This window comes from Podarcis tiliguerta, assembly GCF_965153285.1.
Source record: "Podarcis tiliguerta genome assembly, chromosome: 12".
Classification (NCBI taxonomy): Eukaryota; Metazoa; Chordata; class Lepidosauria; order Squamata; family Lacertidae; genus Podarcis; species Podarcis tiliguerta.
In genome coordinates, this window is record NC_139545.1 from 16,179,019 (window position 1) to 16,323,197 (window position 144,179).

Sequence of the window (144,179 nt, forward strand, 5' to 3'; positions counted from 1 at the left end):
GCATGTTTGGGGCAGGATAGAGAGTGGAAACATGGGGTACACCCCTTGCTTGATCTGACCAGCTCCTCCAAGATGTCTCCACATGAATCATGACACTTAAGCCCGTTCAGCTTGGTCATGCGATCTGGCACACCCTGCGTAAATTAAGCTGGCACAAACAGAGTGGTGTGACTCAAACACTATTTTAAAGGCTTGTTTTCCCTCTGCCAGGCTTCGGTTGGCGAGGCATTTGGATCTGGTGTACTTTATGCCAACTTAATTTACACCGGCTTGCTTTATGCCAGCTTCTTGTGCATAGGATAGTTCCCTAAAATGAATATAAACGCTAATTATGTTAGTAATTAACAACATAATCCTAATCATGTCTCCACAGAAGGCTGCTGGGAAACTACCATGGAACTCAGTAAGTTCTTACTGAATGGCATGCGTAAGATTATAGGGGAAGAAATCTGTTCATCGTGACAGGAAAGACTGGTAGGTCACTTTAGATTATTGGGAATAATTATGGAGAAATAATTGCTCCATAAATGTTCTTCTCTTATATGTTGGCTTTGTTTAGAATAAGTTGGAATAGATCTTGAAATTAAAACGTTGGCGTTCAGTTTCACCCCCTTTTTAGAGGCAAATTGTAAACTGCAATACGTTTTTGTAGCAGTGTGCTTCAAATATCTCAGTGCCATTATCCCATACAATTTTCTTGCATTAATAACTGAGTAGCTCTTTTTAAAATATGGCTAGATATGCTTTGTTGAATCTTTTATCATGTGAGAATTCATGGTTGAGAGGCTGTGGAAGAGTAAGTGGATGGGGGGGAATGGAGTGGGGGGAGGGATATAAAATGATCAATGACTCCAGAAATAGAAACAAAGTGAGAGATCCATTGGGAGGAGAGAGTTTATTTTTTTCTTGGCCCTACCATTCAAAAGAGGTGCTGATATTATTCAAAATCATCACAGACAGAGACACGCGTGTACCCGGGAGTCCCATTGAACTCATTGGAACTTCCATGCACAAGAATGCATAGTAAACAGTAAATTTTGCAACAAGTGTGGCCTCATGTCATAGGAGCCAATTTCTAGCAGCTGAGGGGACTTTAGCCCCCACAATAAATTTGCTGAGGGGACCGGGCCCCCACAAAGTTGATGGGCATTCCATTCAAATGGTGCATGTGTGCTGCGTCATGTGTTCAGTTATGAGGAGCGGGGCTTACCTGGGCCCCCTTTTTTTTTTTTACTCAAGTTGCCACCCCTGCCTCATGTTCCCACCCCCCCCACAGAAAATAACATTGCTGAACTACATCCAAAGTGAGCGCTTCCTCCCCCTGTTTATTTATTTATATACTGTATATGCTTGCTTATTTTCTGTTCTGTCCCTGAAAAAAAAAAAAGCATTGCAAAATCTAATTCTTTCATTCTAAAACCCCCTACTGCGCCTGGCTACCTTGCCAAAGTAAATTTGATTCCCGCACACACCTCAAACTCTATTAATAGAATTCAGACATGCATAATAAAGTTTACTAGATTATTTTACAAGATTATCCATTAACTTTTAAATTGCAGGACTTGGCTACTTTTTGTCCCTCCAGGCTACTGCAACTAGAGCAGAAGTTCATTTCCCCAGTACTTGTAGTGGAAATATATTTATTGCTAGCGGAGCCCGTGGTTATCTCTTTCTTAATGTACCCTTCCTGGGCAAAAATTTGCTTCTAAATAAGGGGTGTTAATCCAGCTGGCTGATAATCAGATTGCAGCGATACCTTGGGTTACAGATGCTTCAGGTTACAAACTCCGCTAACCCAGAAATATTACCTCGGGTTAAGAACTTTGCTTCAGGATGAGAACAGAAATTGTGCAGCAACGGTGCAGCGGCAGCAGGAGGCCCAATTAGCTAAAGTGGTGCTTCAGGTTAAGAGCAGTTTCAGGTTAAGAACAGACCTCAAGAACGAATTAAATACTTAACCCGAGGTACCACTGTATTTCTGTGGGTGTACTCAGAGTATGACTAACGTTAGATTCCACCCAACATTTCTGCATGGCCTAAATCAGCTTAAAGGAAGCATGAATTCAATGTGACTTGTGGTTCTCTGGATTCCATACTGTTCTCATACAACAAAAATTGCATTAACCCAATACTCCAAACTCTGGAGAAGAGACTACAGCTTGAGCAGTGCAGTTGTATAAGGTGGAAATATTCAATACCCCACTTTCTTTTGCTCAGTTATTTTACCTATTAAGCTTGTTGACCTCCTCCTTTAGCACAGATGGGGAATCTATAGTTCTCCAAATGTTGCTGAACGTGCAGATAGAACCCACAACCCTGAGATTAAGAGTACAGTATTGTGCTCCACACATTGTTACCCCAAAATCTGCAAGATTTGAAGAAGGCTGCGCACCCTGCCTCATTGTAGGGCAGAACATGAAGGAATAGCTCTATTTTTTGTTATTTCCTTTTCTCTTTGCCTCCATCCTGCCCCATTATTTACAAACTGAAACTCTTTATACAACTTGTGTCATGGGGGAACACTTGTGTGATTAAAAATCCAGCCACAGGAGGCCAGTGTTGTTCTACAGAAACAACGCTGAAAAGGAAGGCTGTGCTAAGGACCCCAGATGATACATCTAAGCATCCACGAACTTAATTCCTTCCGGAGGTCCATTCTTAACCTGAAACTGTTCTTAACTAGAGGCATGCTTTTGCTAATGGGGCCTCTTGCTGCTGCTGCGCCGCTGGCACACAATTTCTGTTCTCATCCTGGGGCAAAGTTCGCAACTCGAGGGAACTCTTCCAGGTTAGCAGAGTTTGTAACCTGAAGCATTTGCAACCTGAGGCGTTTGTAACTCGAGGTACCACTGTACACGCCAAAAGATCTTCCTCATGTATAAAGGTAAAGGTACCCCTGACCATTAGGTCCAGTTGGGGACTACTCTGGGGTTGCGGCACTCACCTTGCTTTACTGGCCGAGGGTGCCGGCGTTTTGTCCGCAGTTTTTCCGCGTCATGTGGCCAGCATGACTAAGCCGCTTCTGGCAAACCAGAGCAGTGCACGGAAATGCCGTTTACCTTCCCGCCAGAGCGGTACTTATTTATCTACTTGCACTTTGATGTGCTTTCGAACTGCTAGACTGGCAGGAGCAATGATCAAGCAACGGGAGCTGACCCCACTGCAGGGATTCGAACTGCCGACCTTCTGATCGGCAAGCCCTAGGCTCAGTGGTTTAGACCACAGTGCCACCCACGCCCGTGAGCCTCATAAATATAGTTCCCTTTAAAAATAACTGTGTTATGGTGCACGGGCTTGAGTCCTGCATTGCAGGGGGTTGGACTAGATGACCCTCAGTGTCCCTTCCAACTCTACAATTATATGATGCTAACTAACTGGTCCCAACTCCTAGGGGCTGAGGTCCTTTCTGCCCCGCAGTAAAATATTTGAAGGGGACAGGCAATGGCGTAGCGTGGGGGGTACAGGGGGGGCCGGCCGCACCGGGCACAACATCTGGGGGTTAGGGTTAGGGGGCGCAAATCCACGGGTTGGGGGCGCAAATTACTTGCCTTGCCCCGGGTGCTGACAACCCACGCTACGCCACTGGGGACAGGCACCCCCAAAGCTGATGGGCACTGCCATCCAAATGGTGCATGTGCCACATCTTGTGATCGATTATCCTGGGTGGGGCTTACCTGTGCCCCCCCCCATATTTTATTCAAGTTGACATCGCTTGAGCATGATTTTGTTGAGCATGATTTTGTTGAGCATGAAATCAAGCCAAGCATCTCATCAGAGCAATTCCCGAGTCGAGGCAGGATGACATAAGCTGCTTCTGAAGACACACAGAGCAACCCAGACCATCAATGTGTCATGCTAGAGGAGGTGTGGATGAAGCAGAGGTGTCCCTCCAGCTCTCCCTGTCAGGATCCGTCACCTGGGGAGCTCCAGAGGCGTCAATGAAGTCCCCACATGCAAGGATCACTGAATGTGCCTGCCAAAATGATGGGCAGCCAGGAGCTACTACTGGTGCAATCCCCAGTGGTGGTAGATGGCAAAAACTCCCAAAATGGGATGCCTGGGGGCTTGGCGTAGTAGCTGGTCAACACATGTGGACACTGCTGCCACCTCATGACAATAATGGGACTGATCCAGGCCTCTTCGCTGCACCAGCCCGGGAGCTTGCACAGCAAAGGAGTATTTTGTTTTCCTGAGACCCCCTGTCTTACTGTCCTGGTTGGCTTGCACACTGATCACCACTTTATCAAGCCCCATCGCTACCAGCCAGGAGCTAGGATTGCGTCCTTAGGGTGGTAGTTAGCAAACTTTACTCAGAGTAGACCCGTTGAAATTGATGGACCTATTGAAATTAATGGACCTAACTTCATCACATTCATTCATTTTGATAGGTTCCCCTCCTCGCCCGAGTATGAATAAACATTGGATAAAGTCCAGAGTCTGGATTCAACCAAAGTATCATAATTTTACAAAGGAGACCAGGACGATTGTGCACCATGTTCCAATTAAATGTAGGAAGATTTAGAATCATTATATTCTGCTCCAATATTCTGGTCCCATTGACTTCGGTGGAGCCAAAGCCTATCTTAATCTAGATTCAATCCCCTCCCCCACTTCATTTTGTAACTAAAATGTTTACTGGATGACCGTGAACTCTTAGAATCTGTTATATTTCTTAATCTTCAAATGGTCTGATTATTTGCTGTACCTAATCACCTACTGCATTGACTGGGTGTATGTAAAGAAAGGAGGGGAATAATTTTGTTTAAAACAAAATAACAAAGCAAAGCACATAATTATGTTTCTGAAGGCAAAAATAACTCCTCCTATTAGCAGACCACTTTCTGAAATTAACATTTTCGTGAATATTTATCTTTTGAGAAAACTCCATTGCCCTTCATCATTCATTACATTTAAAATCATTTCGAAGTCTTTTTTTGAAAATGACTTCTGTAGCTAATTTCAGTAAAAGAATCTTGACGGAGAACACTGATAACAGGATTCCTCTGTTTGTTGCAAACAAATGTTTTGCCCATTTGGCTGTTCTTAAAATTCACCCACTGATATATAGCCATTATTTATTTACTTAGGTGTTCAATTTACCACCTTTCATACAGCATTCCAAGGACACCGTAAGTTACACATTTTAAAAAACATTAAAATAGCAATACAAATCTTCAAAAATAAAATATAGCAGTGATCCAGGGCAAGCGAAGTCTCTGGTGCTCACAGAATTAACTGATGAGTTTCCATAAGATTTTTTTTTAAGTGCCGTGGATATTCCTTATACTGTGAGGTTGCTTTCCTCATAACACCAGATATTTGCGAGTTGATGTCATTACTTCTGGTGAACAAAACACACCTTGCATATGAGCAGAGGCGCTCTCACCTTTTTTTGTTTATTTTTTAAAGAATACTTTACATATTCCAGGTCTGAACTAGGTATTCTCCAGGTACCCTGTTTTAGCTGAACTACATAATTTATTCAAAAAGGGAAGGGTCTTTTCTGCGCTTGGAATTTGTTGTCTTCCACTGCCTCCCGCAGTCTGGTCAAACTCATGCTGGTAGCTTTGAGAACACTGTCCAACCATCTCGTCCTCTGTCGTCCCCTTCTCTTTGTGCCCTCCATCTTTCCCAACATCAGGGTCTTTTCCAGGGAGTCTTCTCTTCCCATGAGGTGGCCAAAGTAGTGGAGCCTCAGCTTCAGGATCTGTCCTTCCAGTGAGCACACAGGACTGGTTTCCTTCAGAATGGAGAGGTTTGATCTTCTTGCAGACCATGGGACTCTCAAGAGTCTCCTCTAGCACCAGAATTCAAAAGCATCAATTCTTTGGCGATCAGCCTTCTTTATGGTCCAGCTCTCACTTCCATACATCACTACTGGGAAAACCATAGCTTTGTAATACCCCCCTTCAAAAATCCACATCCTGTATCAACATGACAACATTGCAAACTTTTTGGTCTGTGGCCAGGTTCTTCCTCTTGGCCCAGGCATTTTAGATGACAATCTTGTTGATATTTTGCCTTCCTCCATTCTTTATTCTCCCTCTTATTTTTGCTGCATATACTTTAAAAATAATAATCCATTTGTACGTTGTGTGGCTAGCTTCACTCACACCTTTGCATACCACCATAGAATCCTCTCCATGAGGGCTGGGTGATTTGAGAAATATGTTAAATGGACAAATAAAATAATATTGGGGGAAAGAGATTCCTGGGGCCCTGCTGAGCTCAGATTAAGCCCTGGGGTTCCCATTAGCACATGCAAATTTCAAAGGCTGGTATCTCCCAAGTTATCTATTTGCATGTCAGCCTCCTTGTAGGATTAAATGGGGAGCTGTGAATGCAGCTTGGAGGATTCCACCATCCAAATGCTTGTTTAAAAAGGTAAAGGTACCCCTGCCCGTAGGGGCCAGTCTTGCCAGACTCTAGGGTTGTGCGCCCATCTCACTCAAGAGGCCGGGGGCCAGCGCTGTCCGGAGACACTTCCGGGTCACGTGGCCAGCATGACATCGCTGCTCTGGCGAGCCAGAGCCGCACACGGAAACGCCGTTTACCTTCCCGCTAGTAAGCGGTCCCTATTTATCTACTTGCACCCGAGAGTGCTTTCGAACTGCTAGGTTGGCAGGCGCTGGGACCGAACGACGGGAGTGCACCCCGCCGCGGGAATTCGAACCGCCGATCTTTCGATCGGCAAGCCCTAGGCGCTGAGGCTTTTACCCACAGCGCCACCCGCGTCCCAATGCTTGTTTAGCAAAGGAAATAATAAGGGGAAGGAGAGGGTTCAAATTATGGTAGTTGTGGTCAGCTGTTGCCAATGAAGCTCAATCCAAACTGGCTTCAGCTATTCATAGATCTTCTGTATGTGCCTTAATTTGATGTAGGGAATCCTTAGATTGTATAAAGCAAGTCCTTTCCATTCACCCTTTGACTTGTGAGTCTTTAAAATACCCTCAAATGAACTTTTCCAGTTTGACCTTACTTTAAAGTAAAGCAATATAGGGAGGAGAGTAGTTGCTCAGAGTCCTGAGTTCAGGAACCAGGCAATTTATCACATCTATGAATTGTTAAGAGTCGGTGATCAAACCAGGTGGGTTTTTTTGTGGCTCTTGTTAGATGCAGATTTGCAAATGCAAGATTGCCTAAATTAAGCCATGTACCCTTTACCTGCTTAAAATGCAGCTAGATGGTTCTTTTCCTCAATTGGGATTGAAGCTGGCTTGGGATGGGGAGATGCATGAAAATGCAGTACAGTGGTAGCTTAGTACTCGAACGGCTTGGCTCCCAAACAAATCGCCTCCCAAACGCTGCAAACCCAGAAGTGAGTGTTCTGGTTTGCGGAAGTTTTCCAGAAGCCGAATGTCTGACGCAGCTTTCAACTGAGTGCAGGAAGCTCCTGCAGCCAATTGGAAGCTTTGCCTTGGTTTTCTAACAGTTTCAGGAGTCGAACAGACTCCCAGAATGGATTAAGTCTGAGAACCAAGGTACCACTGTATTTCTTAAGAAACTAAGAGAGATACAGGGTAGATATGGAGTGCGGCTGACATTGTGTGTACATTGCTTCCCATACCAGTGATGGGAGCACAGTGGATGCGGAGTAAATAGGATTGTGTAAACAGCCTTAATAGGGACTTCATAGTCCATGGAATCATTGCACTGTTAGGCAAAAGAAAGTTTTACAGAATAAAGTGGAATGCCCTTCTAAATTTGCTTCAAGTCAACAACATGCGCCCAGATAACCACGGAAACAAATCATAGTAAATGTTGACAATGAAAAGAAAACCAAATTATGGTGGCCATGTGCATGCCCCACTTTGCAGAGGAAAACTTCTTCCTGAAGGAGCCCCGTTCCCACAGAGAAGTCCAGGCCAAGTCTGATTTGAAGAACTAGTAAGGCAGTGTGGTGTAGTGGTTAGAGAGTTGGACCAGGACATGGGAGCCCAGGATTCAAATCCCCAAGCAACCATGAAGTCACTGTCTCTTAGCCTAACCTACCTCACAGGGGTGTTGTGGGGTTAAATGAGGGGGGTGGGAAGAACCACGCCATGTACGCCACCTTGAGCTCCTTGGAGGAAATAAATTTATAAATGTAAAAAAATTAATGAGGGTCGGCAGGCACATAGCTTGTCACCTCATCACAGTCTTGAGACACAGTTTATTGCTCTTTAAATTACTGTAATTGTTTCTAAATCTGCATCTACACATATAAATTAGTAGAAGCAAACTGTATGCAAATCCGTGGCACCTTTCATCCTCTTTTGGGTTCTTTCTCCCTGTTTTTCCCCTGATGCATTCCTTCTTCTTTTTTTGAGGATGCATTAAGTGGCCATTCTAATCACAGTTAGTAGTAAATCTAATGTCGGGAAAAGCTTTAAAAACTGCCCAATTGCTCACAAGTATTATCTGACAATATCCCTCTCGACCCACTTAGCTAGAGAACAATGTTCCAGCCTCTAAATATATCTCCTTCCATGAAAGCCTACCTCTGTGTTTTCCAGTACAAAGTGGAAAGTTTCAAATGGACCAACTTATAGTGGTAAAAGCTGCAGATTTTGTTGAGTGTGATTTTCATATCTTTATCTCTGTTGTACCACTCTGAGGATTCAAACAATTAGAGGCTCTAAGGCTTAAGCTCTGTCTACAGAAACTCTGAAGTGATGCCTGAATTTTCTAGATAAAAACAATGTCCCACATTTTTTTTGGTGTGGGGAGGATAATGAGATAAGATTTCCTTTTCAAGCACAGTGCAATCTCTGCTTTTGCCACTGTCAGAAGATTAGCAGGAAAGCTGAAAGTACAAGCTTCTGCTCTACACAGAATTCTTAAACGGTAGGAATGGAAATGATGTTAATTCTAAGTAATTCTATTATACTGTTGCAATTTCCAGCTGTTGTGTTGAATTACATACAGATGTTTGAAGTGGTGAAGCTTTTGTGATTGTTTGCTGTCTGGCTGTAGTGACTAAATGTTTGCATTAGCTTATGATTACCCAAGAACTAAACCTGTTAGATGTATTTTAATAGGATTGAGAGAGGAAACTTAATTTAGTGAGGGGAGTTCAAAGTTCCATATATTTATTAATATTTTATTTAAACTACTGATACACCACTTAATATTTTAAAGTGAATAAAAGGCATGGAATACAAAGTAAAACAATATAAAAACAGCATAAAATACATTTCTACAGCTACATGTTGACCACTGAAATATATGACCAATATCACTAATCTGAAAATGTTTCAGTGAACAAAAAAGTTTTAGCATATGCCCAAAACGTAAGATTGTTGGCAATTTAAACTACACTACCACGCAAACAGCATACCGTTGTTAACTGGGTGGATTTATTGTCATGAGAAACCAACTACAAAACTAGAATAATCCAAAAAGTAGAGTTCAGATTTATAGGGTTGAATCCAGACTGATGTCAGATCTACACCCTGCATTTAAAGCACATGACTCCCCCCAAAGGATCATGGGGGCTGTAGTTTACCTCTCACAGAACTACAATTCTGAACAAACTACAGTTCCCAGGATTCTTTGGAAGAAGTCGGGTGCTTTATAATAGGGCAAGTTAGTACAGTCATACCTCGGATCCCGAGTGCCTTGCGAGTTGAACGCTTTGGCTCCCGAATGACGCAAACCCAGAAGTGAGTGTTCCGGTTTAATAATAATAATAATAATAAATTTTATTTATATCCCGCCCTCCCCAGCCGAAGCCGGGCTCAGGGCGGCTAACAACAATTAAATAATCAAACAATCAAATAATCAAACATTCTAAAAACATTCCATTATAAAAATTAATTAAAGTCAAATTAATGGCAACCGTTGAGGGAAATTCTGTGCAGGTTGCCAGAGGAGGGGGTCAGGCTGGGACCTGACCAAAGGCCTGGTGGAACAACTCTGTCTTGCAGGCCCTGCGGAAAGATGTCAGGTCCTGCAGGGCCCTAGTCTCTTGTGACAGAGCGTTCCACCAGATTGGAGCCGCAGCCGAGAAAGCCCTGGCTCTAGTTGAGGCCAGCCTAACCTCTCTGAGGCCTGGGTTTGCGAGCATTCTTTGGAACCTGAATGTCCGGCGCAGCTTATGCGCCTTGGTTTCCGAATGTTTTGGAAGTCGAATGGACTTCTGGAACGAATTCCGTTCAACTTCTGAGGTACGGCTGTAATTGTAGAATCATAGAACTGTAGAGTTGGAAGGGACCACAAGGGTCATCCACTCTAACCCCTGCGATGCAGGAATCCTTTGCCCAACATGGGGCTTGAACTCATGACCCTAAGATTTAAGAGTCTCATGCTCTACCTACTGGTAATTCATTACCATTTATTACAATGAGACTACACTTTTGGATGCAAGCCATTGCCTCCTCTCTGGACAGCATAAAAAGCCATTCTGTCAAAGTTAATAACATCTGATATGATCTCTATTTGCTCTGCAGACTGTTTTGAGGACCTGCCTTTCCACTTAATCTTGCTATGTACGGGATAGCAAGATAGCAAGGGGATAGCTATGCACAGTGCCAGATTTACATATAAGCTAAACAAGCTATAGCTTGGGATCCCAATCTCTTGGGGCCCCCCAAAAATTTAAAGGAACAAAAAAACCTGGAGGTACGTTTCCAAAATATAAGATAAAAAACAAATAAAATAAAACCTACATACAGCAACAGTGTTTTGTGTTGTGTAAGCTCCTATGATGTAAGTAATGGGCCCTGTCTGCTAGCCTGCTGCCTAAAACATCACTGGTTTGCTCATTTCTATATATAGGGTGCCTACATTCTGCACAGACTGGTTGCATGGCAACATGTGCAAATGGCTTTAGATACCTATTAGGTCCATAAAATGGGGACGCAGGTGGCGCTATGAGTTAAACCACAGAGCCTAGGACTTGCCGATCAGAAGGTCGGCGGTTTGAATACCCGTGACGGGGTGAGCTCTCGTTGCTTGGTCCCAGCTCCTGCCCACCTAGCAGTTTGAAAGCATGTCAAAGTGCAAGTAGATAAATAGGTGCCACTCTGGTGGGAAGGTAAACGACATTTCCGTGCACTGTTCTGGTTCGCCAGAAGCGGCTGAGTCATGCTGGCCACATGACCTGGAAGCTGTATGCCGGCTCCCTCGGCCAATAAAGCGAGATGAGCGCCGCAACCCCAGAGTCAGCCACGACTGGACCTAATGGTCAGGGGTCCCTTTACCTTTACCTTAGGTCCATAAATGACCATATAGCATATATTCAACACAAAAAACAACGACAATTTGCTGTTGACAAAGGACAGCTGGACATATAAAGGGCCCCATTACCTTCAGTAATTTAGGGCCTCATCAAACCTAAATCCGGCCCTGGATATGCACATCCCATCCTCTGTCTTGGGCTGCTAGTTGCAATCAGCACCAGGTTGTCAGTTGCATTCGGCTCTATTCTGAAAGCTCTACAGTGGGCAACAAGTGCTTGCATACCACTAGCAGATTAAAACCCTGCAACCCTAAACATGTTAAATGGATTTAAATGGAGCATCCGGGTAAATCTCCTTCAAGTACCGCAATACCAATTGCCCATATGCAAAATGCAATGATTTACAGTGCAATCCTATATATGTCCTCTCAGAAGTAAGCCCCACTGAGTTAAATGGGGCTGACTTTCAGGTGAGTAATTCCAGCCCCCATTTATTGATGGCCAACTTCAACTTGGTATAGGATTGTAGCCCTCATTTGTTTAAATAGCCAGCATTGGGCTGCATTTTAACCATGTTGCATTTGATTGAGACACCCGGTCAATGCTGACTGGAAGATACCCATTCCAGCACCCCACTGCTAATATTTGCTGTTTTTATCTCTTTGCTTTGTCTTTCACAAAAGAACACTGAATGATAAGGGAATCCACTCCTCCTTTGATCATAAAAAAGTGTTTCTCTTGCCCAGGGATCCCAAATGGGATATTTATAAGGATCAAAAAATTATTCTATTTACAGCAAAAGAAGTATGGAAGGATAGATTTTGAAAAACAGAAAAATGCAGGTAAAGTCCACACTAAGATAAGACCCCATCAACTCAGAAGGAAGGAGAGCTGAATTCAGTTTTTCCAGAGTGCCAAAAATATACAAATTGGAAGCAGAAACTCATGAAAATCAATCAAATGGAACTGCCTTTTGTAGCACTAGTCTATGTTGGGGTAGCCAATATAGTGCCCTCCAGTTGATCCTCGACTACAATTCCCATCATCACACACGTACAGGAGTGAGATGGATTTGTCTTGCATATTTCTGAGAGCCCACTGTTTACATATGGCTAAACTGGAAGATAATAGTCTTTTATGTAACTAACCGCAATGACCTTCCACTGAAATAGCGAGTCCGGACAAGACCGATGTTATCCTCCATGACTGGGAGGCAACTGATGTTTCACTCTGGAGAAACAACTTAAGAAAACAAAATTTGAAATAGATGCTGCATTTCATGACAGAGCCCAAGAGTTGCTTGGATGAAATCTCAGATTCAATCTCAAAGTAGGGGTGAGGAGCCTTTTTTCCTGCCCAAACTAATGTTCCTTCAGGCATAATTTGTCAGGGTCAGCGGGGAGGGCTGGAGCAAGAGTGGAAGAGGCCAGAGCCAAAAGTGGAAGAGGGACCCATAACATCTCTCTCTCTCTCTCTCTCTCTCTCTCTCTCTCTCTCTCTCTCCCCCCCCCCCTTTCTCTCTCTGCCATCCTCTTTCTTCTTCCTTCCCCTCTCTTCACTGAATTCATGTTGAGGGACACATGCATCCCATGAGCCGAGGTTCCACAACCCTGGTTTAAATGCTCTCAAGTAGCAGGAAAATCCTCCACCTTGAGATCTGCTACCAATGAGATAATAACTGGGCTAGGTGGTCAAGGTGACACTGTGGTCTAAACCACTGAGCCTCTTGGGCTTGCCGATCAGAAGGTCGGTGGTTCAAATCCCTGAGATGGGGTGAGCTTCCATTGCTCTGTCCCAGCTCCTGCCAACCTAGCAGTTTGAAAGCACACCAGTGCAAGTAGATAAATAGGTACCGCTGCAGCAGGAAGGTAAACAGCGTTTCCGTGCACTCTGTCACAGTGTTCCATTGTGCCAGAAGCGGTTTAGTCATGCTGGCCACATGACCCAGAAAGCTGTCTGTGGACATACGCCCTCTGCCTGAAAGCAAGATGAGCACCACAACCCCATAGTTGCCTTTGACCAGACTTAACTATCCAGGGGTCCTTTTGTTGTTGTTGTTTAGTTGGGTCCGACTCTTCGTGACCCCATGGACCAGAGCATGCCAGGCACTCCTGTCTTCCACTGCCTCCCACAGTTTGATCAAACTCATGTTGGTAGCTTCGAGAACACTGTCCAACCACCTCGTCCTCTGTCGTCCCCTTCTCCTTGTGCCCTCAATCTTTCCCAACATCAGAGTCTTTTCCAGGGAGTCTTCTCTTCTCATGAGGTGGCCAAAGTATTGGAGCCTCAGCTTCACGATCTGTCCTTCCAGTGAGCACTCAGGGCTGATTTCCTTAAGAATGGAGAGGTTTGATCTTCTTGCAGTCGATGCGACTCTCAAGAGTCTCCTCCAACACCATAATTCAAAAGCATCACTTTTTGTTGATGCCTGTTGTCTTTGTCCATGGAGTTTTCTTGGCAGGGATACTGGAGTGGCTTGCCGGTTCCTGCTCCAGGTGGATCATGTTTGGTCAAAGCCCTCTACTATGACCTGTCCATCTTGGGTGGCCCTGCACGGCATAGCTCATAGCTTCTCTGAGTTATTCAAGCTCCTTCGCCACGGCAAGGTGATCCATGAAGGGGAAGGGGTCTTTTACTTAGGAGTAACTCCAGTTGAACCAAGTGAATTTTACTTCTAAAGAAAACACATCAATTTGCACAAGAGAAAGAGTGGGAGTTGATACATCAACAATTCAAACCTATGCATGCTTACTCATAAGTAAGACTCTTTGAAGTCAGTGGGGTCTACTCTCAGGTAACCAAGAAAGTGCATTGTCATGCACACTGTGCCTGCTGAATTTACCTTTCATGGACACTATTGAAGGGAGCCCTTTCCACTTCTTAATCTCACCACCCTTCATTCCACTGTAAATGGGTTTTGGGAAGGGGTGAGATTTACCGGTAAATAAAAATTATTCCCTGCATGGCTTTCTGGCCAAAAGGAAGAGAGAAACAAACAAACAGACAGACAGACAGACAAACAAATAATGCACCTTCTCCTGGACTACTGATTCTTGAAAGCCCAGAAAAACTAATGGCATCAAATAAAATAACCTGCTGACTAAGGACTAACAGTCATCCCTGGGGTGGGGGGTGCGGTGAGAATCCACAAATAGCACAAAGGGAAGTAATTTAAAATAAGAGGAGAGTGACAGCAAGCCAGGAAGACCAGCCCTCATACTGTACAGAAGAAAAAATCTTGGCCTTGTAGAAATGAGTTGCAAAATTCCATTAGTTGCCAAAGACAGGCTTCAGACTAAAAAACAACAGCAGCATTACAGGAAGTGTCTGTGGGTGGGCCTTAACTTTCTGCTAAACGTGCCAGTTTTTCAAGCATTCTCTGTAGCTGCACCTTTGCAGCAGGTTGATTGTTACAGGGATAAGCCAGCGCAGCATCTCACTGTGTACACACATTGCCAGTTGAAAACGTAGCTAGTTTGTTCTTTTCCTTAATTTGGATTGAAACTGGTTTGGGAGGGAAACACATTAAGCTGCAAAAATTAGTGCCCTCTTTCCCAATTTTCATATATATGTATTAATTTCAGCCTGCATTACTGTCTACCACATTTATTTGCTACCCCTTCCCCACAGAAAATGAGTAACACAATGAAACTGGAGCGATTATGCCCCCCTTTCCCCTAGTGTATGCGTTAAATTTTACAGGGGAGGACTGGGCCTGTGAGAAACAATCTCCATCTTTAATTATATTTACTCATCCTGATATTTAATTCCTCCACCTGGAGACTCCAAGATTGGGAAGCTAAAAATGCAGAGGTTCTTCAACGATAGTGTTGAATAGTATGCTGCTCTAGCCTAAATGGCACTCTGCATGGGGCTACCTTTAAAGGTAACCCGGAAACTGCAATTAATCCAGAATGCGGCAGCTAGACTAGTGACTGGAGTGGCCGCCGGGACCACATAACACTGGTCCTAAGAGATCTGCACTGGCTCCCAGTACGTTTCCGAGCACAATACAAAGTGTTGGTGCTGACCGTTAAAGCCCTAAACGGCCTCGGTCCTGTATACCTGAAGGAGCGTCTCCATCCTCATCGTTCAGTGTAGACACTGAGGTCCAGCTTTGAGGGCCTTCTGGCGGTTCCCTCATTGCGAGAAGTGAGTTTACAGGGAACCAGACAGAGGGCCTTCTCGGTAGTGGCGCCCACCCTGTGGAAACCCTCCCTTCAGATGTGAAGGAAATAAGCAGCTAAAAAGGTAAAGGTAAAGGTACCCCTGCCCATACGGGCCAGTCGTGTCCGACTCTAGGGTTGTGCGCCCATCTCACTTAAGAGGCTGGGGGCCAGCGCTGTACGGAGACACTTCCGGGTCACGTGGCCGGCGTGACGAAGCTGCTCTGGCGAGCCGGCACCAGCGCAGCACACAGAAACGCCGTTTACCTTCCCACTATAAAGCGGTCCCTATTTATCTACTTCCACTTAGGGGTGCTTTCGAACTGCTAGGTGGGCAGGAGCTAGGACCGAAAGATGGGAGCGCACCCCGCTGCGGGGATTCGAACCGCTGACCATGCGATCGGCAAGCCCTAGGCGCTGAGGTTTTACCCACAGTGCCACCCGCGTCCCATAAATAAGCAGCTATCCTATCTTTAAAAGACATCTGAAGGCTATCAGGGAAGTTTTTAATATTTAATGCTGTACTGTTTTTAACACTTAATTGGGAGCCGCCGAGTGTGGCTGGGGAAACTCAGCCAGATGGGCGGGGTATAAATAATAAATTGTTATTATTATTATACAGTTGTACCTCTGAAGCCTTATTTACCACGGGGATCCAGGGCCTGAGCCCATTTAGCACGCACTCCCTACCTCGGAGGAGACAAAGGCTCCAGGGACCAGCTTCTTCAGAGAGAAAGGTTTTTTATTTTCATCTGCACAGAAGGGCACCAGTGGAATAGCTTCCCAAGACTGGCGCATTGAAACAAAGGTGCATTCAGCTTTTATCACCCTCAGTTCTCCTCCTGCCCCCCCCTTTACACCAATCACATGCATCCACCTATACACTCCACCTTCTTGGAGCATGGGGGGAGAAAGGCAACCTTACATTCCTACGCATGCTCAGTTAGTGAATTACTACGTGTCCTATTCTCTCCATATACGTGTTCATTCTATTCATATACGCTACGTGGTCATTCTTACTAGGGGCCATCCTTGCCTAACAAGTTTAACTTGCCTAAGATACTTATCTCACTCCCTTCACCTCGACTCCTGAATGCCTTGGGAGTCAAACGTTCTGGCTCCCGAACGATCGAAAACCGGAAGCAAGTGTTCCGGTTTTCGAACATTTTTTTGGAAGCCGAATGTCTGGTGCGGCTTCCACTATTGTTTCCAGTGCACCTGCGCAATTGGGAACCAATCGGAAGCTGTGCCTTGGTTTCCAAACTCTTCAGAAGTCGAGCAGACTTCCAGAACAGATTCTGTTTGACTTCTGAGGTACGTCTATACATTCACAGGGTTATATCCAACTTGGAGTAGACCCTACTACGAATATGACTAACATTGGCTATCAATCATGATGAGCAGGTGCTCCAGCTAGCTGCACATATGATGGATCTTGCACACCACCTTTCATTCATTCATTACAATTAGGCTTCCAGGCTGCCCTTTCCAAATACAGTGGTACCTCAGGTTACATACACTTCAGGTTACAGACTCCGCTAACCCAGAAATAGTGCTTCAGGTCAAGAACTTCGCTTCAGGTTGAGAACAGAAATCATGCTCCGGTGGCGCGGTGGCAGCAGGAGGCCCCATTAGCTAAAGTGGTGCTTCAGGTTAAGAACTGTTTAGGTTAAGTACGGACCTGCGGAACGAATTAAGTACTTAACCCGAGGTACCACTGTATAAAGATCTGATAAATTCATAGCGACCAAAATTCATAGCGACAGTATCAAAGTAAGCAGGGTTACTTTACATACGGAACCAGTAATATTAATAATAATAATAATACAAACTTCCCTAAACTTCCCAATAATATTCTACAAGTCTCTGTCTTTAAAAACAACATGCTTCAAAAACCATATCTGAATTAAAAGCCATAAACCACGTAATGTAGATTGAACCCTGTCATAGTGCAAAACCACAGCGACAGACACTCAGGACCGATGTGATCCTTCTATGATGATTACTTCTTAAGGGTCAGTCCTTAAGACTCAGACACCACAGTGCCCTCAGATAACCATCTTGACATTTACCATTTGCTTTTACCATTAAAAAAAAACATAGAACAAATTGAGGAGGGTTGCTTTGCAAATGTCACCAGCTTTCTTTAATCAGAGCTTTGTATTAAGGGGTGTGGGTGTTTTTGCCTGTTTTTTGAGCCTGGGCTATTTCTGAGCATTGCCATCTTTCTTTCTGTGAAATGGATATTTTGTGGTGCTTGTGACATATTTTCAAATGTGCCCCTAGGCCCAAAAGCATAGAGCACCCCATAATAGATACAGTGGAACCTCTACTTATGGACGTAATAAGTTCTGGAGTTCCGTCCGTAAGTCAATCCGGGTCGCTGGTAGAAGGCACAGGTTTGCCGCAGTCACAACTTGGATCGGGCCCAAGTAGAGGCAGTCATAAGTAGAGGTTCTACTGTAGATTTATAACACTACAGTGGTACCTCGGGTTACATATGCTTCAGGTTACGGACTCCGCTAACCCAGAAATAGTACCTTGGGTTAAGAACTTTGCTTCAGGACGAGAACAGAAATCGTGCTTTGGTGGCACGGCGGCAGCAGGAGTCCCCATTAGCTAAAGTGGTGCTTCAGGTTAAGAACAGTTTCAGGTTAAGAACAGACCTCCAGAAAGAATTAAGTTCTTAACCCAAGGTACCACTGTACTAGATGTGGGTGGGTGTGGATATATAAACAGCAAGAGTGTTAATTGTCCCTTCCTGAACAGGATTTTTTTGTATCTCTCTCTTCTTTCTGTCTGTTTCATCAGACAGGGTGGCTCCAGAAGGTGCCTGCATAGAAAACATTTGCTACTAAGTGCCACAAAGTTCTTACTCTTGCAGTCAAGTTTCTTCCTGGAAATTTAGTTTGCAAGAACAGCTGAGCTTCCATCAATATACCTTGTTCTTCCTTTGCAAGTTAATTAAGCTTTGCAAGGTCCAGCTGCAAACTTAGCTATTGTTACCAGAAAAGTGTAGAGGGGAGACAATAGGAAAAGTCCCAGGTTCAAGGGCTAGCATGAATGTATCCAAAACAAACTGATGAGAGTCAGATTGCCCTGAAACATAACTCTGGGTCTGATCAGCAATAATTTCAACTGTTTAACAATGGTAGCAACGTCTCCCCCACTGGACCTTAAATGATATTGCTGAAATGGAGAAAGCTTGTGGTGAATTTTTGTGCGGAAGAACCGTGAGCTCTGTTCAGTTCTGGGGCTCAAAACCAATTCCTGGGTTGGGAATTCTTTAATTTTCAATCTATTGGGTGGGTTGCTGTTTTTTGCACCTGGCTCTTGTTGCTAGATCTGTAGAGACAAAATAGGTTCTGCAGTCCTGAAGTTTGCCGACACACCTAAAATAAGCTGCACCAAGGGCTCCTGGGATATGGCTGATGGGCAACTTGTCCATGATTGTACGCCTGCCTATGCAAGTAAATAAAGGGGTATCTGCTACAGATGTATTGCCACCCAAATTAATCTTGTCAGGCCCTGCAGAGTTGGATCTACTTTAAAGCCTGGGTTGCTGGCAACTTCCGGAAAACGTACTATGGCTCCAAAAGGCACCAATAAAAATGGTGCATGCTGTCCCAGAACTGAATGCAGCTTACAGTCTTTGTGGTTCAGAAGCTGCTGCAGTGTTAGATTTAGAGGTGGATGTTGAAATCCAGGTTCAAATCCCTGTTCAGTAAAGGTAAAGGACCCCTGACAGTTAAGTCCAGTTGCAAATGACTCTAGGGTTCAGTAAAGGTAAAGGGACCCCTGACCATTAGGTCGAGTCGTGGCCGACTCTGGGGTTGCGGCGCTCATCTCGTTTTATTGGCCGAGGGAGCCGGCGTACAGCTTCCGGGTCATGTGGCCAGCATGACTAAGCCGCTTCTGGCGAACCAGAGCAGCACACGGAAACGCCGTTTACCTTCCCTCCAGAGTGGTACCTATTTATCTACTTGCACTTTGACGTGCTTTCGAACTGCTAGGTTGGCAGGAGCAGGGACCGAGCAACAGGAGCTCACCCCATCATGGGGATTTGAACTGCCAACCTTCTGATCGGCAAGTCCTAGGCTCTGTGGTTTAACCCACAGCGCCACCCGCGTCCTGAAGCTTAAATCCTCATTATCGCCTTACCTGGGAGAAAACCATAGAGAACTCAAGTGGGACTAACTTGCAAGGAGACTTCCAGAGGATTGAGCTGCAGGCACCCATGATTTAAGGTAGATTCCAATTGCAAAAACAAACAAACAGCAGCCAGGTTTTGAACCTGCCCTTGTAGCCGTTTCTCTTAACAGTGTTCTTAACATGATCAGCATGCAGGTGTCTCAACAGCCAGGAAGATCCAACCTAAGGCAGCATCCTTCTTTTCTCTCTTCACAGGAACTTGGTGACTGCAATGCATGGAAATAACATATACGTAGTGAGCAATAGAGACGCGGGTGGCACTGTGGGTAAAAGCCTCAGCCCCCAGGGCTTGCCGATCAAAAGGTCGGCGGTTCGAATCCCCGCGGCGGGGTGCGCTCCCGTTGTTCGGTCCCAGCGCCTGCCAACCTAGCAGTTCAAAAGCACTTCCAGGTGCAAGTAGATAAATAGGTACCACTCACTAGCGGGAAGGTAAATGGCGTTTCCGTGTGCGGCTCTGGCTCGTCAGAGCAGCGAAGTCACGCTGGCCACGTGACCCGGAAGTGTCTCCGGACAGCGCTGGCCCATAGCCTCTTGAGTGAGATGGGCGCACAACCCTAGAGTCTGTCAAGACTGGCCCGTACGGGCAGGGGTACCTTTACCTTTACCTTAGTGAGCAATAAGTATTCATTCTCCCTGTGTAAACAAAAACCTGATTATTGCCCATCAAGCTTCTATTAAAGCTACTTTATTTCTGCTTAGTTGGCAACGCTACTCGTTGGAGTTGAGCTGAAGTTCCGTGCATTGCCTCATACAATGTTAGGGAAGGGGGAAAGACAGGCGTTTTGCCTTCTCGGTTGACATGATTTCCTTCACAAGCCTTAAGATTACCTTAAGGAACACATCTGTTTCCTTGCCTTCCTGCTTCTCTATTCCGCTTCACCTGCGCTAGATCCCCAGGCTTGGGAAAGTTTCCTGAAATGCCCATTTTGCTATTTGATTCTGTTTCCTGAAAGGCTTCTCTTCTCTTCTCACATTCTTAGTTGGATTTGCAGTTGCATGCAAAAGTATCGGATTAGTTTACAATACAGGAGGAATGGTAAAATATTCCTTTCCGAGAGATATTGTTCCGCAGAAAAAATAATCATTTCTTGGACGTTGGACCACAAATTGATTTTATAGCACTAATTGTTCACTTTGCAATCTGTACATGAATTAATAACTGTACTAACAAGAGCTGTCCACCAGTTAAAGATCTGAAGTTGATTAATCACCTGTCTTTTAATCAATTTACTGATTAAATTTAAATAAATGAAATTTGCATATTAACAGAAGCGCAATGCCTTTTTGAGGAAATGGAAGGAAGTCTATGACAACTTACAACAGCGTAAGTAAAAGCTGCCACTCCTGTTTAGATAGAAAAGCCGCTTTTACTATTTTTATTTTTAAATTCCATATGGTAGTACTGTGATATTTGACATTCAGAATTAACCCCACTCAGTGTAATAGGGTTTACACCCAGGAAAGCATGGATAGGAGGATTATAAACTAGTAACATCTTGAAGGTCCCAGGCCACAGAGAAGTTAGGCTGGCCTCAACTAGAGCCAGGGCATTTTCGGCCGTGGCTCCGATCTGGTAGAACACTCTGTCACAAGAGACCAGGGCCCTGCAGGACTTGACATCTTTCCGCAGGGCCTGCAAGACAGAGCTGTTCCACCAGGCCTTTGGCCAGGGCACAGCCTGACTCACTCCCTCGGCAATCTTCGCGGAGCTCTGGTTGCCAGTGGCTTGAATTAATTAATTTTATAATGAATGATTTTAGAGTGTTGTTTGTGCTGTACTTTTGTACTGTTTTATTGTTGTTAGCCGCCCTGAGCCCGGCTTCGGCTGGGGAGGGCGGGATATAAATAAAATTTATTATTAAGTCCAACTGCACTCGGGTACATGCATTGGATTATGCTGTTGTGGCGATCACACAGGGTCCCCGGATGTTTCACCATCTATTGATCCCTATGCCACCACTTTATTTCTCTCTGCCACCACCCAGGCCCTACCTGGTACAATACTGAGTCCAGTCAGGTTTAAATTGGAACATAAACTTCTGTTTATTTGTTGCAGTTTAACAAGCGTGTGGTTTCATAAACGGTCTCAGTCAATTCCAATCATAGGCTGCCTATCCAGACCTATAACTTCCACTACCTGCTCTAACTCACTAAACCACCTCTCAGATATTTACTTGTCTTCCTAGCCCCTAACTGTTCCTGACTCAGCTTATTTCGCTACGCTAACTCAACCTACCCACAGACTCTATTCCCATTCACTCCTACTCCAACCAACCACCCAACTCCCAACAAACTCCTCCCTTCACCCCTCCCAGAGCTGCTTTTATAGTCCCTCTGACTCCACCCCCCTGGGTTCTGATTGGGTAACCTGATTAACTATTTCACCTCCAGCACTCTCATATGTTAACGTCACAGCTGCAAACTGAATAAAGCTGGTACCATACTGAGGCTAATAAGTCTGATTGAACTCCACCAAACTTAATTATGTGTAGGCACTTGAATATTGGCCTTAAATGTACTTTTATACCACTCAATCCAAGGTCTCACTTAAAGAGATGTGGGTCTTTTTGACTGTGATAGCAAACTTATTCACCCAGACATAGGAGGGAACAGATCTTCCTTGTCCCAAGATTTTGAGGGGCCACCACTGCACTGCCATGATAATGACCTTAAAAACTGGGTAAAGTGCACATTGAGAGCAGCTGTTCCATGTTTTGTTGAGATTTGACACCTTGGAGGTGCCTAAGCCACCATGCGCAGTATCAGAGGTGTGGCCCATGAGGTTTATGGAAACCATTCAAGGTCATGTCTAAAGCATGTTCTAATTCGAGTTTTCCCCAAACTTGGGTCTCCAGCTGCTTTTGTACTACAATTCCCATCATCCCTGGCCACTGGTCCAGCTAGCTAGGGATGATGGGAGTTGTAGTCCAACAACAGCTGGAGACTCAATTATAGGTGTGACCACAATCATGATAATATCCAAAGAAAGTCTATGGATATCTGCTAGCAACCTAATTTAATGGTGAAAATTGCCCATACAAAAAAACCAACAACCTATGGATTGTGGTTATTACCATTCCTTGGAGGAAAAAACTACTTTTATGGGTGAACAGTTAGGGCAACCACACATAAAAAGTGACTAAGTCCTAAGAAATGAGTGTATGGAGACAGGCACTTGGGTGGTATTTATTTCATCTTGTTAAATGACGGGTGTGTGGCTATCCATTTTACCATGTAGGAGGAAACTTTGTACTCTCTCTGCTAAAGCAATAAGCTCGGAATTTTGTTCAGCTGATAGAATCTCACAAAAATGTGGTAGGTGTCCACGGAACAGCGGAAGAACAAGCTCAGTTTAAAACTGGTTTGGCCAAGTGTAGTCTTCAGAACTGAAGAGAACAGGTCACAAGAGAAATCCAGAGCTTGTTTCACTGGACAACCCAGCAAAATGTACATGCCTCAGGAACAATGTAAGAGAGCTAAGGGTATGGCTCTGTGTTTAATATTATATTAAATGCAGGATCTATATACAGCATTGTGCTGCTTTGCTTCTTGCAGCTGTGAGTGCTCACGCACAGTGAAATACCAGGCAATAGTGTGTGTGACAGAAACAGTGACATAGACAAAATTATTATTATTATTATTATTATTAACATTAAAAAATTACTTGAGACAGAATAAAAGGTAAAAAATATATCACAATTGCAATGCACACTACAATATGTTACAGCACGAACTGGCAATAGGGAGTGTTTGAAAGATACACAGGGAAGTTAAGAAATTATATTATACTCAAATTATGACTGAATAATAATAATAACTTCAGATAATTAAAACAGTCGTGTTTAAGAAACAGATGTAAACAGACTGTCAGGAAGAAATTATGAGTAAATAACGTAATGAGTATTTTAAGGATTAGAATGAACTAAATGATGCCAGTTTAGCAACCACAGAAAAAGAAAAAGCCTCCAACTAACTCCATCAAAAGTATTTCAGTACTGCTTCTGGGAGACAGAACTAGCAAACAGCAAGAAACAAGGGAGAGAAGGCAATTTGATTTCCTTCAGCATCCTTCCCCTGGTGAAACCATTCCCTGTGGTTACAAGCTAGACTTGTCAGTCGCAAAAGAGCTATTTCTCACCCCCTATCTCTACCTTGGTATCTTCCTTACATGGTAAGATTTGTTGTTGTTTAGTCATGTCCGACTCTTCGTGACCCCATGAACCAGAGCGTGCCAGGCACTCCTGTCTTCCACTGCCTCCCGCAGTTTGGTCAAACTCATGCTGGTAGCTTCGAGAACACTGTCCAACCATCTCGTCCTCTGTCGTCCCCTTCTCCTTGTGCCCTCCATCTTTCCCAACATCAGGGTCTTTTCCAGGGAGTCTTCTCTTCTCATGAGGTGGCCAAAGTATTGGAGCCTCAGCTTCAGGATCTGGTCTTCCAGTGAGCACCCAGGGCTGATTTCCTTCAGAATGGATCGGTTTGATCTTCTTGCAGTCCATGGGACTCTCAAGAGCCTCCTCCAGCACCAGAATTCAAAAGCATCAATTCTTTGACAATCAGCCTTCTTTATGGTCCAGCTCTCACTTCCATACATCACTCCTGTGAAAACCATAGCTTTAACTATGCGGACCTTTGTTGGCAAGGTGATGTCTCTGCTTTTTAAGATGCTGTCTAGGTTTGTCATTGCTTTTCTCCCAAGAAGCAGGCGTCTTTTAATTTTGTGACTGCTGTCACCATCTGCAGTAATCATGGAACCCCAAAAAGTAAAATCTCTCACTGCTTCCATTTCTTCCCCTTCTATTTGCCAGGAGGTGATGGGACCAGTGGCCATGATCTTCGTTTTTTTTATGTTGAGCTTCAGACCATATTTTGCTCATGATTTTGCTTTTAGCCGACACTTGTGAGTTGCAATAGGTTCTTACCTAGGCGGGCACTACAGGGTCCTCTACAGTGGCCTCTAACATGGTTAATGAGGAAGGAAAGAGGAAAATTTGGCTGACAAATTAATCAAGCAACTAGCAATGAAGCAGAGGATGACGAGTGGATGAGGATAACACAGAAGCAAGCAACCAAAATGTCACAAAATAATGAGCAAGCTTTGGAGTTCACAGAGCTCTTCATCAGGCTATTTTGTGACTTATTTTTTGGTCTTAATAATAATAAAAAATTGTCTGCCTGTTTTGATTTTTTTCCTGGCAGACCAAAACAACTCCCTCTGCTTTTTATAGGCATCTTCAGCTATGAGATTTTGTGTCATTGACACCCTTCTCATTTGAGAGCCAGATTCGAAATGTATATTGCTTTGGTGTTAGGGTTCACATTTTAGCCCGATCAAAAAGTGGAAGAAATAAAGGGGGGGGCTTTAATGAATAAAAGTGACATTTAAATTCCAGAATTCAGAGTTTTAGGGTCGTCATCTTGCCTGAAGTTCCGAGGTAAGAAAATGATAGAGTTTTGAATATCATAATGAACATGTACGCTCTCCATTTGCTGTAGGAGAAGCGAGTGGCGAAGCTGAGCAATGGCTGAGTTTGGAGCAAGTTAATATAACTCTTGGCACTGAACCGCATTTACAGTCCTTCAGGTGTCAATCATGCAGGAGAACAACCCCTTGGATGAACCTCTGAGAGGTATATATGCTATATGCATTAGCAATCCATTAACGGCACCTCAGACACACTTGCCCATGTCATCAAAGTATAGATTTCAAGTAAAAGTTAATGCTAATTCAATAGAATTCTGTACTGTGGAACCTACAGCACAGGTGTCTTTGTGCAATTTGCAAGCATATATTCCAAGCTCTGAAATTAGTGACTAAATAAAGTATTAATTTTATGAAAAATAATAAAATGACACCCTTATTTTCTTTTGTATTTCGGTACTGAAAATAGGAGCCTAGGGAGCTGTCTTGTATACCAAGTCAGACATGACAGCAAACACGTTATTTTGTGCCACAGGGCACCAATACTTCAGTTCTAAAGACATAATGTAAATTACAATAATGAAAATTAATGGACAGCTACATATATTTGCATCTGAAACCACAGCACCTTCTTATTCATATAAATGGGGATAAGAAATCCAGCATTGTCTGAGCTCTGTGAGCGCAGCTTTCTCCCAGTTGAAGCGCAGTGTTTGAGGACTGGGACATTCACAGGGAAACCAAAATGCTCGTTTACAAAGCTATTGTACTACCAACTTTACTGTATGCTTGTGAAACATGGACTACTTATAAACTTCATCTCCAACTCCTCAAAAGATTCCATCAACGGGGTGTCTGATAATTGCTACACATCACTTGGGAAGACAGGCGAACTAATGCCAGTGTACTGGAAGAAGCAAAGATCATCAGTGTCAAAGCCGTGATTCTTCAACATCAACTTCTTTGGACTGGTCATGTTGTTCTGGATGTGAGGGCGATCTGGCTGCGACATCTGTCACCCCATTGATCGCCAGGGTTGATTCGGCTGATCTGGCTGGCTAGGCGGGTGTCCCCTTCCTCCCTCACCGCTCCATGTGCGTCCCTCCTGAAGCTGCGCGCTCGGTGGAAGAGGACGACCATCCCAGATAGAAGGAGTGTACCGTTCTTTGGTCAAGGGTATACGATAGCTGGTCATGTTGTTCGGATGCCTGATGATCGTCTTCCAAAGCAACTACTCTATTCCCAACTTAAGAATGGAAAACGAAATACCGGTGGACAGCAAACGAGGTTTAAAGACACTCTCAAGGCAAATCTACAAAAATGTAGTATAAGCACTGATAACTGGGAAACACTGGCCTGTAAGCGCTCCAATTGGAGAACAGCCTTTACCAAAGGTGTCATGGACTTTGAAGACACTCGAACTCAGGACGAAAAAGAGAAACAAACTAAGAGGAAGGCATGTTTGACAAACCCTCACCGTGATCATCTCCCGTCCAGAAACCTATGTCCCCACTATGGAAGGACGTGTGGCTCCAGAACTGGCCTCCACAGTCAGTATGGTGTAGTGGTTAAGAGTGGTAGTCTCGTAATCTGGGGAACCGAGTTCGCGTCTCCGCTCTTCCACATGCAGCTGTGGGTGACCTTGGGCCAGTCACACTTCTCTGAAGTCTCTCAGCCCCACTCACCTCACAGTGTTTGTTGTGGGGGAGGAAGGGAAAGGAGAATGTTAGCCGCTTTGAGACTCCTTTGGATAGTGATAAAGCGGGATATCAAATCCAAACTCTTCTTCTTCACTTAAGGACTCACTGTTAAGACCGTGTTCATGGAAGACAATCTTACTCGGCTTCAACTGATTGCCAAAGATTCATACCTACCGTACTCACAAGAAGAGTTAATTGGTGATTACTTTTAGATTATGTGCAGGATTGGAGCCTTAAATTCTTTCAGGCTTGGGACCTAACCCTGCAATCCTATACACACGTAGCTGCAATTCTAACACCACTTCCCTGGGAGAAAGCCCTAGTGAAACCAGTGGGGCTTACTTCTGAGTAAACATGTATAGAATCATACTGAAAGTGTTTTCGTTTAATGTCCCGGTCTTTTTTTAATTATTGGTTGTAATTTTTGCTTGTCAACATTTTATGAAAAGAAGAATTCCGTTTTTTGCAATTCCTGTCAACCAACTTAATTTCCTGTACTAAAAGTAAATATTAATATATGCTACTTTGTTTGGCAAAGCATACCTTAACCCTCAAATGTTATTGGTTTGGTACAATGTTAAGTCAATTAATGAACTGAAAATATTTTAAGACGTACCCTTAATGACTCATTTTTTTTTTAATTTTTAAAGAAAAAGTTATTTTTTTTTAACTTTTGTGTTATTTTTAACACAAGTTACTGTGCCTATATACGCCATAGTTGGCAGGCACCATTTTAGAAAGACTTCCTCATTTACTCCCATAGAGAAGGGAATACCTCTTCTAAGATGGTGGTTGTGATATGTGTGCATATCATCTGTCAGGAAATGCTTCTCCCTCTTTCAGAATAATGTTTTTATTCACAAGCAAATTCACTGTATTAATAACTGCAGAAATTCCTCAATCAACCCAGTAAGATTTATTTAATCAGACAACAGACCACATTTCAGAATAACACAAATTTGCAGAAGCCTTCTTGCATGGAATTGACTGAATTATTAACCCCTCTTGCCCCCCCAACAAAATATGAGATCTTACTCATGTATTTCATAAATGCTAGCTATTTTGTAGCTCTTAGGAGTTTCCTCAGAAACTTATTATCTATAGATTACTGGAAAGGACAGAATCATGTGCTTTTACATGGAAGGGATTTAAAAGGTGTTATTTTCCATTTAACAAACAAAACCCTCTATAAAATTGGTTCCTTGGTGCCTTTAAGCTGCAGCCTGTGCACTGTTTCTTGAGACTAAGTTTACTGGAAAACTAACAAGATTTACTTCCGAGTAAACAATGAGTGTGGCGTCAACTTTTAATAAAAGTGTGGGTGGGTGAAAAACCGAGAACAAAAATGTAAAATTGGACGGGGAAGGAGAGTGCTAATTTAGCCTAACGCCTTGATGCCGGCTCCTAAGCCTCCCATCCTGGCTATCTCAGTTTTAAAAAAAATTAGGGAAAAGCGAATTAAAACAAGGCAAGTTTTATTCCAGTCGAGGAGCAACGCCTGGCTACTAGAAGCTTCAAGAACCTCCCCGTTTGCCCTGGAAAGAGCCAACAGCACACAAAAGGCAGCAGTAGTAAGAGGGTTAATGTTTCCTGTTTGCTTTTGAGACCCCCCCCCTCCTTTCCCTCTAGCCACCCCCTCTGCGCTCAGGCGGAAGTGAGTTCGCTCCTTTGGAGATTAAAAGGATTCCGAACTCTGGATCAGTTTCAATAACACGCATCCTGAAAGAGGCGGACCAGGAATGCGAGCAGATCGGCGCCCGGGAAGAACCACGTTGCTCCCCTAAATCCACCGGGTGGTGGAGATAATAATAATACCACTGTAATAAATATAATAAAACAGGAGGGGGAGAGAGAAACCACCCGTTCTCCAGCGCGCTGGCTCTGTTGGAATCAAATGCGTTTGGTCTTTCATTCGCGGGACCTCCATGCTGCTGCGTAACTGCTGCTAATTCAAACCCGCTGCCGGCTCTCCCTTTCTGTTTCCGTGAGTTTCTGAGGACAGAAAGCACCATTTTTATTTTTATTTTAAGAAAGAGGATTTTAAGCACACACACACCCCCCCCCTCAGAAGACCACGCGAAGGGGCGCAATGACAAAGGAAATGTGATCTTGGATACTGACGAGGCTCGGGCGCGTAAAAAGGAAAAAAAACACACGAGAGAGGAGACGAAGAAGGGGGTGGGTGGATCCTGTTGGGTGAGCGTGGGCCACTCGGATAGCATTGCAGCGCCGCTCCAATTTGCGCGAGTGAATATAATACGCCCCCCATGAATAATTCAGGCCGGCCGGCCGGGACCTGCCGCTACTGCTGCTCTCCTCCCCGGCTTTCGCCGGTCTGAGCGCGTGTGCGCCCGAGAGGACCGAGAGAGACCGCGTGGGCGGTTGCTGGGGGTTTTGTGTTCTTTTTCCGGGAGATCTTAGGCGAGGACCTGATCGATGCGATCGCCCGATCTCCCCCGAGACCTGCGGAAGGCGTGGACCAAAGGCAAGACGCCAAGCTCGTTAGCGTAAGATCGCGCGCTCCGCTCCATTCATTCATTTCATTCATTCGCAACCACCCCTCCCCTCCTCTCCGCGCGCGCGCACACCATTTCTCTTTTGGGGAGCCCGCCTGCCCAGAAGCTGCTGCGCCAGCCGGATCGCCATCTCTCTCTCCTTCCAGCTTCTACCGACATGCGGTGGCGGGGCCGGCGTGCGAGGATCGGGGCCGGAGAAGCCTGCCTGGGCAACAACTTGCGCCTTTCCCGGAGTCTCTCAAGAAAGAAGTGAATCCAAAGACCCCCTCCCTCTTCTCCATCGACATTTCCCCCCTCGGCCCAGCTCTCCCCATCTTCTGAGACCGGCGGAAAGAGGTCCTGGGTTCAGAGACTTCTCTCCCCCCCCCCATTATTTAGTTGTTGTTTTTTCCCTGGTCGAAGAAAAAAGGAGGAAGAGGAGGAATAATAATCGCCCGGCGACGTGCACTCCGCGCTGGATTTCAACGCGAAGGCGCCGATGCACTTTCCAGACCAGGAAAGCTTCGGTCGCCCGCCCCGCCGTCCCAGAAGCGCTGCGCCGAGAGGGAAGGAGGAAGGCGCGACGGCGGCTCGGAAACGGCTTAAGACGCAGCAGCAGCAGCGCGCAGCCAGTCGCGGGGCGCGGCAGGGAGAGAGACCCGGGCCCTGAAGGAGCTTAAAAGAGGGCGGCGGACGGGAAAGCCAGGAGGGAGGAGAGGCCAGACCCACCGGCCCGCCAAACCCGCAAGGAGGAAGCTCGGAGCAGCGCCCTCACACCGCGCCTCCTTGATGCCACCCACCGGGGCTCGCCAAGCGGGTCTCCGCAGCTCGCCGGGGTTCATGCGGCCTCCTTGCTAGCCCGGTGCCCCTCCCCCTTCTCTCCTCCCCCGGACCCCCCCCTCCCGCAATCCCCAATGGCTTCGTTCCCCGAGTCGGATTTCCAGATCTGCCCGCTGTGCAAGGAGATGTGCGGCTCGCCGGCTCCGGTCTCGTCCAATTCGTCCACCTCGTCGTCGTCCTCGCAGACTTCCACCTCGTCTGGAGGAGGAGGGGGTGGAGGAGGAGGCGGCGGCGGCGGGGGGTCTTCGTCGTCCTCCTCGTGCGCCCCGTCGAGGCGCCTGCACGTCCTGCCCTGCCTGCACGCCTTCTGCCGCCAGTGCCTGGAGGCGCAGCGCCACCCTGCCGCGGGGGACTCTCTCAAGCTGCGCTGCCCCATCTGCGACCAGAAGGTGGTGATCTCGGAGCCGTCGGGCATGGACGCGCTGCCCTCGTCCAACTTCCTCCTCAGCAACCTGCTCGACGTGGTCGTCGTGGCGGCCGCCGCCGAGGACCAGAAGAACAACGGGCGCCCCGGCGGACCCGGCGTCGTCGGAGGGAGCAACAGCAGCACCAGCAACCGGCACCACCACCACCCTCGACAGCAGCCGGCGCCTCAGCAGCAGCAGCAACAACACCGCGCCTCGGCCGGCGGCGGCGGCTCGTCGCCGGGCTCCGTGGCCGGCTCGGCGTCGTCGGGGGGCGGCGGCGGCGGAGGCTCGTCGCTGCTGCTCCGACGGCCGCACAGCCGCCAGGGCGAGCCTCGCTGCAGCTCGTGCGACGAAGGCAACGCCGCCAGCTCGCGCTGCCTCGACTGCCAGGAGCACCTGTGCGACAACTGCGTGCGCGCCCACCAGCGCGTCCGCCTCACCAAGGACCACTTCATCGAGCGCTTCGGCCCGGGCCCGACCGCCTCCACCGGCGCCGGGCCCGCCTCGGCGGCCGCGCAGCTCGCCCTCAGCCAGCCCTACTCCGCCGCGCCTTACACCATCCTCTCCTCCGTCTTCTCCGACCGGGTCAACTACTGCCAGCACCACGACGACGAGGTGAGTGGCTCGACTCCTTGATCCGAATCAGGGGTGCCAAATGGAATCGAGCATTTGGGGGGCGGGGGAGGGAATCCTCGCCTCACCTAATTGATCCCAAGACACCACTTGAATGGCAGTGCCTATGAACTTTTTTTTTGGGGGGGGGGTTGGCACCCTCAAATATTTTATTGGGTTAGCCCTAGGAGTTGGCTCCTGTGCCTTGATCCGAATCGCCTTGTGGGAGTGATGTTGGACCGGGTGGGGAGGCGGGGAGAGAAGCCGCCTCTGAAGTTCAACAGGGAGAGAGGAGCCGGGGCTCAAGGGGGTACTGCAAACTGCCCTCGCCTGCCCTGGCGTTTGGGGCTTTGTAAGTTGCATTGGATAGAGAGCAGCTTGCAATAACCGTATTGGGTTAAATTAAGCAATAAAGTCTCTGAACCGCGTGTATTCAGCTTCTTGATCTGAGAACCCGCTCCGGAGTCCTGCCCCAAATCAGCTTCAAATGGCTGCTTGCTTTGTTCTGAGATTTTTTTTGAGGGCTTTTTTTAAAAACGGAAGATAATGTAACGTGGAAACGTGTTACTCTTTGCTTAGATCATGTGCGGCTGTGCTCTTTCCGCCCTGGGTGGAGCGATCTGAATTAAAGAGCACCTACAGAAGAGGCATATTTGAACACCGTTTTGGTTTTGCTGGTTAACAGCACTAGGTTGCATGACTTAAATTCACAGCTGGACCCTGTTTCTGTACTTAACTATCAACCCGGATTTTGTTCACAAGTGTGCGCTGAGAGAATCAAAGGAGACAAATTACCCTCTGATCTGCCTTGTGGTTTCTATGAAGGTGGTTCAAAGATGCTAAGGTGTAACCGATTTGTGTTAATTGGAATTATTTTTGAATCTGTGCCCGTAAGAGCCTCAAGAGGAATGCTGCGAAATAAGGCGTCCCTCCTGTGCAAATTGTTGCTCTGTTAAGAATTTATAGCGGTTCTTACAAGTTCCGCTTGTCTTTTGCAGGAAATGTATACTTTTTCCGTACATTTGGCAATTCCCCTTATTGTATAGCTTCATTTATTCCTCTTGATATTGTCTTGTAGCTGTACTGAAATGGGATTTATCTTTCTATAGGGCTGTCAATTTCCTCCCCTCCCTCCCCGCGCCTTTTAAAAGAGCGTTTGCCCTTCCTTTGCAGGACATCTGGCAACCTTAATTTCCTTTAATTCTCCCCCTTTTTACACCTACACGGTGTGCTTGCTGCTTCCAGCCCTGTTCCTGCGTCTTGCATGCTTTGTTCACGTGGAGCTGTCCACGCTTAACTGGAGTAAATCTCCATAATGCTGTACAAAGCAGTAGAGCTGCTTTGGGGGGGGGGGGATGTGCTGCAAGCAAGAGAGGATGGTTCTTAAGAGCAAAACTTCTCGGGATGCTGAAGAACAAGTGATGTGTGTGTTCTGGTTGGGGGGGGGCATGAATTTAACAAGTTTAACACACAGTACTGAAATCAGAATCAAGTGCGAGAGCCGACAATTGAAGCCCTGTGAACTCTGCAAACAGGACACATTTTTTCCACTTTGTTGCAAGTTCCTTTTTGTGACTTCCATGTCTCTTCCCAGCATTGCAGGATTGTCTCCTGAGATGGACTAAAGCTGCTCCTTCAGGATTCCCTTCCCCATTTGTTTTCTTGAAAATAGTGGTTTACATGAGCAGATAACTTTGCCAGTCTACGCTCTGCAGTTTAGACTGTGGGTTCTTCAAATGGAAATTCTACAAGTCCACAGTTATGGAAATGGGAATTAAGGCTCACCATCTCTTAGCTTGTGGATTTTGTGGAGGATTGTGGCATGCAACTAAATCTCCGAATGTCTAGCTTCTAGAAGTTTGCCAGGGTGTAATACGACCCAAGGCTGACCTATGGAACCAAATGCCTCTGAGCATATGTAAAGTTTCTTTCTCTCGCTGCTGCGTAACAGCTAGAGCTTGCACATGTGGGATATAGACAAAGGCTTACATGGTCAGAGGATGTGGTTTCAAGATGGCTTTGAAGCCCAGTCTCTCTCTCCCTTTCCCTCCCTCCCTCTCTCTCTCATGGTGATTCACTTTTGCCCTCTTTTATTTTTAAACAAGAATCTTCACTGTTTGAACTTTTCTTTAGTTAAAGAAAATATAAGTCATGTGAGTTTCTTTTGGTGTGTATGTTGTGTTGCAGCCCCCCATCTCAAAAAAATAATTCACAGTTTCCAAAAATATTCCTGTCACTGTTGTCTAGAGGTTGTCTCTGGGCGGGGAAAAAATAACAAAAATAATGCAGTCACTATTGTCGAGTTTATTTGATTGGGAAGGAAACACGAAAATGAAATGATCCTGAGATTATTGCATAACAGGAGAGGTGCTTTTGAGCTTGTTGTCTCCTCAAGCTGAAGCATTGGATAATACCTAAAATCAATTTCCTATTATAAAAATATAATGCTGTGTAGTGTGTCAAAGTTCTCACTTCTGATGATGTTGAAAAGCACCCAGTAACATGCTGTTTTGGAAGTTCCTATATTGAGTGGGATGAGAGACTTTTATGCTGCTGTTAGAAGGATCAAACACTTAATAAAATGAAAGGAAAACATAACATTTAGAATTGCACTCCTAATAAACTAATCATTTAAACCAAAAGCTAGACCCAAATGCCCTTAAATTTGAATTCTGGGAAGCTTCCCATCAGTCACATAACATAAAATAGCAATAGTTGGAACAAAATAAGAAAGCAAGAGCAAATTGCTATAAGTTTATTTTTATAAGGCTTTAAAATTACACCTGTAGGCTGTACGCAAGGATAGGCATATAATCACGTTGCCTTAAATGTATAAATAAAAGTCTGCAGCACATTGATAATCTCAATTTAGTGCCATTTTTCCAAGTACTAGCATTTTTTTTATTTATTTAAAAGAAGAGAATCGTACTTGGCATAAATCTATATTCTAACAATTTGTTACTGTCGTAATTAAGTAGGTATTCTGATCCCCCAATAATAAAATCTAGATTCTAGTAGCAACTGCATGAACTGGAAGTTCAATTTGTTAGCCGACATTCCTCATTGCGACATTCCTCTTGGTTGGCGGTAGTGCCACAGTGGAATTTTCCATTGGCTTCATTGTTAAGAAGATAGCTTGCTTCCCAGCAAACTTCTTAGCTGCTCCTGACTACTTTGGAGATAAGAGTCATGACTTGAGGACAGAGTGGGCAAAGTTTCCCCTTGATTATTGCTATGTACATTCACTATTTAGGCTTAACGCCCGCCCCCCCCACACACCTGAATGTATTTTAAGAAGGACTGGTTCTTAGCAGAGTCAAGCCTGTTCATACCAAGAAACTGGGTGACTTTTTACCATTTCTATGTGTGGTTATTTAGGGGGGAAAAATGAGAAAGAATGCCTGAATTTGGTAAATAAAAGGACTGTTTAGGAAGGCTTTTTTTCAGGAAGGGTTTGAGGAAATGCAAAAATCTCCTCATTAGCACTTGGTTCTCCCACAGAGCTTTCTAATGTTTAACAAATACTCCTGTCTCTTTGTGGGCCTCTGAAGGGCATTTGGAACTTTAAATGCAAATTTTTAAGCCTGCAAAGCTCAACCAAGAATAGCATTCCTTACTGCTGTAAGTATTTGGAATATTTCTGCTGATGGTTGTTGATGTCTTCTTCCCACTTCTTCCCAGCAAATATTTTCAGTACCTTCTCAGTTATAGTTTAAACTGGTTTACCTTAAAAAGGGCACACAGTAAGAAACTGGAAATACTTGTTGCTGTAGCTGCATTGGGCATGTTTCTTGAATGTGAAGTTGTAACTGAACCTTAGGTTGGAAGCTTAGGTTCCAGTTGATACTGAGATCTTGTACCATGCTGAAAAATTAAGTTGCATTGCATCTTGCTTTGCTGTTGCCTGCTTCCTGCAAAAGTCCCATTTCTGGATTTTCAGACCTTGTCTAGAATAATTGCTGCAGATAATCGGTGAATAAGTGATGTAAACTCTTGTCACTGTAATATATTAAAGTTGCAGTCCTAAACACGCTTTCTGAAGGGTATGCTCACCCACCCCCTAATACAGTTAGATTTTTGCAGGTTAAACATGTAGAGAATTTTATTTTTAAAAGAGGATTTTAACTCTGTAGTGGAAAAAACGCACTTGAATGTGCTGTGTTGCATATTGAGCACAATGCAAATCTGATATTAACGTTCTTTAATTTTTAAGGTTTGCCTTCCCCATCTAATGTTCAAACAACCTATGATGGGCCACTGCTCCCATCACAGCTGCCATGTGGAGCCCAGTTTTTAGAATCTGTTCATTGGCAGCTGTTCACTGCATGGAGCTGACAATTCTTAACACTGACCATTTGTTGCCATGTCTTCAAGTGGCAATAGAGAGAAATGGCTTGATCTGTGTTTGGTGAGCCACATTGATCAGTTTAAATACTTTGCTTATCCTGATGGACTTCCTTATCCAGAGCTAAAGGGGTGAGCTAAAACTTGGAAGACTTGGGAGAATCAAAACAGCAATGGGGGAAGGAAGCATTTTCCTGTTCTACAAATGCATCTGACGTACATCCCGTCTATCTTAAACATTTTTTTTGAGAGAGATGACTCTGAATACCAAAAGCGAAACCCTAGAGAATGCTTGATATTGTTGAGAAAGATTACGGTAAATTCACAGCTTGTTTTCGTTGTACCAAAGGAACAATTGTGGAGAAAATTGTAATCAGAATTAAAAAATAATAAGAGAAAGGTATCCCTGATCTGGGCGACTGAACAATTGTGTTGCAGAATTCAGCCATTAAGTGTGCAGTATAGAGAAGAAAAAAACCAAACATGCTAAGGCAATTCTTCAAAATACCACAACTAAATGCCTGAGTTGGAAATATTCCTTACTTAACACTGCAGTTCTATCAGTGTCTCCTCAAGATGCAAGTCTATAGAAGACTTCTTCCCTAGTAAGTCTGTCAGAGAAGGTAACAAAAAATTGATACTAGCACAAAAGGGTGTGGGTTAGAGAGTGCTGGGCTAAGACCTGCATGACCCAGGTGCGAATGTCCACACAGCTGTGGAGCTCATCAGGCAACCTTAGGCCAGGTGTGCATAATTTAGCCCTCATTCTAATTTCTCTTTCTCTGTTGTTGTAAGGATAAAATAGTGGGGAGAAGAGAGGTCACTGGAGGAAAGATGGGATATGAATAAGAAAGCCTGGCCAGTGTGCTAGAGCTTCTGTCTGTAGTACGTGACTGTTTTCCACAGTGTTTCCATTTCTTACTATTTTTGTGCTTGCCAGTGGGTACGGAATAAGTATCCTTTAACAGGATACCTTTAATCCAAGGGACAAACACATTTATCTCAAGTTGTGCTGATTGCCTTGGGTAAGTTAAAAGGGAGCTTGAACAGTGAAGGTGGGGAGAGGGAGGAGGAGAATGTTGTTTATTTAAGCAGCATTCTTGCACAGTGGCTTAGCTAAATGTAGATGCGTCCTAGTTGTGGTGTCTTCAAATGCTTTTTACCTAGATTTGACAGAGCTTTGGGTCTTCGCAGGGCAGTGTTTCTGTCTCAAAACAAAAACCTGCGATGTTCCCTGGAAAAACACACTCCTGTTCTCTTCCTTTCTTGTTGGAGTGGGGTGGCAAAGAAGGGGGAATAAATTTATTCCTGGCTTGCTCTCTTGTACGCACCCTCCGATATTTTCTCATGGAAGTGTTGCATGATGGAGTTACTGTGTCCCTGTTTCGAATCTCTGTTTCCGCATTATTTTGGGCACACACATCTCAGAAGTCCCATGCAGAATTTGTTGTGCAGTGTTTAAATCCATGAGCTTGGATTTTTTTTTCCAGTTTTGCTATGATAACTTGTGCCACCTTCTTCATTTTTGGTCAACATGTATCGCAAGGATGCCTACCCAGCACTGTTGCTTCCTGAAACAGCTTGCCATAAAACCATGACACTAGAATTTAAGAATTGTTCAAACTTTCCCCCCCAGAAACACGCAAGTTTTTTTAGGTAAACAACAGACTGCATGGTGCCAGCTATCATAGCAAGTGACCCCAAGAGCCACAAGAGCTAGTGAAAAAGTAACAATTTGATTATATAGAGTGTAAAATGAGAGAGTTAAACATTTCCCTCGGGCTCAAAGAGTAAGCCTCATATCTGTCTTGGTAAATCAAATCCTGAGTGAGGATCTTCCAGCGACAACATGTAGCTAAAGTTGGCTCATAGTTTCTAGTTCCTTATTTGCCTGAAAGTTTTAAAATGGAGCTTAATCAGCAAATTGAATAAGCAACTGCAGCTTGTGTCTCCACGTCCTACCCTGTATCATGGAGCTAGGATGTAGACCAAATCTTATTTTGGAGTTCAGAGACACATAAATTTATTAAGGCGAATTAACTTTCCTGTGCTCCTAGCCTTATTTCAGATTAGTAACTGGGAACTAGTAAACAGTTTTGGCCCTGTAGTCACAAGGCTTGGCACACCAAGCCTTGTTTCTTTTCATGGTTTCTCTGTTGATTTATCCCTCATGATCATTTTTTAAAAATTGCTTAGATTTATACCCTGTCTTTCAAACGCATAATCAAGGCATCTAAAATTAACATTGCAGTGTGGAAGAATCTTCCCACTGGAAACTTGCCCGCTTTCCAAAAAATGTTATCTTTTGCTGGGAGCCCAGGGCCTGTCCTTTGTGAATTTAACACCCATTGTGATATTTCTACTTAACTCTAGGTTATGCTGTTTCTCCTTTATACTTTCTGTTTAATCTAAAAAGAGGGGTACTACATGGTGCTGTGGGTTAAACCACAGAAACCTAGGGCTTGCCAATCAGAAGGTTGGCGGTTTGAATCCCCGCAACAGGGTGAGCGCCCGTTGCTCGGTCCCTGCTCCTGCCAACCTAGCAGTTCGAAAGTACGTCAAAGTGCAAGTAGATAAATAGGTACCGCTCTGGCAGGAAGGTAAACGGCGTTTCCATATGCTGCTCTGGTTTGCCAGAAGCGGCTTAGTCATGCTGGCCACATGACCCGGAAGCTGTACGCCAGCTTCCTTGGCCAGTAAAGTGAGATGAGCGCCACAACTCCAGAGTCAGCCATGACTGGACCTAATGGTCAGGGGATCCTTTACCTTTACATTGGATGCAGAACTTGATTTCTGGAGAAAAGTTGGTTGAACTGTGAAAGAGAAGATTAAATAGTTTACACTGCTTTTATATCCTTGGGCAGCCTGCTGGGCTCCCAGCTATTTTGGACTACAACTCCCATCATCCCCCAGCTAACATGTGTGCTGGCTGGGGCTGATGGAAAGGTAAAGGTAAAGGACCCCTGACAGTTAAGTCCAGTCTCAGAGGACTCTGGGGTTGCGACGCCCATCTTGCTTTACAGGCCAAGGGAGCTGGCGTTTGTCCGCAGACAGTTTTTCTGGGTCATGTGGCCAGCAGGACTAAGCCGCTTCTGGCACAACGGAACACGGAAACCAGAGCAGCACACAGAAACGCCATTTACCTTCCTGCCTGAGTGGTACCTATTTATCTACTTGCACTTTTTGGCGTGCTTTCGAACTGCTAGGTTGGCAGGAGCTGGGACCGAGCAACGGGAGCTCACCCCATTGCAGGGATTCGAACCTCCGACCTTCTGATCGGCAAGCCCAAGAGGCTCAGTGGTTTAGACCACAGCGCCACTCATGGCTGATGGAAGTGTAGTTCAAAACAGCTGCAGAGCACCAGGCTGTGCTAGGAGAATATTTTGCAGGTTCTGCATATAAATGGTGTTTTTAGTGTGAAAGAGGCAGAGTTGGTAGCATTGCTGCCACCTCTTCTTGGTCCCAGAGTGACGGGGGAGGAAGCAGCTGTAAATAATGCCACAGCTTTCCGGGAGAAATGGAGTAGGCTGCATGGAGGAGGAAGGATGTATTTTCAAAGATGCATGCTAGCAAAGTTTGCCGTCTAGCTTCATAAAAGAAGGGATCTCATTTGAACACAGTCCATTGCCGTACTTTGGTTTTCAAACAGCTTAGTTCTCGAACGTTTTGGCTCCTGAACGTCACAAACCCAGAAGTGACTGTTCTGGTTTGCGAACTACTTTTGGAAGCTAGACGTCCAGCAGTCCTTCCGCAGCTTCCGATGGGCTGCAGAGCCTTCCTGCAGTCAATCAAAAGCCACGCTTTGGTTTCTGAACATTTTGGAAGTCAAATGGACTTCCGGAATAGATTTTGTTTGACTTCCAAGGTACGACTGTATTGGAAATGAGTTAGTATCATTTTTATTGTGGGATGCTGTTAGTCTTGGCTATATGCCACTTCTTCTTTTTTTTGCTTTCCCCTTGCTCTTCATTGTGTTGCCTTAGATTGCAGTGTGAACTCCCAATAATTTTTCAGATGGCCAGGCTCTCATATGTCCCATATATGCATTAGCTTTATGCTATTCCTGAGGTGAAAAAGCTGGCATGTTTTCTGAGGTATGAAGGAGCAAAAATCGGTCAAAAACATATAAAAGTCCTGATGGCAGCAGGATTAGGGCAAAATATTGTGTATTGCTTGGATTTTGCAACCTGATTAATTTTATCTGTGTCAGATATCCATTTCAGCTGTGTTCCACACACTTCATCAAATATCTTGTGCAAAATCCCTGTTGTGTGCCAGTTCTTGAGAAAAGCGGAGGAAACGCTGCGCTCTAGAAGCCAGCATGATTAGATACATTTGTACTCTCAGGATGACATGGATTTTCGTTCTTCTAGCCTTCCCTTAAAAATGAGAAACAGAAGTGAGTTCTCTGTGTGTTTTTTTAAAACAATGGAAGCTCTCCTCTTCGCGTACTTCCTGGAATGTATATATCCCTGCTTGGACCAGAGCTGTTGTGACCTTTTAAACTTATGAATGGACTGGCTCGAGCATCTTCGCTGAAATTGTGCCTCTTGAATGTATGCTAATTGCACTAAAACAAGTATTGTGATGGGTTAGCTCCCAGCTCCCTGCAACTTTTGATGTGCTTATGATGTGGCTTTAATGTTGCCTTGTACTGTATTCTGATCCTGCCTCATGCAACACTATAAGTTCATGGCAAGAGAGCTTAGATCCTGAACAAACAAACAAAAAGCTTGAAATTGTGAATAAGTTTGCTGCTGTGTCACCTTGGTATCTTGTGTATACTTCCACAATCTAAATGTCTGCCATCTTAACTGTGTACTAAGTGGAAACCCGGAAGTTGCATTTCCTTAGAAAGTTAAGTAGTGGCAATGATGAATACCAGTGGTTGTCAAATGCATCCAGTTACGTTGCCTGTGTGAATTTTGAGGTGGGGGTGGGGCAATGGGATTTTTAAAAAGCTGTAGTTATTCTTAGGGAGTTGACCAGAAGAGGAAGGAAACATTGATCTAGATCAAGGGTTTGCAAACTTTTTCAGCAGGGGGCTGGTCCACTGTCCCTCAGACCTTGTGGGGGGCTGGACAATATTTTTTGGGGGGGAAATGAACAAATTCCTGTGCCCCACAAACAACCCAGAGATGCATTTTAAACAAAATCACATATTCTACTCATGTGAAAACACCAGGCACAAACAGCTCAGAGATGCATTTTAAATAAAAGGGCACATTCTACTCATGTAAAAACACGCTGATTCCCAGATGTCCGCGGCCCAGATTTAGAAGGCAATTGGGCCAGATCCGGCCCCCGGGCCTTAGTTTGCCTACCCATGATCTAGATGCATGTAGCTCTGGTAGAACCAATTCTAATTCTAAGCTTGCACATGCTGGTTAGATTTCCCTCCCAACCCCCAGTCCTTCTGTAGGTTGGTTATTTGACCTTAGCAGATGGTAAGATTTCTAACTTTTAACATAGGGCGAGGAATAGAAAAACCAATAAAAAGTATCTTTCATTATGCAAAGTATCATTCCATTAAAATATCTATATATCGGGAGCATTGCATTTCTAGAGTCAATATTGTCAATATTGCGTTAAAATGAAATACTGTGTGCCAATCAGTTTTGTGTTGGCAGCAACCACCAAAATGTTCAGTAATGTGCAGTGGGTGCTTCTCTTGTAGAAGCAATTCAGTCAGAAGGATATTCTGTGCCAGAGACTTTGCAAAGTTTCAGACGGGACATTTCCCAGCCCTACCAGGTGAAGTCTGAATTTGAGCATGTGCTCTGCCACTCAAGCTTAAGGGGAAGGAAGTGGATTTGGTTCTGTTGCCCTCTGTGGACTGTGTGGAAAAAGCAAGCCAAATAGGTGGAGATGCATTTCCTCCCTGTAATCAAAGCTTTTGTGTAGGAAAAAGGAGAGACCCTTTCAATGAAAGTTGCGTTAGTGCTGAGACTGCCATCACCCAACCAATAAACACTGTTTTGGAGAAGTGTATACTGGCAACAGGGACGCAGATGGTGCTGTGGGTTAAACCACAGAGCCTAGGGCTTGCTGATCAGAAGGTCGGCGGTTTGAATCCCCATGACGGGGTGAGCTCCCGTTGCTTGGTCCCTGCTCCTGCCCCCCTAGCAGTTTGAAAGCACGTCAAAGTGCAAGTAGATAAATAGGTACCACTCCGGCGGGAAGGTAAACGGCGTTTCCGTGCACTGCTCTGGTTCGCCAGAAGCGGCTTAGTCATGCTGGCCACATGACCCGGAAGCTGTATGCCGGCTCCCTTGGCCAATAAAGCGAGATGAGCACCGCAACCCCAGAGTCGGTCACGACTGGACCTAATGGTCCTTTTATACTGGCAACATCTCCTGGATTGAATCCTCCTCTTTGTATTTCCTGTGTTGTTGCAGATTTGTTGATTAACCTGAAGGTCTCTTCTCCTCAACTTCATCTTAGAATGGAGATGAATATTTGAGGAGGTTAACCTTGGTGTGTTGGGTTCCTGATCTTGGCTTCTAATGGCTTTTAGTTCCTCCCATCCTATCCCTGATATCCTACACTCCATATTAAGAACAGTAAATTATGCTTTCCCAATGGCTAATGCAGTCCTTGTTAGGCTGTTGTGGACCTGCCATGTTCTAAATCCGGTTATTGCACTATTTTGGAAACTTCTTACGTAGCAAGATAGTGGAGCCTCATATAAGGGCAACCTGAAACCCTACTCATCTCCACAATGGTTCTTGTGCCTTTTTACAAGCACACAAGAAATTCCAGGTTCACTCCCACCCTCAGCCCCTTTCCAAGCTACAACTTTGGATTTACACAGATATAGTGCAAGCGGGAAATGACCAATATAAATGCCTGGGATAGAAAGCCATTGATTGGGCTTATTGAGAGATACCTCCTTCCTTTCAAGTGGACTGTGAAGGACACCTCTCTCACACGTGCCTTTTGAAGCAAAAGCTGATCTTGCTTACATTAGATTTAAAAGTTAATCATCCTTCTCCTGGAAGTACATAGGCTGATTTTCTCCGCTCTGCTCCCCCTTTAAAAAAAGGGAACAAATTGATAGCGTTAACAAGTATTGACAGTTTGAGACCTGTAGACTTGAGTTCTGCTGGCATGCTTGCTTGGGAGGTGACTCAGCTGACTGGATGATTATTCTTACCCCCCCCCTTGCATTTACTGTGAAGATTATGCAAACTCAGACTGGTTAAGTTCAGGTATTTATGAGCCTTTATCATTCTTGATACCAGTTTCTAACTGGGAATGCAACATACTTCCTCATCACTCTTTGAATACGGACCTGATCTTGCCTGTCTGAATAAAAGAAGCAATTTGGGATCATTTTTAAGGAAGATTTTATTGCCGTTTACTCAATGTTTGGCATGTGTGTTGACATGAAGAAGAAGTAAGCTCTTCAGAAAGGTGTGCGTTTTCTAGTGGCAGACTGTGTGCATAAGCATTTATTTAGGAAACTTATAAAATGTATATAAACTACACTTCAGGATAAGCTTCTTTGGTGGCACATGCAGCGATAATACAGTTAAACTAGCTTTCATTATACTCTAGTAAAAATCACCAGCCTTCTGGGAGCAAAATTGCATGTTTCTGGTAGCGACTAAAGCTCCCTCCCAAACTCTCCCCTCCCAAGACCCTGGTGTGAGGAATACAGTGGTACCTCGGGTTACATACGCTCGAGGTTACATACGCTTCAGGTTACAGACTCCGCTAACCCAGAAATATTACCTCGGGTTAAGAACTTTGCTTCAGGATGAGAACAGAAATCGTGCTCCGGCGGCACGGCAGCAGCAGGAGGCCCCATTAGCTAAAGTGGTGCTTCAGGTTAAGAACAATTTCAGGTTAAGAACAGACCTCCGGAATGAATTAAGTACTTAACCTGAGGTACCACTGTACAGTGAACTTCCACAGTACAGTGGCTTACCTAGCTTTTTGCTGGAGTTCTGGCCAGTGTTAGGAAGCAATCCAAATGTTTTACTGACTTTTCTATTAAAAATGGTTGGGATCTACTCAAAGAGAATGTTGGGGCTAATATATTAACCAACAGAATTATTGTGTGTACGGGTACATGACCATATGCCATGTGCAGCCACGATCACAGAAATGGCAGCGTCTCTGAACACCAATGGTTAACACTGTTTCTCTGCATGGCCATTTATTTAGAAAATCTTCACTCCACACCCTTCCATTGTGGCCAGAAGGTTCATGGTGGCTTAACACAAATTTTCACCAAAAACACAAAGGAACACTTAAATACTTGCCATGCTGCAAATATACACAACTGTTTCATACATGAATACACATATTGTAACAATCCATACTAAATATTTTATAGGAAACTTGTACAAACACTAATTTAGCAACTTATCTTCAATCCAGTAATTGTATTGAATGCTACATGGTATATTTGTTATGTTTTTACATTTTAATGTGACAAATATTGTCACAAGTCCCCACGTTCCACAAAATGGCTCATATGCACTATCTTGATCAGTCGTCGGTTTCAGCAGCGATAACAACTCTTGAGCGTGCTTTTGAGGGGTCTCTTATTCTATTTCAAAAATAGCATCAAAAATTGCTACTGTAAAGCTTTCAACAGCCGCAGAGATGCTTATAAAACACCTAGGCAGGAAATTGGCCTATTAAAACCACTCAACCCAACAGGCCCAATGTCTGCTGCAACAAAAATATCTTGTTCAGACAATGGAAGGTCGAGAGGGTGCCAAACAAGCTTTCAGGTGAAGGGAATTCCAGCGTTTGGGCACAGCCACAGAGAAGGCCTCTTCCTGTAGCTCTTTCCTGCAACCCAAGGATGCTTCTGGCACCCTTAGAGTTCAGTGTGCCCATGTATTCAGATGCACATGGCTTAAAATTGAATAACTACCTGGCCACTTGCTTGGCAGTGCACATATGAATTGGCCCTTTCTGAGTTAGGAGGTTGCTTTGAATAAAGCTAAGGAAACAATTTTTGCTACTATTTTTTAGTTAAAAATGCAGAATCAAGTGTATAACAAAACCACAGAAAATGTTCATGAAATATTGAAGCAGAGACAAAGAGACATCAGTAATACATTCCTGATTTTTTATCTAATAGAAATTATAGCAAGGCTATAAAACAACCCATTGACATGGATCATAGCTGTCAACGTTTTCCCCTTTTTAAGGGAAATTCTCTTATTCCAAATAGGATTCCTCACAAGAAAAGGGAAACGTTGACAGCTATGACATGGATTATCCCTTATTTTCCAGGGAGATGAGCAGCATTTCCAGCAAACCTTAGTTCATGAAGCTCTGCATGTATTTCTACTTTTTTATTATTATTATCCACAGGCATTTATAAGTCCAGGGGGCAGGTGGAAATTGGTATGATTTCATTGTTTATGTTAATAATGCAGAACATAACGAACCAAAAAGTAATTTGTCCTCCCCCCCCTTTTTTTTTACCTCTAGCAGTTCTTGGTTTACACATCTATTTTTTTCCCCCTAGTAGGGTTGGTTGCTAGGCAAACCATTATTAGCTAAGAGTTGCTATGTGTCAAGATACCTTTAGTTACAGCAGAGCCATACCGTGGCTAAATCATAAGCAAATTTGACTACACTATGGAAGTAGTGGTTACAAGTAGAACATAGGTGTTTTGCTTTAATGAGGAATGAGTGCTGATAAACCAAAAGCGATAAATCTGACTTTAGATTTGTCCCCAAAAAAGTATGTTTTGGAAAGCTGCAGTTCTTTGTGCTAAAAATTGCATTCATGTTATCTGAAGCTAGGTTAAGAATTGCTAGATACTAGTCTAGAGAGATCTTAAGGGCATATAACATAGGCTATTGGTATTCAAGATTATGCTTCATTACATTAGCAGAGAAACTTGTTTGGAGAAGTCAGGTGACATTCTTAGCTTGACCCAGTTGTGTGTGCTTTTTAAATCTCCCCACTCCGAAAACCAACAACGTACAATAATCACAGCATATAGCTAGGCAGTATATGTGCATCTCTAAGAAAATGGGCAACAGAAGAAGGGACCACACCCAACATTAGAAACCTAAAAAAATTGGAACTTTCAGGGCCAGCACAGTCTGACTCTCCTCTCAGCAATGGATATTCAGACAAGAAGCTGTGAAAAGCAAGGGCATGTTATTCTAATGTTAGACGTTCAGGAGTGCAGTAAGATATGTGTAAAATGAGAGATCAAATAGGATAATGATGGGCTCCATGAGTTCAAGAATTATTATAACAAATGAGTACCGGTGTTGGTTACCGTATTTTTCGCTCTATAAGACGCACCAGACCACAAGACGCACCTAGCTTTTGAAGGAGGAAAACAAGAAAAAAAATATTCTGAATCCCAGAAGCCAGAACAGCAAGAGGGATTGCTGCGCAGTGAAAGCAGGAATCCCTCTTGCTGTTCTGGCTTCTGGGATAGCTGTGCAGCCTGCATTCGCTCCATAAGACGCACACACATTTCCCCTTACTTTTTAGGAGGGGAAAAGTGAGTCTTATAGAGCAAAAAATACGGTAAATTGTAAGACCCAATCCTGGAATATTTTACTTTTTACTTACTGAAACAAAATGGGACCTGGCCCTCGTGAGTGAGTATAGTTTGGGAGGGGGGGTAGTCCTCTCTAACACAGTCTTGTATTCCCAAGACGGTCAACAGATGCACTTATTAGGGTAGTTGGGTGTTGTGAGCCAGGCCAGGACCCATCCTGTTGATGATCTACACAGAATTAATCATTTCCTTTGACCTTCTGCTCCCTTTTCTAGCTGTTGCATTGATCATTGTTGTTTAGTACTCCGGCTTGCTGCCTGCTTTCCCTTTGTGGAGAGAACTGGAGAAATTATTTAAGACCCTTCATTGTCTACCTCAGATATTTGTAGCGAAGTACTTTTTGGCCACTCTGCCTTACCTTTTGCAGCCCAAATGTTTGAGTTGCTTCTCGGAGGATGCGTCCCTTAAATTTCAACGTTGAATAATTCTCATCTGAAACATCTCAATATTTTAAAAATTGCGTTTTTGCTCTGTTGACACCAAGATAAGGCTGCCTGTCGCTATTGATAAGAGGCAAAGCTGGTAAAGCAACATGGCTGTTTAGCAAGAAACAGAGGGATTAAACTCTTTGAAAACTGTTTCAGGCTAGCATGATTTTAAAGAAATCTTGGACATGATATTATTTTCCATTTGAAGAGCTTTATCTTAGTAAGAGGGGAGAAATGTATAACAGTATTCTAGCTTGATCTGTTTTGAGCTCAGTTCAGGCAACCTGCTGCATATAGTTCATATATTGTACAAAGTGGAACTCAACATATGAAGTTCATAGCTTCAGAACGCAAATGTCTCTTGCTGCTGATCTAGCAGTGATGCCCCGCTTCCACAATTCCAGTGGTCTACCAGCAAATTCAGCTGTGTGTGTTTTGTAAAAGCTCCAGCATACCAGCAATAACATAATTATCAATATATTTTATTGGCAAATTCAAAAGTTAACAAATTTAATTTAATCCTCTTGGAATTGCTGGTGCTTGCATGTTTTTGGATGCTTTAATTGTTACTCCACAGCAGGAAGTGCTATGGTGTGAGTAGAAAATTCAACTCTTGCCAGATTGCCACCAGAAAATTGCATGGGCCACTTCTTGCAAAATCAAAGGTCAACACCACGCCATGGTGGCAGCTGGGAAACTAATGATTTAATGCTGCCTTGACCTTTGACTTCCTAGTCCGTTTGAATATGACCCAATGTTTTAATTTCCCAGTACTGCTGGGCCCTGGGCTTTTGTTTCTTTCCAGATGTATCTTGCACCTCGAGGCTTGTTACTAAATTAAAGATGCCCCACCCCATGCCAGAAAAACCTTTAAACTTGAAAGGGACAAACAGATTGGGTGTTCTGTGTTTTTGTTCACTAGGGATGAATAGATAGCAATAATAAACACACAAGCTTGATGCAATATACAAAACTCATGACTAGGCAGTCTTGACCTAATGATCACAGATATCGGGTGCTCCTAGACAATCTGGGTTTTTTTAAATTTAATTTTGAGATTTTAAGTGTTTTCTTCCGGGCAGGATGAAACTTGCAACCAAATCATCCACATTTCCCATTTTAAATTTTCCAACAAATCACTTCACTTTCAAATAGAAGCTCTTCAAGGAAAGTGAGAGAGAGGTTTTCTACTGAATAAAATGTTAGTTATTACACTTTTATCCCATGGTGGTTGTGTACAAAATTTTCCCCAGTTCACGACAAACACATAAGGTAGGAAGATTGGACCAATCCCTATCTTTCAGCCTAAGATTAAACTTATCGAGCTTCGTTCTTAATTGTATCTCTGTGTTTTGAATGGTGCCTTGGATTGTATTCATTTGTAATTTGTGTATTATGTCAGCACCTTGCTGCTCTGATTAATGAATGAAGAAGAGTAAGAGATAAATGGAAGTTATTGTGGCTCTGTCTTTCTGCAGTTATGGGTCACACAGCATTGGGGCCTGGGTTGTGGGCAGCAGCTGTGGGGAGCCAAGACCAAAGAGCCCCTTACAGTGGCGTAGCGTGGGGGGTGCGGGGGGGGCCAGCCGCACCAGGCGCAACATCTTGGGGGGCGCACTCGCAGCTCTCTAACTCGAGTGCTAAAATCCACGGGTTAGGGGGCGCAAATTACTTGCCTTGCCCCGGGTGCTGACAACCCACGCTACGCCACTGGCCCCTTAGGATCAAAGGACAAACCAAAAGCCAGAATCAAGGGGGAAGAGGTTGGAAACAACTGTGCAGGAGCATGCAAGAGCTCGAGAGGACTTGGTTGCTCAGGCAAGGGTCAGCCAGGAAAGGAAGTTCTTTAAATTCTTTCCTGCATAGAAGGATTCAGTAGTCGAGTTTGAAGGATTCCTAACTGCAAAGGTATTACAGCTCAGACACTCACCATAAGGGGCAGATTTCAGCAGCTCCTGCCAGCCAGCTTGACTTCATACACACTGTATGCACCTCCAAATAATCCTGGGAACTGTAGTTTGCCTCTCACAGAGCTACGGTGCTATACAGCCTTAACAAACTACAGTTCCTATGATACTCTGGGGATGATGATGACAACTTGTGATTTAAATGTATGGCGTGTGCGCCACTCATATGAAAGTTACAGACACTACTTTCCTTAGAATATCTTCATAGATCTTGCACTATCACATCTCCCAAATTAATCCACCCTCTTTTGCCGACTGTTTCCTTAGCTTGCTGGCATTGTTCAAATTACTTATTATCCAGATTCCTACCTTGGGCAGTCAAAAGGGCTCCACACCAGCTTATCTTCAGAAATATGCTGTGTCGGGTTTTTCCAGACCACTTGCTAGCTGAGAGAGAATCGTGGCACTTTATACACACAATGTTCACCGCCACAGCAACAAAGGTCTAAGGTTACTAGCAAGCCGGAACATATCCTCGAAATGTCCTGATTCTGCTCTCTAATCAACCCACTTTTAAAGAAGCAGCATTCTCTCCTTCCATACATTGTCGTCTTCCTTATGGGACATGGGTGGCACTGTGGTCTAAACCACTAAGCCTCTGGTGCTTGCTGATCAGAAGGTCTGTGGTTTGAATCGCTCAACGGGTGAGCTCCCATTGCTGTCTCAGCTCCTGCCAACCTAACAATTTGAAAGCATGCCAGTGCAAGTAGATAAATAGGTACCACTGTGGTGGGAAGGTAAATGGCGTTTCCTGTGCGCTTTGGTTTCTGTCACGGTGTTCTGTCGTGGTTTAGTCATGCTAGCCACATGACCCGGAAAGCTGCCTGTGGTCAAAGGCCGGCTCCCTCTGCCTGAAAGTGAGATGAGTGCCGTAACTCCATAGTCGCCTTTGACTGGACTTAACCATCCAGGGGTCCCTTTACCTTTTACCTCTTCCTTAAGCCCTATTTAGGCACTGTGTGTGCCAGCCCAGTTCTTCCACCCCAAAATTTCCCACATTGCAATGGAACACCTGAAGACATAAACCCAGATTTTGCACGGGTGGGGCTAACACATGTAGCCCCATGCCCCTTCCTTGGACACAATTCAAGAAGACTCCCAAGGTAGAACATCAAAAAGAAGCTACCCACCATAGTGTTATTGTATATAAATCTCTATATTACTGGTATTCTTTACCTTCTGCTGATCACATAACTAAATTATCAATGAAGCAAGACAAAAGTAAAAAAAAAGAAAAAAAGGCACAGTTATTTAAATATGGATACCACCCCCTTATGAATTTCCCTCCCAAACTCTGAGTGATAAATGCAAATTAGATGCTTTTATTACTGCTTAGTTCCCCCTTAACTAAGGGAAGCTTAGCTTTTAGCAGTGTTAGAAATAGAGATACAAAAAGCTAGGCGCTCAATGGGACCTTAAACCAAGTTTATGGGCGCAACAACGGAATGTCTAGGTGCTTTTTAAATATGACAAGAATACAAAGCTGAAAATGAATGAACTGCAGCTAAAACATTATGTTCATTTTTCACATGGTCTAGTCCTTCCCCTGCCAACCCCTCTAATATTCTTAAGAGGGTCTTTCCTCCAGTCTTCAGAGAGTAGCTGGAAGTGGGGAGGCAGAAAAAGGCCCTCCTTCCCTTCCACTCTGCAGTTTTAACCCGAAATCTTAGGTGCAGGTCTGTACCCAAAGCTCAGAAAAGGTTCGCACCTATGAAATTCCCTGTCGCATAATGCGCCCAGAAGAATGGGAGTTTTGAACATTGGCTTTCGGAGATGAGAATGTGCTGCTTTCCACTCTATAAGTAACTTTGAATACAAAGAGAGAGAGAATATTTGTTAATCTAGCTGCTGAAGGGATGGAAATTCAAAGGGCACAGAAAACCAGACATGGAGATGTGTGTAGCTAGGTAGGTGTAAGAAGGAAAATTCTCTTTTTAGCTCAAAACCACACAAGTGAGCCTTGCAGGATCAGCCCAAAGGCCAGTCTAGCATTCTGTTCCACACAGTGACCAACTATATACAAATGGAAAGCCCACATGCAGGATACAAGGGCAGTAGCAGCCCCTCTCCCTCTCTGTTCACAGCAGCTGTTAATTTTAAGGCATGCTGCATCCCAACTTGGAGGTTGTGCATATTATAGACATCTTGACTACTGTACTGAAAGCCTCCGGGTAAGCATGTGCTTAGGCACAATTGTTTTGCTTGGGTATGTGACATTTGGGACACTTACCGTATTTTTTGCTCTATAAGACTCACTTTTTCCCTCCTAAAAAGTAAGGGGAAATGTTTGTGCGTCTTATGGAGCGAATGCAGGCTGCGCAGCTATCCCAGAAGCCAGAACAGCAAGAGGGATTGCTGCTTTCACTGCACAGCGATCCCTCTTGCTGTTCTGGCTTCTGAGATTCAGAATATTTATTTTCTTGTTTTCCTCCTCCAAAACTAGGTGCGTCTTGTGGTCTGGTGCGTCTTATGGAGCAAAAAATACGGTACTTAATACGTAATTGCAGGCAAGATCTTAATGGGAGCAAGACCGCTTGCCACCATAGGGGGATGTGAAATGTCAAAAAATGGATCATCTTGGGGGCAGTAATCATATCAAGTAGGACTTTGCTGATGTAGAGAATCCCATTTGTTCCATGCCAGAGCAGGGCTATTTCACTTGAAAATGTCGTGTGGGAGATACTGGTTATCATTTGAATTTGATTTTTACTGGACTTCGGACCCGTAAGGCTGGATGGAAGAATTGTGACTTTATATATGTTGTAATTCAGTGGCTGTAGAAATAAACTATAGAGGAGGGAACCTGCTCCTGAATTCTAAGTGTGTGTGTTAGGAAGAAGATTGCTGAGGAAGATATATTCGGGCGGGGGGGGGGGTGAGAGAGAGAGAGAGATTATCTTTTTTTAAAAAAAATAATATTTATTAAAAGTTTAAAGATTACAGAAAAAAGTGAGAAAAAGAAAAAAAGCATAAACAATACAAATCAATACATTACAATACATAAAAAGAAAACAAAAGACACAATACATCAAAACAAAAACAAAAACACTTAAAAACACATCCAGTATTTATCATTATCTTTCATTAACTTGTTTCCTTGACCTCCTCACACCTCCCTTTTTTATGTTCTAGTTATTAATTATTTCAGCAAATCCTTTCCACCTTTCACTGATTTCTGTCGTTTAATTATCTTAATTTATTTTAACCTTCTCTTACCATCAAAACCCTAAAACTTATTTGTACTTAACTCCTTATAATGTTTCTACTAAAGCCGAGAGAGAGAGATTTTCTACAACATGCATAAAGAAGAGTTGTGGCAACATTACATATTTTGTTAAGTGTAAATGGAGGGGAAATGAGTGGGGGGGGGGGATCAGAATATATAGTTAATGTGGATTGTCACAATGTTTGTGTACTCTGGTTGCAGTTTACCGTGCTTTTCCATGTATAAGGCTATGTTTTTTTTAAAAAAAAATCATGCTAAAAATTGGGGGTCGTCCTTATCCATGGGTAGTGCATAGGGTGGACGTTTGATTGGTTGCTGCTGTGTTGTGCATGTTATTGGTTGCTGCATCAATGGGTGGTGTTGATTGGCTGACGTTCCGGCAGCTGGGCGGGTGATTGGCAGCTTCTGCTGGTGATGGGGCAGACAGAAGGCGGATTTAATGATGCGTGTGGGTGAGTGATATTCGGCAATCCCCCCTAAAAAAAAAGCTCAACAACTCTGTGCCATCTTTCTCCCCCCCCCCCCCCCCATTTTCTTAAATTTTGAATTTAATACATGGGGGCGTCTTATATAGACAGAAAAGTACAGAATGTCGATGGAGGCAGGGCCAGTTCTTTCCTTTCCTCTTTAAAAAAGAAAATAAAAGATGAAGGCATTGGGGCTTTATTTTGTGAGGTAGTTGTACTCTTATTCTGTAATGCCTGCTGCTGAATTAATTCTATTGTGTGTGAGGGAGGAAGGGGGAGGCTACAGTTGCACAATACAATGGTACCTTGGGTTACAGACGCTTCAGGTTACAGACTCTGCTAACCCAGAAATAGTACCTCGGGTTAAGAACTTTACCTCAGGATAAGAACAGAAATCATGCGGCGGCAGCGGGAGGCCCCATGAGCTAAAGTGGTACCTCAGGTTAAGAACAAACCTCCGGAACGAATTAAGTACGTAACCAGAGGTACCACTGTACTGTGGGGAACGCACTCTGCACAAGAATGCTTGCCAGAAACATGCATGTCAGAGGCTACCTCATTCATAGTGCATCTGAACAGCTTTTTCCATCTGACATGGTGAATTGGTGTGGAGCAGAAACACAGAGCATTTCAGCAGAGTTGACCTATGTATGCCTTAGCTGTACATACAGGGATTGGTAGTTGAGGTGTGCCTCAGGACCCTTTCAAGGCGTTTCGTTTTTGTTCCACACTGGTAAAGAAAAGGTACGGAAGAATACCTTGTGCCCATACCTTGTGTAAAAGGTTTATTTCTTTCTTTCTGCTTTGAGGTTTTATTACAGTCAAATAGTGTATATATCTTGTGACGTAAATAAATAAATAAAAAAAAATTTAAAAAATTATATCTAGTTAACAACCCCTTCTGCTGCATGGCAAAGCACTTCTAAAACTCCCCTCCAAGATGAGTTTGTATCTTATGAGAAGACCTTGCTGGAGGCATAGAACTCTTCTGCAATTCTCCACAGTGTGATGAGACCAGGAGAAATGAAAACACTTAGTAACTTTAGTAAAAGAAGACTGCAATTTAAATCACAGTTCCTTTACAGTGGTACCTCGCAAGACGAATGCCTCGGAAGACGAAAAACTCGCAAGACGAAAGAGTTTTCCGTTTTCTGAGTTGCTTCGCAAGACAGATTTCCCTATGGGCTTGCTTCACAAGACGAAACGTCTTGCGCCTTTTTTTAAAAACCGCCAATGCATTCCTATGGGAAACCGTCAATACACAGCGGTGCTTCGCAAGATGAAAAAATTCACAAGACGAAAAAACTCGCAGAACGAATTAATTTCGTCTTGCGAGGCACCACTGTACTTGCATTAGTTTGCATTAGCACTAGTTAGTTGCAGAGGTTGGTTACATTATTGCCATGATATTTTAAAACGTGAAGACTTTAGTGTTAGTCAGCATGCAGTCGTATCCCGTTTAAAAGATGCTACCTATAGCTGTCAACTTTTCCCTTTTCTTGCGAGGAATCCTATTCGGAATAAGGGAATTTCCCTTTTAAAAAGGGAAACATTGACAGCTATGATACTACCTCACCGCTAAGGTAATTCTGGATTTGGTTTGTTTGTCTGAAGGGAAAATTGCTAGAAATGTTGAGATTAATGTGTGAACGGTGTTTGAAATTAGCCAGGCGTATTTTGCACCTGGCTATCTGCGACCAAGTAAAGATGCCTGGGCAGCAGGATGGTGTCAGACATCTCCATCATCTGGAGCTGCATGCCTGGGACTCACTGGATCTTGACTGTTTACAGCTAGTGTTAGAAACTGGGATAGAAAAGCTAGGAGCCAAATGGCTTCTGGGACCTGGGTTGTGGGCGCCAAAACAGAATGTCCACTCACCACCGGGGGGGCGGGGTTTGGCAACACTTTTTATTATTATTTTGATAAGCATGAACTAATACGCAATTCACATAAGTGACATATTGTTAATATCACATTTTTAGCAGAAATGGTTAATACGTGTTTAGTTTGGTGTTTGCAATGAAAATAGTGGTACCATGCTTCAGTTTTCAAAACGTTCTACTCTTTATTGTATAAGCCTTTAACATATTGCTTATCCTTAACATATTCGTCGAGGCTTCAAAGCACATACCATATTTTTCGCTCTATAAGACGCACCAGACCACAAGACGCACCTAGTTTTTGGAGGAGGAAAACAAGAAAAAAAATATTCTGAATCTCAGAAGCCAGAACAGCAAGAGGGATTGCTGCGCAGTGAAAGCAGCAATCCCTCTCGCTGTTCTGGCTTCTGGGATAGCTGCGCAGCCTGCATTCGCTCCATAAGACGCACACACATTTCCCCTTACTTTTTAGGAGGGAAAAGGTGAGTCTTATAGAGCAAAAAATACGGTACATTTCAGTAATCCTTGAGTGTCAGCCAGGTGTAAAAAATGGCACCCAGACCTTTTTGACATGCTCGCAAATGGAGAATCTTTAGGCGCAAAATGCACTAATTTTGAACCCTGGTTTTCACACACTAATACCACGTTCTGTAGAATTCTATGAGTTATATTTTATCTGCACGACCAGAATGAATCTCAGCAACCAAATTACTTTTTCTTTGCAGCCTGAGCAGGAGCAGTGAACGTTATAGCTAATAGTTGTAGCTTGTCTTCACTTACTCCACCCCACTGCCCTGCTCACAGTTGTGAAACATATTCTTGCTGTTATAAATGGTCCATGTCACCATTAAGAAACAGGTAGGAATAGGCCAGTACATACGTGGACTGTCTTCCGCATACCAAGTGACTTTTCTTCTTTAAGTTCTCAAAAGTTATTAACCTAGCTCAAGGTTGCCATCTGAACTAGCCAGATAATCCATCGCGGTCAGTGCATCACTTGAAAAATAAGACGTTAGAGCCCTCTTGCCCCAAAATGGCAACTAGACTTTCTGTTTTGGCGACTGTAACCTTTGTTTAAGAAGCCATTTGGTGCCTATCTTTTATACAGTATCTGAATTTCTAACACCGATGTGTGAAAAGCGGCGATAAGAGAATAAGTAGAGGGAAGAAAGTGAGTGTATTTTGTGGTGAGAACACACTTACTGAGAATTAACTTCCCTTCTACTTCATTATAATTTAATTTTTCGGTGTTGTCTGTGACTTCCACTATATGGGAGCCATTTCTAAAATGGAAAATCTTTCACATTACTACATCCTCTAGGTTTTGCAAATCAAGCAAAGCTTATTTGTTGGGAACCAAGGAGGAAAAGGACTCTGGACTCTGCTTTCTAAAGCTGTGGGAAAGGCCCATGGTTCAAATGCTCCCTTCTTCTATACAAATCTATCCTTATTCCTTCCCTTGTTGACATTCGCCACAAGCTAGATTTGGTGTATTGACCGAACAGTGCAACATGATTAATACAAACCAGTGGCGTAGCGTGGGTTGTCAGCACCCGGGGCAAGGCAAGTAATTTGCGCCCCCCCCCCCTGCACTGTCCCTCCCCCAGATAGTCCCTCGCTCTCTCTCCGCACCGCACCGCACGCCTGGCACCCTCCCCTCCACAGTGGGCGGCGGCTCGGATTGGATTCGCACAGCCAGCACTGCAGTGAGAGAGAGTGAGTGAGCCAGGTAGGGGCAGAGAGCTGCGAGTGCAAGCGCGCCCCCCCCCCAGATGTTGCGCCCGGTGCGGCCAGCCCCCCCTGCACCCCCCACGCTACGCCACTGATACAAACTAGGGGTTGCAGGGAGAGGATGATTTGCACAGGAACTGGAAAGAGAGTACACATGACTCTCAAGTCTGTTAGCCTCAGTTATTACACCAGACGCTTCTAAAGGGTCGATGAAACAAAAGTGGGAGAATATTTGGAGGTGGTTTTCACAGAGCGAGTCTTTGAATGATTTAGGATCACAAAGGTGCTGCCACCCAGTGAGGTGGGTTGGGGAGGGAAAGTGTATCTTAAAATATAGGTGGAGACAGGGCTCTAAGCCATGTTAAGCTTTTTTCCATAAGGAAAGAAAAATAACTTGAGTCAAAGTCTATTGTACTCCCAAAGCTATGGACAATAGAACTACAAAGCATGCCATACTTAAAATGGTTTTGCATGTTGGAGGGAAATACTCATCACGGTTACCGAAACAGTGAAATGTTCTTCCCTGCTGAATTCTGTTAATAAAATATTTGAATCCTCGTTTTGCATATTTCTAATTGTACACACAACCTGAGTGTTGTGATAATATTTTGCTAGACGGAAAACACATTGTGTGCCCAGACAAAAGAATGCACAAATAAAAGCAAATCTGCCTTTTGCTAGTGTTGAATTATTTGTTCTAAAGAGTATATACTGGTATGTCCACTGTAAAATGGTCTCGAATTGCAAATTAGGAAAAATAAAGTTTTTATAAAGCCGTATATCTAAGTCGCCTGCAAGTTCTTCTGACCCCCTGTAACAGAAGGTGCTTAACCTAGTTTTTTGTCTGCTAGTGTAGCATAGAATTCAAACAGTGGTTACCTGATCTCCCACATTGTGCATGCATAAGATGTTTGGTCCTTTAACACACACTCGCTTTAACGTTAATCTCTTTAATTATTCTGCTGCTATAGCAGTGTATGTTGTGCTGGACGGATATGCAACAGTTATTTTGAGAAGAAATATGTGTATTGCTTCTCCCTTGCTAATTAATTATTAGATGGCTTATCTTCTGCTGAATGAAGTCAAGTTATATATATCCAGAGCAAGATCCTTGCTAGAAAATACTGAAAGTACACTTCTATGAATGCATGCTTATGCTAATAATGTGTGGCTTCCACTCTAGAGAGGACAATTTTCAAGTACAGTTAGTTGTGTTTTGTTAATAATTGACTTGTCTTGACCGCAAGACAGAATTAAACTTAAGACTGATGACTCTGCTGGAGCCAATGGAAGCATCAAAAGTACACTTGTCTGTCTCTATAGAGTGCGCAGCATAGAAGATGAGCACTTGCATGCATGCAGGAAAACACACGTGCCAAAAAATCTGCATGTTTTATAGCGCATCTGAACAGCTTTTTCCAATGCGAGCTGACATGCAAAAGGTGTGAATTGGAAGCAGAGCTTTTGAGCGAGTTCTTCCCATACTATGTGCCTTAGCTCTGTTCCTAGGAATTGGTTCTCCAGATGTCTAAGGAGAGAACTCTGCCCAAGGCCTTTTGTTTATGGTTCCTCTTGAGAAGGACAAGATATTGGAAGAGTCTTTTGCCTGAGCTTTAGGTGGTGTGAGAAATGAGTCATTGGGCAGACCCCATGTTGCCAGATTTTCAGTCCTTGACCAGTTTCAAAATGCGAGCCTTAAGAATCAATTAATTGCCTGCCAACAAGGACTGTATTTCCGCAATGACCATTACCTGAGTGACTATCTGAGAAACATGGCAGTCCTGGGAGCATGGGAGCTTAACCCTGAAACCATTCATTAGGACAGAGGCAGTTTTCTGTCTGAATATAATTTAACACAAACTGTTGAAGTGAGGCTTACCAGTGATAAATGGTCAAATGTAAACCAGCTTGATTATAATATTGGTCTGATTTCTCCCCCTTCCTTCCACCATGGTTTCTGGTGAAACCGCTGCTGTGGACCAGCAAAACGCAAAGGCTCGTTTAAGGCCTTTGTTTACAGTACTACATGCAAGCCAGGCTATTGGATATTTGAATCTGTGGTGTGCATAATGAGGTTTGGGTACTAATTCCTCATGTTTGGATAAGTGAATTTTTGTACAATGAGCTTTTGATACTGGGACATGAATGTACATTATATACATGAAGATCTGCCCTGGCCAAGCTTTTGATTTTTGCAAGGCATGTCTACATAGAATTGTAGAGTTAGAAGGGAACACAAGGGTCATCTAGTCCAACCCCTGCAATTCAGGGATCTTTTGCCCAACATTAGGCTCGAACCCACAACCCTGAGATTAAGAGTCACATGCTCTACCAACTAAGCTATCTCAACTCACATTCTTCTTGCCCCTTGGCATATATAACGTGAGCCCTAACATTGAGGTATTCTGTCAGGTAGGGAAAGGCTGGGAATTCTCTTTATAATTAGCACCTTACTCACTTAATTTTGTAGTTTCTAAAAGGCTGAGCTTTTTTTTTTTCTGCATAAGAGCAATCCAGTTATACCTCAAACCCATCATTCGAAGCAGCATTCAAAATTAGCCAGAATGTGAGCACTCTGAGAAGTCTTGTCGCCATGTATGGTGACTGAGACTCGAGAATAAAATTGCTTGAGCTGAGGGCCCGGGAGGAGAAGCCTCTGTGCCCAACTCAAGGGTAGGAAAGATCACTTCTGCATATGCAGAAAAAGAATAAACAAGGAATACAGTTCCTTGTCAAAAAAATAGCTTATGAAACCATTTTATGCTCACAAAAACTGACCACAATTATGGTGTTTTAATGTTTTAATTTTTTTTGCCAATATGTCTTCTTCCATTTCAGTAATAGAAGCTCCCTGGGAGGGATCATGTGTTGGTGGAGAAATATTATTTATTAATTGATTGATTAAATTTGTATACCACCCTTTACCCGTAAATCTCAGGCAGGTTTATGATTACCTGGATATCAGTATTGTAGGCAAGGTAAGAGTACTGAGTTTTATAAGACTAAATTCTTTCCCCCTTAAATCCCCAAAATGAGGTTTATAATGTGGTGTCTGCAACTCCACATGCACCCAAAAAAGTATTCAGTGGCATCAACTGCCTTCAGTGGCATCAACAGCCTTCCTGCTGCTGAAATTAGATTTGAAAGAAGCCCTTTATTGTAGCCCGTAGAATAGGTTCCACTCTGCTGTTTGTTGGCAACAAGTTTCTCAAGTTTGCAAATGTTGGTAAGGTAAATGTAAAGGACGCCTGGATGATTAATTCCTGTTGAATTCAACTTTGGGGTGCAGTGCTCATCTCACTTTACAGACCGAGGGAGCTGGCATTTGTCCACAGACAGCTTTCCAGGTGCTGTGGCCAACATAACTAAACTGTTTCTGGTGGAGTGGAACACCGTGACGGAAGCCAGAGCTCACGGAAACGCTGTTTACCTTCCCACCACAGCAGTAGCTATTTATCTACTTGCACTGGCATGCTTTCGAACTGTTAGGTTGGCAGGAGCTGGGACTGAGCAACGGGAGCTCACTCCATTGCGGGGATTCGAACCGCCCACCTTCTGATCTGCAAGCCCAAGAGGCTCGGTGGTTTAGACCACAGCACCCCCTGCGCCCCCTCAGATGTTGGAGCGGAGCAGGACACTGAGCTGCATGATGACGAGCAAATAATCAGAGTGTGTGTCCTAAGCTTCTCCACTCTCCATCCATTACGCCTTGCCAGCGGGTTAGACTAGATGACCCTTGGGTGTCCCTTCCGTCTTTACAGTTATGAGATCCTCCCCCAAAACGCTCCATTTTAGGGTCATGCCCACAGGTGGCATTAATGGTCACCGGTCAAACACGTTCTCTCCCGGATCCATACCTGAAGAACTAGGCAAAGGGTGATGAGCATAAGCTGCAAGCCAAGTCGCCGTCGACTCCCCAGAGAACGTAAGCCCCTTTTGCATCACTGCTTTCGCTGGAAGCTGCGGCGGGGAGAACCCCGCATTCCTTTGCTTTTGTTAACTCTGCCTGGTACTTGAAACTTTTTGGGAGAGAGGAGGCCAGTGGGTGGGGCGTACTGGAGAACGGACCAACAGAGAGGGGTTGGGGGGAGGGGAGCTGGTTGTAGGAATTGTCCGGTCAGGTCAGAGTTTAACTTTAGCAGCCATTCATCAGATGTTGGTTGGTTTTCTATGGAATCCCAGGAGACATTTAACCGAATCCCTGCCCATCCTCCACGGTGCTCTTTGAAAACAAATGGACCAAAAAAAGGGGGGAGGGGGGAAGCCTGACACCCAGGAATTCTTGGTGTTGTAAAATGTTTTATTTTTTATTTTTTTACAGTGCACTGTAAAGCCCTTTCCTAGAGCAATCAGGTTTATGACTTTGCTCTGGTACCCTTTGGCCCACTGTGCCTATAAAAGATGAATAGCTCTGTGATGTTCTTCGCCAGCTTCTGAAACTTGCGGAAGGTTCCTGTTGTGTGTCTGGGGTTGGGATTGTGTGTGTGTGTGCATGTATATTCATTGAAATTTTTCAAAATGTGTGTGATCAGGAAATGTTTCCCTTTCAAAAGGAAATTATCAATTCACTTGCATTCAGCGCCTTTCTTGAATGCTAACTGCTATTAAGCACCCCTGACCATTCTCTCTCCACCTCCCAATTTCCCTGTGTCTTGCAGTTGCCTGTAAAAGTGCCATGTTGCTCTTTCAGATGTTCCCAAAAGAACTTCATTATGGCTGGTTTGGAATACTGACAAAGCTTAATAACTGAGCTTGATTTAGCTTAATAACCATCAACAAGCATAGCTGTGTCCCCCTCTGGAATATGCCTTATATAATCTTGGAATATTTCAAAACTATACTGCAGTTCCAGAAGCAAAATGAAAAAGGCTTTCAAACTTGTGCTGTTCTGTGTTTTATGCTCTAGTTTTCTCTCATTCTCAACATAATATTTAAATAGAATTCCACCTTCGTTTGTTTGAAAATTTTACATCCCACCTGTGCTTCAGAAGTCAAGGTTGCTAACAGTTCAGAACCATTGCAACACAATATATACAGCAATCCACAGTTGAGAACCATATCATAAATAAAAGCGTTAGTGTAAAAACCAAGACCACAATGACAGTTGCAAAGGAGCCAGCAGAGGTAAAATAACAGCATACAAAAATGAGGAAATATTCAGCCTGATGCCCTTTGGAACAGTCATGACTCTTAACAATAGCTGTTGAAAGCAGTAGGGAAGAAGCCTGGTGTAGCTCACTTGGTAAGGTGTGTGGGGTCACTGCAGAAAAGGCCCTACACCTGGTGTCTGCTAAGTATGCCTCACTATTTTGAGCAAGTCCTTGAATGGTTATTGGAATACAGAGTGAGACTTATTCGGAAGAAAAGGATCCTTAGGTCCCAAGCCGTTTAGAGTTTTAAAGCTGTTTACACCAACACTTTTAATTGAGCCTAGAAACTGAACTGGCAACCGGTGCATGTCACACAAAACTGGCCTGAATAAGACACAGGGTCTCTCTGGCTTATTGAACTGTTGTCAGTTCCAAATGCTCTTCAAGGGCAGCCCCACATAGAGTGCATTTAAGTCAGGGGTGCCCAAACCCTTTTCAAATAGGGCCAAATTTGATGAAGTGAATATGCGTGAGGGTCAACCAAAGTTGTTGAACTTTTTTTTACAATTTTACCCCAAAGTTTTTAGGATTGAAGTTTACCCCAAAGTTGTTGAACTTTTTAAAGGATTTAACCCAAAACTTGTTCAGCTTTTTTTAGGATTGAAGTTGATGAGCTTTTTTTACAATTTTACGCCAGGACATATACTGCCATGGGGGCCAGATTAGGCCCCCGAAACGGACTTTGGACATGCCTGATTTAAGTAATCTAGAGGTCACCAGGGCATACATGACTGGCAAAGTCCAAGGCCAGCCGAAGCTGGAGGAAGCCAAAAGCTAGATACATGAAAGCGTTGTCATGGAGCCTCCAGAATCTGTTCAGCTGCCTCTTACAAATGCTCCTAAACCTTGGATTGTTTTGTTCTCCACTTTTCCCAACAGTATGATATATATCAAACATCATAATTCTCAACAGAGAAACATAAGAGACACAACAAACTGGTGCCTTCTGGTTCTGGACTATATCTGGAAGGTACCAGACTGGGGAAGCACAACTGAGTCCTTGTTACCTTAAATTCCTGTTTTGGGAGGGGAACAAACTAAGTTGCCAGAAGATGGGGAGCCAAGTCTCAACACTACCCCATGGTTTTCTGCTTAGCTTGCTCTCTCTCCAACCCCCTCTTAGGGTTCCATTTGATACTGTGCTAGATAGAAAATAGCCTGGGGCAGGGCAGTAATTGTGATGAAATTTCAGGCCGGGGGGTGGGGGGGTTAGGTATGAGATTGGTGGGTTGGTTCAGTTCCACCCATTCATTCTATGCTTTTAAAATGCTACACCATATGCATGCTTTGTAAGTATTCAGCAGTGCTGAAGCAATCCTGATACTCGGGTCTGCCACTGCCGTGCCAGGATTTGGCTCATAACGTGATCCCCGAATTGTGCAATTGTGTGGTGGCATTTTGTCCCTGCATATGGAACAGATGAGATTGTTGCTTCGGGGGAAGGGGCGGCAAGTTGGACAGCCATTGCCTAAACTTTGTGCTAGATTGCAGTTGTGAAAACGCTGCCTTGCTGCCGCTTCCTTCCTTCTCTCTTTTTCTTTTTCTCTTTCTCTTTCTTTCCTTTCCCATGTTAATTTGGCCATTTGCCACTGGGTGAAGCTGGATGAGTGATGGATGGTCCTCGCAGCTTACTCTACAGGTCTAGCAGGAAGTCATGGAGCCCACACTGACATAGACTGAGCCCTAAGCCCTGCACTTTGCCATGCAAAGTAACTTGATGCCACCCATAACACTGGTGTAGATGTAACTCAGGCAGATGGGCAGGTAGAGGTGGGGGCGGCGGCAGCACAAATAATAATATTACAATATTTTAATTTTTATTATTAATCCTAAACTAAGGCTCAAGCCCAGGGACGCGGGTGGCGCTGTGGGTTAAACCACAGAGCCTAGGACTTGCCAATCAGAAGGTCGGCGGTTCGAATCCCCGTGACAGGGTGAGCTCTCGTTGCTCGGTCCCTGCTCCTGCCAACCTAGCAGTTCGAAAGCACGTCAAAGTGCAAGTAGATAAATAGGTACCACTCTGGCGGGAAGGTAAACGGTGTTTCCCTGCGCTGCTCTGGTTTGCCAGAAGCGGCTTAGTCATGCTGGCCACATGACCTGGAAACTGTACGCTGGCTCCCTCGGCCTATAGAGCGAGATGAGCACTGCAACCCCAGAGTCGGTCACGACTGGACCTAATGGTCAGGGGTCCCTTCACCTTTAAAGGCTCAAGCCCAGGCCTCTCTTTGCCCACCACCCCAACCTGTGCTTGAGGTCCGATGCATGACATGGCTTTGTCATTACTTCCAACCTTTCTAACCCTCCCACTTGAGCTCAGAAAACTCCAGGAAACGTGTGGAGGGTTGCAGGCCACCTTGAAACCTCCACTTAACACTTTTTAATAATCTGAAATTCCTGTGGTCAAAAATTATAATTCTGCACCAAGTTCAACTTCATTATGTTGCCTTAAGTTTTGGGGTTGTTGTTGTTTATACGAATTATATTACTTCCTCTTGACTCTTATACCCTCATGAGTTTGTATCCATCTTACCAGGGTCCCCTTCCTGACAACACACACATTTTTTTCTTTCCAAAAGAGTGTCCGTGGACTTTGGATGGAGAGGCACTTGTGTTTATAATGCTTGAGGGCATATTAAGCCTTGGCATTTCCACACATAAACATAATTAATATAGGCCCCGGTCACTTTGAGTAATGGTCAATTAAACCTGTTTCAGCCCCTCCTCCTATTGGTATCTATGAAAAATGAAAACCCAGCCGTTAAGAGCCCAGTGAAATGCAGTTGCTAAAGGTACCCTTTCGATTTTATGGTATATTTTGTTAAATCATTTCCTGCAGATTGAAGATCTACCAAAGTTTTCATATTATCATGTTAAATATAGCTGGCACCTTAAATCCTTGCATGCTCTGAGCTTCATGAGTCTGTGCTCATCATTGTAGAGCGTGGATAGGCAAACTAAGGCCCGGCCCAATCTCCTTCTCAATCCGGCCCACAGACAGTCCGGAAATCAGTGTGTTTTTACATGAGTAGAATGTGTCCTTTTATTTAAAATGCATCTCTGGGTTATTTTGGGGGAATGCCTGGTGTTTTTACATGAGTAGAATGTCTGCTTTTATTTAAGATGCATCTCTGGGTTATTTGTGGGGCATAGGAATTCGTTCATTTCCCCCCTTCGAAATATAGTCCGGCCCCCCACAAGATCTTAGGGACAGTGGACCAGCCCCCTGCTGAAAAAGTTTGCTGACCCCTGTTGTAGAGTTTTTAGTTACCTCTGGTGGATTGGCCCCCCAGCCTTAGGCAAGAAAGATTTGGGCTGATCTTGTTCCTGTTGCATTTGCATGGAATAAGGGTGGGGAGGCTGATCTCCTACCCACTACCTTATTGGTGTAGGTGGTGGTAAAAAGGTAAAGGGACCCCTGACCATTAGGTCCAGTCGTGACCGACTCTGGGGTTGCGGAGGGAGCCGGTGTACAGCTTCCAGGTCATTTGGCCAGCATGACTAAGCCGCTTCTGGCGAACCAAAGCAGGGCACAGAAACGCCATTTACCTCCCCGCCGGAGCAGTACCTATTTATCTACTTGCACTTTGACGTGCTTTCGAACTGCTGGGTGGGCAGGAGCAGGGACCGAGCAACGGGAGCTCAACCCATCAAGGGGATTCGAACCGCCGACCTTCTGATCAGCAAGTCCTAGGCTCTGTAGTTTAACCCACAGCGCCACCCACGTCCCTTTGTAGGTGGTGGAGGAGGAGGGTAAAACAATGTATGTTGAATTCTGAGGAAGCCCATGAGGGAATGAGAAATGGATCAGTTAATTTGTTTTCTCCCCTCACTAAAAAGATTTTCATTTACCGGCTAATGTAAGATCAAGACTGAAGTGTGTACACACAGCTTGAGTGATTACATACCTCTGAGTGTGCTCTTCCAATCCATCTTTCTTTGCTGTAGAATTTGTAAACTTTATAGACAAATGAATGTATATTTGTTTGGGGCACTTGTTGGCAAATGTTGCCATGCGCTTTTGCGCCAGAAGCAGAAAGTTGCATGGTATTCCAACCACTCTTAGGGACCTTTTGAAGAAGGCGGTCGGTGCAATTTTGTTTTTGTTCCCCTTGGAAAGGCACGAATGCAACCTTTGCAAAGAAACTCCATTCAAACCACCCGCCAACAAGCAGTTGAGTGGTATATTGTAGCCTTTGTTCGGAGCGAGAGAGCAGCGCTCCAAGCAGTTACTGCTCCAAAACTTGTGTTTGAGCCAATTTGGTAAACGCCAAAATCTGTAAATTGCCAATTTGGGGCAATTCTTCTCCCCCACCCCAGCACTCCTGCAGTATTCTGACAGATTACCACCTTCTGTGATGAGAGGAAAGAAAGAAACTGTGAATTATTGCTTGAGACACTTCCAGTAGCTAGGCTCAGGACTGCCACAGTCTCCATAGGCTAACTTGAAAAACCAGTTTTGTACTGAAGACTTTTAAAAAACATTTTTCTTTATATACAAAGCCATTTTTTTTAAAAAAAGGAACCTGTTTGACATGGAACAAAACGTTGGAGGACTATTGTTACTGGGCTAGCATTTCTTGATATGCTAGTGGACTAGAGGCTTTCTTAAAATAAAAATCTGTTAATTGTTTTGATTGCTTACCCCTCTCTTCTGTAGTTTGTGTGCCTGAATGACTCCTACACTGTGCCTTGTATTCTTGCAGAAAGTAGCATCTGGCTCTGCATGACAGGGCTGCTCTCTGGCCTTTGACCTAGCTTTGCTTCTGGCATTAACTGTTTCAGAGGGTTAATAGTAGGTTTAGCTTGAAGCTGAACCCTTGCTCATATTGACGCCATTTTCTCTTCAGATGGCCCCTTTGAGTAGAAAGGGGGGGGGAAGAGGGTACTTTTAACAAGCAGGCGAATTGTGATATTCATGTGACTCACTAGTTGGGCTGCCTCGAGTTTTTTTGCTTTCTTACTGCTTTAAAACTAGTAGAAGAGGGTTTTTCTGTACTCCGTGCAACACCATGATAAATCCTGTTGTTGAGAGATGTTTTGCCAAAAGAATAGTACTGAACTTTACATAACAAGAGATTTCTTAGACAGAAATATTCACAGTTTTTTTATATTTTAAAGGATTGTGGTCCAGGCATTTAGGGAAAGCATGGGGATTAGACTGCAAAGTGGGTGTAAATAAAGATGAACGAATCCCTAAATAAAATTATCCCTCTTGGGCCTGTAGTGTTGAAGAAACCATCTTGACCACCTGGATTTGTTTGAACTTAAATGTTGAGAGTGACACACAGGAATGTCTGATCCTGTTATCACTTGCCCATCCCTTTTGCTGATTGACTCTTACCCATTGTTTGAACGTAATTTGTGCTGTTTGAACTTCATGTGTTTCCAAGTGGTAAATTTGAAGCTGATATATAGGTTCAGGGATTATGCATTCAACCTGACTTGAGTTCTTAGAGGGTCTTTTCCAGGCAGAATCGATAGGAACAAGGATAGTGCTAGGAATGGCTTTTGCCATTTTCTCTTGAATGGATTGTTAAAAGTTTGCTACCATGCCACAGGGTCTCTTGTTACTTCCCTCTGCTGGATGGAATGTGAAAATAGCTTTCTGATTTACTGATGGACAATCCAACTAACCCCCTTGATGCTTTGTTTTGAGAAAGTTCACTGTAGGCCCCTTTAATGACAGAATTGCAAGTTTTTAAAGAAGTTGAAGAAAATGTTTTAAAAATTGGGGGGGATCTACACACACACAAAGGGACGGGTGGTGCTGTGGGTTAAAGCACAGAGCCTAGGACTTGCCGATCAGAACATCGGCGGTTCGAATCCCTGTGATGGAGTGAGCTCCCATTGCTCGGTTCCTGCTCCTGCCAACCTAGCAGTTCGAAAGCATGTCAAAGTGCAAGGAGATAAATAGGTACCACTCCAGTGGGAAGGTAAACAGCGTTTCCGTGCACTGCTCTGGTTCGCCAGAAGCGGCTTAGTCATGCTGCGGACAAACGCTGTCTCCCTCGGCCAATAAAGCGAGATGAGCGCCACAACCCCAGAGTCGGCCACGACTGGACCAAATGGTCAGGGGTCCCTTTACATTTACACACACACACACACACACACACACACACACCATCTCAGCAGTGCAAGAAATTCTCCAGGCGTGTTTTGTGACTCGTGCAGGTCCAATTGAGACCACATGGAGATATCTGGATGCTGGGTTGGCTACAGACATCTCCATCTGAATGGCCCTTCCAGCTTTCTGAAGAGCCTGTTCATTGCATCTATATCCCACCTTTTTCTCCAAGGAGTACATGCTTCACCCCGTCCCCAGTTAATCCCTACAACGATCTTGTGAGGTAGGTTAAGAGGATGCGACTGGCTCACGGTCACCCAATGCACTTCACGACTGAGTGGGGATTTGAACCCTGATCTGCCAGGTCCTAGTCTGACACTCTAACCCAGGGATCAGCAAGGTTTATCTTGCCTGGGTCGGATCAGTCCCACGGAGGATCCCTCTGTGGGCTGGATCGTGCACGTGCCCGCGATTTTCAGCACCTGCACATGTGCAGACGTGATTTTCAGCGCCGTGGAAGCAAGTCCCTGTGCTGTGCTGCACCAGTAGCTCAGTCCGGGGGGGCAGCTCATGGGCTGGTCAAATGACCTTCTGTCCCATGGGCCTTAGGTTGCTGACCCCTGCTCTAACCACTACACCACACTGGCTTCCTACAGTACTTCTCCTATGGGGGGCAGCTCTATGAATTAAGTACTGTATTTTTTGCTCTATAAGACTCACTTTTTCCCTCCTAAAAAGTAAGGGGAAATGTGTGGGCGTCTTATGGAGAGAATGCAGGCTGCGCAGCTGTCCCAGAAGCCAGAACAGCAAGAGGCATTGCTGCTTTCACTACACAGCGATCCCTCTTACTGTTCTGGCTTCTGAGATTCAGAATATTTTTTTTCTTATTTTCCTCCTCCAAAAACTAGGTGCGTCTTGTGTTCTGGTGCGTCTTATAGAGCGAAAAATACGGTAGGTAAATAAACAGGGGAAAGCAAAATGTCAGAGAAGGATCTGAAATGTTTTTAGCTTGAATTTTTAGTTTGAAGCTTGAATTCATTTTATTCTCGATGGTTATATTTGAAGCTTTATCGTGTTGCAAATGGCTATGAGGTTTTTTTCCTTTAAAATATAAAGCAGTATAGAAATGAAATCAGTAATAATAATAACAATTCCCACCACGGGGGGGGGGGGGGGAGGGCGCACCTGGACATTACATTGTGGCGACCAGGTTTAAGGGGCCACTTATATATTTGAGTTTCTGTATCTGAGTGCCTTAGATGGCATCGTATCGTTGATATCAGAGGAACCTCTGTGATTGTTCACTAATCTTACAGGTGACCATTGCTAACCATTGTTTTTAAAACCCACTTCTGGGCTAGCTTTTCACTCATGTCTCCTTGGACTCTTTCAGGTGCTGCACTTCTACTGTGACACTTGCTCTGTCCCCATCTGCCGGGAATGCAGCATGGGACGTCACGTGGGCCACAGTTTTATCTACCTCCAAGATGCTCTGCAGGACTCCAGAACTCTTACCATCCAGCTATTAGCCGATGCTCAACAGGGTCGCCAGGCCATTCAGGTAAATGTACAGTCATACCTCATGTTACGTCCGCTTCATGTTACGTTCTTTCAGGTTACGTCCTGTGGCGACCCGGAAGTACCGGAAATGGTTACTTCCTGGTTTTGCCACTCGCGCATGCGCAGAAGCGGCGAGTCGCAACCCACATGTGCACAGACGCGCCGCTGCGGGTTGCTCTCTTTTCATGTTGCGAACGGGCCTCTGGAACAGATCTCGTTTGCAACCAGAGGTACCACTGTACAAGCTGCATGGCGGGCTGCATATATTGTGGCTGTTCCTTGAACACCCAGTGACCAATTTCTATAATCAACTGAAAGTAATAGTTGTCTAATCCAGAGGTTATTGGCCTTTTTGAGACCACGGCTCCCTTGACCAACTGCATTCTTTCTGCGGCACCCCTGAGGGGCTCAGGAGCCCAGTTACTTCACCCCTTGCCTGCAGAGCTGGCAGCCTCTCACTCTTTTTCGAAGACCCTCCCTTGTGGAGTGTTCCCACAGCCTCCTTTCCCTTCTCCTTGGGAGTCCTCCAGGCATCTGCTGCTGCAGCCTGTGGTCTCTGAGCCACCCCCCTGCCCCAAAGAGAGGTGCCTCCTCACACTGCCCCACAGGGGCCTGGGACTTGTCTGTCCATCCCAGGGTGTAGGGGTTGAGAGCGGTGGACTCGTAATCTGGTGAACCAGGTTCGCTCCCCTGCTCCTCCACATGCAGCTGCTGGGTGACCTTGGGCTAGTCACACTTCTCTGAGGTCTCTCAGCCCCACTCACCTCTCAGAGTGTTTGTTGTGGGGGAGGAAGGGAAAAGGAGAATGTTAGCCGCTTTCAGACTCCTTCAGGTAGTGATAAAGCGGGATATCAAATCCAAACTCTTTTTCTTCTTCATTCCCAACAGCAAGGGCTGGTGGACTGGCTGGCTGGGCTCCCTCGTCCGTTTGCTTGCTTGCTTGCTTGCTTGCTTACTCCAAGGCCGCCTCAGCTCCTGGCAACCAGCACTCCCTAGCCAGCCCCAGAGGCACCCTTCACTTGCGGAGCTTGTAGCCAGGGCTGCAGCAAGCAGCTGTGCAAGCCATTGGGAGGAAGAGACGTGAGAAGGCATTAGACGAGGGAGGGAAGGAATGAAGGCCAGAGGCCAGTGTTGCCCAGGGCACCCCAACCATCCTTCAAAGCACCCCAGGGTGCCACGTCACACTGCTTGAAAACCACTGGGCTAATTATTAGGGAAGAAGGGCTGAATATAAATACAACAAATAAATATTAGGATTAAGGCCTCAAGGTCTGGTATGCCATAACTTCTTTTCCATCTGAAAAAATGGCACAAAGCTTTATATTATGTTACAAGGTATGGGGAGTAGTGTTTCTGGGCACTCCCCTTTCTGCTATAAACTGATGCCACAAAACTAGTTAAACAGGTATAGCTCACCTCTCCAGAAACACTTTCTTACTTTATATGGGTGGTATTGCTCTGGTTCTTCCATATGGAATGCAAGGGGCATTATTTCCTGGATCTTTGGTATTCAAAGAAGCACTATAAATGACTTGGAATGATACGTACAAATACTGTATTTCAAACTGTTTTCACAAGGAAAAGGCACTCTCACTAAATAGCACCACCTGGTGGCACTAGAGCTCATAAGAATCCATTTTTAAATTGCTTTTTGCTGATTTAAAAGTTATGGGGATGTGAAGGTTCCATTTTTTATTTTAAATGTAAGGGAGAGAAGACCTTTGCTTTAATTGTGGTGCTGCATTTTCAGAGAAGAATAGTTTAAAACAATGAATGGCATTAACTTGCAGAAACCTAGTTGCAAATTATTGTAGCATCACTTGGGAAACTTCAAATGTTTATAAATTAAGCTTGATACTAAGTTCTGATATGCTAAACTATAGGTAAAGGTAAAGGGACCCCTGACTATTAGGTCCAGTCGTGACCAACTCTGGGGTTGCGGCGCTCATCTAGCTTTATGGGCCGAGGGAGCCGGCGTACAGCTTCTGGGTCATGTGGCCAGCATGACTAAGCTGCTTCTGGCAAACCAGAGCAGCACATGGAAATGCCGTTTCCCTTCCCGCCAGAGTGGTACCTATTTATCTATTTGCACTTTGACGTGCTTTCGAACTGCTAGGTTGGCAGGAGCAGGGACCGAGCAACGGGAGCTCACCCCGTCGCGGGGATTCGAACCGCCAACCTTCTGATCGGCAAGTCCTAGGCTCTGTGGTTTAACCCACAGCGCCACCCGCGTCCCTATGCTAAACTATTGTTTGGTACTATTTTGCTTGAACTAACCACAGTTAAGAGTAAACCAGAGTTTCCCAAGTTTGAGTATAACGTATAGATGACGGTGCCTGTACAGTGGTACCTTGGGTTACATGCGCTTCAGGTTACAGACTTCGCTAACCCAGAAATATTACCTCGGGTTAAGAACTTTGCTTCAGGATGAGAACAGAAATCGTTCAGCGGCAGCGCAGCAGCAGGAGGAGGCCCCATTAGCTAAAGTGGTGCTTCAGGTTAAGAACAGTTTCAGGTTAAGAACGGACCTCCGGAACGAACGAAGTACTTAACCCGAGTTACCACTGTATTTGAAAAACAGGCTAGAGCAGGGGTGCCCAAACTTTTTTCAAAGGGGGCCAGATTTGATGAAGTGAACATGCATGAGGGTGAGCTTTTTTTAGGATTGAAGTTGTTGAGCATTTTTTACAATTTTACCCCAAAGTTGTTGAGCTTTTTTACTGCCACGGGGGCCGGATTAGGCCCCTGAAATGGACTTTGGACATGCCTGGGCTAGAGGGATAGAGATCTGCCGCGTTGGTTGCAAGTGGCCAGCCCTTTGTACTTAAAGCAGCAGCACTGCTTGCTAGTCGCTGTATATCAATGAGGAGACTTCAGGGGGAAGAAGGGATCTGAAAAAGGCTTCTTGGAAAACCCCATAACTCTCCTCCTGATGGAGCCTTTTAAAAGAAAGCCTTGATCCTTGGAATGGTTGGCGGTGCATTTTCTGCTTCACCTTTGCGACAAAGGCCAGCGCTTAGTTGCTCAATGGGCCCTCTGGATAAGAGAAATGAAACGAACATGCGGAATTTCCATTTTTGTAAAGAAACATCTGCAAGGGGAAACAGCACACCGAATCGCGCCAACTCTCTGCAACTGGGAAGTTTTCATGGAGAGATCTTATCTCTCTCTTTTGTTGCAAAACTACAGCTATCTCAATGTAAATAGATATGTCGCTGCCCCAATAAATCACTCTCTTTGGAAAAAATTCTCCCCTTAAACAATAGAAGCCCCAAGGGTACAAACTTGTAGGTTTTCAACCCTTTCTCCCCCTCAGGTGAATTCTACTTATCTACCTTTGTTAATCATGTGTTGCTCGTAAATCTAAAGCTTAAATTTATAATAATCAAGGGAACAAATGTCAGCATAGCTGCATCTTCAGCACTGGGGTTGGTAGTAAAGTGACCAGGGCTAATTTTCCCGATCCTGAAGCTGCTAAGAAGGAGCATGCAAATATTATAATCTTTGCTGAAGACGGCATCAGGCTTAGAGTGTGAATGTTCAAATTAGTGCTAGTACCTAATTAACCTGAAACCACCAGTCGCTTCTTATAAGGTTAATATTAGATGCCTGACTTAAGAATGCACTATATAAGCACATGGTTTGCTTGCTGTGCTGTAAGCCACCCAGAGTGGCTGGGGAAACCCAGCTAGATGGGTGGAGTATAAATAATAATAATAATAATAATAATAATAATAATAATAATAGCTTTATTACTGTCTCTTTTGGACGGGGGCAGCGGGAAGCAACCATTGCACTGCACTGAGCTCACGCTCTCTTTGTTGCTTAAGTTGTTCAGTGCACTTGGAGCATTGCTGAGTAATGGCTATTACTTGGGGCGACGGGAACGACAACCAACCATTTATATAAGGGGTCAGCATACTTTTCCAGCAGTGGGCAGTGGCGTAGCGTGGGTGGTCAGCACCCGGGGCAAGGCAAGTAATTTGCGCCCCCTAACCCGTGGATTTGCACATCCTAACCTGTGGATTTGCGCACCCTAACCCCCAAATGTTGCGCCCGGTGCGGCCGGCCCCCCCTGCACCCCCCACGCTACGCCACTGGCAGGGGGCCAGTCCACTGTCCCTCAGACCTTGTGGGGGGCCAGACTATATTTTGAAGGGAAAAAAATGAACGAATTCCTATGCCCCACAAATAACCCAGAGATGCATTTAAAATAAAATGACACATTCTACTCATGTAAACACAAACTGATTCCCGGACCGTCCACGGGCCAGATTTAGAAGGCGATTTGGCCGGATCCAGCCCCCGGACCTTAGTTTGCCTACCCATGGTTTATATCCTGTCTTTTCTACCAAAGAGCTTATGGTCCTCCTCTCTTTCTTTTATCCTCACAACAGCCCTGTGAAGTAGGCTAGGCTGAGAAGTAATGACTGGAGCAAGGTCACCCAGAGAAAGTTTCATGTCTGAGTGGGGATTTGAACCCAGGTCTCTCTGCCAGCCCTATTCTGGCACCCGAACCTCTCTACTGGTTTTCAAATCACTTCTGAAAATGAAGGAAGGAAAAGTGCGTTATGTCCAGGATTTCAATAAGCCTGCCATTTGTCAAAATGAGGGTGGTCTTGTAAGCTGATGTAGTATTGGGCTAGGGGTGTTCCCTAAGAAATATTGGAGAGCCAATTCTCAATTTTAAAAAGCTTGCTGCTATTGAGTTGGAGGGGGGTGAGGAGGATGACAGCAGGAGATAGAGGGCTGAAAGACATGTTAAAGCCTAGGTCTAAAAAACCCACTGAATTAGACTAATGGTGCCCTATTTGTACTCCCCCCCCCCCTTCTACAACGCCTTTTAAAAAGTTTGAAAAGCGAAGAAGAATCTACAAACGTCCCAAAGAAATGAGACTTTCAGTTTTTGACAGTGCGCTTTCTACTAGCTTCTTGCTGACGGATTGTGTGTAGCTGCTTGCTGTGTGTGTGTGTGTTGAATTGGAGAGAGCTAGCCTGGCCCGGTCATGGGTAGAAGCTCCCTCCCTCTTCCACTGACAAACCTGATGGTTATCTTGGTCAAGTCTTGAACACACTAACCTTGAACTTTTTGCCCCGTGCTGTGGGAATTGGTGATGTATTGGTCACTTTCTGCTTCAGTTCTAGGAGAGTTGTATTGCATGAGAAATCCACCGTGTGCTACTGTTGAATCACATTGACTTAAAAGTTATTTTTTTTCTTCCTCTCCCTCTTGCTTTTTAGCTCAGCATTGAGCAGGCCCAAGCTGTAGCAGAACAAGTTGAGATGAAGGCAAAAATGGTACAATCTGAAGTGAAAGCAGTGACATCTAGACACAAGAAGGCCCTAGAAGAAAGGGAGTGTGAGCTGCTATGGAAGGTAAAAAAGAAAGAAAAAAGACACAGGGCATGCCATCTGGTTCATGAACCACAATGGCACACTTTTATTGTCCCTTGGCAAATGGGACGGGGCGTTCCCTGCTGATCTGTGTCTTGTTTAAACAGCTGGTTCTCTTGTTTGTCTTCACAATAAACATGTGTTATGGTTACCCATCTATAAAAGGAACAAGAAAAAAAGTTCGGTGAAAGAGTAGCTGAATTCAGACAAAGCACTAAACTATGGTGCCATGCCAACATTGCTGGACTGCAGGTTCCATTGTTCCTGAGCATTGCCGGTGCTTGCTGGGGCTGATGGGAGTTGTAGTCCAAAACAACTTCTGGAAGGACACCATGTTGCCTGTACTTGTATTAAAGATAGGTTAGTATTGCAGGAATGATGCTAGCCTTGCCCTGATGAATGAGCTGATCTACTTCTCTCGTCTGTCATCCAAATCTTGGCAAAGTCTGACTGATCTCAACTGTTCATGGAAACCAGCCAGCTGCATAAACCATAGTTTGACGTCTTGTTTCCACTAACAGTAATTTAGATGAAACTCTGATTTGTTAAGGTTTGGATGACCCAGCAAGTTGTGGCTAATTTCAGATGGAAGTGAAACTTTCTGAACTCTGTGTGGCTGTGCTGAAGGAGGAGAGGGCCTGGGAGAAGCTGGGTTCATTCATGCAAAGCTAAACTATGGTTTTAATGTTCCATCTGAAGCAGCCTATTCTCTGCTTGACCAAACTGGCTATCATCCAGTCCTTGATAAGTTAAACACGGGAAGTATATAGAGCTATAGCCTGCCCCCAAAATGTGAAATGTACTTTAGTTTTTACAGCAAATTCTGAACGCTACAAAGCCATGTATTCTTGCCACAAACAAACTACTTCTCTGTTCTTTGAGTGTGAAACCCTGTGTAATTAACTTTCCTTTTAAGCCCCTTGCGTGGCTTGTAAATAAAACTAGCAGGGCTGAAAAATTTTTAAAAATTCTATTTGGGGCTATCATTTTAGGCTGTATCAAATGAATCTACTTGGGTGCCCAGTGAGTGTGACGTCATGACATCACAATGTCACACCCCTGCCTCAGAACTTGAATTCTGGTAGCACCAGAATTCTTGCAAGGCCTCAGACAGCATCTCTGACGTGTATCGAGGCCTCAGATATGACTTCTGGTGCTTCAAGAGGCTGAGCACCCACAACGAACTATTTGTGGGTGCTCAGAGCCCCCTATAGTTGGCACCCCTGGGCTGTGTATAGGTGATTTTCCTGATTATAGTGACTTCAGGCAGGTAGGAGAGTAATTTTACCCCAACCCAACTTTAAAATGTCTTTCTCTTTCCCTAAATACACAGCGTGCTAGGTATATCTTTGTGCTAACATATCTAACATGTTACGTCTTAACTGGGGCAACATCTAATATGTTACACATAATAGGCATATATGTAATCTGAGAGTGTGCCCTTCTCGTCCTTTTCTCTGAAGTACCTGAGCTTTCACATCTACATGAGGGGGTAGTTTTAATGGGACAATATACCGTATTTTTCACTCTATAAGATGCACCAGACCATAAGACGCACCTAGTTTTTGGAGGAGGAAAACAAGAAAAAAAATATTCTGAATCTCAGAAGCCAGAACAGCAAGAGGGATCGCTGTGCAGCGAAAGCAGCAATCCCTCTTGCTGTTCTGGCTTCTGGGATAGCTGCGCAGCCTGCATTCACTCCATAAGACGCACACACATTTCCCCTTACTTTTTAGGAGGGAAAAAGTGAGTCTTATAGAGCAAAAAATACGGTAGATATTTTTGAGTGTCTGGAGGCGGGAATGCCACAAACAGCAACCCCCTAAACATTTTCCTCACCATCATGCCTACCATTATTGCAGAGAAAGAGATGATTTCTGTTAACTGAGGTGCATTTGTCAACACATCAGAATTCTTCTTTCCTTTAACATCTTAAATACACAGCTCAAGCTGCCAACAGCATTTATGATATCCTAGAGACAAAGGATGCATAATTGTGTCTGGGCGGGGGGGCATAGCTAGCTGGAAAACAAAATGGCGGCATAATTCTGTGTCTCCAATCGCCCCAAGACAAAATCTAAGCAGAGTGGATCCTATTGATATCTAATCAAAAAGTTTTAATACAGCCTAGGTAAGGTGATGATCCAAGGAATATGGGGACCAAAAAGTAAATCTGCAAGTTTAGATCTTCAGGAAATAGATGGAGCCCTGTTTGAGGCTTCAGAGGAGGCCTCAGACACCGACACGACCAAAGGCAATATGAAAACCCACAAAGGTGGGAAAGTGGCTGCCATAATGGAGGAGGACAGAGACTCAGAGGAGTACATTAATAAAATAAGGTAGGCCCTGGCCTTGGACCAAAGAGCAGCCCTAGATCTAGTTGAGCAGAAATTTGACATGCTTTCTAACAAACTTGTCAGATACCTCTCAAACAGCGTACAAATTGTGTCTCTGTGTCACCTTCGTTTTAGGTGGAGAAAATCCGCCAAGTGAAAGCCAAGTCCCTCTACCTGCAGGTTGAGAAACTGCGTCAGAATCTAAACAAGTTGGACAACACCATCAGCGCAGTGCAGCAGGTCCTGGAGGAAGGCCGGAGCATGGATATCCTCCTGGCTCGCGACCGGATGCTCGCTCAGGTGCAGGAGCTGAAGAACGTCCGAGGCTTCCTGCAGCCCCAAGAGGACGACAGGGTCATGTTCACTCCTCCTGACCAGGCATTGTATATGGCCATCAAGTCTATGGGGTTTGTCAGCAGCGGGGCCTTCGCTCCTCTGACCAAAGCCACTGGAGAAGGTCTCAAGCGGGCACTGCAGGGCAAAGTGGCCTCTTTCACAGTGATCGGCTATGACCACGACGGGGAGACGCGTCTTTCCGGGGGAGACATGATCTCTGCCGTGGTCATGGGGCCAGATGGAAATCTCTTTGGGGCAGATATTAGCGACCAGCAGAATGGAACCTACATCGTCAATTACAGGCCGCAGATGGAAGGGGAGCACCTGATTTCGGTCATGATGTGCAACCAGCACATAGAAAACAGCCCGTTCAAAGTCACCGTCAAGTCAGGGCGCAGCTATGTTGGCATCGGGCTTCCGGGGCTCTGTTTTGCCAGCGAGGGGGATAGCGAGGGCAAGCTGTGCCGCCCCTGGGGCGTTAGTGTAGATAAGGAAGGCTACATCATCGTCGCCGACCGCAGCAACAACCGCATCCAGGTCTTTAAGCCTTGCGGCGCCTTCCACCACAAGTTTGGCACCTTGGGCTCCAGGCCCGGCCAGTTTGACAGGCCTGCCGGCGTGGCCTCCGACTCCTCGCGGCGGATTGTCGTGGCCGACAAGGACAATCATCGCATCCAGATCTTCACCTTTGACGGCCAGTTCATTCTGAAGTTCGGGGAGAAAGGAACCAAGAACGGGCAGTTCAATTACCCGTGGGATGTGGCGGTGAACTCCGAGGGCAAAATCCTGGTGTCCGACACGAGGAACCATCGGGTTCAGCTCTTTGGGCCTGACGGAGTGTTCCTGAACAAGTACGGTTTTGAAGGGGCACTCTGGAAGCACTTTGATTCCCCGAGAGGAGTGACGTTCAATCACGAAGGCCACCTGGTCGTGACGGATTTCAACAATCACCGCCTCCTGGTCATACACCCCGACTGTCAGTCGGCCCGCTTCCTTGGCTCCGAAGGCACAAGCAACGGCCAGTTTCTGCGCCCGCAAGGTGTGGCCGTGGACCAGGAAGGCCGAATCATTGTGGCAGATTCCAGGAACCACCGCGTGCAGATATTTGAGCCGAATGGCAGCTTTTTATGCAAATTTGGCACTCAGGGAAGTGGCTTTGGTCAGATGGACCGTCCTTCAGGTATAACAGTCACCCCAGATGGCATGATTGTTGTGGTTGACTTTGGAAACAATCGCATACTCGTCTTTTGATCTGTCTTTAATCTATACTTAAGAAGAAAACTGTCTCAGGGAAAATCCTTTTAAGAAAACACACACACACACACACACACACAAATACAAATTGCAACGTTAGTTTCAAACCTACCTCATCTTTATTTTATAGATGAATGTACTTTTATCTACCTCATTATATTTGTGTTCCTTTTACCTCCACAGTATACACAGTGCAGCATAAAATTAAACTACTACTTCTCCCCACCCCCCACCCCCCAGATGTGGGGGCATTCATGGTTTTGTGCACACTAGCTGGTTTGGGCAGCAAATCCTGTAGACTCTGCCAAAAAGGCACACACTCTCATCTTTAAAAAGAAGAAAGAAAGAAAATCGGTAGTTTTTAGGTATTTTTAATTTTGTTGTTCTGACCATACTGTGGGGAGTTGCTTTGTTTTATGGCGGCGGTGAAGGGGTCCTGTTTTTAGATGCTGCTGCAGCAGAGAACTTGTTCCTTGTTCTCGTTTATTTTCTTTTTAATACCTCAGTGCATTTGACATACTGTTCAGCGTTAAAAGAGTCGTCGTTTCCGAAAGGCTTTGGCCTTTTTTTTTTTTGCAAGTGGGATGGGCTTCCCTGGGCCAGGGAGGGAAGTCCAGGTTCTTCTTCGTTGGTATTCGCTGTTTTGCATGTATTATTATTATTTTTTTGTAAAAGAAAAATGCAGTATCCTCACAACACAAAAGGAAGCTGCTTAGGAAAATGCACAAGGCGTTATGAATATGTTTAGCTTCTCTTTATTTGGTGGCTTTGGACACGGGTCCAAAGGCGCACGTGGTAAGTGTCCTCCTTGTATGTGGGACCTCTGGGAGCAGTCCTCCTTTCCCTCCTCACTGCTGGGCAAGCTGCTCTCCAAACTTGGAAACGTTTAGAAGTTTTACCTCCAAGGCGGCATGAGGAGGTGCTGCCTGGGTGTGCGGGTGATTGTGTGGGGGGGAAGCCTGGAGGGAAAGTGGCTTCTGTCAAAATCTCTGGGTCGTAGCTTTGGTGCCACTTATTCTCAAAAGGTGCGCGAGGGCTTCCTTTTGACTGCGTGTTTCTCTCATAGCCTTCCCCCCCCCCCTAGTTCTTTATAAAAAGATATATTTTTGTCTGTGCGCTCTGTTTCTCTCTCTAGATATAGACATAGCTCTTTGTTACAATACACGTGGAAAGGCAATGAGCTTGGGCCGAATGTTGTGTTTTGAAGGCATGCGCTGGAAGAATTTGCTTTTTAGAAACCGAGCCTAGTTCGTGCCTCTAGACATTTATAATTGTTCAGATATAAACAACGGAACTTTGGAGATTCAGGGTGTTTCGGTCGCACCTGGGTGAAGGAAGAGAGACTGTAGAACGAAATCTGAGCTTTCCATAAAGCTCCCCTTCTTGGAAATTCATCTTGCCAGGACACCCATGTAGCTCCCTCTCTCAGGGACAAGATAGTGTACAGAAAGAGAACCACCCTAAAACCTACCTCATTTGTCCCAGCGCCAAAGAATGCCATGTGAAATGGGGTGCAGTATCTTAAAGCAAAACTACGAGTTCCTTGAATTTAATCAGCCACAAAATTTAGCACTGAGAGAGGTGAGATTCTTAGACTTCTCCAATAAGCTTCAGATTTCAGGTTTAGTACCGAACCATAGGAATGGAATTCCTCCATGTTGCCCTGTTGAACTTTCCAGTTCTCACCTTAACACTGTACATTCCTCTATATACAGATATTTGGGAGCAAGCCTCATTGGCCACCGTGGAGCTTACTCTTGAGCACGTGTGTGGTGGGATTGTAGCTATTCCCTTTGCTAAGGTTATCTCAGGAGACATATGTTTCGTTTGTGTCTCAACTAGAATCCTAGTTGGAAATCCAAAATATTAATAAGGTGGATGTTTCTGGCATAGTGAAGAGACTTTGTAGTTTTTTTGTATCCTTCGTTATTACTGAGGAAGAAATAAGCTGTACTGATGTCACATGAAGGCTGAAATGTGGTCCAGTTATTGTATACGAATGCTCTACCATATGCCCATTATTGGCAATTAAAATTTTTTTTTTCTAGGGATTTCAGTACTAACAAAGATGTTGTGAGTTGCACTTTGCGTATTTTCTTAGAAACTAACTTTTAGAAACAGGAAGCTTGAGTTTTGTCTTTCCATTGAACCGCAGCCCACAAAATGCAGAAAACTTGCATCCCTTCCCTCAGCAAATTTGGATGGTCCAGGAAGAATGTAGAATTGGTGAGTGTCTGAACTCTAATGTTTCTAATAGGTTTAATCAGGTTAGTTCAAAACATTGCCTTTCCTTTTAGCCAATACCAGCATCTCTGAAGAGAGTGCATCAAAGCCTGTTAGGATACTGGGTTGTTTTTTCAAAAAAGAGCGGAGATAGTTTAAAGTGGGAAACTGTTCTCTACAGTCACTGAGAACCATTGCATCCTTGGCAGTGAAATTCACTTTGGTTCTCATTTCCTCCCCTCCTCTTTTGTAGTGGGCCTGATGTTGTGACGTCTGAGGATGTCCACACACTACGTAGCTGGTTAGTTGCAAAGCATAGTTTAGTGGAGATGGGGGCATGGACTAAGCAATCTGTCAGTGGCACTGTAACCACAACTGTACATTTTGTGCCACTTCTTCAAGAATCCCTTGCATCATGCTTGGAAGGTTTTCTGCCCCCTCTATGTACACCAAAATACCATGTTTTCGTCTGGAAAAGGGTAATCTGTGTGCTTTTAATAGAAGACTTGCCATTGAACTGCTCATCACATTACGTCAGAAACTGTTGTCTAAATTGGAGGTGTGTTGGTTCCATGCAGTGCCGCTGGAGATTTCATGCTTGATTTCGTGCTTCACATGAGGCTGGCGTATGACGTTCGAAGGCATTGCAGATTAGAGCATTTTACTTGGGACTCAAGGAGTTGAGAAGTAAGGTTAGCCTTCCTGATCTAGCTACCAAAGATAACTGGTTAAAAAGCTTTAATTTTTGAGTTGGCAGAATCCCATGTGTGTGTGTGTCTGTAAGGCAAGCGTTTGCCTTCCTTCTATTGATGTTACCCTATTTGCTTTTGGATGGGCTTCTCTTAAAATAAGCTACTTTTTTTTTTGAGTAAAAGTTCTCTGTGCTGTGCCATCCCATTTTGCTGTGTAAAACTGTTAGGTAGCGGAATAGTGTTTTGAGCTTTGTGACTTTTGTATGTTATTTGCTGCACAAGCTTGGAGAAGCCAGAAATCTCTTTACTTGTAGGAAAGAAATGGTGTGTCGTTCTTCCATAAATACACTACTTCTACTGGTGGATCAAGATATCCGCAGTTTGGCACAAAGAAAACCAGGGTGGGGTGGGGGGGACACATCTGATAAACACATTCAGCTTGCATATCGAAATGTTTTATTTTTAAAATGCTGCTGTTTGGCTACCCTGAGTGACTCCTGTCAGTAACTGCAGTTGGTGTAGTGCTAAGCACATGTTACCTCACCTAAAGTATTAGTGTACTTCTGACATAGGAGTGTTTATAACGCTATGAAGCTAAGTAGTGTAATAATACAGGAAACATTTAATGCCAACATAAAATGCCCCTTAGGGGTTTGGGTTTTTATTGGGTATAGAAGTGACAGGATTTAAACTCCATCTGTTTTGCATGTTCATGGGCTTTATACAGCAATCCAGACACAGGACTCAAGTACAAAGCAGGGCTACCAAAAAGTGCGTAAGCTACAAGCTACAAACATGTGCTTTGTATAAGTCTTCTGAGCTAATAAACCTGGTTTAGGCAAAATATGTTTTTTAAATGCTTTCTAAATTTTGTGCACTAAACACTTGAATTTGAGCTGTTATAAATTGCAACTCCCCCCCCCCCCCCCCGTCCCAAATGCATTCTCCATCAAATTATCGCTACGCTCCTGATTAAGCTTTATGAATCAAATATCCGGCTAAATAGTCTTTTTAGTTGATGCTGAAAGCCCAGTAGGAAGTCATGGTGCTGAGCAGCAGTACTTCAGGTGGCAAACTTTGGTACCCTTAAGTATAACTTATTTGGGGAAACCATCAAAGGAATACTATAAGTGGAGGTTGCCATGGAGACCTAAAATATATTAAAAATATGTTCTCCCTAAACCTAATGAGATCTGGGATCAAGGGGGACATTTCCTTACGGCATTGCAAGAGATTGGTGTGGCCTGTTTTAGTTAGTTAAGCCAATATTAATTTATTAAAGAGGAGAGGTCTCTGCTTGATTTTAGCCATATCTCAAGATTTCTTTTGAAGATCAGGAGATTCCTATGTTTAGTTCTGATTTAAATTAAGAAGTGCCAAAGCATTTTTTGTGTGGAGTTGTGTTTTGTGTGTGTGTGTGTGTGTGGTTTGTTGTTTTTTTACGTAAGTATATCCAAAGGTGCCAAAAGGTAATAGGGTATTAAAAAGTAAGAAAAGATGATGTTTAGACATGCACACAGTTTGGACTGTGTAAAAAGTTAACACTGGTACTTGCGTTAGACAAACACTGTTTTTTGGTCCTTGAGTCCTCAGGAAACCAGCAGAACCCAGTTTGCTGTGGTACTAGATGCCTAAAAAAGTAGAATTTAAAGTTCTACCTCACTTTGATGAAAGAAGCACAGTATCTACCTCAAATTTAGCACCAGAATGTCATAGAAGAAAATGGTTTTCCACCACGAGGAGAAAAGGGATTGACCACAAATAGCATTAAACCAGGGTGGTACAACCCCCACCCCACCCCGATGGCCACACTTAAAAGTATAAGAGACACTTTGGAAATCTCAGGCAAACAAACCGATAACCCTTCGCCATTAACTGGTCTTTGTAAGTCACAATCCCTCCCCATCTTTCAGTATTAAGACACAGTGGACTGGTCAGTAAATTGGGTCTTGCATAGTTCTTGTGATTACAGGTCTCTCTGCTAGAGGGGAAAACTCTGTTTGCTGATATCTACTGGTTAGTTTGTTAGAAAACAATCTTGTGGAGACCTGATACGCCTGCCAGGAAAACTCTCATTATCCGTTGAGAATGTATGAAAGGAAGTAATATTCTCCTACATTTCAAAATGATTATATGCGACAGGACGGGAATGAGATTGTGGGTTATTCTGTTAATTTTTGGAAGAGGACATTTTGGCAGTGTTAAGATGCTCACACCAAAGGTAGTTTAGACTGGACTGTCTCTTCCCTTGTTTTCCATATTTAACAGCAAAGCTAGAATAGAAGCACATGATGGATTGCTGTGATTGTATCTCCTAAATCTTTGCCTCTTCCTCTGTCTTTCTTATAAGTGGGATTGGAGAAATGAGACTTGGATAATGACTCCAGTGGGTACAGACCACCACTAGAGATCATGCTATGTTGAGCTTGGTAAGATTGGGATGGTATTGGTTCTCTCCCCCCCCCCTCCCCATCATTGTTTAACCAGTAATGGTTCTTCAGGAAGAATTTTTTTTAATAAAGAAAGCTTTGTTGTACCTGCATGGTCTTAGACCTCTTCAATGATTGTATCAACGTACAAACTCAGGTTGCCTTTTAATTTTGTTTGTAGCTCCTTTGTCAAGAGAGCTTTGGTGACTGAATGTTAAGGTATGTAGTAGAATAGATGGCGTTCTTTAAGCCGCCAAACTAGAAAAATTCTTTTGTAGCGTTACAGAATATTTCTCAAGTCTATGTAGATTCTTTCCCAGGGAGAGCTTCTTGGTTTTAGTCTCTTCCCCTTAGGACATTTTTTAAAAATAGTTAATGTGCGCAAAGTCACCCAAGCTTGTGGGGGTGACTCTTCTTACTGTATGTGATATTTCTTGTATTGTGCCTCACCTGTTGTGCATCTATTTAGATGGTGGTACATTTCTAAACAGTTAAGGCAATGGTCCTTGATAATATTCTTTTTTAAAGCATGTCCGTTTTTTTTCTATGCCTAAACACAAAGTGGGTGGTCTAAGACCAAAGAGAACATGTTAAAAAAAAAATCAGTATGGGGGGGACGGGGACATACCCTCTGCAGACTAAATTCCTCCATTGGCTATATAGTAGACCTTGATCTTTGTGAATCTTTGCTCAAGCAAGAAATTTAATTTTAGGACAGTCCTATGGTCCCTTTAAAGGGCACCCCATGGTCCGTAGGATAGAGATTTCACTCTCAGCTCGAGAAGGGGCCTTACCTTTGAATTGCAAACCCTCCTGTTGTGGGTGCAAAAACCACCGGTGCTGTTACATACTGTAGGTGACTTTGGATACAGGGATTTGACACCCCCCCCCCCCCCCGGAATGAGAGCAGGGAAGTACACCAGTCCTAGAGCCAGTTGCTTTTTAATAAATCTCTGCTGTCCGCTTCCAGGTAAGCAGCCTAGCTAAAGTCCCACAATACAAATATGGGCATTGTGTATAGCTTGATTTGGTCGAGACAATTATTTCCTTCCTTCAGCTGAAGCCCTGTATTCTTTTTAAGATTCGGTCAGCTGGTGTTCTGAGCTCCAAAGTTGCAGAGCACAGCAGAACAGGTGAGGCACAAGCTTTGTTTAAACGGGCTAAAAAATAAATAAAGTTAGAACTTGCGTGTTTTTAATGGAGGCTTCTGAATGTATCTTTGTGGTCCATGGAGAAGGCTGAAGGATGTAGCAAGGGGACAATGTATCAGCTACTGGCAGCCTTAAAACAAAGTCATTCTCTCTCTGGACTTTAAAATGTTTCTATGCAGTTTATTTTATTTTTGTTTAATCAAATAAATGTGAGTTTCACTTCAATTGTGGTTTGTCTTCCATTTTCTCCCCACCCTTCTTTCAAATGCATGTATACCAAAAACCAACATCAGCAAATTCATATGGACTCAACGCTGGAAAGCAGGTTAGCCTATTACTTGCTACCTCTTGCTAACAGTCTACTCTTGAAGAACTGATTTTTTTTTTCTAGTTAATGTGCTTTAATGCATCCTCTATAGGGAAAGCCCTGCACTTCTATGATGGAAAGTGTTTTACCAGCAGACACCCCAATGTGGTGGGGTATTCAGCTAGCTGCAGGTACAGTTTGGTCATACCGTAACTTAATCCTCCTGGATGCAACAAGGCAGTGCTAACAGAGCAGAGCTAACACCTTGATCTGTGTGGGCTCATACCATATATACAAGGTAAACCTACTTAGGAGGCATGAAATACACCTTTTCATGCTTTTGCTGCATGCCTAAGTAGATGGGGGGGGGGGAAGGTCCAAAGAGCTACTCTATACATACCGTGCAGCCAAATCTTTTGAGATCTGTATGTTTGCTCTGTATCTTTTAATTATACAGCATCACAAGTGCCAAGCCAGGCAACTGACAAGCAGAACGAATGCTGGAGAAAGGGATAAAAAGAATCTACAGTATGGTATTTTTTTTTTTGTTTTAATTAAAAATTCAAACCAACACACTTCAGAACATCATATGCAGGTACCACAAATGTTTATATATATATATAATTACAAAATTTCCAAGTGGTCCCTCAAAGGGCCAATTTTCACCACAGCTTCTTCACTTCCTCTGAGCAGAGGTGAATGCAGGCATTTGAATAGGCTGGACCAGGTGTGTTGGCTGAAACACAGGCTTCTTCCGCATCTCAGAGAGCATTTTCACTGTAGGAAGAAGCTGGTTTCTTTTGATGATCTGCAGTGCCAGCTGTGTGTTTCCTAGAAAACAATTTCAGACTTAAAATATAGATTTTGTGTTAAACTCTATAAATAGCAGCCTTCCACAGAGTTAGGGGAGCGAGTGCCAAAAACAACCCTCCCTTTTCTACAGACGAGCCTTTCTGTCAGGCGAATATAATCCAAGGTGCTTGGGCTGTGGTAGGGGTTCTGAAAGTCACACACGACTCCTAAACCTCATGGCTTCACGTAGAAGAAAGTCTGTAAAACATATCAAGAAATAGCAATGTACATTCATGAAGAGTTGGGCTTGCAACTTACCATTCTGAAGTTCAAGGTATACAGCCAGCAAGATGGCCTCGGGTGGGATCTCTTTCGGATGAATCAGTGAGGCAGCCTTATACCAAAATAAAAACATAAAAAGTTGAATTAATGTATGAAAGAAAGCCCTCCACTTTAGACTGTGCCTTAAATTATTGCAAATGCAAAAAAACTTCGCTAGAGGCAGTGGCTTTCTGTCTTCTGAACGAAGCATTGCTTTGTCATTTGGGAGACAAAGGATTTTTCCAACTTAAAAATCCCTGGTGCCGATTCCTTTTTATGATTAAAAGTGTTGTTTTTCCACCCAGTCCATCTCAGGTTAACGTTTGGTTACCGTGGGTGAGAAAACCTTGTGCTTCGACAAGGAAAACTCTCAGAACAACTTGTGGGACCATGATATTACAGTTTGTTGTATTTGGGTGGTTTCCCCTAGTGAAAATGCCACAAGACTCACCTGGTGCAAACACTTCCGTGCTTTGTCATACTCGCTTCTCAAGCAGTAGGCGCTTCCAAGGTTGAACAGCATCATGGTCCGTGCAGATGTGACAGAACTGGGGTAACATTGTGGGGTTTGCTTGCCAGCTTACAAAAGATGCAAAAACACATTACTTGTCAAGATGAATAATTAAATTTAAGATTGTTCGCAATTACCAGTGGCCAATGGCCCAGTCTGCACATGGCTTAGCACAAATGCATGAATCATAGAATCATAGAGTTGGAAGAGACCACAAGGGCCATCGAGTCCAACCCCCTGCCAAGCAGGAAACACCATCAGAGCACTCCTGACATATGGTTGTCAAGCCTCTGCTTAAAGACCTCCAAATGAGCTCCTAGCTAAGAGATCACAACCTGGTCTACCCTAGTTGTTCTGCTGCAACACTGAGGGAAGTCGTGCCTTGATTTAGCTTAGTGTGTCATCCAAAATGAGACTCATGGATTAGCTGTCATAGATAAACCATGAACCATAAGCCACAGGGGGAAAAAACACCTTTGTTTTATATATATATAACTGCTGAGAGCTAAACCTCAAGTCTGGGTTTGGATGACAAGTTGCAGCACAGCAGAACTACTGGGGAGAAGTAAAACAAATACAATCTCCTTCACTGGCGCCTGTGTGCTTACACTTTTGGGGGAAGCCCACACTGGCTTACCATGTACCTAAGTAAAAACAATGCTTAGTGTATCAAGTACGGCTTTAAACTTAAGCTAGAAATGGGGATATGCATCTCCAAATTTTTACTACCACTTGTCTGGGGAGCTTCTATTACCAACAGCTTCAAGATGCATATTTACAACGCAGAAAGGAAAACTGTGTTTAGGAGTTTGCACACCAGTGTCCATCAGTATTTTCAGCAGCAGAGTGTCAAAGCCATTTCCTTTGGTATGGAGCTTGGATCACTTGCTTGCACCAGCTGGAGCTACTCTGCTCTGAAAACATGCAATATATAATCAAGGCCGGAAGGAGGAAGGTGGTTATATGGTGAGCTAATGGATGCACGGTTTCTCCTTTGTGGCAGAGCTGAATTTATGAACTTCCCGTTCATTATACAAGCCCTCCCACGAGTCATATGCCCTGAGTGACGGTCCCCATGGTTTTAATTTAAAAGTAGCTCCTTAACTGGAATAAAAGATCTCTAGGCTAAAATATGTAACAAATCAGGTGATGCCAGAAATAAAAAGGGAGCCCTAGGAAGGGTTCCCCTCTAACTCTTCTACGAAATGTACTTCTTAGGTACAACAGCTGCTTTATTAGGTAAGGGACTTAAGCAGCGATGTTGACGGGTTCATGCAAACACACTGCAGAAAGGACACATGAGCATTTACTGGATTTATAGCCCACCCTGCTCCTCAGTAAAGGAAGCACAGAGACAAAGTTTTTTATCCGGTCTTGCACTTAAGGCATAATTTCACATATGTAATTACACAGAGTAAACAGGGAGGTGAGTACTTACAGGATTCCATTGCTTCATTTTCTCCTTTCTCAGATCCTGCAGAGAATACAAGCAGGAACGCATCGTTTAGTGAAATCAACATTTTAACACAACATATGCTTCAGACAAACAACAATTTAAATATCATTCATGACCCCCATTCCAATCAATCTGGTTATATGTTATTGAATATTTCATCAACATTCAGTGCAAATATGACTAATACAGATACAGGCATACTTGGAAATCTGTTTTTGCATTCCACATGTATTTTGCACTGCGACAGTGCATACAATGTTAAGGCATAGCTGGGGATTCCAAGAGTTCACAGCCCAAATTGAAGTTAACAATATTAAGATTAGAGAAAAAGGAAGCAGCATTCTAGGGGCACTTAAACTGAAATATATAGATTCTAGGAACGTTGCAAGCGGCTATGGCCTTTATAACAGTGCATTAAAATGTAGAGCTGTTACAAGTTACAGCAGGAAGGCAGTTGAAAGCATGACCGGTTCTAATCAAGTATGGACTCATTAACCTTGATCCTGCTCGTTTGAAGAAATCCCCAGGGACACATCAGTGACATTCTCCGGGTTCAAGTGAGTAATGGCATCAGAGATTCTGTCTAGAGAGATGAGAGCCTCTGCAGCATACAAATGCCCAAGGAACCTGCAGAAAGCAAGAGCGCGCACAGTTGCAAAGGTCAATCTGGCAACAAGTCACATCAAGCTACTGCATGGATGTCTCCCTCTGAGTGACTGCCCGACTGCAGCTAAGAAACCCCACATTAAAAATTAAGTATAAGAGGATACTTGTATAAAATAGTAATTGTTTGGACCATTTGGAGCTGGAGGTGCCTAATTCCAGCTCTCTCAACTTCCAAAGCCATTCCGTACTCATTTGAATCTGAAGGGGCAAGAAGACAAAACTGAAGGGATTGAGAACCTCTTTCATCAATTTAGTATTATAGTAATATAAGGTAAAGGTACCCCTGCCTGTATGGGCCAATCGTGTCCGACTCTAGGGTTGCGTGCTCATCTCGCTCTAGAGGCCGTGAACCGGCGCCGTCTGAAGACACTTCCGGGTCACGTGGCCAGGGTGACGAAGCTGCAGCTGGCGAGCCAGCACCAGCGCAGCACACGGAAACGCCATTTACCTTCCCGCTATAAAGCGGTACCTATTTATCTATTTGCACTTAGAGGTGCTTTCGAACTGCTAGGTGGGCAGGAGCTGGGACTGAACGACGGGAGCTCACCCCGCCGCGGGGATTCGAACTGCCGACCATATGATCGGCAAGTCCTAGGCACTGTGGTTTTACCCACAGCGCCACCTGCATATATTATATATATATATTATAGTAATATACAGAATTGCAAAACATCTTCAAAGCCAGGTGTAAATATAAATTGTCTCTCACTTTATCATGTGGTGGTCTATTTTTTCCACTGATCAGGGGAGGAGAATAATATATATATATATATATTTGGCACTTCATAGATGAAAAGAATCCCAACTATTATGTGAGCAGTTATGGCATAACTTGAGGTCATACATGCCTGCACACTATATACAGAAACTAAATGTAAAAGTGCTGTAAAAGAAATTGACCAGGGCAAGCTTACTTAAGGGATCCTGACAGTTTGGGCTGCTGGAGAAGTTTGTCTGCATGATTCAAAGCCATAAGGTTGTCCCCCAGGGCCAGAGCCACATAAGCACTGCAAGCAAGTATTGAACACCTAGAAAACAAAAATAGAAACACACATAGAAAGTTGATACATGCAGAAAATCCACACAAGCAAACCTTTGGCTGAATGACACCCTTTATCCTATTATAAATGGGGGTGGTGGTTTGTTGTTCTTCTTATGTATTTTGTGTTTTTAATCTTGTATTTTTATGCTGTGAACTGCCCATGAAGGGTGGTATACAAATTTAATAAATAAACTTAAGAGAACTTTAAAGAGGAAAGCTAAGACTGCCTTATCGCATAAAATAAAGCTGTTACATACTTCACTATGTGCACTAAAGGAAAATATTGAAAACAAGCTTTTCCGGCATCTCTAAAAAGAAAAATGGGTTCTGCGCAATTGGCACTCATGGCACCTCAGCAGAAATGCTTTCTTGGCCTTGCTGTCCCTCCAGCCTCTCAATAAAGCACAAGCAGGTCCTGAAATTCTTTCCCTGAAATTCGAGCCAAGCATTCCACAGCTTCAAACAAAAGGCCGGCATCAGGATGTCAGTATTAGGTCAGGCTTTTACAGCTTGTAATTCCACCCCTCCCTCCCTTCTTAACACAGCACTTTGGGATATTTTCCACTTCACAAAGCAGAGTTCAAGGCAGGCTCTCCTGGCTTCAGGGCAGGAGGAGGCTTGGCTTGCCTTGCCTTGCTACAAGAACAGATCCAACCCTGTTGCATGGCAGAAAAGAGGAGTGAGTGGATCGTCTCGGACAGATCTGCTGTTTGGGAGCTGCAAGAGGAGTCCATTAAACTCTCTAGCCAGTAGGTGGGCTATTACGGCTGCAGCCTTCTGGCAACTGTCAAGCCCACTTTTGGTTCAGCAGTAAGCCATGTTAATTCATGGCAGGGCCTGGGGTTCCTTTATGCCTGTGTCCCAGGAGGCATGCCCTTTAATTACACACAAGCAGGGTAAGAAATCGCTCTGCTGCTTCCTCCCCATTTCCTCTGTTCCATGCCCAGATGTCACATCAAATCCCAACACACAGGGGGGAAAGCTTGCCAAGGAAAGCAGGCATCCTTTCAAGCCCAAAATCTCACTTTGCTTTTAAAAAAAAATCCATTTGCAGTTGCAACTGTTAGGGTGCTGCTGCGTATCAAGGGCAGTCAAATAACACTGCCGCTATCTTATTTGTACGGGGAAGCGCTGCTTCTTAACCAAGCTGGCTGTAAAGGCTCGTAGCTAATTGATGCAAAAGAGATCATGCCACATTTTCCAGTATTTAAGCAAGGCTTTGGTGTCTACAAACATTCTGAAATCCATTTGCACTACTGTGAATAGTTCTCTTCCCCCTCCCCTCCTGCTGCAGCACTACCAATAACCAAGTCATGTGTTCATGTTACGTCGGAACATGGGCTCATGCTTATCACAAGTTGGTTTTTGCTTACAGCTGGTTTGGAGCTTGTCAGCAAATCATAGAATCATAGAACTGTACAGTTGGAAGGGACCACGATGGTCATCTAGTCCAACCCCATGCAATGGAGGAATCTTTTGCTTACGTGGGGCTTGAACCCACAACACTGAGATTACGAGTCTCTTGCTCTGCCAACTGAGCTGAATGCCCAAGCTGGACACAAACCATGAGCCTGAGTCGGGATGTAATGCTAAGCCAAACCAAGCTGTGCCTTAGTTCCTGGTACCACAGCAGCAGGAACAGGGTTGGGGTTTTTTTTTGGGGGGGGGAGGTAAGCAGCCCCCATTTCTCTCTATACACTACTAGCACATTGCTCATTCATGCCCAGGCATAACTAGGCTCAGTGTTGCATGCTAATGCAACCAAGAGAATACAGTGGTACCTCTGGTTACGTACTTAATTTATTCCGGAGGTCCGTTCTTAACCTGAAACTGTTCTTAACCTGAAGCACCACTTTAGCTAATGGGGCCTGCTGCTGCCGCTGCGCCGCCAGAGCACGATTTCTGTTCTCATCCTGAAGCAAAGTTCTTAACCCAAGGTGCTATTTCTGGGTTAGCGGAGTCTGTATCCTGAAGTGTATGTAACCTGAGGTACCACTGTGTACTTATAGGCAACTTGAACTCAAGTAGCTTGCCTCCAGCTTACAATATTGCTCCAAACACTGTCAAGGCTGCCAACTACTCACGACAATCTGCAGTTAAACCCAAGGAAAGATAAACTGTCCCCAACCCCACTCTAGAATTTTGAAACATCTCCACAAACTGCCTTTAATGACTCTGTACAGTGGTACCTCGCAAGACGAATGCCTCGGAAGACGAAAAACTCGCAAGACAAAAGAGTTTTTCATTTTCTGAGTTGCTTCGCAAGACGGATTTCCCTATGGGCTTGCTTTGCAAGACGAAATGTCTTGCGCCTTTTTTTTTTTTAACCGCTAATGCATTCCTACGGGAAACCGTCAATACACAGTGGTGCTTCGCAAGACGAAAAAACTCGTAGAACGAAAAAACTTGCAGAACGAATTAATTTCGTCTTGCGAGGCACCACTGTATTCTTGAGCTTCTTTTCCTCCCTTTTGTCTGAAAAAGCTTTTTAAAAAAGAAAAAGCTGCCATTTTATATCAACCAGCCTGTTCAGGTTTCTTACAAGATATATTAGTCCACAAAGTTTACTCACACTCATCTAGACAATGAATTAGTTTAGCAATGAATTTGAAGTGACTCGGCAGGGGGAGGGGGAAATAGTTTTATCATAAAGCTTTGAAACCAAGCTGCAATTTTCCTTAGAAGTATTCTTTTCTGGCAATTACCAGGAACAAAACCGAAGGGGCAAAATGTTTTAATACTTCAATGTGACCTGAACTCCTCAAATTCACAGTTCTAATGCCTTTGCAGTTCTACAGTGTTTTCTATAATTCCACACACAGCTGGGCAAAGACTCTGAGCTCTAGAAATTTGGAAGTAGTCTCCAATAAAGCACAAGGAATGGTTGCCACAGGGGCAGCGATTGCAGGAGGAAGGGAGGGACTAAGAAAGCCCAGTGTACTAGGATTAACAGAAACTTTTCCAGCAAGGGAATCTTTATAGTTACTATACTTCAGCGTGACTGTCAGCTGTTAAAGATATAAAGTAAAGAATTGGCACCCTTTACTATGCAGCAAAACTTTGCAGGAGCCTAAAGGGGTACTTGGGACGTGGGTGGCGCTGTGGGTTAAAGCCTCAGCGCCTAGGGCTTGCCGATCGAAAGGTCGGCAGTTCGAATCCCCGCAGCGGGGTGCGCTCCCATTGTTCGGTCCCAGCGCCTGCCAACCTAGCAGTTCGAAAGCACTCTCGGGTGCAAGTAGATAAATAGGGACCGCTTACTAGCGGGAAGGTAAACGGCGTTTCCGTGTGCGGCTCTGGCTCGCCAGAGCAGCGTTGTCACACTGGCCACGTGACCCGGAAGTGTCTTCGGACAGCGCTGGCCCTTGGCCTCTTTGAGTGAGATGGGCGCACAACCCTAGAGTCTGTCAAGACTGGCCCGTATGGGCAGGGGTACCTTTACCTTTTAAAGGGGTACTTGGGATATGGGTGGCGCTGTGGTCTAAACCACAGAGCCTAGGGCTTGCCGATCAGAAGGTCGGCGGTTCGAATCCCTGCAATGGGGTGAGCTCCCGTTGCTCAGTCCCTGCTCCTGCCAACCTAGCAGTTCGAAAGCATGTCAAATTGAAAGTAGATAAATAGGTACCACTCCGGCGGGAAGGTAAACGGTGGTTCCGTGTGCTGCTCTGGTTCGCCAGAAGTGGCTTAGTCATGCTGGCCACATGACCTGGAAGCTGGACGCCGGCTCCCTTGGCCAATCAAGTGAGATGAGCGCCGCAACCCCAGAGTCATTCGCGACTGGAGCTAACGGTCAGGGATCCCTTTACCTTTAAAGGGGTACTTTTGGATTACAGTCCTAATCTGAAACACTTTTCATGACCCATATTCCCTCCCCGAAACAAATGTGCTTTCGAAATACTAGAGAAGCTCAAAACAGAACTCCCAAGCCAAGTGTAAGTGATGACTAATAATAATGTATGATTTGCAAGCAATGCTGCTTACACAGGATGAGACCAGGTGAAACAATTTGCAGGAGTTTACTACTAGCCACCCCTCCAAGGACACTTGCTGAGGACAGAGACTAGGAGAAGTATGGGACAGACAGGTGAGCCACTAAGCTAAGATATGGAACAAGAGAATCCATTAACACTGGGACTGCTACTCTCTGCCATAACAGGTTTTTGATGTATGGCAATGACAACCACTCTGTATAGAATTTTTAACATGCTGACAAAATCGACTGAAGGTAAAATTTGGTTCACAGGTCACGTTCAGATAAAACTCCTTTCTGCCAAAGCTCCATCCCTCAGTAGCCAAGGACATGGCTAGCCTGCATGAGTGATAAAATTATTATTTCCCATGAAAGAACAACACACTTCTATTCTGTCATCTTGTGCAGAAGATTAAAAATAGTGAGATATAAAGACAGAACAGAGGGAGCTAACTATCTGGAGCTAGCCTTACAGAAGCTAAAATCAATGTTTCTCTTCCCTCCTGTCATGCTTCCCGCCCCCCGGCCCCCCCCCTTCTGGTAGGAGTACAATCATTTTTGTTATAATGACAGGATTTTCTTGACAGGCTGTCAAGTTTCATCAATTGAGAACAACAGTGGATTGTGAAAGATTATTTTCCTTCCTTTACAGCACAAGAAATGTCAAATGTGAGATTGTTTTCACAGCCTTGGCACTGTGTACTTCCTTTACACCAAAACCTTCCACTTGCGGGATTGTGGGGTGGCATTCAATTAAGTTTCACTCAGAGGGGCCCACTAAAATTAATGAACACATCTATGCTAGGCTTACTGATTTCAATAGGCCTACTCTTAAGTAAAACTTGGTTTAATGGCATTATTAGTAACTACCAATTACTAATGTTTAAGCAGAGCTGTAACTAGGGGGGGGGGGGGGGGGCTAGCCTGTTTTTCTGCTCTGGGTGGAACCTCCAGAGGGGTGCCAAACTGGGTCTTCGACCTGGGTAAATTAAAGCCTAGTTTCGCCCCTGGTTTAAGTAATTGAGAGAAAACTTAGTCCAAATACAGTTCCTTTTAAATGCTGCAAGAGGGATTCATATGCACATTAGATTTCAAGATATGCCAGTCTGAATTCACATTCAAAGGCACACATCCGCTATAGTGTGAAAATGGCCATGCCTGGTATTTACATGCAGAAGTTAATTCCCATACATGTACCCAAAATGCATGGATCAAAGCAAAAAACAAACAAACCTGAAACACACTAATGCAGCTATTCCCACATTTTGGAAAGTGCATGGATTTATGTAGGAGGAGGTACCTCTTTGCAAGGAAATGCAGCATATACATGATTCCCCTGTATATGGATGCTCATCTTTAATACTGATGAAACTTGTGCCTATATAATAAGCTAGGACAAAAGGAGTACTATGTTGGCATAATGAAATTTTAACTTCCTCTCTCTTGTGCCTCTCAGATAATCACTATTTCCAGTGAAATATTTAACTGCATGTGAACACCAGTGGAAACCTACCACAGTAATGTTTCATAGGCAGCTTGCTTTCCTTTGAATCTCATGCCACCAATTATCCCGCAATGCAGAAGTTTTGTCCCGATGACTATCTGGGTGTGAGCATTCTAACTAGTACTCAGGAGTACTAGATTCCACCTGGATGCATGCCCACCACAATGAAAATATTTTAGGGAGAAAGTGGAGAGGATGCTAGTGCTGGGAGGAGACCCAGGTTTAACATCTTTATCAACCCTGCCAAACACCAATTACAGAATGAGAGGGGGAGTTTCTGCAGTTGCATCCCTAGCTACAGACCAGTGGTCAGGGATGGTGGGAACTGTAGTCTCAAAACATCTGGATGGCTGAGTTTGCCTATGCCTGCATTATAGGAACATACTCAATAAACACACAAGACGTAACCGGCTGTACTTTTGAATAAATAAGGTATACTATTCATTGTATCAAATTGTAGATTTCAATGGAAGTTTTAGAAAGTTCAACAAAAAAGCAGAAGACCCAGTTCATTCTCTAGTCAGTTCATGCATAAGGTCCATACATGTATAAGTGTCTATTCCACCTGTCTGTTCATAGAGTCCAATAATTGTTACAGTTCCACAGAATCCTTTCACAGAGTCTAAGACAAGGATTTCCGGAATATTAGCCTTGTTTCACCATCCTTGGCTTCATCAGTAGAACAGGCTCATATGTAATATTACAGGATTGCGGACCTTATAGCATAGTAGTGATCCTGTGAAAGGATTTTATGGAACTGTAATAAAAAGTACAGCCAGTTACGTCTTGTGTGCTTATTGAGTATGTTTCACGTAACTAAGGGTTTGTTGTTGTTGTTGTTTTGCATTGTAGGAACATTTCTCCTAATTATAATTAGTTTAAATTTAATTAGCGCTGTCCTGCTTCTAGGAGGTGACACAACTTACTGCAACGGTAAGGCAAGTTTTCTTCTTCTGAGCTTTTTTCTTTAGAGTGGGATTATCTATTGAGAGGCCACATACTGGCGGGCCAGAGTCCATAGTGGGGGCCACCCCAGATTTCCCCCTCTTTCCCACAGCATGAAGTTAGGCTGAGGCTGCCCACATCAACTTACTGCTTTATAATAGCTACATGAAAAAACTTTTATGGTGGATGTACGTGGAGCCAGGAATCTGTACAAAGGGTCAAAATTCAGTATAGAACCTCCATTAAGGTATCATTAGCATACGTTCATATAAAATGTCACTAAAATAATTTGCTTTCTCTAATATAAGAGAAATCTCGAGTACAAACTTAGATTGCTTTCTTTCAGAAACGAAGTCCACAGAATACTGCAACTGCGCTTTCTGGCAGCACGTGCAGAAATCTTAGGACCTACCTTAAATTTTCTAGTTCTTGCTTCTTCAGTGGAGAAGATGGTGGAGCAGGAACGAATTTGTCTCCTTCGTGGCTTTTGCTACTGAAACAAAGACAGAGAGTGAGTAGCAATGTTAACAGCTTGAGAGATGTGAAATGATGAGAGGCTTGGAAGGTTAGCAACCATTAACATTTGCTTAGGCCTTAGGAAAAAAAGAGGAACTGGAAAGGGGCTGCTGTTGAGGGCCTCCATGGAAAAAAGGCTAATATCTGGGAAAAAGGCCAGTATCTGGAATACACACCAATAGAAACATACAAAAAAAGGAAGAGTAATAGTATAGTTACAACACCTTCAGCAACACCTTAGGTTTGCTAGATTTTATTTACATGTAACACATTTGTTTTCAAACCACTTTTCACTACCCCCATTTTTCTCCGTATTCAATTATCCTAACTCTGTTAGCAGCCACAAAATTTCTTTTTAGAGTTGTGGGCAAGACACTTAGTGAAACAAGCAATAGAAACATCTGACGCAGCGCTTACCTGCAAGCTTCATTGTTCTCGCTGTTCTCATTATTCCCTCCCAACTGGTTGCCAATTTTAGATCCATTTTCCTGCTTTGGCTCCTGCTGGTCTTCAGGAAGCAGCAGCAAGGCATTTCTTAGACAAATTGCTGCAAACTCCATACTAGCTACAGGAATAGCTGAAGACTGGCCATCACTTGAAAACAGGGGGGAAAAGTATATTGATGCTCTTTGTACTACATTAATATAGGCAAGGATTATGAGTCAGGAAGTCAATATCTTCTTCTTAATCTACAGCAGCTTGGGTTTACATGAAATACTGTATTCCTGTTTTAAGTTGTTTCTGAATAAACTATATTATAAAGAAATAAACACAATTATGTCTTAGAGAAGTTTCAAGAATCCTGTGTAAATAAACTCCCAGATGATTTAAAGTCAAGAAAAAAAGCATCAAGCTCGTTTTTTGAAGGTTTACAGTACAGTACAGGTGTACAGGATTATTACCACTAAATTTAAGAAGATGGTCCCTTAAATCCCATAACCTAGCAAAGTAGTAATTTTGCTTTTTCTGCGCCCTTGGAGAACAAAGCTATACAAATTGTGCTAAAGTGTTCACTAAACCCATCTGACTAGATTCCCTGTCCAGGTTCCACTTCATGCCACATAGCCAATTATAAAGAAGTGTCTTCCGGAAGAAAGAAGAACTCAAATTTGAGGCATAGCGCACAGCATTTGCACACTACAGCAAACCATAGTTCATGGTTTCCCATGAGCATACAGATTGCTCCTGCTTCACCCACGCTGCACAAGTGGAAGCAACAAAACACAACAGTGTTCAATCACAACCCCCAGTTTGGACAAAACACAGGGATTGCTGTTTGTTGCTCTCACTCACCCTACAGGAGCAAAGTGGGAGGGACCTGCGTATTCATGGGAAATCATTAACTGCGGTTTACTGTGACATGCAAAGAGGGCCAGCCAAGATAACTTTTCTCATACACAAAGCAGCCTTGTAAACGTTGCAACGCAAAGCATTTCCATTCACATGATTGGCTGAAAATTAATACTTAAATAAAAGAATAGCACCAAGAAAGGGCACTTTGGAAATGTTTTCAGCCAACCCGCAACTTCCCTTTCAGATAACAGCAATGTAAAATTGCACAACTTACTTATAAACAATGTTCTGTACAGACTGGGATGCCAATACTATTTTACGATGATATCCTTGACCTACAATGGACTGTACAATGCCCTTTTTGCTTGGAAGTCCTTTTGTTTCTTGTTCTGAACTCTAGGGAACAAACATTTAAGGCATCAAGAGGAATATTTATTAGATAAAGGCTGGCATTTTCTCTAGCTGCTGCTATTCAGCATTCTGTTCCTTCTTTTCATAGCATCTTTATACTCTGCATTATATTCCCATTTTTCTAGGCACAATAGCAATTTCAATTGTACTTATTACAAGCCAGTTTACATGCAGACTACACCCACAAAAAAGATTGCCAATACTAAGGTCAGACCTCAACTCAGGAATTCATTGCAGGAATCTACGCTGGCATTAAAAGCAATCCGTCCCAAACCAATTTAACATGGTCCCAGGAAGAGCAAACAATGTCCTTTCCTGCCTGGAAATCGAAGTCTCTTTTTAAAGAAAAAGATAAAAGCCCATAAAACTCTTGTTTGCACTTGCACCACCAGCCTGATTCAACTCAAGGTGTTAAGTTGTATTCCTATATCGCCATCATTCTACCAGGCTCTTTTGAGCATGCTGAATGGTTTCCATTGTGTTATTAGAAAATATTTGTTTTTAACGGGTCTGAAACACTATATTAAGTGGAAATATGATATACACCAGCTAGCCACTTTTAGTCTCGACATATATTTGGGGTCCCACCTTAATCAGGGCCCAACAGTCTTGATCTCCACCTTCTCCATGAGCCGGCCATGGGAGGGAGCCTGTGATTTGTTTTAGCTCTATGCTTGCTGAATGAAAGCAGGCAGCCAACAGAAACCAGAGCAGAAAAAAACAACAGCACACCGCTATTACGCTCACAAGCTTTAAGCTGGAGGATATGGCAAAGGCCCTCCTGCTTCTTCCTGACCTCATGCTACATTTCAGAGATGAAGCATGAATAACACTCCATCTCTCAAAACCAAAAGTGTTAACCCCCCCTGTTCTTAATTATTGTATGGTGTAGTACTGGTAGTACTGCTGTTGTGAACCAATTTAGGTCAGGCTGCAACTCAGTAGATGGTCTCTGCCCACTTTCAGAAAGCCAACTCTGCAGACACAGAATCTAAATCTGAATAATACAAAGATTATTCCAGGATTGATTGCTAGCTCACCGACCAAATTCAACCACTCTTATTTAAACACCCACCTAATTGGGCATTAACACCAACATCCTTTTTCGAAATCATGTTAAACTACGTTTCAGTGTTGTGGGCACAAGCTGGCTCGTCAACTTTCCACTTCCCTCTCTTCCACCACTGTTGCAATATTAAATGCTTACACTTCTGCATTTAAACTAAGTTTCGGAAACTGAAACTATGTTAAACTATGGTTTGTTCAAACACACCAAACCTTAGCCCATGATCCTTGCATATTAGCAAACCATCATTCCCATAGTTTGGATATAAAGAGTAACTGGTCAGCTTAAAAGTGGAAGCTTATAATCTCTTCATGGGTATGCAAGGGGAAGAGAGAACCATGTGATACTAAACTCTGCTGCTGCTCATGGATTTAACGGTAAGCAATTGTCCAAAATTATGTCCAAACCAAGCCTAGCATACCAGACAGCACAACACAGAAGCTGTTTCTAAAATCAGAAACTGAAACATGCAGATGATGCAAATCAACCAAAGAGGCTCACAAGGAACAAAATGGAAGTGCAGTTGTTTTCCTATAATCAAAAATGGCTCCTTTCAACAACCTGAAGAAAATGGTGATAACTCTCTTTAATAGTTTCCCAGAGTATTTAAAGACCTGGCTCCTCACTAGGAATTTCAGGTTGTTCCACAAAGATACTGAAGCAGCTGACAATACTGTGGACGTAACAAAGGACTGCAGGGTTAAAAAAATATTAAACTCCCAGAACTGCATTTTTGTATGTATGTGCTATTAAACTATTTCTGATTAGGAAAAAAAAAATTGTAGGGTTCATCTTACTCCTTTATTGGCAGCTATACAGCATTCGGCTATCCTCAGCCAGAGACGAGGGTTCGAATGATAAACTTGGACGGCTTCTATCAGGCATTCAAAAGCAGCTAGCGGTCTCCCAATATGCAAGAGCTGAATGCCGCAGTTATACAGCAACTCATAACGCTTGTTAGTCAACAAGGTGCACATTGGTCGTCCTGAGAACTTTTTACCTGTGAAAAAGAATCAGATAACATTAAGTGAAAAAGGACACTGCTGGAAAAGGAATAGGTCAGTTAACCTGTATCCAAAGACAAGTCACGCTGCAGCTAACCAAAGCTAGAATTAATATAATCACTGCTTTACCACGGCCACTAACCTCTTCATGACATAGATAATGATATTTTAATGAGTGACTTGCACTTGGATGCACAAATTACTTCATAGTGAAAGTAGGGATCTGAATCCTGTCACTTAAGACCAAGTCAAATTCTCCCCTCTCCCAAAAAAACCCTCTTTTTTATTTGAGTTGAGGCTGCACTACTGTGGTCAATTCTTCATGCCATGACAATTTTCCAATTCAAGGAACCCAATATATCTTGTGTACTCTATACATACTAGCTTTGCATCTCTCAAAGTTATTCGCTTATGGTAAGCAGGATTGCTGGAGGGAGAACTTTAGATAAGGGCTCAAAACGTTAGGGAGCAGCTTGCATGTGCAACAGTAGCATGACCACCAGAGATATGTGAGAGGTGAGGCCAATGAGTGCAACCTCCCACATTCCTCATGCAGTTCTTGTAAGGAGTCTATCTGGTGCTTAAAATACATATAAAGTCTGGCTAACTCCTTTATAAATTTAGGTGATGCACTAAATTGATTACTATTTAAACATTTGGAAGAACTGAGGCTCTGCTTTTTGCATTATGTGGTCTAGCTGGAAAAATAGGTTGGAAAATACAATTCTACATATTAAGAAGTCACATACGGTGGTGCCCCACAAGACGAAATTAATTCGTTCTGCGAGCTTTTTCGTTCTACAAGTTTTTTCGTCTTGCGAAGAACCAATGTGTATTGACGGTTTCCCATAGGAATGCATTGGTGGTTTTAAAAAAAAAGGCGCAAGACGTTTCGTCTTGTGAAGCAAGCCCATAGGGAAATCCGTCTTGCGAAGCAACTCAGAAAACGGAAAACCCTTTCGTCTTGCGAGTTTTTCGTCTTCCGAGGCATTCGTCTTGCGAGGTACCACTGTACTAAGTAGCTTTTCGATACTGATGTATTTCAATTGTGGGAGAGAGCCATTTCATGCTTATATTATAGGCCCATAAAAATACAATTTGCTAATGCTGCAGCGTGTTTTATTACTAGCCGACCTTACCTGTGTCGGAGCCACCTGTTCCAAGCTGTGCGCAGGCATTGTCATTCTCCTGCAAGGCCTTTTTGAAATAGAAAATTCCCAAGTTGTGTTTCCCCATAGCAAAATGGATGCACCCAAGGTTATTCCAGAACATGCACCGTAAGCATTCACCTAAGAAAAAAACAAAGAAATGAAATTCTGGATTTTGTTTTTTTTTTTAAAGGCCCACAGGGACTGCCACCGCTGCCCGTTTTGCTCGCCAATGCCCTCATTTCCTCATAGCGCCTTTGTATCCTTCTAGTCCTGCTTTACTGAAACCTCTGCTGTTGTTCAAAACTGCCATTTTAAAACCCGCACTCTCTTTTGCTCCCCTCCTATGAGTTTATGCAAATTTTCCAATGGAGACTGTGTGATGACAGTCTTGCATTTTTATGTATATCGGAAGAAATCTACTAGAGATACTCCTGTCCACACAAGCATTTTACACCAATTCAAGGAAAGGGAATTAAAATGTGAAATGAAGCCCCGTTTTTGCAAACATATAAGCTTAAGGTACCTGTTTTCATAAATCCCGGATGTTCTGCGATGTTTGAGCTGTTCAGCAGCTTTACCGCTTTCCGATAATTGCCTCTTAAATACTCAAAATTGCTTTTCAGAAAGAGAGAAGGAGCAGACTGTAAAGAGAACAATATCCATGGTTACTCGTACTTTGAAGGGAGAAATTTAGTGTGGTTGGATACTCCAGTTATCTACATGAGAGAAACAGTATGCTCAGAAGTGACGGCACATCCATCAGCCAGAAAGCCATCACTTACCAGTCCAAGCAGGACTTGCAGTGTGGCCTGAAGGACTGCTGACATAAGCAGGGGGTCATAAAATTGAGAGGCTGCTTAAGAGAAATAGCTACAACAGAGAAACTTACTCCAAAGGAATTCAGAAGTGCAGGGAAGTGAAGCTGGAAGCAAGAGCAGCCAGTGGGGAGAGACAGCGGCAAGGTCATGTCTCCCAAGCAGCACCACTATGGGTGCAAGGCAGGGAGGCTGCAAGGGAAGGGGGGCCAGCTGAGCCAATCAGGTGCTCTCATTGGTTTACTCATACCACCCAACCTTGTTGTTGCTCTGCCCTGCTAAGCAGCAGTGACAATGGCACCAGGAGACCAGTCCTGTATTGGTGCCCCGACCCCTTCTTGGCTGGTAGTAATGGAAGAACTGGGACGGAAGGTATTTGGGGCACTGACCTCTTTGAAGAAATGTGATGGGGGGGGGCTTTTAGAACTCTTATTCTGCTGCTAAAACCCAACCGAGTACAAGTTCAAATCTTTAAATGAAACATTAGAATCTACAAAATCAATCATCACCTATAAAGCTACGGTATCTTAAAGTGCCAAGTCCTATCACAGATGTATAAACTAGATGAATAGAAGTCCCAACTATGTCATTTTCTCAAATCCTAAAAGAGAATCTTTATTTTCAATGTCTCCCTTCCACATTACGATCTGTCCATCAAATGCTATGATGAATGAATGATTCTTTAAAAATACAAGCATGTGACTTAAACCAACAGTTATGGTTACTTACATTTCCAGCGGTGTTCATAACGGACTTTATCTCCCTCTTGCATGCTTTCAGAGACTTCATCTGAATATAGGCTCGCACCTTATACTGTTAATGAATAAGTGATCTCATGAAACTGAAATAAAACTACGACTGCTACTCAGAAATTAATTATTGTATTTGGGGAACAATATACAGTGACATGCCATGATACACAATTTGCTGAACAAAGGTTAAAACATGTTTATGTTCAAAATTGAATATTTGAAGATAAATTGAAGCCTTAACACAGTTGAGGAATTGTGTACTAAACTAAATTGCTAATTAAAATAGCCCACCAACATTGTTTAAGGGTCATCAGAAAATCCATACTACACTTTAGTATATTTCATTAGTAAAGGATATACAAAGCAAAAGGTTAGAACTGTATTATATGCTTGCAAAATAGGCGTAACGATTTGAAATACTGAAACTAAAGACTAATTCACACATCTAAGTGGCTGCCTATTTTGTCCACGTAATAATACCTTCTGGGTACATAGTTATGCAGAGAAACTTGCTGTGAACTGACCCGCACATGGATATTGATAACGAAGGACAGCAACTATTTCCACAGAGTGACTAGATTGAGCACAATGTTTGCCAAAAAAAAATAGTTGCCGTGAGCTGTATCTAACACAGGCCAGCACACAACAAAGCTACTCTTACAGTTATATACATTGGAGTGACTGTGGAATGGAAATAATTACACATATGTCCTAGCCTTGGGTCACTTGAAAAATGCAAAACAGCATGTAGTACCTTCTAAAGTGTCATATAGAATAAAAAAGCCCTATATTTAAGTCTTACCTGATGAATTTTAGACTTAGCAGCTTCTGTCAGGGTTCCACTTTCAGCTTTGTGATTGGAAGTTTCCTTACTAGTGTTATTACCTGTCTGATCACAAATTGAGAGATGAAACAATTGTCAGATTTTAAAGCAGATGATTGTGGGTGTTACATGACACATAGTTCATAATTCCTGAATCATCTCATGAAGGAGTAGCCCTCCAACCCTAATCAACCTAATGAAGGCATTGCCACAAAAACAGTCACAGAGAAAAGCCTATGAGATGGCAGCTGTGACTCTCAAAAGCAACACCTGTGTGAAAATAAAACAAAACACAAATTGTTAAGAGGCCACCAGAAAGCAGTTTGGCTACAATAAAGGATTCCTATGCTGTTAAAAATAAGTTTACTTATTAATGTGAACAGTTCCAAATCTGAACTATATGAAATTCCACTATCGTTTCAAAAGGCCAATTAAGGTTTAGCTGGACAAGTATTCTTAAATTACTACATTTCCTCTATATTCTCCTAGACCTACCTCATTTTTCCCATTTTTGTTGTTGCCACCTTGTAAAATCATTTTTTCCAATACAGCAAGCAGATGCAAGGCTTTTTCAGCTTGGCAAGTCAGCAGGTATAAGTCTACAAGCAGGAAGCACACTGCCTGGGCAAATCTCTCCTCTAGAAGACAAAATAACAAACATTTAGTCCTTTCCTTGATAGTGTTCGCTAAAACTAGTTCAAGGATACTAAACCTGTCCCAAATGCAGGTGATTTTCACATTTACATTAAGGATTACTTATGAAAACCAACCACCACAATACTTTTCTGGTTTAAATACAGTGGTGCCTCGCAAGACAAAATTAATTCGTTCCGCAAGTTTTTTCGTTGTGCGAGTTTTTTTGTCTTGCGAAGCACCACTGCATTTAAACACTGACAAGGGTGGGGAGGGGCGGGGAGAAGCAGGACAGCTGCCGCAGCCAGTACCTCAGACTCACCCGCGCCTTGTGGCCACCGTGCGACACGGCTGCTGGAGGGCGGCGGGGCTCAGGAGCACGACTGGCTGCAACGCTGGCTGCTGGCGGCAACAGCTCTCTGAGGGGAGCGCGCGAGGGGGTGGGCAGCGGCGTGAGGCACTAAGCGTCAGCCGGAAAGCGGGAGGGAGCCGGAGGAGCGGGGAAGCGAGCGTGCGTGCGTGCAGTGACTGTCGCCATGACACGAGAGGCAGGGCCGTTTCGTCTAGCGAAGCAAGCCCTTAGGGAAATCCGTCTTGCGAAGCACCTCAGAAAACGAAAAACCCTTTCGTCTTGCGAGTTTTTCGTCTTCTGAGGCATTCGTCTTGCGGGGTAGCACTGTACTGACTTTGTTAATGCTTTCAGTTTAAAGCTAGTCATACAAGTGCACATAATTAGACAGCAGCTTCTGCAAACTTCTGAAGTTGAGCATATGAAGAGGTATCTGAACACAGGCAGCTACATATTTGCTCCTGTGATTATACTATTGTTATATGCATAAGAGAAAAATATGTTCAATTGGTTTTGAACTATTTTCTTGACTAGATATGTAATTTTAAATATAGTGAATACAAATTAGCTTTCTCAAGCAAAAGTTGCATGAAATCTGAGATAGGGGAGACTAGGAACAGGAGCCTTTTACCTCTGTCAACTTACCAAAAGGTTCTATGAATTGATAAAGCTTCTCTCCAACTATTATTGCTTCAGTATACTGCCGAAGATGGTACAAAATAACAGCTTGATTGTAGTAAAGCATGCTGTTTTCAACATCATCTAATCCATCCATTTCCTCAACAGCTGAATGAACCTGGGGGATAAAAACACAGCCCTTTTTTTTTTTACCCACTCCTCCATTTATGACCAAATAAAAAAAAGCACTGTTAAATCAGTATGTGCTGCAGACTGGTCTACGTGAAAATGTAACTTGCTATTGCCATTTCCCAAAGCACCCCAGAGTGTACTAAATACAAGATAATAGTTTACTTACAAACAGAAATAAGAACAGAAAGAACTTCCTGCAGTATCTACTCTGGTCTTCAAGATTCCATTGCCTTTTGGAAATGACTTTTTGCAGGATTATGGAGGGACGAGAAATATTTGTGCAAATCACAAGGAACCCTTTACAAAAAAGAGGGCGGAAACAACAAACAAGCAAGCAATACCTGGTTTTTCAGCTGATTAAGTGTTTGTTTCAAGTTGTCAGTTGTCGTCTGATTACTTTTACAGAACTCTGCTACTGCCATGTTCAAAACTATTTTGTAATCATCCTTGTTAATTTCTTGCAAGCAGCTAAGGTGTTGTAGACAAGCTTCATAGTTGCCAGCCTGCAAGGATCACAGTTGAAAAGGCAATGGTTAAATAGACACATTTTAAAAATCAAAACCCAGCTTAGAATTCCAAAACACTGCTTCTAATTTACAGAGGAGCACAGGCAGATGTCACATTTTCCAATCTGGAACAAGTCATGTGTGCAATCCCTCCGCCCGTCTCCTTTTCCTACCTCAGTGGGAAATATTTGCCTAGCTAGTAGCCTGAACTATGCAGAAACCAAAACATTAAAAGGATTGCTAGAGTGGAAAGATCTATCAAATTTCCCCTGCAAAAACGTCAGACTAAAGGCTGGAGGTATTCTATACCTTTTGGGATGTCTGAATTTATTCTTTACAAGAAGCAGTGCCTATGATGTGAAAGAAGCTGCTCCTCAAAATCATACCAGCTCCACACTTTGCTTGCTATGGGAAACACTGTGCTTCCAAAAACTATCTATCACACTACATGTGTATGACATACATATTTGCCATCTCAAGAATTGCCTTACCATGAATGCTTGCAGAGCACTGTTTGAGAGCTCCTTCTCTTGATCAGTAATCCCAGATGATGTGCCTGCTGCTTCATGTTTTTCTGCTCCCTGATCTGCAACACAAGTGTTTCAAACAACAGCTAACTCCAAGCATAGTTTCAAACCATTCTAAGCAAAGCTTAAATCATATTGTGTTCTTGCTGGTGCTCCAAGCATATTTTTTTCTGAGAGAATACTGAATTCTGTAATTTTGAATCCTTGCTTTTAAAGGATCAGGTATATGTCATTAAGAACAGCAGGTTGAAATAAATAAGTCAATGAGAAACTTAAGTATGTGGGTAAACAGTGCGGCTTGCTTGGCACCTTACAGAAGGGTTTGGTGGAATGTAGATCAGATTTCCTGGGAGATGTATGGGTGATTTGCAGTTAAGATGAGAAGTATATCGAACTCCCAACACATCAACAGCCGAAACAACTAAAAAGCTATTTGCAATAGACTGCTGAAAATGAAAACTTAAAAATACACTCCTAGTTTTCCCTAAGTGAAAGCACTTGTCAGCTTAGTTCTGGTAGGGATCACAAATTTCTGGAGTAAGCATGTGCAAAGATCTAGTTACAGGTAGGTAGCCGTGTTGGTCTGCCGTAGTTGAAACAAAATAAAAAAAATCCTTCCAGTACTACCTTAGAGACCAACTAGGTTTGTTACTGTATTCTGAAGAAGTGTGCATGCACATGAAAGCTCATACCAATAACAAACTTAGTTGGTCTCTAAGGTGCTACTGGAAGGAATTTTTTTATTTTGTTTCGACATGTGCAAAGAGGAACCCTGTTCCTTAATTCCTAGCACACATGCATACACCTGAGCCTGTATTTTGCAAAAGATTTGAGTTTGTGGACCTCAGAGTTCTAATAAAAAGTGAAGTCTGACATTTCTTCCCTTACAAAGTCCACAAGAAAATCCAAGTTCACTTTTAAAGCGTTTTTGCCCAGTTTAGGTTGAACTCTGATGAAAAAGGCCATTCTGGCTTCTATTACACATTCCTTGGTCACAACCAGATTAGATTACTTCAATGTGTTCTATTTGGGTCTGCCTTTGAAGTGTTCTGACACTTCCAACTGATGGAAAGCATATTAGCAATTTTATTTTTGTATACTGATATTATACCAGCTTCATTAGCTTCAAATACAAAACCTTGGTTCTGGCCTTTACAGATCTAAAGGTTTTAGGACATGAATATCTAAGGGACCACCTCCTCCCAAATCCTAGTTGGGACCTTCTTGCATACTTAAATCAGCTGAGGCTCTGCTCTGTGCTACCACATTGCATATCAAATAGTGGTGTAACAGTGGTTCTATCCAGGCTTTAAGAAAACTTGGCTAGATTCCTCTTATGCCAGCCTGTAGGTGCCAGATCAATATGTTATTGTTTTGAAAGTTGTTTGAACTGTGTGGTCACCGAGAACTCTTCCCTCTATTATAGATCATTGAAACAGCTGCTTCTGTAGATTGACCAGTCCCATTCCATCTGCAGCTCTATCTCTTTCACCTGCAGGAAAAAAAGCTTGAATCCCAAGCCTCTTCTTACTATATTGTACCTTTTCGTGGATCTTTTCGTGATGAAACCTGGGGTATAAATAAAATACAGTATTTGATTGCCCATGCTGCTGATGCCATTTCACTGGTTTTGATGCCATTGCACTGGTTTCCCAGAGGCTGTTTTGCTATTAGTGGTTGTTGTTTTTAAAAAATGATTGTTTTATTATGGCACAATAGCTCTGGAAGGTGGCATCTGCCAGAATACCCTGTTCCCTATTGCATCTTGTCACTACCTCAACCGGGTCCTCAAACTGGGTTTAGGGACTGACCTCACTGCACTGTCAGAGGATTTTCAGGCACGTTTATCAGTTCAGATAGAGAGCTGGCTAGCCACAAGAGAAACAGCATTGGAGCCCAGGCTAATTCATTGTGTTCCTTACATTATGCCCCCCCCCCCAAGGTATAAGAGTGCTGCACTGCACAGAGGATGTACAGGGAGACTCCCAGGGCATGTTTTGCTTTGTTTTGATTGAATGCCCGCATCTGCTTTTCCAGCAACACTGAGCTCAAAGCAGCTCATGATAATAATTAAAAATGAGCAAATGAGATTTCTACCGATACAATATATACAAAACACAAGAGCGTATGAAGCGAAAAACAAACCACAATTCGATACGCAATGCAGTTCAAAACAAACATGTTTTATACACGCACACACACAGATATATGTATCAGAAATAGCTGTTGACCACCAGCTGACACAACTTCTCTGGGAAGGGGCAGCGACATAGCCCCCAGTAGCAGGTTCTTTTGGAGTATGAGCCTGAGAAGCCCTATTAGTTGCCCCCCGAACATCCACAGTGGAAGAAAAGCTGAATATAAATGCAATCAAGCGCACCTGCCACCACCCTCTCACAAGCAGCTCTTTCATTTATTTCTGTTTCATTTAATACGTTTACATGCCACCTTTACCCTCCAAGGACCTCAAGGTGGTGCGCACGGTGCCCCTCCTCTCCATTTCATCCTCTCCACAACCCTGCGAGGTAGGCTAGGCCTCCAACCTCACCCCAGAGGTGGCCGAGTGAGGCATTTGTCCTCCCAAGGCTGTACTCCAACACTCTAACCATTAGGCCACACAGCAGGGACCCTCTGTAACAGTACAGAACCACAGAGGGTCGTCTAGTCCAACCCCCGCCTGCAATGCAGGAACCTCAACTGTCAGGTTGGGCACCCTCATGTTTTTCTTGTTGTTTACTCCCCTTGTGGACTGGGGAAAAGGAGGCGGGATATAAGCCGCAACGAGCCTATTCCCCAGGCGGCAGCGACCACTAGGCGAAGCTGCCCCCCGCATCCCGCTCTTGAGGCGACGCCTCACCCCGCCCGCCGGCCCTACATTCCAGAACCGCGCGGAGGTACACACGGCACCCCTCCCGCCCCATCCAATGGAGGCAGAGGAACAGCGGCCGAAAGGGGGATCATTCCGCCACGACCACCCAAAGGAGGCTATTCTCCCCCCCCCCCCGCCTCCGCCTGAGGAAGAACAAGTAGCCCCGTAAACAGCCGAGGCAGCCCGCGCCTGCTTTGTCCTCACCTCCGCCTTTGTCCGCTGCCATGGATGCTGCTCGAGACTCGCGCGCGGCTTATTAAAAGGCGGGGAAGAAAAAAAAGACGCCGTGTCTCTCTCTTTCCTCTCTCTCCACCCCCGCAGTCTCAGGTGGACTCGACCGCCTCCTGCGACAGGACCGCCGGGCTAGAAGAAGAGGAGCGGAGGGGAGGGGGGGGCGAGTCTATTTTATACTCCCCACCTCAAGTTCCGCCGAGCAGCGCTCGCTCTCTTCCTCTCAGCTTCCGGGTGAGGCGGGAGGGCCTTTCTAGGCTGGTGGCGTCTTCTCGTTTGCCGCGGCTTGGTGGCGTCATGCACGCCTGCGACGTCTCCGGGCGGGCAGGAGCGTAAGAGGGTGGGGCCATGGGGAGGGGGGAGGAGGGCGGTGACTCATCTGGTTGTGGGCGCGCAAGAATCAATATGGCGGCCGTGTCCAGTCAATTCAAGCCAGAATTTAGCCCTACTTCCTGACTCTCTTTTGCTCTAAATTAGTGGGTTAGGTCACAACCAGGAGGATGGTGGTGGTTCAAGTCCACCCCTGGACAGCTGTGGGCAGGATTCCTGCATGGCAAGGGGATAGACTAGATGACTCTTAAGGTCCCACCCAATTCTATGGGACGCATAGGCAGGCGCGAGTTTCCGTGAAAAGCACTCACTCTCCCCCTGTAACAATCACATAGCCTGACTTCTTCACGCCTGGGCTTGGGTTGCTGCCCGTTAGGGACCCTCTCCAATTCATGTGTTTGAAAGGGTATTTAAGCTCTGGGTAGCTAAGCAAAGACAGATTTACAAATTCATGTGTATGTGCGCGTGCGTAGCAAAGTCCAGAGGGGCCATCCTGTTACACTGCAATAGATCGTTATGGATTGCTTTGAAGTCACTTCAGAACTGGATTTTACAAAGAAGTCCACCAACTGCCCCACCCTGCCCTGTATCTTGCCAGAATAAAGGTGGCAAGTGGCAACCCTACCTGGGACAGAAAAGGACAAGTGAAGCCCAGTGATGCTGCGTTTTAGTAATCACAGCATCCTTTTCTAAATGCTCAAAGACTGTTGAATTTTCTGTTCTAGGATCTTCCTGGTATCAATGCCAAGCTTACCAGTGGGTAGTCGTCCGAGTCTTCTCCCCCACCCTTCTGAAGATGGGGACATTGTGTCTGCCTCCAGTCTGCAGGGACCTCACCTGTTCTCCAAGAATTCACAAAGATTATAGACACAGGCTCTGAGATTACACCCACAAGTTCCTTTAGTGTACCCTTGGGTGCAGCTCATCAGACCTTGGGAGATCTGAATTCATTTAAAGTATTTAGGTGTTCCCTTACTACCTCTTTTCTTATCTTGGGCTGCAGCTCCCAATTTACATAATTTATTATGTTATCACCAGGTTGGGCATTGCTTTCCTTTTGAGTGAAGAAAGAGGCAAAGTGGGTGTTGAGCAATTCTATCCAATAGCAGCTCTCTATCTTCTTCATGCAGATGACTTGCTTTTTCTTCCTCTTGCTTCGAACATAGCCAAAGAAACATTTATTATTTTTAACCTCTCGTGCAAGACTGAGCTAATTCTGAGCTTTAGTCTGCCTCACATTCATCCTGCAACTGTTGGCTACCCGTGTATACTCCTCCTTTGTGATTTCCCCTTCCATTTCTTATACACACCCTACTTACATCTCAGCTCATCTTTAAGCTCCTTATGCAGCCACACCAGTTTATTTAGAGGCCTCCCACTATTAGTATTAGTCCTGACCCCAAACAGAGCATATAGCTTTTAAGGCAGCGTTAAGCCCCAGCACCAGGATAGGCTCAGTGTGTGTTGTCTGGCACACTAAAACTGTGTACAGTGTAGCTGCAAAAACTGCAAAATCTGCATCTGAACTGACACTTTACATCTAGGATACATTACCAAAGACTCCAAACTCAAAATTTTAACTGAAATGATTCAGTCAGTTTTTTGATACACAGTGCTTTATTCAGATAATATTATCTTCATGGCTTACAAAACCATGAATAAATTACAGTGGTATCTCGGGTTACATATGCTTCAGGTTACAGACTCCGCTAACCTAGAAATATTACCTCGGGTTAGGAACTTTGCTTCAGGATGAGAACAGAAATTATGCTCTGCGCGGTAGCAGCAGGATGCCCCATTAGCTAAAGTGGAGCTTCAGGTTAAGAACGGACCTCTGGAACGAATTAAGTACCGTATTTTTCGCCCTATAGGACGCACTTTTCCCCCTCCAAAAATGAAGGGGAAATCTGTGTGCGTCCTATGGGGCGAATACAGGCTTTCGCTGAAGCTTGGAGAGTGAGAGGGGTCGGTGCGCACCGACCCCTCTCGCTCTCCAGGCTTCAGGAAGCTATGAGCAAGCCTGGGGAGCCCGCGGGAGTTCCCGCAGGGCTCCCTAAGCTGCGGATAGCAGCCTGCCGCCTGGTGCGAGGGGTGCCCTGAAGCAGAGCGCCCCTGGTGCCGGGCAGACATCCGCAGCGTGGGGAGCCCTGTGAGAGTTCCTGCAGGGCTCCCTAAGCTGCGGATAGCAGCCTGCCGCCCGGCGCACGGGCACCCTGAAGCAGAGCGCCCCTCGCGCCGGGCAGACATCGGCCAGCCCCACAAGCTTGGGGGCAGCGGGGAGGCGGAGCGCCGCCATACCACTGTTCCCCGACCTGGTTTGGTTTCCCCGACCTGGTTTTGGGGTGGAAATAAAGGAAAAAATTTTTTCCTTTATTCCCCCCCCCAAAAAAACTAGGTGCGTCCTATGGGACGGAACGTCCTATGGGACGAAAAATATGGTACGTAACCCGATTTGCAACGTTTTATTAAAGACTATTGCCACTAGGTGGCATTGTGCTGCAGCTCAATTGACTTCAACAACCCTTTTTAATGTTAACATGAATTTGAATGTTATTTGAATGTTAATGATATCTGAACGTTATTTGTAGCCAATGGCATTTATCTGCTTGTCTTAAAAGACATACATGTGTAGGTGCAAAAAAAACCCCCAACCCTCTGTGTCCAATGGTGTCTATAAAATTGAACAGGATAACTGGTGTCTAGGCTGCTGCAGAGTTGAGATCCCACACCATGTGACTACTGAGAAATCCTGCATGTGTAGACACAGAATTCACTTCCAATATAGAAACCATGCCGCTGAAACAAAAGTGGGAGCATAACATGTTTTGGCAATCAGACACCGGAAGTGTGTCAAAGGTCTTTTCGTGAAGAACCACTTATAATAGGGTCCCAAGTAGCTCATCTTTCTTCCCACTCCCAGATGGATTATTATCAGTCATAGTCCATGTTTATGTAGGTCCAACCATGTGAACAGTAATATATATGGGGGGGTGGGAATATGTTCCACTAAACACAATCTGTAATGCAATGTTAATTATTGGTTCCTAGCTCCATACTGAACACCCAGGTGAATAACCAGCATAGTGTTAAAGTGACTGTCACTCCTCGGCTTACCACCTTATCCTTCCTCTCACTTTCTCATAACGCCTCTCCCATCTAAACCATACATTTAGCACACATGGCTTTCCCTAAATAATAATTAGAACGGGTGCTGGGAACTGAAACTTTGAAAGGAGTAAAGTATCATTCCCAGGATTCATTGAGAACAGCCAAATGCTTTAGATGGATGGTGTGTGCATGCAAGCAAGCCGAGCCTCTGTTTTATATGTACTGTCTATCCCGAAAATGTAAGATCTACTCCTTACATATTCCAATACTTTTTTTGTCAAGGTGCTTGCTTTGGACTGCGAAATAACTAACATACCATTTAAATGGTAACAACCAACAGGTAAATAAAAGCTTTTTAGTATTGTAGCTGAACATAACATATCAAATATGCAGCTAGCTGTACTTGTATTTTAACGGCTCATTCGTACATATTTGTGTGTGGCATGTGTAGGTTGTCTCAGAAGACTTGTGGTGTTGGGGTGTCAGGCTCCTGGGTTTCCTGAATACATGTTTATTACAGAAGGGTGGGGTCAGGAAAGAGGAGTCAAGAAATGTCGGATGATGTCACAAATCCCATTAACTGTGACAAGGGTAGTAAAGTCAAGTGAGCTACTGAGCCACTTTGCCTGAAAGCAGCTTTGTGCTTCAAATTTCACTAGAGAAGGCAGGAGACCACCTGAACAAAGAGAGAGGGACACCAGATTATTTGGTTTACTGTTCCTTATCACGGTTCCCTTTATATGAAGCCTGGGATACCAGTTTGCCAGTTCAGGTGCTGTTTCAGAGCATAAGTAGCAGGTAATTCTAGCCATCACAAAAAAAAGCAAAACACCCATTCAAGTTGCAAATGAGCCAGAAAGCACAATTAGCATTTGAGTAGTAGTCAGCAGTAACCACAAGACAGCTCTAAGCAAAGCTTTAAGGCAGCTTTAAGCAAAGCTCAGCTAATGGCTCTTGAAGAAGCAATCCTCCTGGGCTCTGTGTTCAGAAAACCAGACAACCAATAAGCTTCCCTCTTCCTTTTCCCAAAGATGTCTTATGTCAGGAGTGATGGAAACAAGGCAACTGAATCATGAAATTCCTTGTTACTTTTAAAAGCGTTGCAAGCTGAGGCAAAGAGTGAGTAAAAAAAGCCTCATGTAACTTTCTGCATGGTAAATTGTCAGTGCATGCCAGTAGAGTAGAATGTGGGTTAGGTTTTGGTATAATGGACAATTAAATTTTGCTCATGAGCTTTTGCTTTGACATACTGAAGCTCCAGACAGCAGAACCCTGTGATCTCTTAATCCCAGATGTGTTTGGTCTCAAAATAATCACCAGTGGTGAGTAAAGGTCTCTCTGCACATGCTCAGTGGTATTTTCAAAGTTGTTCAGCTGGAGTATGTGGAATAACCCTCCGCATATAAATAATATGCTTAAGTCTAATTAACACATGAAGGGGTTAATACTATAGAGTAAGCTGTCCTGCCAGGCTTAGCTATGTCCACTTCCCCTCTCCATGGAACTAAGTAATCAATTTCTACTTAATTTGTTTCCCCTCTCCTTTTTACTGAGAAGCTCAGCGTGCGAAGAGGTTTGAGCTGGTTGTTCCAGCTCAACAGCATGGCTCTCACAAGCCACTCAAGTTTCTACAACAGTGGTTCCCAATTAGCTAATTACTGAGGACTCCCTCTTTTTCAAAAGCCAAGCCATGGACCCCCTACTTTTGAAAATTTTGGTCTCTATGGTAGTTACCTCTGCAAAACAATTTTTTGAACAAAATGTGGGGTAGCCCCTAATAAGCAAAGGATTTTAGGTATACAGTGGTACCTCGGGTTGAGAACTTAGTTCGTTCCGGAGGTCCGCTCTTAACCTGAAACTGTTCTTAACCTAAGGCCAAGGTCCATAGGGCATTTAAGAACCATATTGTTAGGAAAGCACTGTTTAACGTTTGGATGAGGTACTGTTTAACGTTTGGATAAGGTACAAAGATTTGTTAGAAAATAAAACCCCAAGATGGTTGTCACCAATGGAAGCGAAAGCATTGAAAAAACTCAATATGGAGGCCAAGTGGCCGAAATATTGTGAAATTTTGGAGCAAGAGGGAGACAGGCTAAAACTGCAGAGCTTTGAAAAATTAAAGAATAAAGTGAGAGACTGGCTCCATTATTATCAAATAATGGAGGCATATAAATTGGACAAAAAAGTAGGCTTCCAGGTGGAAAAATCAAAGTTGGAAACAGAATTGTTAGAACCCAAAGTTAAAAATTTGTCAAGAATGTATAACTTGCTGTTGAAATGGAATACCCAAGATGAAATGGTGAAATCTGTTATGATTAAATGGGCACAGGATGTCGGACATAACATTATGATGGTTGACTGGGAACAGTTATGGAACACCGGTATGAAATTTACGGCATGTAATGCTTTAAAGGAGAATTTAATGAAAATGATGTATAGGTGGTACCTAACACCAGTCAAGCTTGCAAAAATTTACCATTTACCACTTGTCTGACAATAAATGCTGGAAATGTAAAGAAGTGGAAGGGACTTTCTTTCACCTTTGGTGGACGTGCCCAAGGATTAAGACCTTCTGGGAAATGATATATAATGAAATGAAAAAGGTATTTAAATATACCTTTCTAAAGAAACCAGAGGCCTTTCTCCTGGGCATGGTCAGCCAATTGGTGTAAAGAAAGATAGAACTTTTTTTATGTACGCCACAACAGCAGCAAGAATACTCATCGCAAAGTACTGGAAGACGCAAGAACTACCCACTCAGGAAGAATGGCAGATGAAACTGATGGACTATATGGAAATGGCGGAAATGACCGGCAGAATCCGAGACCAGGGAGAAGAGTCGATGGAAGAAGATTGGAAAAAATTTAAAGTATATTTACAAAAATACTGTAAAATTAATGAATGTTAGAAGTATATTGGAATGAAGTTACATGGTTTTAGCAGAAGGGTTATTAAGAATGATATGAACATTAAGTGTTAATGCGTCAAATTGGGAAATTGAAAATTAAATTGTATTATGATAAATTAAAGATTAAATTGAAGAAGAGGGAAAGGATTTGTTGAATTAGATAATTTGAACTAGAATACAAAAAAGGGAGGTGCGAGGAAGTCGAGGAAATAAGCTAATGAAAGATGTGGATATAAAATTTGGATGTGTGTTTTTACTTTTGTTTCTTTTTTTATGTTGTATTGTTTTTATTTCAGTTTCTATTGTGGATGTATTGTTTGTTGAATTTATGTATTGCTTTTTTTGTTTGTTTATTTTTTATTGTCTTTCTTGTTGTAAGTATAAAATACCCAATAAAAATCTTATTAAAAAAAAGGGGAAACAAAGAAACTGTTCTTAACCTGAGGTACCACTTTAGCTAATGGGGCCTCCCGCTGATGCCACACGATTTCTGTTCTCATCCTGAAGCAAAGTTCTTAACCTGAGGTACTATTTCTGGGTTAGTGGAGTCTGTAACCTGAAGTGTCTGTAACCCGAGGTACCACTGTACTAAAAAAACATAGACTAGGGCTGAGTGAAATCTGTCCTTCAACATTGTGATGTATCAGCAGCTAAGCATTGCGATATTGCAATATATCACAATGTCTGAATTTGGAGATCAGGTGTAGGGATGAGGAAAGAAGCAGCTGCAGACGGGTGGGAGGAGGAGAGGAAAAGATGTTCTGTCTCAGTGCCAAGGGACGGTACTGCCACAGTGCCTTGAAGTGAGAGCGATCAGCTACCCTGGTCTCCCTCAGCATGAGGGAAGGCGGCTCAGATCAGCAGCATTATCAGCTGAGATCAGCGGTGCATTGAAATCGGCTGCCCTGTTCTCCCTCACAAGAGGAGTGATATATTGCTGCGTATTGCCAGGTCAAAATCGTTATCGTGTGATTTCAAAACCAATTTTGGCCAATATATTGAAAAATCACACAGTGCTTAAAACAGACCATAAAATTTGTGATATCACCATGCAAAAATGACAAAAATTTAGTTGGAGGGAGGCAAGGAATGGGGTGGTGGACCCCTTGGGTGCATTCCACAGACCACCAGGGGTCCCCAGACCCCTAATTGGGAACCACCGTCCTATACCAATAATTTAGGAACTTTCATCCCTTTGCAGCTAAGCTGTGTTTTACTGCCTGTGCAACTATTCTGAAGCACATGAATCTGGTATTTGTAGAGTTTGTAAGTAAACCATTTTTTAACTTACCAAACGTATTTTCTTATACTGGGATAAGAGGGAAAGTTTGGAAAGAAACTATTTACGGGGACATTTTGGTGCTCACTTGGAACGGTATATTATAAAGGTCTAAAGTGGCCTACGTTTCCATTCTTTTCTTTGTTTCATGTTTTGTGATTTTGAATCTCTGCTAGGGCTTTCTCACCGAAGAATGCTTGCCCCTGCATCTTGACATCCAGGAATTCTCTCATACATTTATAGCACCAACAGAATAGCCTGTGGGTCTCCTGATGCTGTTGGTATCCAGCTCCTATCAATCTCCACAAGCATAGTCAGTCCTCAGAAATGCAGGGTGAAATGGCGCCACACAAAGCATATTCCAGAGCTGGCTGAAAACCAAGTCCTCCTTGGATGACTTAATGAGCTCAATGCATGGTGCTATTTATTAAGCAGAAACAAGAACCTGTGTATAATTTACTAAATTAGTTAACAGGTTTTGAATGAGGAGCCTCTGGATAAACAAGGAGGCAGCCATATAGAGATTCAGACTATTGATTGATTGATTTTATATACTGCCCTATACCCTCAGGGAATATTGAACCATCTAACTGTAGTATACTGACTGGCAGTATAGTTTTACAGCTTTATACAAGATCTTTCCCAATCCCAGTCTTATCTGGAGATGCCAGGGAATTCATCCGAGACCTTCATCTAAGATATGTGCTCTGCCACTGAGCTATAGCTTCTTTGCTGCAAAAAGGTTGTCCAATGGTATAATACAGGTATCGGCTTTCAACACTCTTCTGGAAATGTCAGTGATAAATACTGGAAATGTTGTAGGAAAATATGCGACTTTATTCAGTACTTGTGGGCCTGCTGAAGAGGCAAGTAAATAAATGTAGAAATTGAGAAGTAATGTATTGGGGCACCTGTGTGTGTGTGTGTGTATAAAACCTTTCTGCTCACCTTATTTGAAAGCCTACAAAACAGGCTGTTTATTGCTCGAATAACACTGGACAGAAATGTAATGAAAAACCTGGATATAAAAGCCTAAAGTTGTTCTGCTCCAGCCCGTAATAATAAATGTAACCCTATAAAACTATATTTATACAAGTGTAAAATTTTATATGGCTCTAAAATAAACTTGCTAACGTATATAAAAAAAACACAAACAGCACAATCCCACCCCATTAAGCATGCTTGTGTTCCACTTATTCTAATAAAAGGGTTACCGAACAACCCAGAACACCAGTTACACTGGGAGCAGGTGGGGAGACATAATACCTCTACACCAGCAGAATGGCTGCCATATCCTATGCTCCCTCAGCCCAGGATGGGAGAAGAAACCCACCATTTGGAAAATCCTGAACTTGCTCCCTATATGTCATTATAGTGAGGGTGTACCTGCTGATGCAAATCCTATAGCTCATCAGCCAGTGTGATTTGAGTATGGGATTGTAGAGCTACCCACAAATTTACAACATAAATATCAAATTGGCTTTCTCAGTTGTATTTTCATGCCATAGGTAAAGGTAAAGGGACCCCTGACCATTAGGTCCAGTCGTGACCAACTCTGGGGGTTGTGGCGCACATCTCGCTTTATTGGCCGAGGGAGCCGGCGTACAGCTTCCGGGTCATGTGGCCGGCATGACTAAGCCACTTCTGCCGAACCAGAGCAGCGCACTGAAACACCGTTTACCTTCCTGCCAGAGCGGTACCTATTTATCTACTTGCACTTTGACGTGCTTTCAAACTGCTAGGTTGGCAGGAGCAGGGACCGAGCAACAGGAGCTCACCCCGTCATGGGGATTCAAACCACTGACCTTCTGATCGGCAAGTCCCAGGCTCTGTGGTTTAACCCACAGCGCCACCCGTGTCCCTTTTTCATGCCATAAGAAATAACAAATACCTCTTTCTCAATAATGGTTAATCAAATTATGGAACACAATCATTATGACTAAGCTGGTAACTTCTGGCCGGAGGAGTCAACAACTTTTAATAGAAGCTCTAGTCACAAGTGGAGAACCTGCTGGGCATCAGCTATGACCACGAGTGTCTAGCCAGAGGTTTCTCCTCTTGCCCTACCCTAGTTAAGAATCCAAAGATATTCAGATAGTAAAGTTTTTAATTCCTTGTTGCATTGCACATATGTCATCAAACAAAACATAAATTTTACCAAATGGTGGTATTTTATCCTTAGGCTAAAAATAAACAAGGCTTCTTCTCTCTCAACAACACAACTTTTATAACATTTTAGGGCTATCATTCTAAGTGGCATGACTGTTATATAAAACAGCAATTACTGTATCACGAGTTTAAGAATAACACAAAAATGGCATCCAGCTTAGGATCTGGAGCCCTGAAATAGTTGTTCCTTTATCCTCTCCCTAAGCATGATCTCCACAGTGCTGGGGCTCATCAATATATTTTGCTGCTGCAAGTGCAACAGGGAAAGAATATCTCCACGTGAAATGGGAGTACTAATCAGAACTCACTATCACATCACAAAGGATTAATCTGCAAATGTTTCCTACGTGCAGGGAACTGGGCCTGCAGTGATCCATTGCCGTCACTTAGGATCAGCTGGCCTCAGTGGTGCAGAGTGCCTTCCACCAGCTTCAGCTAACTTCTGTCATCTATGCTCTGGCAACATCTACGCTAGATTACTGCAGCGCATTATATGTGGAGCTGTCCCTGAAGACAGTTTGGAAACTTCAGGTAGTGCAGAGTTCAGCAGCCAGAGGCAAGGCGGATTTTTGAGCAGACTTCACTGGCTGCTAATTAATTTCTGAGCCCAATTCAAAGTGCTGGTTTTGACCTATAAAGCCTTAAACACCTCAGGACCGCAATACCTCAAGGACCGCCTCTTTCCATATGAACCAATATGGACCCAGCAATCATTATCTGAGACGATAGGTTCAGAGGGTGGGAACACAAAAATGGGCCTTTTCTGCAGTGGCTCCGTATTTATGGAATGCTCTCCCCAGGGAGACTCACCTGGTGCCTTCGTTGCATATCTTTAGGTGCTAGGAGAAACCTTTCCTCTTCTCCCAGGCCTTTGGATAATTAAACGTATGGCCTTTTAAACTGTGTGTGACGTGGGGGTTATTGTTTGTGTTTTTGTGTTTTTATGTTGTAAACCACCCTGTAATCTTTGGATGAAGGGCAGTATAGAAATGTCATAATAACAAAATCATATTTGTTTGGTTTTGTTCAAATCTACTTATCGTCCAACACTACACTCCATCTGAACCCATGATGATTTAGTTAACCAGGAGAAATTGTTCAAGGCTGTAAACTGTTAAAGTCATAGCTGAACAACACAGCACAGGTGGCCTGGAAAAGGTGGCATTGTAGAGCTGGGTTTGGGAACCTTTTTCAGACCAACGGCTACATTACCTTCTGGGCTCTCCAGTCCTCAGGTATGGAGGCTGATCTTAGGGATAAGTTACATAGTTTGTTAGAAGTCCAGCAATTTTACAACTCATCTATTTAACAACCCTTGGGGGGATGCCATCAGGACCCAGCAATCTGTTAGTTTTAAATTTGTCAGTGAGGCCTAGAATTTTGTAATAATAATATAATAATAATAATAATTTATTATTTATACCCCACCCATCTGGCTGGGTTTCCCCAGCCACTCTAGGCAGCTCCCAATAGAATATTGAAAACATCATAAAACATCAAACATTAAAAACTTCTTGTCACCACTGTCTGCTTCCATTTGTCAGGCTCCCTTCCTAAGGGAGTTTGTTCAGGAAAAGGTATCTGCCCTACCTCTTCCATAGTGAATGAAGACAGATGCAAAGAATCCACTCAACTTATTTACAATCTTCTTTTCCTCCTGTTAGTTAGACCCCGTTTAGCATCTTGTGAGAATGGAAAGTAGTTAGTGAGGGGGAGGGAAGAAAATGTATTTTAGTACTGAAGACAATGTTTCCAGTTAAAAATACATCTTAAGTATAGTAAACCTATTTAATCATAACACTTTAATATTAAGTTGTCACCCACGACTTGAACCTGATTGTCAGAAGTCATTAAAATATGGAGATTTTTGCTACAGTGTACACAAAGTAAAAGCAATCTTCTATTGGTTAAATTCCATCATGCTCACTTATTAAGCTATGAATACCTGGAAATCCTTTAATGGATTAACTGTATCTGCCTGATAAGCTTTCAGAGGCTGTTAAAAATAGCTGGAGACTGATTCTACTGACACACTTTTAAAAGAACCCTGCTCTACATATTTTAAAACAACACGAACACACTTGATGTTTTTTATCTTTTTGAGCAGGCAATTCCACTTGCATCTTCTTCACATTTCCAAGAAACATGCTTCAGGAGCAAACACCACTGAAACCATCTCAGCCTTTTTTTGTCCTCTTGGCAGCAGACACCTAGTGACCCAGAGAAATCTGTGTGCGTCATTAGCTTCCAACGTGTGCTGTGAAGGCAGACATCCTTCTCCAGGAGCATCCGTTTTGCACTGCGATGCTCATCCAAGCCGATGTCTGACTATGTTGTTTGACACAAACAGAGATGCACACGGGCAGCCAGCGCCACCAATTGTTAAGTTGCCCCTGACTAAAACTGAACCGGCTGGGCTAATAAAAACATGCCATGCTTTAGTGGTAGGTAAAATGACAAGTGGAGTGAAAATAATCTAATTAATGCAAAAATATACAACAAAGCATTCGTTCTGGTCTGAATAATTTATTTAAGAACATAAGAAGAGACTGCTGCATCAGGCCAATGGCCCATTTAGTCCAGCACCCTGTTTTCACAATGGCTGCAGCAGGGAGAGACAAGTTCAGGAGGCAAGGAGTGGTGTTGTCCTGGGGACTCCAAATCTGCCACCTCTCCCAGCTGTCCGCAGCCTGCCGCCTGAGGCGACTGCCTCACCCAGCCTCATGAGTGGGCTGGCCCTGGATTCTGAGCTCCTCACAGAGCTCTAGGACCAAAGTCTCCAAAGCTACTTTCATACGTGGCACTTCGAAGCACGTTTGAACCAGCTCTCATTTTGTGTATGTGTGCCCTGTACAAATGTGGTTCATGCAGAAGAGAATGAAAAGAGAGAGAAAATGCCTAAGAGCAAGAGCTGGGATCTGTAAACAGTTCTGTACTTCCAGCCAATTAAATAGTAACAGGCAAGAACACAGTTATAGAATGAGAAGTGCTCTTTTTTTTCAAGGGTGGAGTCAGGATTTTAAAAGGTGAGGTCATGAAAGAAAAGCTGACTGAAGCAGAAAATAATTGTCTATGTTTTGCGCAACACGTTTGGCTGGTGCCTAGTTGGTGGGGATGATATTTCAGTACTTGGGGCCAATTTATTGTGTTCAGCTTCAAATACCTTAGTTTAACTAAAGGAGAAAATGGGATGAGGAAGAGCAAGAGCAAGGAAGAGCTAACACCCACAACCTCTTGGTTTCTGTTGTTTGATTTCTCAGTTACTTCCTTCTTTATACACAACTTTTAGCTACCCTCATTCAAACTTCCTTTTTAAAATCCCGATGCAGTCAGGAAAGCTGCTTCTCATCAATGCTGTGTATCTTGAGTGTGTGTTACACAAGCACATTACACAAGATGCTATATACAACAACACACTGAGAATATGCCTCAGGTGTCCTGACACTGATGCTCCTTCAGTCATTGATTTTGGCTAGGAACTTGCTTTGTATAAGAGAGGTTAAGGATGAGGTGTGTGAATGAGCTTATTGGTGTAACATAGAAAAGTTCTCAACACAGAGGACTAATTGCGCTGGTATACAACCATATAAAGTTATAAAGAGCTAATTGACAACCAGTTATTCAGACTAGTCAGAGTGCAAATTCAATGTGTTGTCTTTGGTTTATCTCTTCATGTTTATAAGTTGAGTGTTTGTATTAAGTGTCTAGTAGCTAATTTACCTCTTCATCTATGCAAATAAATCACTGGACTGTTAGGACTGGTCAATGCAAGCATACACATCATTTTATATCTCACAGATCATTAACTTATTGAGGTACATCCACCTCCTGGCAATCAATTTTCTAAAATATTTGCTTTTATTTAGGATTCTGAAACCTGAGTTGTGCTCTTACTTCTCTATTTGCAGGGCACTTTAAACAGTGTTCAGTAAATAAGCTTCTCTATGATTCTCTGATTAAGCTTGGGAGGGGTAGGGAGGATTAAGAGATTCAGGAAACCGCAGCTCACTATATGTGCTCATATAGTGTTGTCTCTGAAACACTTCCACAAATTCTGTATTAGAAGACTGCAGCTGATAGGTACAAATATGATAGGCTGGTCCACTGGTAGCTGTTTAGCCCAAAGCCATCTTAAGACCTTTAGAGGCCCTAAGCACTTGAAAATATTGTGGTGTTGTGCCCCCAACATATGTAACTCTAAATAAAAACAATACTAAACCGTAAAATAAATATTTCTTGGTTAAATTAAATTAGTGGCAAGCAACCACTTGCAGATTCAGATGGTCCTACCTAGCCCAGTACAGTCTAGCAGAAGAGCAGCCAACATGGTGCCTCCAAATATTGCTGGACTCCAACTCCCATAATTCCTACTAATTAACCATGCTGCCTAGGGCTGATCAAAACCAGAGTCCAACAGCAACTGGAGAACAGCATATTGGCTTCTCCTGGCTAGAAACAGCCCTTCAAGTTATTGGGTAGTAACTTATTTTCCATCACACTTACCCAGGATCTAATTCAGGGATGGAGAACTAGATCTGGCCAGCCTAATTTGACAGGTGGGTCGGGCTGCCACCTGTCTATCACCTGGTGTCACAATGATGTCTAGTGATCCTCCTGCCCCCTAGTATGAACAGGAACCAAACACTGCCGTTGAAGGCACAGCCTGGGAAGCACCTTTCAAAACACAGGAGTTGCAAGGGGCATTGCAAGACCGAACAATCAGCTGATCACTGGTCTTTGCAAAGCACTTTGTACAGGGTTTTGCAGGTGCCACCGATTGGCTGAGCCAGGTCTTTACCTGCCCCCCCACATCTGATGTCATATCAGGTGTGCAGCAGGTGGGTGTGGCTTGGACAAAATGGCTTTGCAAGCCAAACTGGGAGGCCTGGTTGGGCCTGCGGCTCTCCATCCAAAAATGTTGCAAGTTAACACTTATTTTGCTTTGTATTTATGTAATTAAGCCTAGATAATAATTTTTTTGCAATACTGAATTTTGTGTTTGCCAAATTGTTGGGTTTTGTCATTTCTGAATTTACCGACATATATTTTGTATATTTGTATTTCCAATACTCTGTATTTCAAAGTTTTGAATGTTTGCTTTAAGCCGCTTTGGGCACAGCGTTTTGTGGAAAAGGGGCATATATGGTAAGTAAACTCAATCCATCAATCCCTAATTCACTTGGTAGTGTTCAAGGACTGAACACAGAGCCTTGCACATATAAAGATTGTGGGGTTGTGAGAATTTTACATATATACACAGTGGTACCTCGGGTTACATACGCTTCAAGTTACAGACTCCGCTAACCCAGAAATAGTACCTCAGGTTAAGAACTTTGCTTCAGGATGAGAACAGAAATCGCGCAGCGGCAGCGGGAGGCCCCATTAGCTAAAGTGGTACATCAGGTTAAGAACAGTTTCAGGTTAAGAATGGACCTCCGGAACGAATTAAGTTCTTAACCCAAGGTACTACTCTCTCTCTCTCTCTGTGTGTGTGTGTATTCTTTTAGAGATCCTTAAAATAATAAAAAGGCACCCCTTGCCTCACAGAACTATAGTTTCCAAAAGCCTCTAGAGAGATGCAATGACTATTAGGCTATAATCCTGCTCAATTACACTTATTTTGGGTAGGCATGTATATGATGGTGCTGTTAACCAAAAAATCCTTTGTATTCTTATTCAAAATAAATCCCCTTGTATTCATTGGGGTTACTCTTAGGAAAGTGCATATGGAATTGCTTGGTTACTAAGTCTCTCTTAAATGTAGACATGCTGAATATGGGTAAGGTAAGGATTAAACTGTATGTAGTTGCCTGCCTTTTTTCCAAGTGTGGCTGCCCTCCTCCACCATTGCTTTTTTAGTATAGCACTTCCGTACCACACAGAAGGAACATTATGAGTACTGTTATCATTTTTCTCTCTGGCACAAATATATGTGCAAAGGCACTGCTTTCCTTTACTGCTTTCTGCTGATTCTGAGCCTGTGCGGTGGTTCCTAAATCAGCACAAATGGCCAAACCTTTTCCCTTTTCGGCTTCTGCTGGGAGTAGATTGTGTGTGGGAAGCCGAAGCATTAATGGCAAACAGTGACATTTCAAGGCTATGACCATCTGAACAACAGTGTGACAGGATATATAAATAGCCAAGAGGAATCGGTGATAACCGCAGCAAAATCTTCCATTGCAAAAAGGCCAAGCAATTAAAAATAACTTTTAAAATATAGCATAAATAGATGCAGAAGGAAAGGCGAGAAAAGGGATGATGCCTCTAGCAAAACGAATGAAATCTGGCAGGTCTGTCACTAGCTATATATTTTCAGGAAGGAATAATGGCCTGTAAGGATACAAGAGTCTAGAAACAGCATTTCTCTGCACAGCTCTTTCCTTCAGTGATTCTTTTATTATCATCATGTGCTGTTCCAGGCATATTTATATGTGTTTACTTCAGGCAGCCAAAGGTTTCTACATCCGTCACACTTTGCCTCCACTCTGATTTAGCTATTCATTTATTTTTAAAGTTGCTTCTTATAGTGGCCTCACCAGATACATTTCCCATTTTTATGAGGTTCCCAAAAGGACAACATGGATGGGGGATCTAACCCATATGCTGCAAATAATAAACACTTGTTGTTGTTGTTTAGTCATTTAGTCATGTCCGACTCTTTGTGACCCCATGGACCAGAGCACGCCAGGCACTCCTGTCTTCCACTGCCTCCCGCAGTTTGGTCAAACTCATAATAAACACTACAGATGCAAATAAATATTGACCGGGGCCAATCTTAAAAGAATCAAGTCTTCAAAAAAGTTATATGATCTAAGAAAGTCTTTAAAAAGGACTTAAAAAAAAAATCCAAAAGGAAGGATTCTTTTAAAGACTTTCTTAGATCATATAACTTTTCTGAAGACTTGATTCTTTTAAGGGAGTTTTTAGGTTTTAAAGAAGAGTCTTTTAAACTATCTTTTTAAAGAATTGTTTTAATTTATTTTGACTACGGCAGACCAACACAAATTAAAATTAATCACATTTAATTTAATAATGCTACTGATTCTATTTAAACTGAGCACCTTGACACAGAACCCTGGCCCTCAGCATAATTTTTTCACACACCCCCCCCCATTAGAGTATATGAAATAACATGCAGTTTAGAGGCTTTTAACTATAAAACTCTACAATAATGTGTAACATTGCTTACCATTTTCAAACTAGACCTGAAAACACAGAAGTCTTCTGTGATACACATTCATTTAGGGAAGACCATATAAAGAGCATCTTACAATATGGATTAGCAATGTTGCAATTCCATAATGAAGGACAGAATGGCGGCTGAGACTATAAATTTCTTAACGTGTTGGCATATTTTGGAATGTGTCCAAAAAAATCTCTTGACAATCCTGAGTCAGCATACTGAAGCATGCACAATCACAGCATATTTCAAAATTTGGCAGAATAGGATCCCTGCTCTCAAATCCACAATTATTTTCAGCTTTCACCCTCCAATACTTTCTCTATGCATGAAGTCGGACCCAATGCCCAGGATTGGGCAAAGCATGAAGCTTTGCCCAATCCTGAGCAGAGTGAGCATCAAACTAATTGTGCATCTCTCCATGTCATTTTATCTGCTGAAAGCAGTAACATAGGGTTCCCATTTGAGATTGCTACTCTAGGGTCCTTTGGGAGAAAGGGTTGGATATAAATTTAATTAAACAAATACATACAATTTTAATAAATGAATAGTTTAAAACTTACAGTGCGGCACAAACTATATATGTGCGATGGTACTGTGTTTAACATGACAGGAAGGTTCTCTCTGTGGATATTTTAATTTATATACATCCCCAGTGGCATAGTGGTGCATTTTAAAGTGTAGGAGCTCATCATGACAGCCCCATAGTCACACCACCATAGAGTCTATAGTTATGCCCCCAAGCACAGTGCAAGAATGGAGATAGTTGTGTTAACCCATTTATTGTCTTGTGTTGACCCACTCCTGCTTTAGTGTCAGCTGACAGTAGAATAGTGAACTGCAAAGTGTAGGGTATTGGTTAGTTTGTCGGACTTTGGCTGAGGGGACCTGGGTTCATATTGCTGATCAGCTTGAACCAGACACAGTCTTAGCCTAACAAAAAGATCATGCGCTGGACCTGAACTTCCTTCACCCTCCAAATTTATGCCACTGGCAAACACCGCTCCAGCAGATGCCAGTGTTCCAACTGTGAAAAAAGCACCAGAACTGCACTCACATGTGTGCATGCCCTGAACAAAAGATTTCCACATCACAGAGGCGTTGGACTAAATGACCATTCCAACTCTGCAATTCTATGAATCTAAGTCAGTACAGTAGTCAATTCCACAGTCAATTTGGTAATCAAGATACAGTACATGTGTACCGTAACTGTTCTTGAATAACCAAATCTAGTCTATCAGAGCAGCAGTCCTTCCATGAGGCAAGGCGAGACAGCTTTATTACATAGTAGTTTTTCGCTGTCATTAAGAGTGGGAAAGTGGATCTATTAAACATGAGTTGTGGTCAGTGGCGTAGCGTGGGGGGTGCAGGGGGGGCCGTCCGCACCAGGTGCAACATCTGGGGGGGGGCGCGCTCGCAGCTCTCTGCCCCTACCTGGCTCACTCACTCTCTCTCACTGCAGTGCTGGCTGTGCGAATCCGATCCGAGCCGCCGGGTTGCCGCCCACTGTGGAGGGGAGGGTGCCAGGCGTGTGGTCCGGTGCGGAGAGAGAGCGAGGGACTATCTGGGGGAGGGACAGTGCAGCGGGGGGGGGGCGCAAATTAGTTGCCTTGCCCCGGGTTAGGGGGCGCAAATTACTTGCCTTGCCCCGGGTGCTGACAACCCACGCTACGCCACTGGTTGTGGTAGAGCATGGGACCCTTGAGAATTATTAGTTTGGTCCATTTGGGTTTTTCACCTCTGACATCAACATGTTTCAGGTTCAGGCTAATGGCAAGGTTCACATATTAGAGGAGAGGCAGACTTTCAGGTTTGGATGATTATAAATTCCAGTTGGGCAGCAGTTGTTACAGCAAATATTTAAGAAAGAGTCTTGTGGATGGCACCTTAAAGACAAACAGATTTATTGTAGCATACGCTAAAGCCCATTTCACCCATGCAAATATTTAGTGTGTTGGTTGAAATGTGCCACAAGCAACCTGCTGAGCTTAAGGTATCATGAAAACAAAGAGTCCCTCTGCACATTAAAGACTCGCAAATTTCATTACGGACATACGTGTCTGTGGACCAGGGAGTGTAATCTCAAACACATGCATCTGATGAATTGGAATCTGTTCCACAAAATATCATGCGGTAATGAATCCGTCAGGTCATGAAAGGAGCCAAAAAGACTCTTCCTTGCTTTTGCTGCAAAGGAGACTTGGCACAGCTTCCTCTCTGGAAACAGGATGGAAGGTACTTCCAAGCAGTGCTTTTTTCTGGGGATACGCATACCCCTAAACATTTTGTGAATCGAAGTTTGGCCTCATTGAGGGGCAGTATTTCAATATGAGTAGGAAAATGAGAGTACCCCTAAACATTTTATTTATTTTAGGGAAAAAAGCACTGCTTCCAAGAGTCCTGTGTTTTCAGGCCAGAGGCGGCGGGTTTCCATCGAGGGCAGGGCTTGGTCATTGGTGGCGCCTCTCTCAGAATCACAGTAGGGAAGGGACCCTCGGGGGTCATCTAGCCCAACCCTTCTCAAGGCCATTTTCAGGCGATACCTTCGCTTCCCGCCGTCGCAGCTACTTCAGGGGATGCTTTGACAGCGGCGTTAGCCCTCACCTGGCCGAAAAGCAAGGCCGCTCGAAGACACCTGAAAAGGTGTGTGTGGCAGGTCGCTGAGGCGACTGTGAGCTCCGCCCAACGTGCCATGCGCGCCTTTTCCGGGTTTTTTTTGGGGGGGGGTTCGTCACGCGCCAAGTCGACGTCAACAACAACAAACAACAACGTCCCAGTCAGGGGGGTGGGCTGCGCAGAGGCAGCCGGAGTGGGTGGGGGGCGGCCGCCGCCGCTTCTCCCTCGCGCCTCGCAGGCCCGCCTACATCCGGGTCCCTCGGCAACGCCGGGTGTCGGCCGCCCGGCCCCGCTCCTCTTTCTCCCTCATTGAAGAGAAAGGGAAGGCGTCGGGGCGGCGTCAGCGCCGCGCTTTCCTCGGGAGGGGCGCGCGCCTGCCCTCTGCGCGCTCTTGCGACTCTGTGTGTGTGCGCGCGCGCGTGTGTACAGCGAAGATGGCGGCGGCGATAGGAGGGCGAGCCGGCTCCTACGGTTCCTCTTCCTCGCCGGGGCTGGGCTCAGGCTACGGGGCTGCGGCCGCTTTCAACGCCACGAGTAGCGGCGGCGGCGGCGGCGGCGCGGACTCGCGAGCGGGTGGCGACGAGGACGACGGGCAGAATCTCTGGTAATTGAGGACGCCCCCCCCCCCACCCGCACCCGGTCGCCTCGCATCCTCAGAGAGGACCGTTACTACCTGGTAGCTCCTCCCCATTCCTCTTATCCCCCCCTCCCACCTGCACTCCAGTCCTTGCGGGCAAAGGTGCTTTCCTCGCCTTCCTTCCCGCACCTGGCGGATTCCCGAATCCCTTCCCTTCACACCCCGCCTTTTGTTTGTTTTGAAGTGGGGCGTCCCGTGAACGGGGGAAGAAAAAAAAAACCCCTTCTAATGCCCCCTCCGCCATGTTGCTGGTCCTCCCTCTCTGAGGTGGGCGGGGGAGGTTTGTCTCTTCTTCCTTCCCCCCCCACCTCCCCATTTCCTCCCTCTCTCCCCACATCTCTCACGCCCCATCCTCCACATCTCTCCCCCTCTTTCCCCCCACATCTCCCCCTATTTCCCTCACCTTCCCATCTCCTCCATGTCTCCCGCACCCCCATTTCTCCCCGATCTTCCCCCTACACCCCATCCCCCCACATGTCTCCCCCTATTCCCCACATCTCCCCCTAATTCTACCCACCCCCATTTCCTTCCTCTCTCCCCATCTTCCCCCTGCACCCCATCCCCATCTCAACCCCCCACTCTTTTCCCCACCTCCTCAATTACTCCATCTCCCCCCCACTCCCATTTCCTCCATTCCCCCCCCCATCTTCCCCCAACACCCCCCATCTCTCCCCCTATTCCCATCTCCCCCTAATTCTCCCCACTTCCCTATCCCCATTTCCTCAATTTCTCCCCCCATCCTCCCCACCTTGCCCATCCTCTTCTCCCGCTGCTTCTCCTCGCCTCCGCTTGACAGGAGCTTGTTTCTCTCCCGCTGGACTTTCCCTGCTGCCTCCTCACTGCCTTCCTCGTTTCTCTTGTTTGCCCCTGCAGGTCCTGCATCCTCAGCGAGGTGTCGACTCGTTCCAGGTCTAAATTGCCGCCGGGGAAAAACCTCGTGCTGCTGGGTAAGCGGCCCTTTCTTCTCCTCGCCTTGTTTCTGTTCTGTTTGTTGTTTTTTTGCCTGCACGTCTCGTTTCCCGTTTGCGATCGGTTTCACTTGTTGTTAATGAGGGCGGAGGGTGTGCGCGCCGAATTGCTGGCCATGAACCTCGTTGTGTTTGTAAGCTGTGCAGGAGGGAGGGGCATCCGCAGTGGTTCATTGATCGCACCGTTGCCTTCCAACCCACCCCCAGCCTTGTGCAGAAACTGGCAGTTTCCCTTCCGCAGAACTGGAAATGCACTATCGGCACAGGGCTTAAATCCCTTTTCTGCTTATTGTTTCTGGTTACAGCTGCATGCTGTGTGGTACTTCAAGCCTGACTTCCAAAATCCATAGAGGCCTCTACTGTTTGTTGGCTGGCAGGCTAGGGGAGTGAGCTCTGCCCATATGCATAAGGCCTGCCAAAGGCATTGTTGTCACATTATGTGTCAGCATCAGCCTGCCTCTCTGTTGCTGGCTTGCCTTATACCCGCATGGCTCCACCCATTTGATATGGTTAGCACCTCCTTCTGTTTTTTCTTTCTTGGCACTTAGAGGTGTTGCTTTCATTGGGGTGCTTGGGAGAAATGGAAAATTAGGTGTGTTAGTTAGGGTACATCTGCTGCATCAGCTGGTTTATTTTTGTTTCTTTGATGGGATGTCTTGTGCTATCTGCATCTTGTACTGACTGGTGTCCCTGAATACAGTAGATTCTGGGTTTTGTCGTTGGAGAAGTTAGTTCTCTTACTAGCTTCCCCTGCGACATGGTGCTCTCAATAAGCTTGTTGCTTGAAACAGTAACCTTAAAGTGTTTATGAGTAGACCCACATGTGAATAATCCTTCCAGCTGGCTTTTTCAAGCAACTCCTGGCTTAGTTTTCACACTTTGGGGGTGACATTGATGAGAATACTGTCACACTTGAAATTCTACGTACTGTACTTGCAGTCCTGGTTGTAAATAAACACACTACTATACTACTAGATATTACAGAACAGCAGTGTACAAAGACAAGGAGGAATTTACCTCTTAGTTTACTAGAAAAGCTTAGGAAGGAGAGGTGATACAGAGGTAGGTTCTTCTCTGTTTGTGGAACTCTCTTATTGAGAAAAAGCTGTTACCCTCAAGGATAGTTTTTATATAACCACTTGAAACACATACTTTCGCACAGGCATTTCAGGAAAATCTGTTGAGTGGGCATAACTTTTTTATGCTGCTGCAGAGCACTTCATTGGTTTAATGAAGTTTAAATTAATTGTTTCATAGTTTCATTATGTGTCTTTACTGCCCTGAGGTTCTATGTGACAAAAGGGGGGCAATTTATGAAGGTAAATAATAAAGTTAAAAACTGAGAGAAACACATGGTTCTGCAAAACATGGAGTATAGAATGTGAAAGGACTATAGACAAGGCCATAGAGAGAGCTAAAAATACATAATGTTTCATAGCCATAATAACATGCTATATCCCTCTTACTTTGCACTACAAGTTTTTTGTGGCAGAGAGATTTTTAAAAATCAATCAATAAAAATCAATAAGCATGGATTATTTACATTATTTCATTCATAAAAAAACATAGTATGAACTCTTTTTTTTAGAGTTAGATCAAAGATCCAAACATTCTACTGGTTTGTATTCAACACTGGCTGGTCAAGTGCTTCTGGGAAACTTGCAAAAAGAACATAGTGGAAAAGCATGATAATACACTGGATTTATATTAATATTGCACTTGTAACTATCACGCCTTGTTGTAACCATCGACAGACTGATGTTCCCATAAACTTAACTTTTTAAAAATACTGGTTTTTGAGCTAGTTTATTACCATGACAATGAATTCAATGAGTTAGTTATGCATAAACAACCATGGGATAAGATATGATGTCACCCCACAGTTATATCTTATGGGCTGTTAACTGATTAAAGAATAGGAAGCAGAGAACAGAAATAAATGGATAGTGCTCCAATGGAAGGATATAAGAAGTGGAGCCCCACAAGCATCTGTATTGGAACCAGTGCTTTTTAGTAAGTTCATACATGATATATTAGGGGTGAGCAGTGGGGTCACCAGGTTTGCTGATTTCACAGAATTATTCTGTAAAAGCAAAAAGGGATAGCAAAGAGCTCCATGAGGACATCTCCAGACCAGGTGAATGGCAGTAAAATGGAAAATGCAGTTCAGTGTATAGTGATGCACATTGGAGCAAAAGACTATAATGTCACATACACTGATGGGGAGGCAGGCAATGATTTACCAGGAAAGGGATTTGGGGTGTCATGGTAAGTAGCTCCCCTTTACCCATTGTGAAAAGGGCAAATTATCCATTAGGTAAAGGAATCTAATTACTGTATCTTATAATGCCTTTATATAAATATGTGGCACAGCCACACTTAGAATAGTCTAGTCACTGCACCTCAGAAAGGATATTGAAGAGCAGGGAAAGGTGCAGAAAAGGGCAACCAAAAGTATCAAGGTGCTGGAGCAACTCTCCTATGAGGAAAGGTGACAGCATTTGGGACTTTTTAGTCTAGGAAAAAAGTGAGCATGGTTGACTATGGAATTTGCTACCACAAGATGTAGTGATGTCCAGCAGCTTGCATAATTTAAAAGGGGATTAAACAAATTCATTGGGGATAAGACTATAAATGGGCGGTACTTTGATTGAGGAGATAGTATATAGCCACCCGGGGCAATATGCTGCTGAATACCAATCACTGATAAACAATAGCAGTAGAGGGCTATCACACTCGTGTCTTGCCTATGGGCTTCTTAAAGGCATGTGATTAACCACTATGAGAAACAGGAAGCTGGACTAAATAGGTCTGGTCAAGCAGGGTTGTCAGTTCATTGGAAATTTAGTACTGAGCATCCTAAGTTTTATATTTATACTCTCAGTAATTTATAACTTTATTAAGCCATTTAATGTTTATTTATAACTTATGCGAGGTGGGTGGCGTTGTGGTCTAAACCACTGAGTCTCTTGGGCTTGCCGATCGGAAGGTCAGCAGTTCGAATCCACATGATGGTGATGAGTTTCTGTAGCTCTGTCCCAGTTACTGCCAACGTAGCAGTTTGAAAGCAAACCACCACAAGTAGATAAATAGGTACCGCTGTGGCAGGAAGGTAAACAACATTTCCATGCGCTCTGGCACTCGTCACGGTGTCCCGTTGCACCAGAAGCAGTTTAGTCATGCTGAACGTATGACCCAGAAAGCTGTCTGTGGACAAACACCAGCTCCTTTGGCTTGAAAAACAAGATGAGCGCCGTACCCCATAGTTGCCTTTGACTGGACTTAACTGTCCAGGGGTTCTTTACCTTACCTTTAACTTTATTAAACCATTTACTTGACCATTATTTTGTCTTAAATTTTAAATTAAGATCTTTTCTATGAGAAAGGTACTAATTATTTTTATCATTATAGATCCTTGTTAGATATGCATGACTATAGGATGGCCGGTGAAGTTGTAAAATGCAATGTGATGGTAACATTGCCTGCTTTAGTTAACCAGGGTCTGGTGTAGTCAAAATGTTCACTATTGCAAGCATGCTCAAAAACTGGTCATCCAAGACTCCCCTTGTATTGGGAGCATTTTCTTTCTCTATCCATACCCCTCAGTTAAGTATTTTATTGGCACCAATATTAACTATGGAGCTTGTCAGGTGCAACCAGAACAGTAGCCTCCCAGCAGCGATGTCACTGCCGTTACCAGAAGGAAAGGTGTAGTTTGGGCTGTGTGGATGCACTGGAGGCAGTACTGGATGAGGTTGGCCAGTGTGGCCCAACCTTGCTGTCATCTTGCCCCTTCCCTTCTCTGGCCTGGTAAGTGGCAGCAACTCTGCTGACACAGGAGGCTATTGCTGCACCTCCACCCCACCAGGCAAGCCACTTTGGGGGGCTTGTCAGGGTTCCCACTTTACCCTAGTTGTATTAACAGGGAACTCTAGCTATCCTTGTGCTTAGTTTTGGCGGCTGTGGAAAGCTTCACCATAATAAAGAGAAGTGGAATGAAGTGATAGAGAGGGATCTGGTGGTGGAGTATGCAATTTCATGGCTCATTCCCAATCACTTAACTGTGCTTGTGAAGTTGAAAAGCATGTCTACACTGGCACTTATGATTGTTCTTTCTTTTGATTCATGCTCATCAAATTGTATTGGGGTTTTTTCTAATAAGATGATGTATTATAGGAGAGCACAAAGTTTATTTTTGAAGTGTATGTGCCTCAGAATTGAACCTGTTTTGTTAAAAGGCATTTTATCTTGACTTCTTTTTCCCCTTAGCATCTGATTATACTGAAATTTTTATTTACATGAGGATAGGTTAGGTTGTTATAAGCACTACATAATACCAGCAGGCATATCTTCTGCTGCTACTCTTATGACATAAAAACATAAGAAGAGCCTGCTGGATTGGGCCAATGATCCAACACCCTGTTCTCCCAGATGCCTGTCGGAAACCCACAAGTGGGACCTGAGCACAAGAGCGCTCTCCCCCCTTTGATGTCCAGCAACTGATATTCAGAAACATGCTGCCTCCAACTGTGGAGGCGGAGCACAGCCACCTAATAATAATAATAATAATTTATACCCCACACATCTGGCTGAGTTTCCCCAGTCACTCTGGGCTGCTCCCAGTCTTGTGTTAAAAACAATACAACATTAAATACAGTGGTACCTCGGGTTACATACGCTTCAGGTTACATACACTTCAGCTAACCCAGAAATAGTGCCTCGGGTTAAGAACTTTGCTTCAGGATGAGAACAGAAATCGTGCTCTGGCGACGCGGCAGCAGCAGGAGGACCCATTAGCTAAAGTGGTGCTTCAGGTTAAGAACAGTTTCAGGTTAAGAACGGGCCTCCGGAACGAATTAAGTACTTAACCCGAGGTACCACTGTATTAAAAACTTCCCTCAACAGGGCTGCCTTCAGATGTCTTTTAAAAATAAGATAGCTGCTTATTTCCTTGACATCTGATGGGAGGGTGTTCCACAGGGCGGGCGCCACTTCCTAGAAGGCCCTCTGCCTGGTTCCCTGTAACCTCACTTATCACAATGAGGGAACCGCCAGAAGGCCCTCAGCGCTGGATCTCAGTGTCCAGGCTGAACGATGGGGGTGGAGACGCTAGTAGCCATGGATAGCCATTGATATTTAAGTTTCTTTTACACACTAAGGCCTAGGGCAGAGTAGGGATGGAGAAGATTTTCATTGGGTTTGCATTTTTAAATGAATTGACCCAATTCACACATCCTGGATTAATAAATAAATTAGACCATAGTTATCCTTCAGAGTTTGCTTTTCTCTAGTTCTCAGCTCAAAAAAGTACCTAAATGCATATTTTAGCATGAAATATGTACATTGAGATAAATTATGTATTTAAGTACAATTTAAATGCAATCTTTTGCACAGACTTTAAAAAATGCAGGTCAAAGATGATATGGGACAGATCGGACTCATGAATCAACACATGTAAAATTGGCGCAGACTGGAAATAAACTCATCTGTTCATGGCTAGCACAGATGTAACAATCTCAAACTGATCAACCATTAATTATATGGCTGCATGTTCTTTGTGTTCCAAGATTCAGTACTGACATTTTGGTTTATTTAAGCCACTGTTTCCCATTACATCTTAACTGAGAAACTGTGATTTTATTCCCTGCTTCCTAACATGGCATTGAACTGAGGCAAGGGGTTAGAAGGGAACATGCAGGAATGTATGTGTTCTTGGGCCAATAACCGTTGGTTTAGCAGCCTAAATTGCTTACATCTCAGCTGAGCAGAGATGCCTTGCAGCTAGCTTTAAAAATGATTCTTTGTTTTTATTTAAATGTTATGTACCCAAAACATTGTATCAATATTTGTGATACTAAAACTTTATTATCTGAAATTTACTGGTGCAAATTTGTTTTAAAAACACTAGGAATTCCATATTTTGTGGAGAATACTTTATAAAATATATTCAAAAGTGTCTGTTGCTCTGCTTCTAGGTTAGTGACACCTCCCAATTGGGCAATACAGACTAACTTGATAGAGATTTTTTTGGGGGGTAGGGAAAGGTTAAAGTCAGTGTCTTCTAAGGGTTGTATGTTCCTACTAATGTTATAGAAAATATATGCAAAAAGCACCTAGAAAACAGAAGATTTGCATATATAATGTGTAAAAGATCTGAAATGTGGGGATGACAGTGAAGCTTCTGGGAACTTTGCCAGACTTCTCTGACCACTCAGAAACTGACTGCTTGCCTTCCAAAAACCCACATTTCTTAGACATATTACCACCAAAATATCACAATATCTCAATATATCATGATATATATCTGCGGGGGCGGAGGGCCTTGCTGGGCCTCCCTGCGGGGGCAGAGGGTCCAGCCATACCTCCCTGCAGCGGTGGAGGGTGTGCCGTGCCCCGCCATGGCAGCAGACGGGGCCGTACATCCCCACAGTGACAGAGAGTGCGCTGTGCTTCCCCATAGCAGCAGAGGGCTTTGCCATGCCTTCCTGCGGCCGCAGGGGATCCTGCCAGAGGGCCTTGCTGTACCTCCCCGTGGCAGCAGAGGGGCCCACCATACCTTCCCATATGAATGATTAAAACTACAAATAAGATAGCAGCAACAGGACTTGCTCATGTGCTTTTCTTGCTAATAATGCAGTACGCATGACAGAAGCTTGAGTCATGTCTACATGGCAATGTTTGCTACAGACTACTATTTGGGTCAAGTGTCCTAAAACAAAATACCGGTAAGTTTCACAGATTGAAATGGAAATATTACAAGAAATATATTTCATATATTTCATATATATAAAGTCCACTTTTAAACTTTTTTCCAGGGGAAGATGGTGCAGGTAAAACAAGTTTAATTGGAAAACTTCAGAGAATTTCTGAATACAAGAAAGGAAGAGGAATGGAATATTTGTACTTAAATGTACACGATGAAGACAGAGAAGGTAAGTACCAGTTCTGATAACAACAACAGTGAGTAATTATTCATTGCTTGGGAATATTCCAGATTTTAAAAATGTATGGCATTTTCACTAGTCAGCAACTTCCAGATTCTATCTCCAACTTATTATCACTGCATTTCCTTGTTTTCTGTTCAGGGAAGGGAGTTTGCAGGCAAAGTAGGATGAATGGTATGGGGAGGGTGCCTTCAGGGAGAATGAGTGGGGGTTTTTGGGTGGTGGTGGTGAGTGATGTTAACAATACCAGAGTGGAATAAGAACTGAAAGAGGACCCTGCTAGATTGGGCCAAAAGCCCACCTAGTCCAGCATTCTGTTCTCACAGTGGCCAGCCAGATGTCTGTGGTAAGATCACAAACAGCATAACATTCACCTGCTTGTGAACCCCAGCAACTATCACTTGGAGGCATGTTGCTTTTGATATAGGAAGTAGCATAGTCATCAGGACTAGATACCCGTGAATTTGTATAACCTTCCCTTAAAGCGGTCCATCAGAGCATCTTCCAGGAGCGAATTCCATCGTTTAACTACACATTGTGTGAAGTTCTTCAATTTAATTTGATGATCCCTAGCTCTAGTGCTATGAGATAAGGAAGGAAAACTGTCTATTGACTTTCTCCACACTTGTACACTTGTACACTTCTATTACAGTGGTACCTCGGGTTAAGTACTTAATTCATTCCGGAGGTCCGTTCTTAACCTGAAACTGTTCTTAACCTGAAGCACCACTTTAGCTAATGGGGCCTCCTGCTGCCGCCGCGCTGCCGGAGCACGATTTCTGTCCTCATCCTGAAGCAAAGTTCTTAACCCGAGGTACTATTTCTGGGTTAGCGGAGTCTGTAACCTGAAGCAAATGTAACCTAAGGTACCACTGTATATCCTTTCCCTTACTCTCCTTTTCTAAATTAAAAAAGCCCTCAATTTGTAATATTTCCTTAATTTTGCCTCTGGTCTCTCACCGTCTACTTCCCGTTTCCCTTCTCCCCTTTTATCCTAAATCTTCCCAACCTCACCAAAGGAACACAAGTGAACAACACAAGCAACGCTGACACCAAACTCTACATACATTAAACATAATAGAAACACTGCCACCCGACCCCACCCCCATCCATCTTCCCTCTCTCCACCCCCCCCTTTCTTTTTTCTTTCTTTTTTCTTCTCCCCCTAATGCCTCAACAAATGAAATGGATTTGTAAAAATGTTACATGGAAAAAAAAAAATACGAGGCATTACACTTACTTCTGTAAAACAAGAAAATCCTTAATAATAATAAAAAAATCTTCCCAACCTATTTTTCCTTTAGTTTTCCTGCCTTTTCCTTTTATATTTCTCCTTCTCTCCCTCCTTTCTCCACTCTAAAATTTCTTTTTTTGTGCTCTGAAATACACATAAGAATCCATATTGTGTAGCTTAGAATACTGCAAGCTTTAGAAACCTGATCAACATCAAAATTGTCTCACCGGGCATATTGCTAGTCAAAAGATTTAAAAACCGTGCTTGAGAACTATCTGCTATCCAAATTCATTCAAGACTTTTGACCTTTAACCATTATCATTCTAATAGTATATTTATAAATACTAGCAGTGAGTACCAATGGTAGTCATATTTCAAGAAGAGCCATCTAAATCGGTTCGTTGTTTTTAACGAGTGAAAATAACTCATTTGGATATTGTCCACTGATAATAAACAATGGTACATGTTAAGAACACCTTATTTATGCTTTTTTACAGATCAGACACGATGTAATGTATGGATACTGGATGGTGACCTCTATCATAAAGGTCTACTTAAATTTGCATTGGAAGCTATCTCTCTAAAGGACACTTTGATTATGTTGGTGGTGGACATGTCTAAGCCATGGGCTGCTTTAGACTCTTTACAAAAATGGGCAAGTGTTGTAAGGGAGCATATTGACAAACTAAAAATCCCTCCTGAAGAAATGAAAGAAATGGAGCAAAAAAGTGAGTACATACACTTTATAGATGCTAGAAAAATATTGAATGAATTCATCTTTGTGTAAATGTACACTTTTGTGATATGTTTGTCTATTACAGGAAATGTAATGCCAACATGTTTGTCAGCTGATTTAACTATATTCACTCTTATGCTTTATAACAGTTTTATAAGGGATTTCTCTTGACCATGCGAATTCTCATTATAATATAACTAAAGTATCTAATGTATGTAGCATTATCTTGGCAACCTGTCTTGGGAATGTCATGGTTTAGCACATGATAATAGATTCAGTTGAATATTTGTTGTCAACATAAGATTTTTAAATCCATTGTAAAACTTTGTTATATGAAATTCAGTGGCAGAGCAAAAAAGTTAGTAACATCTTTTTAATTCTGATAATTTTTAGCTTTAATAATGCTGAAATGTTATCTGGACTTGGGTGCACTAAAATGTTAGTCATGTGGAGAGGGTGATTCAGTAGGCTCAAAACTTCTGAAAGCAAATATTACTAAAATTTGTTCTGCTACAGCAGCTCATTTTGTGCATGCATGGAGCTGTTGAGAGCTTCTCTATATAGTTTTTGATATGCAAATAAAACAGAAGTCCTTACTCATGCATAATCATGAACATTGGCTTGCTATATCTATGGAAATTGGTCCCATTTTTTTCTTTTTTCTTTTGTAGTCTAGTGTCCTGTGCCAACCTTTAGATTGTAAGCTCCTTGAGACAGGGCCCTGCCATATTGTGTATTATTATTATTATTATTATTATTATTATTATTATTATTATTATTTATATACCGCCCTATACCCGGAGGTATAAAGTGCAATGCACATCAATGGTGTTTAACAACAAATCTTAAATTGATAAACAATTCTTAAAATGATAAACAACAGCTGGAAAGATGAACTGTGAAGATGTAATGCCTAAGTTTAGTGGGCTTGGAAGGGATGCATTGGGGGGGTGTTCTCTGTTCTGTGGAATGCAAATTCTTCACCCAGAAGATCAAAACCTGTGCTCAACAAATTTTATAGTAACTCAATTTAATCATTTTGAGTGCAATATTTTTATTTCTCATATAGTTCAGGGTATTTGTTTATTTTTGTAGAAAATGGTGAAGGAGAAGAGTAAGTTCTGTGCATTAGTAAGAAGAGCAGTTTTATTTAGCAGAGGTCTTACCACTGTCACCTTTGCTTTGACTTTTCAGAAGGCTCTGCTTTCATACCTTTTTCATACTCTTCTAAGCAGCTTCCTAGGATAGAAATTTCCTGTATAAAAGAAAATAGAAATGCTTTGCCTTCTAAATTCAGTGTACCCTGTACACGCAGGGGTGAAGAACTAAATTCAGGCCAAGGACCACATTACTCTAGTGGAAAGCTGACGGGAACTGCATTCCAGCCTCAATAGTGTTTTTCATGAGACCTACACATTGTTAACACACCATAACATTCACACACAAATGTCTTTCTTTTTGGAAATGGAAGTATATATTTAATTTTTAGTATTTACTCGGGTTTCATTTTCAATTTTCTCCATAGACTTTTGTTTTTATAATGTTTGCTAAAGTGTGTTGGTGAGCTTTTTTCTGTTCTGACTTTACCTAAGGCACAGTCGCAACACAAGAATTAAAATAAGATCAAAGTACAGTGGTGCCTCGCAAGACAAAAAGAATCCGTTCCGCGAGTCTCTTCGTCTTGCGGTTTTTTCGTCTTGCGAAGCAAGCCCATTAGCGGATTAGCGCTATTAGCAGTTTAAGGGCTATTAACGGCTTAAGGGATTAGCGGATTAGCTGTTAAAAGGCTATTAGCAGCTTAGCGCTTTAGAAAAAGGGGTTTGGGAGCGAAAAAACCCCTCAAGAATCGCAATACATTTTCGTCTTGCGAAGCAAGCCCATAGAGAAATTCGTCCTGCGAAGCACCTCTGAAAACGGAAAACCCTTTAGTCTTGCGGGTTTTCCGTCTTGCGAGGCATTCGTCTTGCAGGGCACCACTGTACAGTTGAACTGTGAACTGTTCAGAGTCACCAACTTCAACATGCTCTCGCATCACAAAAATTGCATCCCATTGCAAATTACTTGGGCACTTTTTGTATATTTGCAGGAAGCCCGTCACTCTCTCCCTCAAGATGTTTTCCCTTCTGCAGCTGATGTTCTTGCAGAGGAAGGAGCTGTTTGTATGTTTTACACACTATCACAACATAGCCCCTTTACTTCACAGCAGCTCCCTACTCAACAGCTGATGGTTAGGAGGATATTTAGAGGGCCAGCTGAAATTCCGTTGATGGGTGAGGGTTCCTTGCCCCTGCTGTACACATTCTGCATTATGTAGCAGGTATCTGAAGTACACATTGCATTAGCATAGCCCTCATTGCAAGCTAGTGAAAGGAGTGATCTTTGAAATAAATATATTGGGGGGTTTAAATGTTACATACAAATATGCATATAAGAGTATCAAAACAGAGTTTCTCGTCTTTTCACCCCTCTGTTTTAATTTTAAAGCAAAGCAGCTTCAAGAGAAGATTACTCAGACTTGGATAAATACTAGGAAGAGGTGCTTTGTCCCCTACCAGCTCCTTTTCCCAAATCACACCTTTCTGAAGTGGTTCATAAAATAATGTTTGTGCTTTGACATGTACCTTTGGCCCATAATGTTCACTGAGCCTCTTAATGTAACTAGTAAGTTCCTTGTAATTACTATATGGGCTCTACGATATGGCCCTACTATCTGTACACATTTCATAAATATGATCTCTTTTAATTTTTGTGTTCTTCCTGTATTTTAATTGTTGCAAACTGTTTTCATATTTTGTATGAAACTGTAATACAAATTCTTTTAACATTCCAGCTGCTGAGAAGAAGTTGGCTCTCTAAAGTTAAAAAAACAAACAAATCCTTCTTAGATTAATCCCAAAAGAAGATTGTGGTGGTATGATAGTGGAAGCTTGCATGTGTTGTCAGGAATCTGATTGTCTTCTCCCTCCTACAGAAGAGGCCTTCTAAGAAGTCTTATAAGCATTGCATCTTTGCTGCAAAATGCTCCCATTGTCTTCCCTTCCATATGCTTCTATTGTCTTTTTACCATCTACATTTCACTTACCAGTCAATATACCATCCACTGAAACTAATAGGTGTTGTTGACAAAGGTACAAATCAGCAACAACAAAACAACAGCTTTCGTCACTTCTTTCTTGGATACAATCTAAATTCTGGAATTTCCAGCACAAAACAATATTGGCTTAAAGCCAAACAAATTAGTAATAAAGCTGGCATTTAGGGAGTTTAAGGTGCCTAAAAGATCTGCATGGGAGGATTTTTTTGCTGTATGTATCTTTAGTTTGGGGTCCAGAAGTAAGTTAATTCCAGTATTGTTGAAAGTTTTGTTTTTTGGGTAACTTAGCATCTTTTTAAAATGCCAGACTCTAGATTTACCGGTCTTCACTGAAACATGTAGAATGTAAATTCGATAACCTATTACATCCTGTATTTGACATAAACCTTACAGAATTTGGGTTAAATAAAATAACTACTGCTGCCCTCATGGTTGAAAAACAAAAACCCTAAAATGTTTGGGTTTGCCTTTTTATATCTGCTTATATTTACATATGTTTTATCTATTAACTAGCTTGCCTTAGTTCTTAACTTTTGCTGTGCAGTATAAACTTGTGCCGAAGAACTTAGTTACAAGTAGAGTATATTTCAAAATGTTTAGAACTATTAATTGAATTAACATTGTTCTTTTGAAAGACTTATTTTTAAATTTTGCAGCTTCCTTGAATCCCTGTTTGTTTGTTTGTTTGTTTGATTGTCTGTCTGTCTGTCTGTCTGTCTGTCTGTCCCTCTGTCCTTTTAATTGTGTTTGTGGGAGGGGTTATTGATTTGTTTTTGTTTTTATTATGTACTTTGTGTATTCATTTTGTATTTTTATGTTGTGAACCACCATGTGGTCTTTGGCTGAAGGGTGGTATACAGATGATGATGATGATAATAATAATAATAATAATAATAATAATAATTAATAATTAATAATAATAATACTTCTTTGAGTACTTAGGAAAACATAAATTGACATCTTAAAACTAGCAAAGCTAAATAGAATAAAAAGTATTTGGTACAAATACAGACTCCCAGAAACAAAGTACTTGCTTGATTCATTTTTTTCTTTCTTATTTCAGTTGTAAGAGATTTTCAGGAATACACAGAACCAGGGGAAGACTTTCCAGCTTCTCCACAGAGGAGAAATACTTCATTACAGGAGGACAAAGATGACAGTGTCATTTTACCGCTGGGTGCTGATACACTAACATGCAACTTAGGCATTCCTGTAGTAGTAGTTTGTACAAAGGTTTGTTTCATGTTTCAGATTATGTTTGTACATCAGAATTTTTTTTAATGATTTTTAATTTCAAGTAACGAGACATATCTATACAAGGAAAACAGAGCTTACAGAATATATTTTTAAATGGAGTGGGTGTGGGAAAACGTCTATTAAATAAAACCATTTTCAATACTGCACATTGGTTTTCCATCAGCTTAAGTATTCTTCACTTTCTCAGGTGTAATATTTAACACATTGTTTGAGGAACTGAACAAAGATGCTTTGTACTGCCGGTATAG

The 144,179-nt window shown here is 43.5% G+C and overlaps 3 protein-coding genes and 2 long non-coding RNA genes across 13 annotated transcripts in view; 4 read left to right on the top strand and 1 right to left on the bottom strand.

Annotated features, from left to right (window-relative positions):
• Window positions 1-235: 235 nt before the first annotated feature.
• LOC310660518 lies at window positions 236-25,881 on the top strand. Its single transcript, XR_014503471.1, has 3 exons — window positions 236-474; window positions 25,036-25,169; window positions 25,431-25,881. It is a non-coding gene; the product is annotated as an uncharacterized lncRNA (long non-coding RNA).
• A 2,169-nt stretch (window positions 25,882-28,050) lies between these two features.
• Window positions 28,051-83,566, top strand: TRIM71 (tripartite motif containing 71). The gene is made up of 4 exons (XM_083404740.1): window positions 28,051-31,018; window positions 68,223-68,390; window positions 73,631-73,765; window positions 76,255-83,566. The coding sequence occupies exons 1-4, from the start codon at window positions 30,071-30,073 to the stop codon at window positions 77,704-77,706; spliced, it is 2,703 nt and encodes a 900-aa protein (XP_083260866.1). The 5' UTR covers window positions 28,051-30,070; the 3' UTR covers window positions 77,707-83,566.
• Window positions 83,567-85,101: 1,535 nt separating this feature from the next.
• On the bottom strand, window positions 85,102-129,154 carry CNOT10 (CCR4-NOT transcription complex subunit 10). 9 transcript variants are annotated; one of them, XM_083404839.1, is made up of 19 exons: window positions 128,989-129,154; window positions 106,336-106,430; window positions 105,680-105,841; window positions 105,174-105,324; window positions 104,042-104,184; window positions 103,526-103,612; window positions 102,701-102,784; window positions 101,680-101,797; window positions 101,145-101,294; window positions 99,799-100,001; window positions 97,799-97,920; window positions 96,649-96,825; window positions 96,128-96,205; window positions 89,172-89,285; window positions 88,088-88,218; window positions 87,574-87,609; window positions 86,076-86,203; window positions 85,622-85,697; window positions 85,102-85,342 (listed from the first exon to the last, which is right to left on the bottom strand). In XM_083404839.1, the coding sequence occupies exons 1-19, from the start codon at window positions 129,137-129,139 to the stop codon at window positions 85,188-85,190; spliced, it is 2,361 nt and encodes a 786-aa protein (XP_083260965.1). In that variant the 5' UTR covers window positions 129,140-129,154; the 3' UTR covers window positions 85,102-85,187. The 9 variants fall into 9 exon arrangements, with proteins under 9 accessions (XP_083260965.1, XP_083260964.1, XP_083260971.1 ...); XM_083404838.1 differs by having other exon boundaries at window positions 96,128-96,208; XM_083404845.1 differs by lacking the exon at window positions 128,989-129,154 and adding an exon at window positions 109,659-109,803.
• Window positions 126,821-128,815, top strand: LOC310660520. The gene is made up of 2 exons (XR_014503473.1): window positions 126,821-127,792; window positions 128,135-128,815. It is a non-coding gene; the product is annotated as an uncharacterized lncRNA (long non-coding RNA).
• A 56-nt stretch (window positions 129,155-129,210) lies between the features above and the next one.
• The window catches only part of DYNC1LI1 (dynein cytoplasmic 1 light intermediate chain 1), a 24,817-nt gene continuing 9,848 nt past the window's right edge, over window positions 129,211-144,179 (top strand). The window contains exons 1-5 of the mRNA XM_083405027.1: window positions 129,211-129,665; window positions 130,572-130,645; window positions 137,482-137,598; window positions 139,342-139,572; window positions 143,738-143,907. Of these exons, the coding sequence (XP_083261153.1) occupies window positions 129,496-129,665; window positions 130,572-130,645; window positions 137,482-137,598; window positions 139,342-139,572; window positions 143,738-143,907 (762 nt within the window). The 5' untranslated portion in view covers window positions 129,211-129,495. The remainder of the gene's footprint in view (window positions 129,666-130,571; window positions 130,646-137,481; window positions 137,599-139,341; window positions 139,573-143,737; window positions 143,908-144,179) is intronic.

Excerpts from the sequence above, each read along its gene's own strand:
- CNOT10 (XM_083404838.1), bottom strand. The coding sequence starts at position 129,139 with ATGGCACGTTGGGCGGAGCTCACAGTCGCCTCAGCGACCTGCCACACA. Across the intron at positions 97,921-99,798 it reads GTATAGCTGCCAATAAAGGA|AGTTCAGAACAAGAAACAAA; the intron begins GTAAGATGAACC and ends TTTGTTCCCTAG. Across the intron at positions 88,219-89,171 it reads AAACTGTCAGGATCCCTTAA|GTTCCTTGGGCATTTGTATG; the intron begins GTAAGCTTGCCC and ends TGCTTTCTGCAG.
- TRIM71 (XM_083404740.1), top strand. The coding sequence starts at position 30,071 with ATGGCTTCGTTCCCCGAGTCGGATTTCCAGATCTGCCCGCTGTGCAAG. Across the intron at positions 31,019-68,222 it reads GCCAGCACCACGACGACGAG|GTGCTGCACTTCTACTGTGA; the intron begins GTGAGTGGCTCG and ends GGACTCTTTCAG. Across the intron at positions 73,766-76,254 it reads AGTGTGAGCTGCTATGGAAG|GTGGAGAAAATCCGCCAAGT; the intron begins GTAAAAAAGAAA and ends CCTTCGTTTTAG.